At 41.0% G+C, this 144,179-nt stretch overlaps 2 protein-coding genes across 9 annotated transcripts; both read left to right on the forward strand.

The window, feature by feature from the left end:
• Positions 1-2,780: 2,780 nt before the first annotated feature.
• SLC12A1 (solute carrier family 12 member 1) lies at positions 2,781-81,743 on the forward strand. 4 transcript variants are annotated; one of them, XM_037054572.1, is made up of 28 exons: positions 2,781-2,875; positions 3,914-4,551; positions 14,637-14,768; positions 14,923-14,998; positions 19,934-20,029; positions 20,535-20,630; positions 22,515-22,654; positions 24,250-24,360; positions 26,795-26,906; positions 28,536-28,663; positions 31,883-31,967; positions 33,315-33,466; positions 34,630-34,737; positions 35,059-35,182; positions 36,911-37,012; positions 38,985-39,140; positions 41,641-41,740; positions 42,487-42,598; positions 49,719-49,859; positions 52,341-52,447; positions 56,622-56,704; positions 66,501-66,644; positions 69,151-69,282; positions 69,519-69,630; positions 72,101-72,187; positions 78,467-78,602; positions 80,201-80,268; positions 81,286-81,743. In XM_037054572.1, exons 2-28 carry the CDS (start codon positions 4,135-4,137, stop codon positions 81,419-81,421), a joined length of 3,393 nt encoding a protein of 1,130 aa, XP_036910467.1. In that variant the 5' UTR covers positions 2,781-2,875; positions 3,914-4,134; the 3' UTR covers positions 81,422-81,743. The 4 variants fall into 4 exon arrangements, with proteins under 4 accessions (XP_036910467.1, XP_036910470.1, XP_036910469.1 ...); XM_037054575.1 differs by lacking the exons at positions 19,934-20,029; positions 20,535-20,630 and adding an exon at positions 19,302-19,397; XM_037054574.1 differs by lacking the exon at positions 19,934-20,029.
• Positions 81,744-104,610: 22,867 nt separating this feature from the next.
• On the forward strand, positions 104,611-116,498 carry DUT (deoxyuridine triphosphatase). Of its 5 annotated transcripts, none has more exons than XM_037054580.1 (7): positions 104,611-104,650; positions 105,731-105,869; positions 107,788-107,879; positions 109,962-110,006; positions 115,721-115,795; positions 115,941-116,011; positions 116,427-116,498. In XM_037054580.1, exons 1-7 carry the CDS (start codon positions 104,626-104,628, stop codon positions 116,481-116,483), a joined length of 504 nt encoding a protein of 167 aa, XP_036910475.1. In that variant the 5' UTR covers positions 104,611-104,625; the 3' UTR covers positions 116,484-116,498. The 5 variants fall into 5 exon arrangements, with proteins under 5 accessions (XP_036910475.1, XP_036910471.1, XP_036910473.1 ...); XM_037054576.1 differs by lacking the exon at positions 104,611-104,650 and adding an exon at positions 104,874-105,186; XM_037054578.1 differs by lacking the exon at positions 104,611-104,650 and adding an exon at positions 104,878-105,014 and having other exon boundaries at positions 105,730-105,869.
• Positions 116,499-144,179: the final 27,681 nt, after the last annotated feature.

Genomic DNA, 144,179 nt, shown 5'->3' on the forward strand with positions numbered 1-144,179 from the left:
ATTCTATCCCCTTCCCCCAAAAAATAAAAAGAAAGAGGGAAATAAGTAGACTCCTGAAAGACAGCAGGTGTTGGGGGAACAGTTGAAGGAAGGGAGACTAGAGGTGGCAGACATAACTGAAAGTACATCCACAGCTCCTGTCCAGGGCCAGTGAATAGGACTTGTTTGGGGTTTCATCCTCATCTCAGCTGGTTTAAACAACCAGCCCCAACTAGCTGAATCTGAAATGTGACTAATTCCTATGCCTGACTACCTTCTATGTGGCAAGTCAGAATCCTTTGTAGAACAGATAATTGCTTTGTCCCAGTGGCCTTTAGAAGCAGAAGAAATTATAAGTGCATTCTTGTGATTCTCTCTCTCTCTCTCTATATATATATATAGAGAGAGAGATAGATAGATAGATACACGTATATATAGATATATAGTCTGTCCAGAGGAAGTCCAGACATTGTTAATATAATGAGAATGTTTGCACAACATTGATGTAACCTGGCAGCCAAGGAGAGTGGACAGTAATGTGCATGCATGAACAATGATGACTTCACTATACTAGTCACTGGGGGCGGTAGATGCCATTGAATGAGCATGTGGACTGTGTGGCCATCATATTCCAAATGACTGAGCTAGTAGAGGAACAAACCCGCATCAATTTTCTTTTTTTTTTAATTTTTTCACATTTATTCACATTTATTGAAATAGAACAATTTATTGTTCTATTTCAAGTATAGTTGTCTCTATTTTCTCCCCACTACTCCCCCCACACCAGCCATCCTCACTTCTCCCGCTGTTCCTGCCCGCCTTTGATTTTGTCCATGTGTCCTTTATATGTGTTCCTGAAAACTCTTCCCCTTTTCCCTCCCACCTCTCCTCTGGTTACTTTCAGTTTGTTCTCTATTTCAACATTTCTGGTTTTATTTTATTTGCTTGTTTGTTTTGTTAATTAAGTTGCACTTATAGGTGAAATCATATGGTATTTGTCTTTCACCACCTGGCTTATTTCACTTAGCATAATGCTCTCCAGATCCATCCATGCTGTTGCACACTGTAGAAACCCCTTCATTCTTTCTATTGTGCAGTGTTCCATAGGCATCAAATTTTGCATTAAGCTTGAAGATTCCTCCATGGAAACTATTGGGATGATTCAGAAGGCCACAACTATGAGCAGCTGGTGACTGGCAGCTTCATCATGACAACACATCCACTCATGCATCACATCTCGTGCAGAGATGTTTGGTGAAACATCAGATCACCCAGGTGACTCAGCCCCACTATAGCCCAGATTTGGTGACCTGAAAATCCTGGCTTTTCCCAAAACTAAAACCGCCTTTTAAAGGGAAGAGATTTCAGATGATTAATGAGATTCAGGAAAATATGACAGGGCAGCTGATGGCAATTGGGAGAACTATGTGAGGTCCCAAGGTGCCTACTTTGGGGGGACTGAGGTGTCATTGTACAATGTACAGTGTTTCTTATATCCTGTACCTTCTTCAATAAATGTCTCTATTACTTGGCTGGATGCCTTCTGGACAGACCTTGATATGATACAGCTTCTTGATACTGGCCTCAGTAACAAGACAATTAACTGACCAAGAGCATCTGAGAGATTTTGCCCAGGTAACTCCAGGCCCCTTTCTACAATCTTGTTATCTATTCACCAACCTACATTTTCTACTGTTTTAATAGTCATAGTACCTATTCTAGTCTCCAATGGTTCACCCCAGAATCTTGGATGTGACCAAGTAAAAGTCACTAATTGTGAAGTATTGCTAAAATAGTAAAGCAAGAGCTTAGTATAAACACAAACTGACTTACTTAATCCTTACAATAACTCTACAACTAGTACCCACAACTGCATTTTACAGATGAGAAAATTAAATCAGAGAGAGAATGGGGAACTTGCCAAAGATCATGCAGACAGGAAGTGGCAGTCAGGATGGGAGTGGAGCCGTCTGAGTCCGGAGACCTGCCCCTAGCCCCTGTATCACACCACAACCACGCTGCTCAGGAGGCTGGAACTCCCGTGGATAGTTTCTTATAAAACACAAGGAGGACTCATTGAATCATCGCGATTGGAAACCGTGACAGAACCTGCAAGGAGGAACTGTTTGTGCTATCTTAATAATCACTACCATCTTAATAATCACTACGTCACAGATGTGAACCAAATCTCTCCCTCTACAAAACTCAAAAACTGGGCTTGATAAAAATGTTTCCCAAAGAGACACAGAAAGGTCATTTAGCACTGCCACTGGAAAAACTTATCCACAGTTTGATTTCTTCTCAAAACCATTTTCCCACTAGGTAAAAACATTTTCAATAAATCATTGATTGTACTCTCAATCTGCTCACTTCTCATGCAGAGAAGAGTCAGAGTAATATGTACTATAAGCAAGATAAAATGATCTCAAAAATTATTTTGTAGTTTCAAAGTATAGAAATTATCTCTGGAGGACTGTATTTTCCGCACATGCTGAACAATAATAGGAGGTCACTAAGAATCATGGGAAATAAGAAGACAGGATTCAATTTATTTAGTTCCAACCAACTAAAGCACGGCTCACATATTATTGGCAATTGCTGTTGAATAACACAACTCCCCTTATGCATTAAAGGAAATTTATTTTACTTTCTGCCTAACAGGATTAATGGTTTACTACTAGTTACTAGTTGATATAATACTTAAGGTTCCTCAGGGCTAATGACTGGGCAGGACATACAGTATTATTCCAGACCAATCATTGCTCAGTCATCTCTTTCAGGGAAGATTCTAACCAATAAGAAGAAGCCTAAGGTTCTGAGCTGAACGCTAAGTGCCCCATATATGCCTGGGTGATGCTGAAGCAAGTTACACTTTTTTTGAAGAAGGCTCCAGGTGGTAAGTTAAACATTTCTGGGCAGGGTGAAAATTATACTTAGTATTATGTCATAAAGGAAATTCTGAAGAGTAGAGTAAGGGTGAGAATATCAAGGACTATAAAGAGAAGTGGGATATTCCATAAAAACTAAGGAGATAACAGATTCACTTGCAATTTCCCCAGAAAAGTTTACTTAGGGTTGAAGTTGAAAAATTTTTAATTCAAATAGTTTTACTAATTTCTAGAGAGAGGTAATAGAACTTTGAAAAAACAAATTGTAAATTATAAATAAAAAGATTATTTTAATAAAATAAGGCTCTAAGATGGGGTTATACCATTGATTTTTTAAATGATTATATAGTTTGTTTATCTGAAAGTCAAATATAAATTTCTCAGTGAAGATTGAGAATATTTCATTAAAGAGAATCAGTAGAACATGACTACTTAACCTACATATTGCATATGACTTTATTGAGGGCTGTGATTTATATCCTTGCCCTGAATACTCATATGTTATTTTAAAGATTTTATAATAGCATTTGGAAAAACAGACAAAGTTATGAGCAAATCAAACATTTTGAAGGCTAGTGAACTATATGGTAATTTAGAGAGACATCATCTTGACAAGACATTTTATAAACTAACAAGAATTCTTTTTAGAAGATTAAATATTTTAACATTTTACTTATTTGATGTATATAGATATCAATCCTGAAACACTCCGCAGTTTTAACATTTAGAACCGTGTTTCAGGCTAAGAATACTCTCACCAGTTCTTACTGTACTAAATTGGTACTTATATCTTTTCTAAAATCATATTGAATCCAACTACACAGGATCTAAGCAAATACTACAAACACAGGTAACATTTTAATGACTCCATTGGAAATTCTGTTTGCTGAAACAGTTCCCCAGTTACTTATTATGAGATTTAATTGCTCAGGTGGTTAGGGTTCCTGGACATGTAATTTTTAATGAAATGAATTTTTAAATTGTAAGTCTTGTGAAAGAACACTGTTTCCTCTCATCCCCATTCCTATTTAAATATCTTTGAACAGGTTTAATTTTCTCTGTCAACCACAGCTTTGAAGAACAATGTGAAGATTGTAGAGGAGGCAACACATCAAGAATCTATGTCTTGAGTTCTTCTAGAACAAAAGCCAGGAGCTCCCTAATGTAAACACATCAGTGTTTATTTTGAGGGGGAAATATATAGATTAAAAACAACCACAACCACTATTAAGTAAATAGCTGAGTCAAAAAAAAACCTAGTTGGAAGATGTCAGTGAACAATTCTTCCAACGTGTTTCTGGACTCAGTGCCCAGTAATACCAATCGCTTTCAAGTTAATGTCATAAATGAGAGCCACGAGAGCAGCGCTGCAGCGGACGACACCGACCCTCCACATTATGAGGAAACCTCTTTCGGGGAGGAAGCCCAGAAGAGATTCAGAATCAGCTTTAGGCCTGGGAAACAGGAGTGCTATGACAATTTCCTCCAAAATGGAGAAACCGCTAAAACAGATGCTACTCTCCATGCTTACGATTCTCACACAAACACATACTACCTGCAAACCTTTGGCCACAACACGGTGGACGCTGTTCCCAAGATCGAGTACTATCGCAACACCGGCAGCCTTAGTGGGCCCAAGGTCAACCGACCCAGCCTGCTGGAGATTCACGAGCAACTTGCTAAGGTAAGCTTATGGGCACAAGCAGGGGGACTCCCTTCCTCCTTCAGACGATTTCCTGATCTCCACCAACACTAGGAATATAAAAGCGTCCAATGAAGAGGTCCATTTAAATCATCTGTCTTACTTACTCGACTGTCCCTAGTTTCCAATACACAGAAAATACACATCCGTGTCTCACAAATGTTTACTGACTGAGGACAGGGAACTAGAGAATTGACTGAAAGTAAGGCAGTATGTCGTAGCTTGTTTACAATTGTAGGCTGCTCGGTTCATACTTGGTTAAACATGTCAAATAGAATACTAAACTGATTTCACCTTAGGACTAATGCCTCCACAACAGCCATAAAAAAAAAAAAAGAAAGAGAAAGAAGAAAATCCTGATGCTTGTGGTAGTTAATACTGTGGTGCCAGCCTTTATTGCACATGGGTATTTTTTACACTCTTTAAAGAGACAGCAGAGATTTATTATGTTCAGCATTTTATCCCTTCCTCTCCAAAGCTCTGCCTGAGGCTCCAGAGTGCACTTAAGCATTTAAAAGCAACTAAATTAAAGTCCAGAAGCAGCAGATGTGGCTACACTTCTTTTTATTCAAAGAATATAGTTAAGGTTCCCAAATCTTCCAAAAACATGACACAGCACTTTTTCTAATCTGGTAGAAAATCATTTATAAGCTTCAGAGATTTTTCTTCCACAACTTGCTCTAAGATGTACTTTATCTTTCTGTTCTTCTGGAACACAGTTGGGAATTAATATACTTCTTTATGGATATAATTACCTGCTAAGAAGACTAATTAGCTGTCACATATCCAAATATAGTTTACTCTTACCCAAGTTTTGAGATAAGAAAAAATTGATTAGAACAATGTTTCAGATTCATTCATTCATTCAACAATTTTTAAATTAAATGATTATCTACTCTCGGGAATCTAGGAATACTGATCTCGTGAAAGATGCTAATAAAGGTGAAAACCTCCTTTTGGCTTCTGCTCATCCTTCTTTTCACGAGGAAACCCATTTCCAAAACTCGCTCCCCTTAGCTGTTTAAGGTTCCCGATCGGGGTCCTGCCCCTGGAAAGAGGAGGAGGCAGCACGCAGAACTGTGTCCTGCGCCCCCTCCCCACCAGGCCTGACTCTTCTGTGCGCTGTATCGGCAGCAATCGGCTGCTCGGCCGGTTTCTCTATAGACATGAGATTCAGACTTCATCTGGGATGTTTGATACGACAATCAAAAGAAGTTAGTAATGTGGCCATGGTGAACCAAATGACAGCCCCATGAAGATTTTTGAGAAGGGGGCAATTTGAAGCTCCTGAACCCAGGCTGAGGTGTCACTTTCCTTTTCTATTTGAGGGAAGAGGAATGAAGAAAAAATGGGAAAGGAACGAGGGGAAAGAAGGTTGAGAGAAGAGGGTACAAGGACTTTCCAAGATGGAGGGGGCAGTAAGAGAAGTTTAGGGTATTATAAAGAGATTTCAGCTTACTCTGAAGAAGCAAAATGAGCCTAAGTCCTCTTTAAAAAGACCTGAAATTCTGTTCACCATACTCCACACCAGTACATGTTTTTAGAGCTGATTTTTGATAAAATTGTGATTCAAATGTCAACATTCTTATTCACCCCCAACTTACAACAAAAGAAAATAAAATTTTAACTCCGTTAAGAAGGGAATGAAGTAAACTCACATTGTCCTTGGGACTAATATTCTGGAAAGAGAAGAGTAGCTTATGTACAATTTCCGAAGCCATGACATGTAAATCTTTAAATATGGGGAGAAAAACTCGAAGGGAACATTGTTAAAAACCATCTGATTCAGTAGCAAGGCAATAGCTGCGCTTGACAGACATGATGGCTGTTTGGGATTCAGGTTATTTTTAAAAGATAAAATGAGACTGGGCACTTAACTTTGACTTTTAGCATTTTTTTCTCAGATACAAAAGCATAGCAAGTTAAATAAATTAAAAATTAGGTTTATGTCCTATGTCCTGAAAAATCATTCTGAATTAGTATAGTAATAAGTTGCTCTTCTTATGAACTTGCTCCTCATTAGCTAGGGTACTTCATTTTGATTGAATCACACAGAAGTATCCACACAGCCAACTTGTGAGCAGAATTCAAATACAACCACGGAATCTGCCATAGGCACATTCCTACGGCCAGGGCCATTGTAGTGTCACTAAAGTTGTGGGGCAAGTCTTTCTCCCTCTGTCCTGCCCTGCGATAGCCTTTGGCTGCAGACATTAACAGTTGTACCTTCCTCAGTTCAGCCCTTTCTCCCTTGACAGTGAATTTGCCAGTGTTCTTCCCCCTGCTTTTCACTGCCCACAGCCACAAATAAAAGATGAAGACCTGCCCCCAATGGAACTGTACTGACAGCTTCCTGTGGCCCTTGACACTTTTATGACAGTTTCTCAAATCACAACTAGAGCAAACATTACATGATAATATAAAAAGATATGTCACAGATTTTGTGTGCAAAAAATTGTGAATGATAGTGTTAATTTAAAAGTAGAAAAAAAGTAGTTGATATATTACATGTGTGGTGATCTTTTTTGTATCCATGATTATATTGCTTTAAAAAGCCACATAGGAACAGTACATTTATACTAAATGGCAGAATATATATAGTAAGAAAGCAATTGGATTTTGTGCAAACTGTGATTATAATTTCCAAGTCAGAAAAAATTACATGACAAATTTGTCTTAATAGATAAAATAAAAAATAAGTTTGAAAAATATTAAGTTTCTATCTTCAGTGAAACTCTAGCAGTGATAGATATTGACAGAATGTGTAATCCTAATGATTTGAAATAATAGTTGAACAAATCTTTTTCATTATCTATGTCCTAAAGAGTTAAATGCCTATATCGGTGACTATGAATTAAGGATTTCTGAAAACTCTAATTAAAAGCAGGAAAACAGTATTTCATCCCCCACTTGCTCTACAGTTATACAAGCTACATAACTTCAAATAATCTTGCAAGATGCTTATGAATACTGATATTTTTATATGAATACAAAAAGTCTAGCATATTGCCTTCAATGGATAGAAACTCAATAATGTTTGTTGATAATGATGATATTTTTATACAAGCTAATTTCTATTTAAAATATTATTGAAGAAGTAAAATATACACCAATCCAATATTTTAACAAGTACTAAAATATATGTAATGAAATATCTCTTACATAATGCAAATATTTAGTTATTCTCTTCAAAGGACTCATTGCTGAAGGTTTCTTAAAAATCCCTCCTTAAATTTTCTATGCCTATACAAATTACATATGTGTGTGTGTAGGACAATATGTCTATACAAATATGCCTATACAAATTACATATACGTGTGCGTGTATAGGACAATATGTCTCATTGTCCTATACTCAGCTGTTTTCACTTAACAATGTACTTTGGAGATCTTTCCATATCAAAACATGTATAATGATCATTAGCTATGTGGCAAATATTAATCTAGTATTTTTTAGTGTGTAAAACGAATCCCGTTTTTAGTATCTAGCCTAATTTTTCTAACTACCTTTCCATAGGCTTTTCAGCCTTACTAACAACCATTGTTGTTAGCATTTCAGAAAAGATATAATTACAAGGGAATCTAGAAAATATATAGCCTTTCTGTCAAATTCAGTGTTCTGATGTCATTGAAATAAATTGTTTATGAAAAGTATGAAATATTAAAAAATTAAAATAGAAATATTATCTTAGGAAGCCAACTGTTTACAAATTGATTCAAAACAAAAACAGCAGAATGACTTCACATTTGGGTCATTAGGTTGTTAATAAGTAAAAGAAATTTATGAATAAAAGCATTAAGTATGACTCTGATATATATAATAAACTATAAATGTATCAGGCATTATGCTCACACTTAGCAAAATTTCATTCAATCCTTCTAACAATTTTTCAAGTTAGGTACTTCTGTTATTTTTATTATATAGATGGTGAAAGTTTATAAAATTCTGTGGGTGTTAGAAGAGAAAACAATCATTTAGAGAACTCAAACTTCCAAGGTCAAGAAGTAAAGGTCACGTAGTTAATAAGTTGAACCCATGCTTACATGACTCGGAGTCCATGCCCTTTATAACCTATTTCATCTGCAGCCTGCTTTCCCATAGTTTTTTGCTTCAGCTCCTTCCATGGCGGTGGAAAATCACACAAAGAAGGAAACGCACCTCAGTCATGATGGATTTAGCAGGAGATCCCAGTTCCTTCCTTACTTTGGGACTGTGTCAAGAGGTTATAGTGCTTTCCCTAGAAAATTCAGTAGGTCTCGATTTTCATTGTCATCATCAAAAGCATTTATTAGCAATTTATTTATAAGTGGTACTGTATAAAGCGAGTTAAAGAGGTTTGACCTCTACTCTCTAAAATTTTATTTTATAAGTCATATTATATTGCTATGGGTAGAAATAAAGGATATGTCAAAAAACATTAAATCACGTAAGTCAATGTAGAAATGCTTATCTTCTATAAAAGGACAAACAAAATGTACAAGTGTGTTCTCTAGAAAGTATTTTTTTTCTAAAGTGTTTCAAAGTTCAGATTTGAAATGTTAGCCTTCAAATTGGGGATGTTAGAAATATCACCAAGGCAAATAAAATAGACATTAAAATTGAGACAATAAATTCCTTGAAGGCTAGTGATGACCAAAAGCTACCTAAAATATTTGTAGGAGTGGAACTCCCCAACTTAGCCCTCATCTTCATACCTGTTCGAGTCTTTAGTGCCCAAGGCCACATCTGGGAGCGCTTACTATTAAAATACTCTGTGAAAACAAACAAGAAAGATTAATTTCCCATTATATAAATAGTTTAGTGATAGATGGTGAGTAGAGTGGAAGTTCCCTTAAAGCATACTTTGAAAATGTTAAGAATCATTTAATTTCATTTTCTCATTTGGGTTTAATCACATATAGGTACCTTATGGCCCAAGGCACCAAAAACATAAGTCACTTTGCATGTGAGCCCTGTGTTTTCAGATGTAGTAAAAATATTGTGATTATAAATTATAGCATTGGTATCATTTAGAGGCATGGTTTATAATAAGTTTTAAAGCAGGAGAAAAAACCCTCTTATTTTCTTTTTAAATTTTATTTTTATTTATAGCTGACTATATTACATTCGTTTAGAGTATGCAACACAGTGATTAGGTATTTCTACACCTTAAATGTCAGTCACCAGGATATGACCATGCAGCTGTTGTGATATTCTGGACTGTATACACTGGGATATCACACACCCATAACTAACTTTACAACTACCAGTCTGCACTTCTTAACCCCTTCACCCTTTTCACCCCCCTCCCCCTCCCCTCTGGCACCATCAGTCTGGTCTCTGTATCTGTGAGTCTATTTCTGTTTTGTTTTCATGATTTAAAATGCTCCCCTTTATCACAAGGGCTAGAAATGTACAAACATAATAATATTGATAGTTGAGATATAAAATATGAGTAGAATTATAGTTTTTTTTCTGAAATGAACCTCAAGAATTCTCTGGTCCTTTCTGGAATTAGTTTTAGAACATTCCAGGGGCAACATTCTGAGAGGCGCAGGCGGAATGACGTCGGCCACCTGTTGGTAACTGCTGGGCGGAGTGGTGGGTCGTGAGATACATTACTCTTCCTAGTGCTGCATAGGTTTAAGTATTTAAATAATAAAGGAAAGTTTAAAACAATGAGAAAGGTATCATGCTGGCCTAAATATTTATGGAACTACTCAGTAATGGTCTTAAATTTCTGCTTTCCCTAGATGATAGGCTAAAAACTTGAAAACACGTATCTAATTAGAATTTAAAGAATAAATATATATATATTTTTTCATTTACCCCTTAATCTGTATATGACTGAAGCTTTACTAGTTTATCAGCATTAGTGGAGCAAAAATTGTTATCAAATGGTCTTTCTTTTTTTTTTCCATTGTTCATTCTGAGTCACTTTATTTTATCTTCTCTGAATACTCGATGCACGCGTACAAACTCTCAGTAAATAAATAATCATTCCCTAAAGCGATGCAATTTAAAATGCACTTATGAAAGGTTGTGGGTCATCATTTATGATAATGGAATGTGAACAAATTAATTCAAAGTATACAGGAAAAAACTGGTTTCAGGCAGCAATCATAAAACTTTTATTAGTGTCCCAGACTTTGGTCCCAAGAACATGCAGTAGCCAGGAGCCTGCCTGCCACTGGCTACAGCTCGTAGCCACTGAGTCCCCACAGAGCCTCCACCTGCAGCCTTGTCCGTACTCTGACGATAAGGTGACTTTATAATTACTGTTTGGGCTTGCAAAAGATGCTTTTATTAAGAAGTGATACCAAGTTTTGCTTTGCCATATCAGAACAGGAAGATGGCGAACACAGAAAAACGATTTTGCCTTAACTACTTCAAAGAAAGATTTTCAAAAAACCCAGCAAATTTATCCTCATTTGCAGTATCCAGGAAAAGGTTCAATAATTTGCTGGAGGACACATCCTGGATTAATTTCATAGCCAAAACCAGATTCCAAGTCTTCTCGTGTTTGTGGTGCAGCGGTCAGCTCCCAGGGGAGAGCGAGCGATGGAATGCATTCTGTACTTGTGAATTTACTATCAGACCTTTACAGGCAACAGAAGAAATCTGTGCATTCAAGTTTTTTCCCCCTCCAAGTTATAAATATATTTAAAACTTTTAAACTCTAGCAGGTTGAACATATTTACCTAAGGAAGGGCTAGACATCTTACACTGACTCTATTTTTGAAGAGTTAAGAAAATATTGCCTTACTAATTTCCATATGTGATTATTTCCCTCACGTGCCCTACAGAATATTCCTTTTGTGTTATATTATGATGTCTTAGTGATAACCTGAAGAACTGTTAAACATTAGTGGAAGGAAACCAATCAGATGGAAATGTTCATTTAAAGAGTAATGTCAAATATCCCAGTCATCCTGCAGTCTACTTTGTGAGATGTTTCACAGGAATCAGCATCCTCATTCACCCAGATCTAAGGGTCACAGTTGCCCCCAGAGTTCATCAGAGAGCAGAGCAATTTCCTGGACCAAACCTTCAAGTTCAGGTTTAATCATAAGATGTGGGTTTTATTCCCAGGACAGCTTTTATAAAGCAAGTGATTAAGGCTTTGTCTCAATCCCCAATTAATGCAGGGAAAGGAAATTGCCTGCTCCCTGAATGAGTACCCGCTGATGGTCTGGCCATGGGTCTTTTTCTTCCCCCCAATATATTAACATTTAAATAACAATTTTTTAAATTAATTCATTTCCCAATTATGGTGGCATGCAATATTATATTAGTTTCAATGTACAATATAGTGATTAGACACTTATATACCTTATGAAGTGATCACCCATCTGACACCACATATAGTTATTATAATTTTATTACTATATTCCTTTATAACCCCATGACTATTTTTATAATTGGCAATTTGTACTTCTTAATCTGGCCATGGGATCTTGATTAACTAGAGTACTGCAAGTTTTAAAGTTTTTCTCATGATAAGTCAATAAATGAATCTCCTAACCAAATAATCTCTTCAACATTCATAGACATTTTAACATATTTCTCAATTCCCTGCTCTCACTGATTTCCCATCTGTGGAAAATGAAAGTTACATTTGGCACACTCAGCCACCTTACACGTGTAGAACTTTCTTAGAGAAAAGTTGAGTTTGTAATTGACTGGAAAACAACCTTAACTGTTTCATCCATCTGTAATTGGCTACATGATATGGACACGTGTCATCCAATATGCTAGCTGCAAGTCACATGTGGCTGCTGAGCATCGGTAATGTGGCCAGTCCAAATGGAGACGCGCTGTCGGCATAAACCACACGCCAGGTCTCCAAGACACAGCGTGAAAAGAGGAATGTAAACTTTCCTTTGCTCCTTTTATACCAATTATATGTTGAAGTGATAATATTTTATATGGATTCTATTATACAAATTATACTATTAAGATGGTCTGTGATTCAGGCTCCTCCTACCAGGTGAGGTGCTAAACCGTTCACGAATATTTACATTGCAAATATTAAACATACGATATTCTACAGAAATTAAATATACAATTTAAATATAAGGGTCCACATTAGAACCCATGCTATTTTACTAATTTCTTTTTACTTTTAAAAAAGTAACTACTGAAAAACTATGAATTACATATACAACTTGCATTTGTGGCTGGTACAGAACACTAGGTCCTTCCCTGTTAGTTCAGCCTCCACTTCCATGGTCTTTGTTTATTCATATCTTACACTGATGTGAATATGATGTCAACTTTCAGTTATCTGTGCAAATCAGGACTTAAGGATGCTTAATTAAGATAGACCTCGGGTAATTCAGAACTAAAGTTTAACTATCTGCAAAGTTGTGTCCTTTGTCGCCCAACTTTTCTCGCCAATGCTGTTGTAAGATAATAAAATAATATGGCTTTGGATTTTTTTCATTCTTTTTCCTCTTTAATGTGGCCTGCACAAAGAAAACAGTGAGAAATGGAATGCCCAATAGGGAAGGAAGAAAAAGGAAATAGAAAGCATGAATGGATAAGAAACTAAGTTACCAGCTCCTAAGAGATGAAGATCAGGTGACCTTCAAGTTCCCTTTATGAATGCAGTGCTGTTTATCAATGGCCTATTGGATGGGGCCTTGACTGGTATTGATGAGAAGTAACCCACATCACCATCTTCCTTCAATTCAGTTGACATATAATGACTCATTGCATTGTGTTACATTGGCATCCCTCTCACATTAGTATCATGAAAAAAGCCTTACAGGAGAACAAAGTTGGGAGAAATCCTTACGTAGAGAGAGAGGTTAAAAAAATGCTGGAAGGAGACATAAAAGTCAATTGGAGTAAACAGCCTAAATTAGGGTCAGTTTACAGTGAGTAGGCTAATGACACACCAAAACCCAAAGCAGCAAGAATCCTTGAGCAAGGCAAGGGCAAGAACTTCAATCATCCCCAAATAACATTCTTATAATAAGTACTAAGTATTTATTTCACACCAGTTCCATTTCAGAGGGGGAAATATGCCCTTGTCTAAGACCTATTACACACCATTTGGGCTTAAAACATTTAAACAAAATAAGTTGTTCTTTAATAATGGTAATTAAGTGCTGAATTAAAAGACTTCCCCAATTGTCTCAAACCCCTTCCCAGGAAGATTGCTTTGGGAAGTACACTGGGGTGTAATCTAACCATTAATGAGTCAGCTAAGTGTCAGATAGGCTAAATCCAGTGGATGCGTCTGAAATAAATAAAGGTCATGCCTAAAAGAGCAATTAGGGACGTGTTCTTGAGAGAAATTGAGCTTTCTCTCCCCTTGAATTCGTAGACTTCCTACTGATGAGCAAGGTCTTTTCCAAAATTAGGCCCAGGGAAAATAAACAAATAAATAAAGGTGTAACCTTTTCTGTACTACTCTCTTATTATTTCTACTCAGCCTGTCTTTCTAATTGTGAGACTTCTCTCCTTCTGTACAATACTAACAGCACGGCCAACAGCTCTCAGCCAAAGGCATGTTGCAGCTGAAAGAAGTTCTCCCTACAGAAATAGCACCCTCGTAGCCATATGGTGCCTTCCAATGTTTTTCTTAAAAATAAAAAGTCTATATTCTTTCACTGAATCTTCTTAAGATATTCTGACATGAGTAGGGAAGCTTTGTCATCATTATTTAGATGAGTAAAATGATGCCCATAGACGGTAATGGGAGGAAGGCCACGACCTCCATATTACGAGGAAGGTTAATTCTCAGGCTCTCATGCATTTATGATAGACTTTCCTCTCTTGATGGCACACTTTCTTTTCTCTTTTTTCCTGTTGTGTTCTAAACACATCCAAATCTGGCCATTTATTCTACAGTCATATTCTTACCAGTAGAACTGTGCAGGTTCCTTTACCACACCTGCAGTCTTGGTGCCTAAAATCACTCAGCTTCCCAGGGCAAAAATTATCTTATTAAAACATGTACAGTTTTTTTTTTTTTTGTCTAAAAGTGTATGTCCACTGTTTTGATTGGCGCTGAACTTTGGATGGAACCGTGTGTTTATTGACCATTTCCTGTGTTTTTGCTGTCTGTAAAAATGCAGAATGTGGCAGTGGCCCCAGGTTCGGCTGACAGGGTGGCGAACGGTGATGGGATGCCTGGAGATGATCAAGCTGAAAACAAAGAAGAGGACAAATCCGGTGGCGTGAAGTTTGGATGGGTGAAAGGTGTGCTGGTGAGAAAGCTCCTATGTTTACAAAGGAAAGTTATCCATTCAGTGTTCTAGTAGACGGAGTGTTAGCAAGGCCCGAACGCCAGACTTACAAAGACTTCGGTTTTGCCCCTTCTCTCACTTCTCACGTTCCTTTCAATGTGCCTTCGATTCACAGGTAAGATGCATGCTGAATATCTGGGGCGTCATGCTCTTCATTCGCCTCTCCTGGATTGTTGGAGAAGCTGGAATTGGTACGCACTTTTCCCTCTCCTCTATCATTTCTGATGTAAATGATAAGCTCAATAAGCAACTTGTGTTCACCATTTATGCTGAATAGGAGTTGAAGGTCAGAGAATAGCTTTGGGGCTCTTTTACTTTTTCTCTCAGACCATGTTTGTCGGAGAGGAAAGGTGACGTGCTAACCCCTAGAAGACTGGAATTTTCCAGCATGCCAACCAGATAAATGCTGAAGGAAATTTTCAATATTTTCATAGAGTTTGAGGTGACAGGTATATAGATGCACACTCATTTTAAATAACAGTATTCATAGTTGGGGACATACTGACATTTATCAGAGTATCCATCCCCCTTCTGATTATTGGCAAAACTTCACTAAGTAAAAATAACTGGTGGGAAACAGGTGAAAGTGTGACCTGACTAATAAAAATGCTAAATTGTTGAACATTTTCCAAAGAAAATAACTATGTCAATATCAGATATCAGCAGTAAGAAAAAAAGGTTAACAAAATACTGCCAGAGAGAAGCTTAAAGTCATACATAAAATGACTGAGATAATTTATATAACTTAGTAATTTTTTCCAAATGAAAAATTGAGGATGGTGTAATTATTATGAGTAATTATTTAATGTTTTTAAATATTATATTTTATTTAAAGTATTATTTCCTGTAGCAAATCTTTTTGTTGAGGGTATATTAATAACATTTTTTTTGAAAAAATCATTTGGATTTTATCAAAGTTCCTGACTTACTGCAATAAAAACTCATGGCATTCTACTCGTGGAAAATACATTATGAATTTACTCTTGAGGAAGACTTATAAATCATTAGTATCAAAAACACACAGGTTTGGATGTGTTTTCAGATTCTACTCCAGAATGTATCTCAATTCACAGTTAAAAGGTACTTGGTCATTATTTATTGCCTTCGCTCCTCAAAACACATTTCAGAACCATCAGAAGACTAACTGAGAAAAAGGGAGGGCTGGGTTGCAGACTGACAAACTGGAACCGGTTCCCATAGTTCCTCCATGTTTCGTGTTTGGCAACCGCTCCCTTCCTGACAAAGGGCTGCTTGCTGGCTTTATGATGCGTATCAAATGAATGCTTACAGCCACAGGGCCCAAAATAAGTGTATGCAGGTCCATGGAAAATCCGCATCTTAATATTGCCAAGTTTTGCTCCAGGGTTTCATGGAAAATTAGGTTTGTAAGGGCAGTTTAGTAACTTATTGAGATCATCAAGAAACATTACTTTGTTTGGAGGTGTGAGCATAGCCAAGGGCAAGAGTAATTCTTTTTAATGCAACTTATTTAACGTCCATATGTTTGTGCCATAATCTGAACTTTAATCAGATCTTACATTACTCTTCACAGGCAATCCAGTTTCACGTTTACTGCAAAACCATAAAATCGGAAGAATCCTATCTTCTGCTAAACTGTTTATTATGCTTTCAGACATCAGTGTTGTTTTAATAAGGACCTTTTATTTAAGCGGTTCAATCCTACCTTCAAAAAGAGTAGAGTTCTAACTAAATGGGTGTTAAGTTTTGCACTATCCTTTCCTTTGAGTGGCGGGTCTTTTTCTTTGAATTCTCAGAAAACAGACTTCCGTGAGTAATAATAGAAACTTATTACCACTCTTACTCAGTTTTACTGGCCTTTGCTCTAAGCTTAAAACTAAATGAGTTCATCAAGTCACCACCACCTGGGTCCTGTTGGAGCCTCCTTTATTGGGCAAGAAAAGAAACAATACGAGTAGTTTCTTTTTGCTTTGGGAATAATTTGGGGTTTCCCATAACCATCAGGTAGGGAAGAAGGGCATGAAAAGCAGGTATGGCCTGAAGCAAGTTATTTATACTTTGTGAGCTTTATTTTCTCATCTACAAATGAGGGAGCTGGATTGTTTCCTAATTAATTGTCCTAAGACAATGCTAAAGAACCTTGCTGAATAGACAGACACACATTGAGCTGGCCGAGGAGAGTGTGGTAGTTTTTCAGACTGTGCCGTACATAAGAACTACCTGGGAAATTAAGTTGTAAAACTACAGAATCCAGGGACTTACTTTGAAAGATCAAGACTCAGTAGGTCTGACATTTTTAATGAGAACCCCAGGCATTTCCTGAAGCAGGTGGTTAAAGGACTGTACTTTGAGAAAATCATGAATTGAGTGTTCTCTAAGCTGCCTTTTACACTGGGGTTTTATGTTTGTGAGAGAGAAGCAAATTTCTCACTGTTTAAGGGTATAAAATTTGTTTCAGGGCTTAATACAGTTAACTGAAATGTATGCAATCAATGCCAAAGGACAAATTAAGAATTGTTGAAAAATAGAGGCAAGAGTAGGGAGATAATAAAATCAGAGTTGGTTTAATGCCCTGAAATGCAAACTATATGGTCTGTACAAATGATAGGGCGAACTAAACATTTGATATCTGACTTACTCAAAACAAAGTCAAAAGCAAAATGATGTGCAAAAAAATTGTTCAAAGTCACTTTCATGGGTACAAAGAACTGAGGTCACATAGTGTTGTAGAGTTGAGGCTCACCCCAAGATTCCTGCAATAGACATGAAGAATTTAGTGCAACTGTTTCTTTCAACACCAAACTTTCTAGAGCACACAGGGCCAAAGCAACATGGTCCAAATACGCATGTTGTGCCCACACTCTGCCTCTTGCTACTGCACTTTAACCAGTAAAATAGCCTAGAGATTTCTGCTAGAGCCAGAATATAGCTGAGAGCACCAAAAGGTCCAGCCTCCAGTACCTTGTTCCCATTTCTATCCTAACCTCCCTATACTTCCCTTTCTCCCAGAGAATGTCCGGGGAGATCACAGCCTCTCTTGGCTGACTACCTTTCTAATCATCCTTGGAGCACGATAGACTGCCAACAATTATGGAGCACCCATTTTATGTCAGGGGTCATACAGAACAGGCCCAGGCAAAAACATTCTGGCTGGAGCTGGTGTGATTTCAGTGCCTGTGACCCTTGAATTCTCCCTGAATTCTGGGTCAACCTTCATTGAGGAGGATATTATAGCAAAAGAATGCTGTTTTCCCTCTAGATATTAGGCTCATTGGCTAGAGCTCTGTAAATGAGACTGACAAAAGACAGATCAACAAGAGAAAAGCAATCAGAAGTTTACTAACATGGGCAGTGTGTATACACGTGGGAAGAAGACTCAGCAGTGGGTCTCAGCAAAGTGGTGGTTTGAACTTGGGCTTATACAGAATCTAAGAGGACGATACATTTTTAGAGAAGTGACAAGACAAAAGGAAAGGACTGAGTTTTTAGGTTGGCAAATTGTGGGAAGGCAAATATAGGGAGGAAGTAATGGAAGATAAGTAAAGTTTGTTATGTTCCTCTAGTATCAATTCCAGCTTATAAGGGTCTAGAATAGTCTCTGGTGTGTTTACAAATTTGTGTCTCTTTTTTAGGCAAATATTGGGAGGCATCTACTTCTCAATTGCCTTTAACTCAAAATAATCCTTAGCTAAAGGCACCCTTGCCTTCCTTTAAATTCTGGCTCACCACTCTCTCCCTCTCATAATCATTGACTTTTGTACCACAAGCTCTGGAGGGAAGCTTTTTTCTCATTTTATTTGCTCCTTGTACTTCTCATGTTACCTAACACATAGCTGGATATACAGTTGACTTTTCATAAACAATAGTTGTTATGACTGCTGGGATCTGATCAAAAAGCAGTGCCACTGATTGTGACCTACATGCCACGCACTAGGCTAGCCACTTACCCACACACCCTTTCTAATTTTATTGCCACTTTTGACTCAGAACATAAGTAACTTGTCAGAGGTCACATAGCCAGTCAGTGAAAGCAGTTCAATTTGATTCTTTCCACACTATTTCCCTGCCAGATGAACAATCTGTTATATTGCATGTAATTCTCCACTCCTACACAACCAAATGTACACAAAAAGATAGTTGTCTGAAAAGGTGAACATTCACTCATTAGTTAGATGAACAGCTTAGTACTGTGTAGACCAATTACCACGTTTACAGGTATCCTTAGAACTTTGTCATCATAAATGGGGTTCACATTAAATTTTAACCAGCTATAGTTGCTTAGTTGTGTGCAACTTCACACTCTGCGCCTTAGCTCTTGAGTTTTTAGGATCTGTGCTGCTATAGGCAGGAAACTTTAAATCTGAGCCCTTACTCTGTGGTGACTGTTAAGCCAGCTTGTTAACTCAAATGTGGTCCTTCGGTGAAATGTGACCCTAGACTTGTTGGCTTTTTTGTAAACAATCTAATGGATTGTTCCACCGATTAACTGCCTTTATTTTTCCTCTCCCAACTGAGGTCTTGGTGTGATTATCATCGGCTTAGCCGTGACAGTGACTGCTATCACTGGTCTATCCACCTCTGCTATTGCCACAAATGGATATGTCAGAGGAGGTAATTAAACTTGTGACCCGCACAATCATTTGTAAGGTAAAGGCAACAGAGGCTCAAATAGTTCACCAGTGACCTTTCTGGAGTGTTTTTAAAGGTAATCCAAGTTGGTTCCTTACTCCCCCTGCCCCTCAGGCGAGAGAGAGGCAAGAAGAATGGTGAAGGATTTAACCTTTGTCAACCCCTCAACTCCCTCACTCAGGTTCCTTTCAAGCAAGAGAGAAGGTCAAATGTCATGTTTTCTCTCTTCACAGCCAGGGTGGTTTCTCTCCCAGGACACCAGCACAAGTCAACTTTTCCTTTCCAGGGCTGCAGCTCACACTTTTACTTCTGGAAACCATCCTTCATCCTAATGAGCAGCTCTCTGACTTGATCTGTATGCCAGGCAAGCCGGTTTCTCAGTTTCTCCGCAGCACAAAGGAACTCCGTTGGGGCCCAAGGCTCAGACATAAAAAATTAAAGGCAGTGTAGTTTGTGACAACAGGGAATCCACGGAAGACAAGTAAAATATAATATCTTTTATCTTTCATTGCTGACAGGTCTCGGAGTTCTCATAATTCTTCTTTCCACCATGGTAACTTCTATCACTGGGTTGTCAACTTCCGCAATAGCAACTAACGGGTTTGTTCGTGGAGGTAAAATTTCTAAGCTATCTAATGCTCTCATCACTTGCTACGGGTAGGCAAAAACTTTGTATATATACATTTTTTTTGATGGGGACGAGAAAGCAGCCCAATGTTCTGGAAGCCTGGCTAACCCTTTGGATGAGCTGGAGCCCGAAGGAAACGTAAGGTACTATGAGTGCAGTCCCAGTTCAGTCCAGTCAGCCGCGGCCTCCTTTCTAACGAGCCTCTCTCGTGGGTTGCAGGTCCTGGTGTGGACGTTCCCTTTTTCAGGCAAGTCTGCGTTCCTCCTGCTGGCGTTGCTTGGGAAACGATGCCTGGACACAGCTTCAGTTTTAAAGTTTACCACATTTCAGGTGTTTCCTGGAACTTTGTGGAATGGGACTCTTTAGAACGTTCCAGGTTTTTCGTGGGGAGACGGATCCTTCCGTGACAAGAGTCAGGCTGCTGCCTCCTGAAGTACTGAGGACTTTTGGGAAGTCCTGGAGCCAAACACTTTTCTTGGGGGGTTTTGCAGGTCTTGGAGTCATCGTCATTGGCCTGAGTGTGGTGGTGACAACACTCACAGGTATTTCTATGTCTGCCATTTGCACAAATGGAGTAGTAAGAGGAGGTAAGCCGATTCATTTACTTATGACTGCAAGCTTTGGTGACACTGCAATGTTTATAGTTGGTTCAATGTTGGAAATAAAAAGTGTATATTGATAATTAGTCTCCAAAGCTTTAAAATAAGAGAACGCAAAATGTAAGGAGTAAGGCAAAATTCTTCTCAACTAATATTAAGAGATCTCTGGAAAAGATTTCATCAACCCCTTTCCAGTGAGTAAATATGTTTATAAAATAGAGAGTGGCCAGGTGTGTAGAAAGAAGGCATTTCTTTGTGCCTAGGACGAGCCCTGCAGGCCGTCTCCCAGGTCCCCTCAGCGGGGGCCCTTCCCCAGGGCCCTGGCTGACACTGCTGAGACTTCCCACTCAATCAGTCCTCATAGCTCACCCCAACACTCTGTTTCCAGTGGCCAACAGCCATGGAAGATCTTCAAAAAGAAAAGAAAAACAGACAAAACAAAGAGTTTCTTTCAGGTCATCCCAGAACAAGCAATCCTAAGCAGAAAATGAAGTGGGTAAAGTTGATCCATGTTCTAAATTCTTTTCTTCTCCGTTCCCATTCTGCTTTGGTTCTTCAGGGTCTCTACTTGGGTATCGTATCCAGATCTCTCACCCAAGGCCTTCAAAGCACCATCCTACCCACAGCATAGCTCCTCTCACAATTTCTGCCTGGCTCTCATTTTGACCAAGCCTAAGGAACTGGCTGGCCAGTTTATTTAATGTAATCTGCACAAAGGAAATAATGGTTATTTGCCCCACTTAGATAATAGGTTACATTTTTAGAGAGGGCTTTCACCCCTTAACCTGTAAGAGTGACTATAGTGGAGGAAAATCCTCTTTAGTAAAAGATTGTTTTGATTTTTTTTTAGTTTTTCAATTTTTTAATTTAATCTTTATTGTAATTTTTTCTATTACCATTTAGTCCCCTTAGACTCCCCTATCCCCAGCAGTCACCACACCACTGTCCATGTCCACGAGTCCTTTTCCCTTTTGGCCCAATCCCTCCAACCCACAACCTCCCTCTACCACTAGCTGTAGATATGTTTGTTCAATGTCATTTCCCTGCCAGTTCCATCCAGCTCAAAGACTAGCTTGGTATAGGAAGCTATTAATTTACTATGTCCGCACTAACATCTAGTTATCCAGGCCTCTCAATGTCTGGTCCTTTTTTCATCACTGACATGCTCTCAGTGCCCTCTAAGCAGTTAACCAGCCCAGCTCGGTCTTTCACGGGCACAGAAATACAGCCATATATAGGGCTACCTTTTGAAGGTCCAAGGCAGAAGCAATGGTTCCAAGTTCTCCTTCCCTTTCTTCCATACACATCATGCCTTTTTGAGCTAAAAACATTTTTTAAAAGTCTGATTTATATAGTGGATAATATAAAAATGGTACATTATACAGGTACCATTTTTATACAGCAACTATGTACCAGAAAATTATAACAGAAAGGAAGTTAGAGTAACTTTGATAAACTTTACCCACTTCATTGTTTGCCTAGGCCTGCCTGTTCCTGGAAATTTCAGATATAAAATTTTACCTCAGTTATATTCAATAATGTAACAACTCTCCAATGAACTTTAGTAAAAGACAAAGCATTGTTGGTAAAGTTTACTGTATTCTTTTTTGTAACACTTGTGTATAATTAGGTTTCAATAAACTGGGCTTTACTAAATCAGGATAGTTCTATGGTAGGTTATGTACAGAGTGCAAGGAAGGGCTAAGTTATTCATTAAGGTAAAACAAAATTTCCAGAATTATTAGGAAATTACATCTTTTTATTAGAATAATTAATACTTTGTATATTCTCAGTGTTCTCAAAGTTCCTTTGTCATGTAAACTAAGCCCCTTAGCAGTTTCTCCAAGTAAAGCATATTCGTTTTTGTTTCAGGCGGAGCCTACTATCTTATTTCTAGAAGCTTAGGGCCAGAATTCGGTGGGTCCATAGGCTTGATCTTTGCTTTTGCCAATGCGGTGGCTGTTGCTATGTATGTGGTGGGATTCGCTGAGACTGTGGTCGACCTTCTTAAGGTAAGTAAGAGCTTTTCTTCAGCCAAGCAACATAATGTTACTCAATTTGCCTTTTCAGGGCACTAGGTCATAGTATGGTATTATGGCGCAATGAGAATTGGATTTATTCTGCTGAATATGGAAATTGAATACAGTTGAAGGAGCCCTGGGTTTGGCATCAGGGCTGGCTTAAAATCCTGGCTCTCACATTTACCAGCTGATAGACTTTGGACCAGTCCCTCTATTCATCTGAAGTTTGTTTTCCAAGTGGTTAATGTGGTCTAATATTGTTTTATACATTTCACATAAATGTGGTACAGATCATGAAATAATGTACATGAAATACTGCATAAAATACAAGCCATCAGATAGATAATGGGTGTTATTATCAGCAGCAATACAGTATCCCCATTCCATTCACTGAGGATACACTTTAAGACCTCCAGTGGCTACCTAAGACTGTGGGTATTACTAAGCCTCTATATACTATGTTTTTCCTATAGATATTTATGATAAAGTTTATAAATTAAGCACACTAAGAGGCTGACAGTAACTCATAAGAAAATAGAACAATTAGAAGAACATGCTGTAATACAAGTTATGTGAATATGACCTCTCTCAAAATACCTTATTGTACGTACTGTGCTCACTTTTTCACTTACATGAAGCACTCTCTAACTTTGGCCTATCCAAATTGCCAGCACGCTGCCAAGATTCACATCCAGGTGGGACAAAGCAGGACAACACAAGATTTCACCACACTACTCAAAATGGCAGTCAATTTAAAGTATATGAATTGTTTATTTCTGAAATTTTCGATTTAATCTTTTTGGACCATGGTTGACTGTGGGTGACTGAAACCACAGATCAAGAAACTACCAATAAAAGGGAAACTACTGTATTACTATTATGAGTATGGGTTTCCAAATAGAAAGAAAATTAAAACATTAGAATAACTTGCTGCAGAAAAACAGGCATTTCCTAGTGTAGGTGCCCCATCTATAGCTGATGGTGCATACGGGAGACGTGAATTAGCTGGCATATGAACTCACATCTAGTCCTCCTTTGTGGTAGGGATAGCATTCACCAAATTTAGTTGCTAACAGTACCTCTATCGAAAAACTAGGTGAATGAATGAGCGGGGTATATAGTTCATAAGGCATTCTGTCTTCAAGAGAAGCATTATCTGCTTTGTGTAGTTGGTTCTTTAACTGAATAACACTTACTTTCCAATATGCACATTGGGAACTGCCCACTTGTATTCTTCTAGGATATCCTTGACACAGCAAAATAACTAGTCATTCTGAGACAAAACATGGTATATGTATGTGCACTTACTTTTCCTTAGTGTTATAATAGCTTCTAAAGCTGTGACTAGAGTGAATCTCTAAAATTTCCATCTCCTAACCTTGGCTATCAAAAGCCTATCTATCATCACAAGAAAAAATTAATGTTAAGTTCTTTATCAAGTTTATGAGTACTTCATTTTCCAGTTATTCTGTATGGCCCCAGACATTAGTGTATTAGTAGTCATCTTACTGTTAAATGATACAATAAATATGCAAAAGAAAAAAGAAAAAGATCCAGCTCTAACCATTGTTGTGATTTTTCCGCAGGAGAGTGATTCAATGATGGTGGATCCAACCAATGACATCCGGATAATCGGCTCAATCACAGTGGTGGTTCTTTTAGGAATTTCGGTGGCTGGAATGGAATGGGAAGCAAAGGTAAATTTCTCAAAATTTGGTTTCCAACAAGTGCTGGTCAGGCCCTGAATAAATTGCAAGGATAGACGGAACCCCTATTTAGAAAGAAGCCATGGAAAAGTTGCAGAGCACTGGTCGGGGGTGGGCTTGGATGGGAGTAAAAGACAGAAAACTATACTTGAACAATAATTAAATTTTTTTTAAAAGTTGCGGGTTAGCGCTCTGTGGAACACCAAGCCCTCAGAGCACAAGTCCAAGCAGTCTGGACTCACGCGCATGTGCGACACGATCAGACCTGAGCTTTGTGCTGCTCTGCTCTCATCTGCAGCACAACAGAGCCAATGAGGTTGGCGCCGTCTTTATGCACAGATCGCAGTATGATCACCGCAACAGTACATGCTGGGAGCCTGTGTCTCCCAGTCACACCCTCATTAACTCCTTTCAGGTGGCTGTGGGTGCCCAAACCAAAAGAAATGGCAAGTGCATTGAGAGAAGGTAATAGAGGCAGAAACTATCATTCTCTAAAATCCAGTTCTTCAGCAGAAAATTGGAGGACAACACAGGCCTTGGAACTAGCGAATATCTGTATTTACATAGTAATAAAACCATTAGTAAATTTCTAAATGGCAGGAAACATGTCTTTTTGCATGCTTTGTAATTCTGTACAGTGACTGGTACAATTGAAAATGAATCTTGTATGTTGTTTGGAGGTATGCCTGGAGAAGGTTCGAGCAATAAAAAGATGGCCTAAGCCTTCCACCTACACAAGGGAATTGGAGACATTCCTGCACCACCACACTTATCTATGGATTATGCATTCACACATTAAACAAAAATGGATTAAGTGCTTACATGTGCTGGAGATTCTGCTAGCCACTGGGTATTTATTCTGTTATGAAAGAAACAGGCACAATTTCTACCCTAGCTGAGTACATGCTCTATGAGGATATGAGTAATAATCAAGGAGATAACAAGTACATATAAAATGGTAACTTTTAATAGTACTATAACAGCAATAAACAGGGGACTGAGATGGAAAATAATGGGGAATGTACTTTCAATGACTTTGTTCCCTGAGGGAAGCAATGCAGTCTCATGAAGCAGAGGGCAGAATTTAAACTTCCAGCTTTGTTCTCAGCATGCCTGGATTTGAATCTAGTTTATATCCATATGACCCCTAGTAAATTGCTTAACTTATCTGTGCCTCAGTTTCTTTATCTTTAAATGATGGTAACATTACCTACTCCACACAGTTATCAGTGGTATTACATACCTGAAAGAATACTGGTAAAGTTAAATCTACAGCTGTTATATTGAAAGCCCTTGGTGAACATTAGCTGCTATTTGGATTCAGTGATCAAGAAAGGCCTGTCTGAGGAGGTAACTAAGACTGAAAGGAAGAGAAGAAAGAAACAGTTCTGCGAAAAGTAGGAGTGCCTTCTTAGCAGAATGAACAGCACATGGAAATGCCAAGCCAATAAACACTTCTAAATGTATGGGGAACTAAAAAAACAAGGGCAATTGGGCTGGTCAGCCTTGCAGACTGCTTGTGCTGGGCACATAATGGCAGCCCAACATCAAGTGTCCTGAGCGTCAGGGGAACGCTGTGAGTCATTCCGTGTTCTCATACTCCTGCAGTTAGCACTGGGAATGGGAGGAATCCATGGTGCTCTTCCTGAAAGGAAATAAAGTCTATCAGTGTTAAAGTTTGGGCTCCGTTTATATTCCTGAGGACACTGCAGCAAGGTACCTGCCCAGTACTTAGAATGTTCTTGTAATGTCAACTTCAAGTGCCTGAACACATGCTCCCATTGAAAATGTGACCTTATTATATAAAGTGTTAAAAGGGCTTATCTAAAAAAGAGAAAAAATATGAACAGTGAAAGGACAGCAAACTCACAGTTATTAACGACCACACCTAAAACAAAAGCAAACTAAACAGGCAGCTAGATCAGGAACAGAACCATAGGAATGAAGATCACATGGAGGGTTAGCAACAGGGGAGTGAGAGGAGGAGAAGAGGGGAGAAGGTACAGAGAATAAGTAGCATAGACAGTAGGTAGAAAATAGATAGGAGGAGGGCAAGAATACTAGGGAAAATATAGAATCTAAAGAACTTGAGACTCATGGACATAAATTAAAGGGGGGCAATGGTGGGGTGGGGGTGTGCAGGGTGGAGGGGAGTGAAGGGGAAGGAATGGGACAACTGTAATGGCAGAATCAATAAAGTATATTAAAAAGAAAAAAAAGAAAATGTGGTATCTATAGTCAGACCAAATAAGGCTCATTAAGATGCCATTCTGTAAGGGTCCACTTATCACTTAATTTGGGTAATAGAGTCTTAACTTGAATAACCAGATAGCATCTTTGTTCAGTGGACACATCACTTTCATGATTACATAAAAAGTTGTTAAATAAATGTAATTTGGCTTTTTTTTTTACTTTGCCATTCCAGGCTCAAGTGATCCTTCTGGTTATTCTTCTTATTGCTATTGCAAACTTCTTCATTGGAACCGTCATTCCATCCAACAATGAGAAGAGGTCCAGAGGTTTCTTTAACTATCAAGGTACGTATGACAAATGAGTTGCTTTGCAATAAATGGTCCTCCATTGCTCCCCTCCATCGCCATCCCTGTTACCCCAACTCTAGCCCTGTGATCCAAGGAAGAGCCAGAGTGAGTTGTGACCTTGCTGCTTAGGAGCCAGCTGGCTCACTAACCTGTTTGGGTCTCAGATTTTCCCGGCCAGGTGAGAGTGATAATAATAACTTCCTGTGGGGATTTTTAAAAAGCAAATAAGATAGTGGATATAAAATATTTTGAAAACCTAAGGTGCAAGACAACTTGTTGTTGCTGTCAAAATAGTGGGGAAAAGTACACGTGTGAAGAAAAAAGGAAGTGCAGACCATTTGTTCAACCACTGAGAGCACTAAAGTCACAGTCATTTTTCTCTACTAGACTTTCCTGCACCTTGCTAAAATAGCATTTCCAAGTTAAGCAGCACTGTCAGGTTTTTAAGCATAAACGACTATAGGAGGTACTTAGGGCAGCATCCTGTGATACCTTCGCTGAGCGTGGAATTTGACTTGTTTCCCCCCTTCTACTTCCCCTGTCTACTTTTTCCTAACTTGCCACTCCAGCCTACTCCAGAATCCATGTCTGAGATTTTTTAAATATTTTCCTTCATTTGCTTGGTTGTCAGTATTCAGTTCCTTCTCATATCACTCATCTCTTTTTTTCTGATTATTTTTCTCTGTAAAGATCATCTTGTTTGCTTTGCATGTTAGCTTCCTTTTGCTTTTTATTCTTTTTTCTCCTTCCAGCTCCTGCTGTATTTCTTTTCTGGCGCTATACATCTTCTTTCCTTGTTTTTGCATTACTCTAGTTTGTTTTACTCACATTTATCTTCCTTTTCTTGCTCTCTTTCCCTTTCTGTTTTTTTTCTCTTCTAGACAAATTTTTTCATTTAAGTAATTTGGTGACAACCTGTAGGATGGTATTATTTTATGATTGAGCCTCCTCACAATATTATTCTCCCATACATGAGAATTTGGTATAAAAATTTAAAATCCAATCTCAGCAGGTAATGATTAGTTTAGAACATTAACAGCAAAACTGTAAAGTAGCACCCCAGCTGGTGTAGCTTAGTGGATTGAGTGCTGGTCTGGGAATCAAGAGGGTGCTGGTTCAATTCCCAACAGGGCACATGCCTGGGTTGCTGGTCCCTGGTTGGGGAGACATGACAGGCAACTGCACATTGATGTTTCTTTCCTTCTTTCTCTCTTTCTAAAAATAAATAAATAATGTTTTTAAAAAACTGTAAGGCAGTCTCACCCACAGGTTTCTGCAATTTTTAAAAAAGAAACATTATATTTATGAGTGTGCCTGTAACACCATGAAATAATTCTCCATTTCTTTGTTTTTCAGTCTTCTAGACTCAAAGAATTCAGGTGTCTCTGTTGGCACAAAATTGATTGATTTCTAAGAGCTCTGTTCTGGAGATCTAAAACCTTGTGATATGTGTGTGTTGACCTTTGGCAAATATTAACATGAGGTTTATCAGTGCACCAACACCTTTGAGTTTCATTGGGATTATAGAAACTCATTTGCATTTAGGGCTGTAAAAGCCAAAGGTAATTTTATCTCCTACTCTGTGAAGAATGTCTACATGATAATTTCTCATTGTTTGTGTTGCAGCATCAATATTTGCAGAAAACTTTGGGCCGAGCTTCACAAAAGGTGAAGGCTTCTTCTCTGTCTTTGCCATTTTTTTCCCAGCAGCTACTGGGATTCTTGCAGGTGCCAATATCTCGGGAGATTTGGAGGTATGTTGTTTTCTCTACTTTCATAGTCCAGGGAGGTGGTGGCACAGCTGGCAGGCAGCACAAAGAGCTATAGAGATCAACAGTGGCCATGTTTCTCTATAGCTTTCAAATCGTAAACTTTCCATAAGGCTTCCTCATTATTCAAAAATCATATTTTAATGCCAAACTACCCTATTTCTGATAGTCCTTCCACAAGTCTTATTCAGTCATATCAGAAGGAAAGAGTATGACAGTGTGTCACACTTCCAACAAAATAAATACTATTCAATGAAACAAATAGAAGAACCACCACTTTCTCTTTTAAACGTGTAATGTGTAAAAACATGGAACATTTAAGAAAAAAACAAAGATAAATTACTTTATTGCTAGATGCTGATATTAAATTCAGGGACACGTTCACTCATTTAATAGGTATATATTTAACACTCATTCATATTATTCTATGTTAAGTACTATAAGGAGCATTGTATTAGTTAGGATATTGGTTCAAATATTTTATAAGAGGCCACTAATTTTGACCGAAACAAGACAGAAGTTTTTGTAGTGAATAAAAGTTTGAGCTTATAGCCATCCAGTGGAATAAGAAAGATCTGCTCCAAAAGATAACCTCAGATAACCTCCTGTGTTTTACCATCCCCTTGGGAACTGCCCTCATCTGCAAGGTCAAAGATGACTAATCATGTCCAAGATCACATTCCATCCATTGGAAGGGGAATAGGAAGCAGAGGGCAAGCAATTCCTGGACCTCAATGTGTTACTTCTGCTGACATTCCATTGGCCAGAATTTAGTCTGAGGTCTTCCATAGTTGTAAAGAAGACTGGGAAATGTTGTCTCTAGTTCAGTTGCCATGTGTCCAGGTAAAATTTGATAGGATTCTAATAGTGAAAGGAAGAAGGTGAGAAAGAATATTAGGAGGCAATAAACAGTGTCTAACACACACACATACAACATAGAAGACACAAGTTTTACCTCAATAGATCTATAATTACTTTGGAAGACAAGAAATATTTATAAGAGCCACCAAGAGATTTGTGTACAAAGACCTTATATGCATGACTCAAGGATATGAATTAAGGGAGAAGGGATTGCTGGAGGGAGTAGGGGTGCTGGGTGGAGGTGGCCAAAGGGGGAAAACATTGGGACTACTGTAATAGCATAATCAATAAAATATATTTAAAAGGAGAGATATGTATACATTAAAACCACTTGCACTGTCCAAATAGACTGTGAGATAAAAAATAATGAACAATTAAGTTAAGGATGATATCCTCTTGGCAGTAACATTCAAGTGTGAACTGACAGCAAAGGCTAATAAATACTGACTGTTGGTGAGAGAATGTATTGCAGGCAGAGAGGACGAGGAACAGTCAGGCATGGGGAAAACTAGGGACAGGATACATCTCTCAGGTCCAACTGGAGAAGCCCCCACGAGGCTGGATAACCTTATAGGGAGAGGAGAAACAGGTGTCAGTGTCGGAGAGCCCTGAGCCAGAGGAGCTGGTGCTGGAATGTAACTCACAAAAGTGGAGCCTTTGCCTCTGGTGTTGTTCATTGCTGTATCCTTGGAGCTAGCAAAGCTTCAATAAATACTTATTGAGTGAATGAATAAAAGCTTTTACATTTGTTATATTAAGAACCACAGCACCACAGTAAATTCCTGAGCAGAGATATGGCATAAGAAAAGATTAGGCTGAGGCTCAGAAAAATTAAGTAACTTGTTCAAAATGATTTAAGTAGTAAATATCACTGCTTAGTGAAATTTAGCGATGGATGTTGAGCCTCCAGTTTCTCAGATTCAGAAAAGTATCAGGCACCACTGACTTAAGTTTCTACAGAGTGCCCATTTGAATTAAAGAATACTGTGCTTTTCTTAGACTCCTTAAATACAATTTTGTGTGAGATGCTTACGAGTCAGTTCAGCTCAACCAACACTTACACCAGGCACCGGGGAGGCAAAGATGCACTCAGTCCCTCCCTCCAAGAGCTCGGGGGCTAGTGGAGAGACAGACTTACTGTAATGGAGTCATAAGAAGCAAAAATAGATCACGTGTCTGTGTGTGCCATGAGATGAAAAAAGTTGAAAATCATTGTATTAGACAAGGCATGTGTGGAGATATTCCTAACGAGTAGGAAAGAATTAATGATCACAGAGAGACTCCACAGGGACTGTCACTCCTATGAGGGAACAGATTTGCTTGACTCTGCAGCTGTCAGGTTGAGTATGCATTCGCCATGAGTTTACCTTTGTGATGGATTTGATCCACAGATTTAAGCTAAAAAAAATAAACAAAAAACTTCATATTTTAACTGCATTGATTGCTTATTCATATTGATGAGTCTTATGTCCTCTGGTGGAGGGACTAATGTCTACTGAGACTGTGCTTGCTTCAATTCAATATTTATGGACTCCTACTACATGCCAGGCACTGTCCTGTATAGTCAATAATCATATTAAAATATCTATTTAATAATCCCTGTTAAGTTGAATTCAATTATTTAGATGTTATGCTGCTTGGAATTGATTGCAATAAGATTTAGTCCCCCAAATAGGATATAAGAAGGTACATTCTATATGATGTGGATTCAGCTCAGTGAATTTATATACATTTACAAGCAAGAGACAAGCCCATTTGGGGGTATAAGTTTAAATTTGCCTCTTTCTCTATGTGTGCTTATGAAAATTAAATATCCCCCACTGTAGTCGTTCCTGAACAAGACTCCAATGGGAAATTTGAGAGATTGGAGAATTTAGAAGATGATCCTTTTTGTTCAGTCAAAAGTGATTTTTTAAGGCAAGCTTAAGCTTTAGTACAAAACACACACACAGAGATATCATCAATGTGCCAGGTATGCTTGGACACTTCTCCTAATAATTTAAGGTTTAAAAAATCAGCATGAAATTCACAGGAGATAAGGGGGAGAGAGAGGCATTAGTGAGTGAACTAACTAGTATACTTTCCTATAAAAACTCCCTCCTGGACAGTTGGAGATCTCTTTTCTTCAGCACAAAATTCTATGGATTTCTTTATTCACTCTAAACACTTCATCTTTATCCCCAAAGAATTTGAGCTTACCATTTTGCTATTAGCTTGATCTTTTCTTTAGAACTTGCCTCAGGAAGAGTAGCCTAAATGTTTGAAGACACAGAAATAACTCCTAGTGACCTCTGTTTCTGACTCCACCCTGTCTCCTTGTACTTCCACGCTATTATTTGAAAGGATCCCCAAGATGCTATCCCCAGAGGAACCATGCTGGCCATTTTCATCACCACTGTTGCCTACATAGGTGTTGCTATTTGTGTAGGTAAGTAGTTATGTCTCCAGTGTTGAAATGCCAGATTTACAAGGGGTTGGGTGGGTTTTCATGTCCAATGGACTTTCAGTGGAACATAGCAGAACATTTTTTAAAGGCCAACAGTCTTAATTCCATTCGTAGATGCTCTAGGGTTTGAATGCAAATAAACTGTAACACAGGTGTCTCTGGTTCAGGTATAGAGTAATCAGGCCACCTCTCAGGGCTTTAGGAAAAAAAATTCTGCACTGAAGTGGTTTTTTCAACTTGAAGATTCTATGATTCTTAAGTTTTTCCTAGATTTAAAGAATATGAATTCATGGCTAAAATTCAGGGTTCTCACTAGTACCTAACTATCACTGGAACCTCTCTTATAGTTATTAGCAAAGAGGGAGAAGGCAAAATAAGCAGTTTTGTTGGTTGACATTGGTTTGTCAAGTATTTATCCTTTGGGTAGTTCAGAAAAGTTTATATATATTTCACACTTATGTTCATGTATTTCAATAATCCTATTAAATGCATAATGTCAGAGATTATGGTTAGAAAAATTCATAAGTAATGTAGGTGATTAAAATATATATTAAGGATCTTTAAAAAGTTGATAATTCCATTTCTGGGAATCTGTCCTAGAGAAATACTTTGAAACACAGGGAAAATAGTATGCACAAAGATGTTCATAGAATAAATATCATAGAAAATAATAGAAACACCTAAATGTATGAAAAAATTGATCAAACTAAGACAAATACTTAATAGAATATTATTTGACCTTTAGTATTACTTAACAAATTGTAATATTTTATCCCAAAATAGTTTATTTGTTATTTCAACTATTAAAATTGTATATCAAGTAGAATTACAACTGTTTAAAAATTATGCAAGGAATATCATTAGTTGAAAGCAAGGGCTTGGTTCTCTTAATTACTTGAATTCAAAAGTGCTATCTCTTGGTTGTCTCATAGATGAGACAATAAATTCTACTGGAAAAACACTGGATCAGTAGCACTAAGCCTGAAATCTGAATTGAGTACTATGAAATCTGAATCGTATGTGCATTTTAGGAGATTGGAAAGTAAGGTATTTCTAATACCCAAGTGTCTTGCAGAAGCAAGTGAGAGCTAGGATAAACCTCTCCCCCAAGACAGTAGGAGTAGCAGCCTGTTAGACACAAGGGCTGCTCCCAGGCTTCAGTGGATAGGAGCCTCCAGGTACCACATCCCAGGAAGCATTGACAGTAAGCACAGGGGAGTCAAGAGACCTGCTCATACTCCAAGTAAACCAAGTATGTTTCCAGGAGAAACCCCTAAGGGAATAGAACTCCTCATATAAAGAAATGACAAGCCACCATTGTTTCCACAGGGGCCTGTGTGGTCCGAGATGCCACTGGGAACATCAATGACACCGTCATTTCTGGAATGAACTGCAATGGCTCAGCAGCCTGTGGGCTGGGCTATGACTTCTCAAGGTGTCGCCATGAGCCATGTCAGTATGGGCTGATGAACAATTTCCAGGTTTGAGCTGCAATAATTATAATGATCCTTATTGCTACTGTTTCCATTTTTATAGCATCATGTATAACGAAACTTCTGATGCCGATGCTGCAGCTGATTAGATTATTGATTGATTTGAACTCAACATGGAACACATGGTGTGGGAGGCAAGGGAATCGCACAGACATTAAGTTGTAGCAAATGCTGCGGTTGCATTTACTGTGGTGGGGAGAGAACAGGCACTTGTATGACTCGCTCCACCAGGGAAGGATCACCACCCAACATTGTGTCTTCCAGTCATTGTTCAAGGTTTGATGGAGGGGAGGGGAGACTTAGAGATTAGCTAGCATTGGAATACATTTTACTCATGGGCGATGGCTTAGGAACGGGGGCGGGGTGGGTGGGGCCTGGAGTGCCTGGAGCACCAGGCCAAGAGGAAAATGAGAGTGACAGAGTGGGAGGCAAGTCAGGGGGAAAGAATAGAGAAGTTGAAACATACTGATTTGTCTGGACTATTGGTGAGCAGAGGGAAAGGCAAGTTTGTTGTGACGGCTTCATTCATCTATTTTAACAACCAACAAAGAGAAATTAACTCAGCTGAAGCCATTATTTTAAAATATGACTTAAATGGATAGAATCTCATCATGTCTCAGATCTAAAATTATGTTAAATGAGTACAGCAAAAACAAAGGTTTGAAAAGCCTCTATGTGTGAGAAGAACAAGAAAGTCCAATGCCTTTAAAAAAGCTGGTAAACAGCTGAGTCCTCCCCCAAACCTTATTAAAACACCACTTTCTGTAAGATAGAATTTCCCTTTATGAAAAAAACATATACTCACAAAGGACAGAGGGGGACACGTCAAAATCTTTAACCTCTTACTTTATCCTTGAAACCTCTTACTTTATTCTTTCCAGTATCTTCTGAATATATTGTGTTGAGCATTGATTATTTTTATAGTCAACCAAAAGGCCATTTCCATTTAAAAAAAAACAGCTCTTAAGAACTTGAGAATGAAATGGCTGGAGGAAAAGGGGAGGGCATTCTAGTTAGAAGCAATTAGCTTATAAAGGAGATTCCAAATCACAAAAAGTGGAAAGAGAAGCATTTGTATCAAAACTTGAGTCTTTTTATTTGTTTGTTTTTACTGTTGGCTGAGTTTCTTTACTTGAACGTCTCTTCTCAAGGTCATGAGCATGGTGTCAGGGTTTGGCCCCCTCATCACGGCTGGCATCTTTTCTGCAACGCTGTCCTCCGCCCTGGCCTCCCTCGTCAGCGCTCCCAAAGTGTTCCAGGTGATCCGGGCACAAGAGCAAGTGCTTCTCTCTCCTGCTGTCGCCACTGAACGCGGATCAAGCTGAAATATTCATTCTCACCAGCAATCATTTTCCATACTTTTCTGAAACAGTTTAACGTTTGCATCTGGCTCACATGCTGTGTCTGCCACATAGTCAAGATCGATTCAAATAATATAAAGAATGATGAACTGCAGTGTTAACTTGTGCCTCGTATTGTGAATCACTCCATCATTCGCTATATCTTCTTGTTTGAATCACCCAGGGAAAAGGATCCTACATAGATATAAATGACAAAGCTCTCCTCTTGTTCCCCATTAGGCTCTGTGCAAGGACAACATCTACAAAGCCCTGCAGTTCTTTGCAAAAGGATATGGGAAAAACAACGAGCCACTGAGAGGATACATTCTCACCTTTGTCATCGCCATGGCATTCATTCTTATTGGTTCGTAGAGTCCTTGTTATTCTTCTGATACTCATAAGTTTTCCTTTTAGCCTGAGAAGTTACCTGTTTTATGTTTAATATTCCATTTGGGAATATTGGAGTCTATCTAAGAAGGAAATGAGAAATCCTTGTACAAACCAGGCCTTTGAAGACTTGAAGTAGACTTCGGACTTTAAGCTCCTCTTTAAATCTGAGTTGGAAATCCATCCTCCAACCTGCCCGATCTCGTCTGATCCGAGTCTCCCCCAGCAGCCACCAGTCTTTACATCTCCTAGCCTGGCAGGGAGCAGGAGAGTTGAAGTATCTGTTCTCCAAATGTGGTCCATCGACCACCTGTGTCAGAATCAGAACCACCTGTGGGTTTGTCTGAGCACAGATTTTTTAGGCACAACCCAAGAGTTACAATCAGAATCTCTGGTGACAAGGAATCTGCATTTTTACAAGTTCCTCAAGAGGTTCATAAATCACTAAAATTTGAGAACCTCTTCCTAGAAGTTAACCTCCTCTCCTTCTCCCTAAACAATCTAGAGACAACTACTTAATCTTGGAGAGGCACATGCATCAGTGTAGCCTGCACATTCCTCACTGCTCCCCGAGGCATCGATTTTGCTGGGGCGCATGTAAGAGGAAAAGGAGCACGAGGTAAGGATGGTGGCAACTGTGTGGGAATAAGCCTGCCTCAGCACCGAGGTGCCAAACAATGAGGGCTCCTTCTCTTCACATAAACTCAGGAAGTGACTGTAATTCGTGGAATCATAAGATTTCCACAAGGTTGAAGGTATTTGTTACAGCTAATAAATTTTGTAGGTTTTTAACAAATCATACAAAAAGTGATTCTGTATAGATGTTTCAATTATGTACTTTTAAAACTTCAAATCACAGCCATACCCTACATTGAAATAATCAAATAGGCCAAGTTCTTTATATGGTATAAATTAAACAATACTCATACAAATCACTGTTTTGGAACAACGCAGGGAGGGCAGCTTCGTGGCCCCAGCTTTGCGGCACCTGTTTTGTCTGCCTCCTCGCTGGCAGCCATGTGCTAGAAGCACACACAGCTGCCACCTGTATTTGCATCACCGAAGCTGATAAACACCTGACGCTCAGACACGCAGAACTATCTCTAAATTATTACTTCTATCATAAAGTAAACAATTCAGCTGGAATTAAATCATGCTGGATATTTAGCTACTGCAGTAAAACATCTTTGACAAATCTTGGAAGGTAAAACTCTCTAGAGAGGTAGAAAAGTACAAATGACTGACAAGAGTTCCAGAAGTCAGAGAAAGCAAGTTGGGTATATGCAGAGAGACTTCCTAGTAGACATTTCTGGTGCACTGGTGTTTACTCTGTCACGCCGCAGAGGAATGCGTAGCAGACAAAGAGCACAGGGTTTGGTAACTTTGCAATACCTACAGGGGAGTTTATCATCCCATTCCTCAAACCTTCTGTCCATTCACACAGAAATTTTTTTCAGGTAGAGGTCATGATGCCTATTTCCTGAAGGGTAGATTTACCTGGTCCTTTATAGAAAAGAAACTCTGTCTAAGAATAGATTTTAAAATGAATGCAGCCCCAAAGAAAAATCACTAACTTCTTAAACTTTGACAGATGCTAGCTATGTTTTCAATCTCCAAATGAAGTCAAGCTTCCAGGCTGCAACAGCTGTTTCAGCCCCTGGTCTCATCATTCATATGTACATGCTCGATTCTGCTTTGTTCACAGCGGAACTGAACACCATCGCTCCCATCATCTCCAACTTTTTCCTGGCCTCATATGCACTTATTAATTTCTCCTGCTTCCATGCCTCTTATGCCAAATCTCCAGGTAAATTGACTTTTCAAAACTAAAATAAGCCTAAGCCAACAGTTAGTGTCAATAAAATGAAATAAGTCAGGGGAAGTGCTTAATTTGTGTTTATCTGGTTTTTTTAATATCCTAGTGGGCAGTGTAATCCACTTTGTTTTGGTGAGTTGGGGGATGACTTCTGAAATGGAAAAAGAATCATTTGAGCAATGGCCTGTTTGACCAACCGTAAAGTCAATTTTCTCCTGCAGCAATAAATTATTCATTGCAAGAGAAACCACATTTATTTCAGCAGTAGAAAAACACCACTATTTATTTCCAGGGTGAAAGTGACCACAGAAGTGGAATAAATGTATATATTTGAAACTTCCTTACTATCAGTTTGTTTCCTGCCCATGGTGCAGAAGAGAAGGATGAGTAGTTCCCATAATTACCTGCTGAGTGTAGTCAATGCAGATTCACAGTGGAGCCGCTGACATCCCTACCCTTTCAGACTGTGGGTAAAGTGGTGTAAAATTTCACACCAAAGAGTCTTCCTCTGTCTAGTCATCCCTCACCTCTTCTTTGCTTCCACTGGCCAAAAGAATCTCTTCTGCCTTTCCACCAGAAGAGAGACTAGTCTTTATCGACTTTCAGAAAGTCCTTCACCATGAGGACTTTCCTCAGGGATATAAACACATTTCCGCTTTTTAGGGCCTGCCACGATTGAACCTCCTTTGGAAAAGCTGCTGCCATAAACCAAATAGACAGAAGAGGGGAACCTTCATTCCCCCCAAGGCCACTAGGCCCCAGAAAACACTGAGGACATTCTGTTTCTGTTTTGTTGTCTTCTTTCAAGCAGAAAACAGAAAGCTCTAGTCAGAGAATAAAACAAGCCACAGAGATGTGCACCTCCAGGCCACGTTATGTTCCCTTTTGAAAAATAAAGGGAAGTAATAGAGATGGGGAGGGAAAAGATTGAAAGGGAAAAAGGAAGAGAGAACAAGAAGAAATAGAAAAGTACACAGAGGGGACACACAGATCTGCAGGCCCAGAAACAGACGCTTCCCCATCTCCCCCCCGCGCCTCACCTCTCTCTGTCTTGCACACACGTGCCCATGTGTTTGCATGTGCGCAGCCAGCCTCAGAAAAATAAGGGCATTTCCAGTGACATTCTCCAAGTGATATATCCATCTTGTGGCCATTTAGGAATTTGCTCTAGCAGACTTTGAAAGCTCTGTTGTGTTTTGGCAACTCCAAATTTTAGATGGACTTTATCCATAGACCAAATGTACCCTTCAAATCAGAGTTTCCCCATCCTGGCCATACTGTCCCCCAGCTTCTTTATTTCAGGGAACTAATAAAACACGGGAAAACCCCCTTGCATACATGAATTGTGAGAAGTATTTTCATTGCAAATGTGAAACATGTTAATGCATCAGGTTTAAGAAGACTTGCAGACAAATTTCTCCCTCTTGTCCCACGGATGATTATTTCTGAAAGGGCAAGCACTATCCCCTTAGGCTAAAGGAAGAGCTCGCAGGAAGTTAATGGATTGGCTTTTGATGACTGCTCTGCCTTCTCCATGGGAATGAAGCCATCATCTTGGTCTTCTCTTTCTTGGTCCACCAAGCAATTCCCCCACCCCTTCCCCGAAAGACCCCACTTTTCCATTCCTCCTGCCTCCTTTAAACTCCTAATGGCATGGATATCAGATGCTCAAGATTTCGTAGTTTGAAGACAATCAGGGAGCATGCAGAAGAGTGGAGGGGCCATGAGAAACACATTTTTCTGTATTTCTCAGCATCCTCATTGGGTATAATTACCCCTTCATAGGCCAGGGACCCAAGATCACAGAAAACTAATAACAGAAACTTGACCTAAATGCTCTGATGTTTATGCTAGGAAAAAACATGTTACCTGCACTCTAACAGTGCTCAGTGGCATGATGGTGGGAGCATGGAAGTTTTTCTGCTACACATACATTTCGTTGTTGCTGCTGTTTTACTTTCAGGATGGAGACCCGCGTACAGAATTTACAACATGTGGGTATCTCTTTTTGGGGCTGTTTTGTGCTGCGCAGTCATGTTTGTCATCAACTGGTGGGCAGCTGTCATCACCTACGTCATTGAGTTCTTCCTCTACATCTATGTGACCTATAAGAAGCCAGGTAAGATGAGATGGACTGGGTAGGAATGGGTTTACAAAGCAGCCTATAACTCCCCATTTATTCAACAAAGTATTATTGAGCAGCTCCTATGTTCTTAGGTGTGTATGTGTATGGTAGATATTAGTAACATAATGCAATACAATAGCTAACTCTGTTGAGCACCTATTATGAGCACTCATCGAATTATCACAAAAATGCTGCATATTAAGTATTATTAGATCTATTTTACTAATGAAGAAACTGGCGTTCAAAGAGTTGACTAATTGCCAAGGTAACAGTTGGGATCTGATGGAGCTGACATTTTAACTACAGTGTGTATGATGTTCCTAGAAGTCTATTTCCTTTGGCAGATTAGGGAAGTTCTCCTTCATTATATTTTCAAATATGTTTTTGATTTCTTGCTCTTCCTCTTCTCCTTCTGATACCCCTATTGTTCAGATGCTGGAACATTTAAAGTTGTCCCAGAGGTTCCTAAGCCTCTCCTCATCTTTTTGAATTCTTGTTTCTTCAGTCTGTTCCGGTTGAATGTTTCTTTCTTCCTTCTGCTCCAAATTGTAGATTTGAGTCCCAGTTTCCTTCCCTCCACTGTTGGTTCCCTGTACATTTTCCTTTATTTCACTTTGCATAGCCTTCACTTTTTATTCTCTTTTGCAGCCATATTCAACTATTTCTGTGAGCATCCTGATTACCAGTGTTTTGAGCTATGCATCTGATAGGTTGACTATCTCTTCATTACTTAATTGTATTTTTTCTGGAGCTTTGATCTGTTCTTTCATTTGGGCCCTATTTTTTTTGTCTCAGCACACCTGTTATGTAGTAAGGAGTGGAGCCTTAGGTATTCACCAGGTTGGGCAACCCTCTCGCTGCATTGTGGGGCTATATGTAGGGAAGGGATCTAAGAGGGAACAATGGCATTTACTTGGCTCTCAGTAGGCTTTCAGTCACTTCCTCTGCTATACACAAGCAGATTGGGCTAATTCCCAGATGGGTGGGTTTGTGTACATTCTGGTACCCTGTGGGTCTCTCCAGCAATCTCTCCTTAACGCTGGGAATTTCTCCCACTGCTACAACCCCCACAGGTTTTTTTCAATCGGAGGTTTTGAGGCTTTATTTCCCACACTGGAACCCTGGGTTGCACAGTCTGTCTCACTCCCCATTGTTCCCCCTGGTTTATCTGCACACAAATGTGGGACCGCCCACTCTGCCAGCTGCCACCTCACCCAGTCCTCCAGCCACCACCTTACAGCAAGTCCTCTCCATCCTGCTGCCTATCTCTGTCCCTCCTACTGGTCTAGACAAATATTTCATTAACTCTTTGGTTGCTGGACTTCCATATACTTCGATTCTGGCAGTTCTGGTTGTTTTTGGATTTTAAATTTGTTGTCCTTCTTTTGATTGTGCAAATAGGCAAAGTGTATCTACTTACACCTCCATCAGGCTGTCTTTTTATTTTTCTTATAGTTTTTTTTCAAAAGTAAACAGTTTTAATTTCTATAAAATCTAATTTATTGATTTGTTTTATGGTTTGGTTTTTTTCTTCTAATCAAGATATCCTTTCCCAATTTAAGGTCATGAACTTCTTCTACAAGTTTAATGCTTTAGATTTTAAACATATGTTTATTATCCATTTAGAACTATTATTTATATATAATGAGAGTAATGCTTCAGGTTTATTTTTTACATATAAATATCCAATTGGCTAGTAGGCTTTTTCTAAGAAAAAATTAACTCAAAGTATGCTAAATGCCTAAAGTCTAATCACTACTTAGTCCATTTTAATCTTCTTTATCTCAAGATAATGATCCCCCCACCATTTTCCTTGCTCTTCTGAACAAGGCTGGGGAGATGGCCCTGTCTGCCATCTGGGGCAAATCTGTACATTCCCATCAGGGATTTTCTCTTATAAAATTTAGAAAATCAATCTAATGTTTCATTTGTTCAAAAATGTTTAATTTGTTCAAAAATATGATAGTGCTTACCTCCTTTATTGAGAAGATTAGGTCCTAAAAGATCAAACTAAAATACTAAATCATGATTGATGCTATTCATGGACACCCACAGGTAAGAATTACTGAGCTGTTCAGTTTTATGATTCCAAATACAAAGATTGCTACACACTACCTGTGTATACAAATACCTCTTTTTCTTTATTTAAGAATTTTTTTAAAAACCCTTGAATCTACTCAGGGGCTGATCATTTTCCCAGGTGTATCACCTGCTGTTTGGTTATGACCCAGCCTCTCCACAAAGCAGGACTTCTGGGGCTGCAGCTTTCAAGGCTGATCTCTCTACCTGGAAAGAGAGGTCTCACTTCTAAGAATTCACAAAGTGTTCCCAGAGGAACAATGCTCTTTCTAGGCAATACATTATATATTCTCTTATTGGGCATTCATCACTGCCGACATAGCCAGGGAAAATCATAGAAGGTTTGTAAAAACTATTTACAATATACAGAGGGAAGGTCAATAGTTTTTATGCCATATTCCTCTTTTGTCCACAGATGTGAACTGGGGCTCCTCCACCCAGGCTCTTTCCTACATGAGTGCTTTAGACAATGCTCTGGAATTAACCACAGTGGAAGACCATGTAAAAAATTTCAGGTAAAATTGGCTTCTTGGGAACTTTTCCAAATCAGAAGTTGCTTTTCTCCATGGGGGACAAATGGTCTGTGGGTCTAGTCTAGGGTTAGGCAGTCATGCAAACTGCCACAGTTTCATGCCAGCACCTCCTGTAAATAAGTGCTTCAAGTCTTCCCCTCTGAGTTATGCCCACTTCCAAGTACAAACCCTCCTAGTGTCAAGGATCACCTTCCATGCCTGGGGACAAAGAGGTGATCTGAGCGACATGATTTTAGAGAGATGTCACCAAATGCCCACCAAGCTTAATCCTTGGTGCTGTCTCCATTCAACTGAAAGCTTTGTGGCTTACTGAATTCTCTCAGAAGTAATACATTAAGATCTTTATTAGTTATACCTTATTTTGATTGGACCCTAAAAACACAAGTTTTGTAAGGAGGATGAAGGAAAATACTGGGTGGAAAAGGATAGGCTATACTGGGAATCAGAAGAGGACAGTGTCCAAAGGAAAAAAGACAGGGAGAACCAAGACCACCTTGCCTTACTTTACATTTTTGCTGTCACTAACTTAACTGAGACAGCAAAGATGGCAAGATGAACAGGCAGGATGATTCAAGCCTTCTGGTGAGAAACCCAGGCAATATTTCGGGGAGAGTTGGTTCCATTTTGCTGAGCCTCCTGTGCCTGCCATTTCCAGTAGGGCAGTTCTGAGCTCAGAGTCTTCTTGCAATGGTCAGTTCTCACATCTTCTTTCTTTTTTCCACTTCCAGGCCCCAGTGCATTGTCTTAACAGGGGGACCCATGACAAGGCCTGCTCTCTTGGACATGACTTACGCCTTTACCAAGAACAGTGGTCTTTGCATATGCTGCGAAGTCTTTGTGGTAAGAGCCACTCCATCCCAACAAAGCCCTTTTCCCTCCCTGCTCAGCTGGCATTATTTTAGGTGAGCCAAACAGGTACAGGCAGTGATAGGAGAATGTAAATCAGAGACAAACTAAACGCGATAAATATTTCCAAATGATGGCCCTTGAGTCAGGAATGGCAAGGCAGTTTGGACAAGAGCCCTTTTCCTTGATTCATATAGCAAGAACTAGCAGGAGCCTGTGGTTCTGAATTTAAATGAGCAGAAAATATGGGTTTCTGATTTCATCAGAGACCAACTAAAAGTGATAAGTATTTCCAAATGATGGCTTTTTGGCTCAGAAATAAATAAATAAAATGAAGGCATCTGAGGTCATAACTGCTCACAGAAATATAAAAGGCTGAAATGAGCCAGAGGGTGCGCATATAGAGATTACCTGATGCGGGCAGAACCAGACATAATGGCCTTAAATGAGAGCACATAGAATTTAGATTGAATATTTGGATAACCTTGATGACACTATAGATACCTAGGGAATTAAACCAAGTTTTTCATGTCTTAGATAAATATTCAGAGCTGAATGAATTTCTTTTTATTCAGGAAGTATGTGGTAAACTAATGATAACTTAACAGTGCTTTTCCCAAGAGGTATCAAAGTCGATGCTAAAAATTTAACCATAATTACTGCTTGATAACCAAATTCTAAATAGAGGAGAAAGCATTAAAATTATAGCAAAATAACAAATCCAAATTGTCCACATCAGTCTACCTCTACTTGTAGCTTCTGTTCCCATAACATACTCTCTTTCACACACACACTCAAAATTCTTAGCTACTTCAATGCATTGTTATAATAGTTACCTATTCTTCAAAGCATTTTCCTACTGTTTTTATTTGATCTACATAACAGCCTAGTGAGGCAGAAAGGAAAAGAAGCGTTGTTCTCACTTCACTGGTTGGAAAAGTGAGATTTGGGGAAGTTAAGTTATCGCACAGGGTCAAATGACAGGAAAGCACCAGAGCCAGGAGGTCAGTGCAGGCCACCCTATTGTGCTTTGTGTTACATCATGAGGGCAAAGCTGTAGCAGACCTGTACCCTGATTATTAGAATCAGGCAGCACTCCCTAAGCACCCTTCTGGAGAATAATAGGACCAATCAGGAAGCTGTGTAACCCTCGGGTTGGTCAGCTGTGCCTCAGGACTTAATCTGCCCCATCATCATGACCAGCACTTAAGCATTTTTTTATACTTGGCAATACTCTAAATGCTATATGAAGCCAGTTGGTCATATTCTCTTTCCCCTTATATGGGAGTAACTCAAACAATATAACTCAGTGCAATTATCCAGTAGCCGGTGCAAGGGATTCTACTGACAACATAAGATTGACGGGTTAAGTAATGACCAACTGTGACTCCAGAGGATTTTAAACAACCATATCAGGCACCCTTTTCTCATATTATCAATTTTGGTGCCCTGGATGAGTGGATTTCATTTTGGCCAATATAATACAGGAGTGGGTTTTGATGAAATAAGCAGTTTGAGGTATTTTTCTTCTCCAGCAATTTAGAGAAAACTTAGTTTAGCCAACAATAAGATACCTTTAGGGCAGGAGAAATGAACTGGGAATATAAACAGTCATATATTGGCAAGGGAGAAAAGGTCTTTTTATAGAAACAAAAGATATTGCTTTTAATTAACCCTTTGCTGCTTTAACTACAATACAAGAGTATGATTCTGGAATATCACTTCATGTGAAGTAGGTACCTAAATCCATGCATCCAATCGCCCTGGTAGTTTGGCACATACATTGGACCCCATTATAAATTACTGTGCTGGTCTCTCTGAGTAAGGCCCAAGAGTCTGTCTTACTCCCAGGTACTGAGGTTCTCTTGGGGACAGGAAGCAGTTATTGCTTCAGTTACTGGCTTCCCAGTTAGTTACTTCCTGTGAGCCCCTGAGGCTGCAGGTACCGTCGGTGTTTTTCAACTCCACATTCAGTTGTCAATCATCTTTGCAAAGAAACAGATGGAAGTGGGATGTGGGGAAAGTCTACATACCATTAGAAAAATTGTTCCAAAACAATGTGCTTGGTGGTTAGGCCAACCTTGTGGAAAAGGTAAATAGTAACGATGCTGTCAAGGAATGGCAATTTCATGTTTAACACTAGGGAGCTGGTGCTCATGGACTTTTGAAACACACAGTCAAGATCTGAATCACTGTTTTGTCATATAACAGCTGTGGGTCCCTTTGGTACATAGTTTAGTCTCCCTGTGCCTTGATTTTCTCAGGGTTGTTGTGAGAATTATATAAGATAAGCTCTCTGGTGTTCAACTGTGTTTCTGTCAAATAATAAATGCTCAGTTAATTTTAGTTGATATTGTTATCCAACTAAATAACAAGCATTATTGTTATTTTCATGATATTTATTTTAGTCTAAACCATAGCTGCCACTTTCATTTCAAATATATATCCCCTTTGCTCTGGCCAGATGTCTCAGTTGGTTGGTGTCATTGTGGTTTCAGTCCCCAGTCAGGGCACGTACCTAGTTGGATCCCAGGTCAGGGCGCAACCCGTCGATGTTTCTCTCTCACATCAATGTTTCTCTCTCTTTCTCTCCCCCTTCCTCTCCCTCTAAAATCAACAAATATATCCTTGGGTGAGGATTGAAAGAAAATATGTATATCCCCTTCCACAGAAACCTAAAACACTCACTCTTGAACAAAGCAGGTCCAGATGTTGGATCTTGGACTGTTTAGGTATCCAACAGCTTGATCATGAGAGAGTGAGATATCCGCTCCCACTGGACAGATCACAGGACACCAGGCTCTATTCTCTGTCCTTCTGGGGGCCTTCAGTATTTGAAGTGCTAGCTTAAAATGCAGTTACACTACAAGGAAGGAGCAAGATTCAGAGCTCACTGACATTTCGATGCTGGTGGGTAGATGCAAACATGTGGTGATAGCTGCCATTTCCTACAACCAAGGTATTTTTAAGGGACTAGATGTCATAGCCTCAAAGCTGCAGGAACTGATATGAAGAGAGTTATTATCACACTGTAGCCCACACTACAACTTTCCAGCTATCCAACTCACTCTTACACACTCCCATCAGAGCTTCTTCCTTCTCTCATGCCTTATTCCTATGTAGCCTGGGTATAAAGCTTCTCTTTTTCTCCTCTGAATTACCATGTAATAAATCAGTGGCATGCTTGTATCCTGAGAAGCATTAACTACTGTTAGCTTTTTTCTAATAAACTACTTCTTCTAATAAACTACTTCTTCTAATAAACTACTGTTAGCGTTTTTGTCAGAGATCCTTCCACTCACTTTTTGAATGACATAAGCCATTGCAGACCAAGCTAAAGTCCCCTTGATAACCATGTAGCCCATGACTCTTGTTCTCCAAAGGGAGTGTTGTACAGATTTTGTTGGCATTCTTCTAGCCATTTCACGTATGTGTGCTGAAATGTAAATTTATCTGGATGAACTTTTTTTCTCTTTAATATTCTTTAAACCTTGAACGTCCTGACCCTCCCCCTCATTGTAAGGGAGGGCGGTTCAAGCGTCGATAACCCAGGGAAAACTAAAATTCTCATTTTCCTTCTATCTTCAACCTTTTCTTAATTCAACTCCCATATCCACTAAGAAGAATATTCATTCTTCTTCAGATGCATCTCTGGTCCTTAAGTCAATGGGTTTCTATCATGACGTCAGTGAAGTAGTGACATGACCAAACACAGGAAGAATGAAGGACCTGTGAACGGGCAGTAGGATGCATGGGGAGATCCAATTCGGGCGAATCAGAAAAGGAGAAACTCTCTTTCCCACAGTTCTAAACAGAAGGGCAATAAAGGCATAACCAGAGCAATAGGATCCTTAATGTGGTGAAAAATGAAAGTGTTGAAAGGACACCGCACTTGGCCCAAATTCCTCTACTTAATCCTATTCATACTGAAATTTCTTTGCAAATTCTCTTCCATCATATTCACTTTTTGAAGTGGTGTCACATCAACTTCTCTGGACTAAATAATTATAATTTCTTTCCCCTTTCCTCAATAAATGCCAAAGTTATAACGTATTTAAGATTTTTAAAGCTCCTTTGTTCAAATCCCGAGTTAATTTATGTACTCCTATTTTGGATCCTAACTAAGCTAATCTCTGTAATATATTAACAGAGTGGTAAAATTCATTTTTATGACTATGACCCATTTGAATGTTGAATAATTATTTTCCAGTACGTCTTCCCTCTTTGTTAGTTGGCTTTTGCTTACTGCATTTGTATTGCAGTCTCGCCTCACATTAATAAGCGTGCTAAAAGGATAATATGTTTTAGCCAAGAGAGATTCTACGTGAAATATTTTTATGACTTCTCAATGTGGCAAATTTAGGCATTAAAGTAAATCTCTCTGTCACAATTAACGTTTAATATAGATTACTGAATTACAAATAGACATATGTTACACTGTATTTATTTAAATGAATGTGAGTTTCCCCAGGGTTCACAGTCATTGTGGCACAACTCAATATATCGGTGGCCCCATACCTTTCCTGGCTGTTGCTGTTTCTTCTGTTTCATGGCCGTTGTTATTAATGAGCTTACATGAATGAAATACTCCTTCTTACTTTTGAAGGTGACAGAGTCTAGAATGCCCAAGAAGGACCAATGGTTCAAAATACATGGACAATCTAAAACCCTGAGCAAAATTTGACCCATAATGACAAGTCCTTCCTTAGGCTAAGTCTTCTGGCTTAGTAACTACCCTCTCTATAGCTTAACCTTCTCCATCTCCATTGGAGGGTCTTGTTTTTTTAACTTTAATGTAAGTCATTCAAATGGCCTTAAAATGATGTCACATGTTCTAAAAAATATCCTGGTAAAAATAAGTACATAAAAGATCTGATCCAATTTAAATAGAATAATGAAGTAGAAGGTACCCCAGAGGTCATCGAGTGCTGTGTAATAGAAAGTTAATATGTGCCACAAGTACAATTTTCTAGTAGCCAATTTTAAAAAGTAAAAAGAAACGGTAAGTTCATTATAATAACATATTTTATTTAACATAATATATTCAGAATATTATTTTATTTGACTCCCATTTAATCCCCTTATACCCCCCTCCCTGCAGTCGCCACACTGTGGTCCATGTCCATGAGTGCCGTTTCCTCTTCCCTCAGTCCTTCCACACCCTACCCCCCATAGCTGTCATCCTGCTCTCTACCTGTGCAAAATGCAATCAATATAAAATTGTAAATGAAGTATTTTACCACATTTTTTTTCATTCTAAGGCTTCAAAATTCAGGATGTATACGTATTTTACATTTCTAACATTTGTCAGTGTGGACCAGCCACATTTCAAATGCTCGATAATATCATGTGGATAAGGACTATGATAATGGGCAGTGATGACTCAGACAATTTCCTTATTCTTTTAAACGTATAGCTCACATCAAGAGAGGACAAATGGCATATTCAGGGTGTTAGGTAGTCAGTGCCAGAGCCGGACCTCAACCCAACACTCTGGTTCCCAGTTCAGCCCTCTTCCATCTCTGTTTAGAATTAAGTCAGGGGCTTCAGTGAAGTTGGGAGCACTCAATTAATATAATAAAAATCAGCCTTAGACTAGGGACTTATCATGACTATTTAAAACAACCTTGCAAGATAAACATTTTTATACTGTTTTCAGAATAATATCTAAAAGGTCAGAGATCATCAATTACCTCCAAAGTGGCCACGCTTAGATTTGAAATCAGTCTGTCTGACCACAAAGGCCACTCTCTTTTTCATACATCCAAAGCCCTTTTCCTCAAACTGAAGACCCTCTAAGACTGCAACTCCAACCATGGTCTGAGGACCAGCAGCATACATGTTACCTGGGAGTTATTAGAAATGCAGAATGTTGAGCCCCATTCCGGGCCTACCTGCTGCAATTTATCACGATTTCAGGTGGGCCCTGACTGCTGTGGCTCAGTGGATTGAATGCTGGCCTGTGAACCAAAGGGTCGCCAGTTCAATTCCCAGTCAGGGCGCATGCTGACCAGGTCCCAGTGTGGGGCGCACGAGAGGCAACCACACATTGATGTTTCTCCCCCTGTCTTTCTCCCTTCCTTTCCCTCTCTCTGAAAGTAAATAAATGAAATCTTTTTTTAAAAAAAATTCCAGGCAGATTGTAAAAAATGTAAGACAAGTCAACAAAATTCTAAATCTCTCCATGAATTGAAATAATTTCCCAGGAAAATAATAGATTTCTACCCTGTATGTCCATAGTATTTATTTGTCAGAAATACCCTTTGGATTGATTTGAAACATGCAAGGAAAAGCCAGCTTGGACCTTTAAGGTAGAATAAATAACGATTTTTAATTTAAAAATGAGATTCCAGAACTCACATCTTGAAATGACAAAATGCTTCACCTTCTAGGACAGCACCTGCCTCCTTCTCTCTTACTCCCTTCTGTTCCTCCTGTGCTGTAGGTATGAGAGCTTTGGTTCACCACATTCATTGAGTGAGTGGGAAATGTTGACTTATCTGAGTGGCAGTATGTTAGCATTACACAGGAAAGAGTGATAAGTGATCCTTATCACACACCAAAAGCAACTGGTGGGCCTAATAAAATTGTCAGGACGTAGTAGTCCATGGCAGGGTTTGCCAGTCACCATGCCCTGGTTCCCAAGAGGGCTGCCCATTTCTTCCCATTGGGCTCTAATTCTAATTGGTGTTCTTAAAAGTGGCTCTTGTTATTGAGTCACAGGTTGATTGTATATTTTTTCTGAGCTTCTTCGATCACACTTTCACTCTTTTCCTAATATTCTGAATATATTATGTTAAATAAAGTATATTATTAAAATTAACTTCACCTGTTTGTTTTTATTTAATTGGCTTTTTCTGTCATTCCACGTGAAGTAGTCAATTAAGCAGGTATTAATACATCTAGACATTCTGGATAGACAGTGACTAATGGGAGTAACGCAGATCCTCTTGAAAAGCTGAGCCTGCGTGAACCCTGTTTATTGAGGTGTTTTCCCTCTTCCCCACTTCTTAACTCAGTGGGGCCTTGCCAGCTATTTTTGCCTGTTAGAAAACAACAGCGATGCAATGTATAATAGCAAGGCTTCCAACCCATATTTCATTGTGTCATCCAGGGACCACGCAAGCTGTGTGTTAAAGAGATGAACAGTGGCATGGTGAAGAAGCAGGCCTGGCTTATAAAGAACAAAATCAAGGCTTTCTACGCTGCAGTGGCAGCAGACTGTTTCAGGGACGGCGTCCGGAGTCTCCTCCAGGTAAGGGCAACACAGACGGAGTGCGTCCAGAGGCAAAAGACAATTAGCACTCCGTGTTAGAGAAGTTCCCAGAGCAAGCGGCTCTGCTCAGGCACTCCACCACCAGAGCTCAGTGCAGATGGTTAAGGAATTCGTTTTGAGTTCCTGGGGACTCAAAGACAGACAAAGCTAAAACAAAAGCAAAGAGGCCCCATTGCCGTGAACTATGAGTGGTCCCCTGGAAATGGGAAATGAGGCTGCCCTTGGCCAACAGCTACATTCTGTCCCTGTGGTTACTGAAATGCAAATTTGTTCTGATGGTTGAGGCCATTCAGGCTCCTATTAAAAACTTCAAACTATGTTTGCAGCTACGAATGCTCAAGTCAGGCATTCTCCACCTTCTTTTTTTTTTTTTTGCAAATGGTGTAAGGGTAGCTGCTAAGCTAAATAAAAGTGTGGTGATCTGGACACAAAAATCTATCCTCCCTATCCTCTCAAATTATGTCCAGAATGTTGAATAAAATGTAATGATTTCTGTGGTTCAACACTAAAGCCCACAGTTCTACCATCTTTTCTCACTCATTCTTTCTTTTTTCTTCCCCTTCTATTGTAAGTATATAAAATCTTTCCCTTGTTCTGACCTTCATAATTCAGTGTTAGAGTTTCCTTAAAATAATCCAGGAGACTGGCTTTCTAATCATTGTGGCATTAACATGATTGAATAGCCCTGATTCTACACACACCAAATGAATTATTTAGCTTTCAGAGTTGCCCTACACAGGGACTCAAAATTCTGAACTGCATCCAAGTAACTCTGATGTTTATGAAGGCAGAAAAGAAAAACTATTGATTGAAGTATAATATTTGGGGGATTAAGAGTCTTTGATGCATCCCTGTCTGCAATATCCCTGACGACACTTGTGAAGTGGCTGAATATGCAAAGAAACAGTTTCTGAAAGTCCTATTACCCACAATGAGCCTCTTTTCGGCTGTTATTAATTTGCTAAAACACAGAAATAGAGGTCATTGCAAGAAGCTGAGTTTTTCTTCATTATTGAGGTATTTTTCAGTAGCTCTTTGGTTAAATGTGTTGGGAAGGTTACAGATTTAATGTAAAATTATCACAGAAGATTGGAAAAATAATAAAAATATCCACTGGGAACAGGAGGACATGTATAGGATAAGAACAGGGAGAGAAAAAGACCTAAGTATGAAAAACAGTTCATATATTAATCCAAAAGAAACTGTTTTCAAAATGACAGTGCATGAATTTGTCCTGGTGAGTTTCTTCAAAGAAAAGCGGAGCACAGAGATGTCGTGGCAGAGGGACAGACAGAGAGGTAATAGGGGAGTACTGCCGGTGATACCATTTGGGGTAAAGCCTTCTTCGCATCTAAGACATTATGGTATGAATTACATCTCCAAACTGTAGTTATGGAAAAGACGCCTTCCCCACTGCCATACATCTGCCAAGGGCCAAACAAGCTGTTCCGTTACCTGTACATTTCTAAGAGCGTGTACCAAATGTGTTAGAAGCAGAGCTTACTTTAGGAACCCTCCGTCAATGCCCACCTTCTACTTGCTACTGGCCTCTCTAAAATTTCCTGTTCTGAGCATTTGTTTCAGTACCCCCGTGGCCCAGGATGCCCTGCCTTTACTCCCACTGCTCTCCTTCCTTATCTGTACATGTCAACATCTAACCAACCCGCAAGATCCAGAGCAAACGCCGCCTCTCCTCATGAATCCTCAACTGGAATTCAAGGTTTCTTTCTTTATGCTCCCAAATGAGTTCCAACTGCTTTTGCATTTGAATTTGCCGTTCTGTATATATTGTTTCCTCCACCTATTCTAAGCTTCTTACAGCCAAAAAAACATGCCTCACCACTGTCCCATGGCACCTAACATAGTACTTTGCTAGATTAAATTTAATTAACTGGAAGTCATATCCTGTCATTTCATGGGGGAATGAAACTTCTGATGGAAGATAGCTGTTAATGATACTGTCATACAGAAGAGTTAGGTTCTGGAAACATGGCCCGGCTAGTCTTCAATAAATAATATAAGTAGAAGTTTCAGTGACTTTGTGTATATATGAATTTTCCAAACATGGATTTTATTGCTACGGACATTATGGACATAACAGGTGGAAATGAGCTTTGAACCACTAAGTTATAACATGCATGCCAACAGTGAAGCCAACTCTCTCTTGATTTTAAATTATTGAACCATTTTAATGAGTGTGTCAGAAGAAATACAAATGACTGCTAATTTAGAAAAGCTACATTTCTGTCATCTAAAATCCATTTATGGCTGAGATGATTTAGAACTAGTCCTTCTATTTTATGCTTGAGTGTGGGCATAAAGGACATGCACTGAAGTCTAATACAATCTTCGGAATCACCAGAACATTACTTCAGTGCCCTTTTGGCCATTAGTTTTCATTTGCTGTGGTGGTTTCCTGGTATGGTGAGGATTGCCCATGTGTTTGTCTCCCCCATTTAGGCCTCAGGCTTAGGAAGAATGAAACCAAACACTCTGGTGATTGGATATAAAAGAAACTGGAGGAGGGCTCCCTTATCAGAGATCGAGAACTACGTGGGAATCATACAGTAAGTGATGGCTTTCAAGACATGTTTTTGTTTATAAAGCACTAGCCAGGGCAGAACATAACAGACACTGGTTTACTAGATGAAATTGCCTGACAGAAGGATATTCCCCGGTGCTCTGAATTCCCTACCCAAGTGGAAACACACTGCCAATAATAGAACTTGAAGGAATCATAGCATCAGAAGAAACAGAGTGGGGGAAAGTTGGCATCAAAGAAAAAAGGTAAATAGGGAGAGTTACAACCTTAAATCCTACTTATGAGATTAAAAGCAAAGGCCAGGTAGGTAAGAAAAGAATTTCTCAAGCCCTGGCTGGTGTAGCTCAGTGGATTGAGCGCGGGCCTGCGACTCAGACGATCTCGGTTCGATTCTCAGTCAGGGCACATGCCTGGGTTGCAGGCCAGTTCCCTGCAGGCCAACTCCCAGCAGGGGATGCACGAAAGGCAACCATACATTGATGTTTCTCTCCCTCTCTCCTTCCCTTCCCCTCTAAAGATAAATAAATAAAATCTTTAAAAAAAAGAATTTCTCTTAAAACAGCTGGAATGTTGATTAGCTGGTATGCCCAATTCAGCTGTTGTCTTCCTCTGAGCCTTGGGTAACATAGTCCTAACACAAAGGCTCAAGTCTCCCTTCATTGATACGAGGGTCCCATGTACCAGTTGTCTCTGCTACATAGCAGTGCTAGTTTGCACACAGAAAGTGAGTTTTAAGTGTTATGGTACATGACATCTGATATTAAATATTGAAAGAGTTTTGGGATAAAGGCAATAACCATGGTTGTTAAAGGATGAGCAGGCACCAGGCTCATCTCCTTAACATGAGTCATCCCATTTAATTCTCACAAGAAGACTTTGACGTAAGTACTGCTATTGTTCCCATTTTATACGTAGAGGTGCAGACATTGAAAATCAAGTAACATGCAGAAAATGCCCGAGCTGTGTAAGTCAGAACTGTAATTTCACCCCAGGACCATCTGAATTCAAAGTTTACACTCCTGACCGCGTGTTATGCTGCCTCCAGAAGAACACATTTCTACACATTCGTACACATTCGCACACATTAGTACACACCCTAAGTATTACCTGGTTTAGCTCTCCTTTGCATGAAAGAAGACAAAAGCTACACTAATGGAGAGGCACAGGTTGCCTTCAGTGACCATTCTAGGAAATTGGTCCTTCCTTCCAGGCTCGAAAATACTTAACAAGGGAGTATTTTCCTTGGAAAAAGGGAGAGGGGGGCAGTACTAGCTCCGGTCAGCATCTATCTTTTGTGTCAGCAGCTCTGAAAATGGTAGATTTCCTTGGTCCAGGGCTGATTTCACTCTGACTTTATATCAAAGGGTAAAGAGCATGCTCCGAGCAGTCTGAAAAGTCCAGAATACACAGGAAAGAAATTCTCACTCATCAAACAAGCATACGCTCTGTGCCCTGCATCCCCTGGCTCCTGCTAGAACCAGCACCACACTTATCACCACTTGGGGGAGATCTAGGCAACGTGACAGAAGCATTCTAATATCAGTTCTACTAAAAAGAAGCGTAAGAAATAATTTTTGATCTTCTGAAATTATATCCATTACTTGATCAAACAGAAATTCACTTACTCTTCCTAACCTGGGGAACCTATGCATTAAATACACCGTCCTGAATTGTGTTCTGCAGACATAGGAAGTCCAGACACCACGTGCCACTCTCCAGCTCTGGCTGGTGCTCCCAGTTAAGTAGGTTGAGCCTAAACCAGGTGATCAGGGTTAGGATTTTGCCAGGATCAGCAAACAGCATTTTCATATGTTTAGAATCACAGTCTGCTGCTGACCTGACATTCTTTAAAATAGATTTGGATCTGCTCTCTGTTATCCAGATTTCTCCATTCAATTTCATCTTAACTTTTGGGAGAAAAAAAAGGTAAAGGGGAAAAAATTTTATCTCCACTTTGGGAACAAAAAAGAGTCTATGAAAAGAAATATGTAAATCTATAGTCACAGAGTCGATTAGTTGATACGAAGTTAACTGGAACCATCTTCCATCCTCCACACTAGCCCAAACAGTCTAGAATTTCAAATGGACCAAAATAATGAAACCTAGTAATAATAAGCCAAAGAGACTTCTGACTTTTATACCAAATGAATAACTGGTCTTTTTGGTAATAAAGTTCAGTGTTAAGGTAGCTCAAATGTGTGCTGGTATAAAATCTGGCTGGCTGGGCAGCATTAAACGGCCTTCCTACCACAGCAATGGTGTCAGCATAGGAGGCCATAAACGATACTGCATCGTTTTTCTCTGTTAGCATTTTGGCTTTGTTTTGTGGTATGATTTAAAGCAAGCACAGTATTATTGTTAGCATAAGGATATTATTATAACAGTTTAGTATTTTACCATTTTTCTTTGAATAAAAGGTTTTAAATGCCTGTAATATTCTAAAGTATATTTAATTTTAATGAGAATCTGTGCTAGTTTTTGTTGGCTGCACTAACAAGTTATCTCAAACTTTGTGGTTTAACACAAATGTATTAGCTTACAGTTGTGTGTGTTAAAAGGCTGGCACTAACTCATGGAGCTAACCATGAGGTGTGGGCTGGGCAGTGTCACCTTCTGGAGACTCGAGGAGAGAACTGATGGCCTTGCCTTTTGTAGGGTCCAGAGGTTGCCCATTGCTCTCGGCTCTTCGTCCATCTTCAAAGCCCTTGATGGGTCGAATCCTTCTTATATCACATTACTCTAACCCCCTATTCAGCCTCCCAATTCCACTTTTCAAGGACACTGGTGATTACAAGGCCCACCCAGTAACCCAGGAGAATCTCTCCACTTCAAGGTTCTTAACTTAATCACATCTGCCAAATCCCTTCTGCCACATGAAGTAACATATTCACGGGCTCCAGGGATCAAAATGTGAATGTCTTTGGGGGTCTGAAATTATGCCACCTAACATAGAATCCAAATATGTTTTTATGGAGCATATTGTCTGCTTTTTATAATCTAGGATGGTTAGAAACAAGATTTCCCAGAAATTTGTGGCAACTTTCGCTAGAATGGATCTACTTTGTTAAGAGAGCATCACCTAACGGTTAGAATCTTGGATGCATGCGCACATTATACTGAATTGTTTATATTATCATTTGAAAATTCAGGTCCACATTAGCTATTGGAACCTTGTTTATACATAGTGAGTTCATCACAAACTGCACTGTTTCTGGGGGCGGGTGAGCCAGTGGAAAGGGTCTGGGCTGCAGGTCCACAGACAGTGACCAAAGGAACTCCCAGGGAGAAAACCGTAAATGAACTCAGAGTACTAATTGGTTTGCTCTATATTTACAGGCAGAGAGAAAAGATATTCTACAGGAATAGAGACAAAAGAAAGCCTTTCTGTCCCTTCTAGATTATCTCATTCCACTGGGTTGGGTGTAGAGAAGGCACAACAGCAACTTCAACAGCATAGGGTTGCCATGAAAAAGCATTGCTTCAAGTGTCTGTCCAAAGTCAATGGCATCATTTCCTTAGAGGAACTGAAGACATTTTTAACTGGGAACTTGATGTCAGAAATGTTGTAGGATTCCTCCTCCATGGGTGAAGAGATTTGGTTGCTAATTTTAAAGAGTATTTGCAGTCTGGAAAGTTTCTGTTTTAAATATTTTAGTAATTGTTTTATTTACATTAGAAAAGAATCTAACTTTTTAAAAGTATGTTACAAGCTCTTAAACAGAATTCTAGTTGATAGTATATTTGAATAAATTGGTTCCAGAGTAAAAGAGTTAGTTACCTTTACCCAGAATACATTTTTTAAAAGGTATAAAAGGAACCCTGGCTAGTGTAGCTCAGTGGATTGAGTGCAGGTTTGCGAACCAAAGGCTCACTGGTTTGATTCCCAGTCAGGGCAGATGCCTGGGTTGTGGGCCAGGTCCCCAGTTGGGGGGCAGGTGAGAGGCAACCACACACTGATGTTTCTCTCTCTCTCTTTCTCCTTCCCTTCCCCTTTCTCTAAAAAATAAATAAATAAAATCTTTTTTAAGGTATAAAAGGAGAACAAACTAAGACAGAAAGTTATAAGCTCTTGGTAGTATTCTAAAGTAAATTTTCTTTCTTTAATTACATTAAAATCCTAGAAGCAAGTTCAATATTTGTCTAAAGCTTGAGGATTAAAGAGTCATTTAAATCACTAACCACTTTGCTTCCACTTTCAGTGATGCATTTGATTTTGAGATTGGTGTGGTCATAATCAGAATCGGCCAAGGGTTTGACATCTCTCAGGTTCTTCAAGTGCAAGGTATGTACTTTCCTTATTCAATCAACAAACATTTATCAAGCCCTTGCTCCATGGCTGGCGCGGAGCACTAGGTGCTGGGGATAGAGCAGCGCACAATGTAGACAAAACCCTCTAACAACAAACAGAGCTTATGTTCTTGCGCTGGCTTGAGGTTGGTACACTTCCCAGTGCTCTCCCATCACTAACACAAGTGGTCTTTGTCCGGCTAACCAGAAACATAGAATAACCCGTAGCTGTCACCAATTACTCTTCTCATCACCCAACCACAAAGCCAACATCACTGACAATAAACACCTTTGGTAAAGTAAACTAGAAGATGTTTCAGAAAATGAAGATTAATTCTTTCCTTGGAAAACCATGTATTTTGTTTTTAAGAGTCTATGATCTAGTTTATAACTAACATGGAAATGAGCCTGAACACATCATGCTAGGAATCACTAATCCAAGTCAGAGGCAAGCACACTAATTCAATTAGTGACTCTGCCTTTTCCCTCTATAGGATAGCAGGTCCACGTACACAGGACTTTTTTTAATTGACCTGCACAGTTCAAGTGACCGCAGTTCAACTGAACCTCACAGTTCAGTTGACCCGCACAGTTCAAGGGCCAATTGTACTCCTTTAATCTTAAACATACCCCCTAGTGTACAAAATAAAGAACACATCTAAAAAGTCACTGCAATACTAGAACAGGATAATAATCCACAGCTTATCTTTTACTTACCTCCACAATGGAATCCTCTGATGTCAGGGCACTAAAACAAAGGATTGGGGAGTGCCTCTTGGGTAGCAGCCATGACATAGGTATCAGTGCCGGGTACGAAAACTGGTAAGAGCCCGCCTCTGTCCCCAGTAGACTCACAGCCTAGTAACGGAAATGAGTATATGATTAGTGTGATGATGGGTATATTAACAGGGTATTGTGGGAAAGGGAGAAGAGGCATCTAACTCCAAGAAGGCTTCCTGAAAGAAATTACCTTGCTTTTGAGATCTAGTAGATGAGCAGGAGTTAACTAGTTAAGTGAAAAGTTGAGGCAGGCAATAGGAAATATGAGGCTGCTGATATAAGGTCCTGATTTTAAAAGAGCTCATTTGCCATATTAAAAAATGTGGCTCATACTTTATAAGCAATGAGGAACTATTGAGGTGTAAGTGAAAGAGTAATGTGGTCAAATTTGGGTTTTAAATCTTACACTTTTTCAATTACATTGGCATGGACTCAATGAGGACCATGGATGGAAACAGAGAGACAAATCAAAGAAGATTTTCATTTAATCACAGCTAGAGAAGGTGACAGCCTAAACTAGAGTTATGGATGCAGAGAGGACAGGAGTACTTTGGAGGTACAAAGAGAAGTATTTCAGAGCTGGTTGGATGGATGGATAGGACAGGAGAGAGGGAGAAGTGAAAAAAGACTCCTTGTGGTTCTACCAAAGGAATGGGAAACACAAGAGGAGTAGGTTTAGTGAAGGAATGCCTGGTTCAGTTTCAAATTATCTCCTGTGGGAAATTCTATCGGGAATGTCCAATAGGCAGTGAGACAGTCCTGGTCTTAAAGAAGAGTCATGAGCTGAAGATGTAGATTTAGGAGATATTATGGGCCATACTGTACTGCCCAAGAATTCATATGTTGAAGTCCTAACTTCATATCTGACTATATTTGGAGATAGGATCTTTAAAGAAGTGAGGTAAAATAAGATTATTAGAGTGGGCCATAATCCAATAGGACTGATGTCCTTATAAAAAGAGATTAGGACACTGACAAACACAGAGGAAAGGAAGATGACAGTCACCTACAAGTCAAAAAGAGAGACATCAGAATGAAACCAAACCTGCCACCACCTTGATCTTGGACCTATGGTCTCTAGAACCGCAGGAAATAAATGTATGTTGTTTAAGCAACCAAGTTGGTGGCACGTGTTAGGGCAGCCCTACCAAACTAATACAGGAGACATCCCAGTGAAGGTGAAAGTTGACATTGGAAATGTGACAAACTATGACATTGGAAAATAGAGCCAAAACAGTGTGTGTAGTCAAGAGCCCTAAAGCACAGAAAAGAGGCCCCACAGAAGGAAAGCAGCGAGCGATCAGAGAAGCAATGAACCAGACATCCGCGGTGCCACGGCATCAGAGTGCTCAAAATGAGAAGCATCATTAACACGTCAATATGCTGGAAAGACTGGTGAATAAAATGTAACAGACACAACACAGATAATCTTAGTGAGAGTAATTCCTGTCAACCTGTGGTCACAGGAGCCAGATTACAGTGGGTGGAGGACAGAGTAGGAGATGATGAAGCAGAGACTATGGGTGTGGACAGCCATCCTGAGAAGTTAAGATGTTGAGGAGATTTACCAGAGGGAGACCTATAGCCCTTAGAATGCCAGACAGAGCCATGTTTTTAGACTGAGAAAATGGTCCCAACAGAGGGGGAGAGGTTGTAAGATGAAAGTTAAAAAGGGGGGGGGGGATGAGGGGGTGGAGAATGACCTTGGAGTAAGATCCTGGAGGAACAGGAGGGGTTAGGAGAAAGGTATGAATGGAGGGGTTGACCTGACACAGAAGAAAAATGGTTCATGAAATATGTAGATTTGTAAAAGTGGAGTGATGAATTGAGGAGGATTGTGCACATTAGTCTCACTTTTTTTGAAGCCGGAGCAATTTCTCTCATTGTCCAGTTATTCTCTAGCAGCACTTGGCCTCCAGGGTGTAGGAGGATCAGGATTTTGCTGGGTAGGTCAAACAGAGAGGAAAAGCCTACCGGGAATTTGAGGGTGCTGGTGCCCGATGGGTCCAGATTCTATTTGGCCATTTCATGATTGTGTCCGTCATAACAGGAGGAAACATGAGTGGATTAGGTGAGTTCTCTGATGCAACCATTCTAGTGTGTTGTAAGGGAAGAGGAGAAGGAAGAACAAACTAGAGACAAGAGTTTGTATAGGATAGAGAACAACAGTCTGATATGCACACTCTATGATTATGTACAAAGAGCTATAAAAAATTGAAAATAGAGTCCATCCTATGCAGTATTGTAGCATGAAGGTTATCTTTGGTATCTTCAGTCTCCCACTGTCATGTCCCCGTTTTGTTTTTATGCACCTTTTACATTTAGAGACCAAGTATATTAACGCCCTCTCGGTAATCATGATTAATTTATATATTCCTTCCTAATTGAACTTAATACACTAGTAGCAACAGTAGCGAACACTTTGAGTACTTACCATGTGCCATGTATTATGTCTCATGTTCACCTATATGACAACGTCTATCGTTCCACTACCCTCTGAGGGAAGTACAATCATTAACGCCATTTTCTAACTAATGAAACTGAGGCTTCCACAAGATTCACAAGGCCAGTAGTTGGCAGAGCTGAGATTCAAACACATGTCTGTTTGAGGCACTATTCTCCTTTTTGAAAAGGAGAGCTAGAGAAGACAGTGACCTACATAATGAGAGACGGTGGTAAAACCTGAGATATGGGAATGGGACAAGGCTAGCGCCACCCTTTTCTTCAAAACCCCAGCACAGGGCTGCCTGTCTGTGATAAGACAGACATGACATTGAGGACAATTATAAGAACCTAATATTAAGAGACCTACTCTGTTGCTAAGTTTCTACATTTTACTTTAATTTGCTCTGCCTTTTGTGCTGTAATGTTTTTCCATCTAAAGAACAAGAATACAACATACAATTGTATTTAGATTCCATCTTTGCTTTGTATGTTATCTTGATCTCTTCATGCTGAAAGACATGATAGAGCTGAAAAATATTGCTCCCACCCCTCACAACTCCATCCACCAGAATGCATCATCAATTTAGCTCATAAAGCAATACAGAAGCTCATTCTGCATGTGGTGTTTCTGAAGAGGCCCTGGCAGTGAACCGCTCCCCTTTTAATTTCCCAAGGGCTGTATTTGATTTATATCAACTTTGATGTTTGAAATATTACTGCTTCGTAGTCAAGAAAGGGAAAGTATAGTTGGATGCTAGTAAAATAATTATAAGTACCAATTATCTAGGCTAAAAAAACCAACAATATTACACAAACACATGAAGAACATGCAGAAAAAACAACAGCATAATGATAGAAATTAACTTTACACTGAATTTCCATGCATTGTTTTGAAGTTCATTTAATTTATGGCACAACCCTCATATTAGATTTTGAATTGGAAGAAATAAGCTTGTGTTTCATTATATTATGCTGTAATATAAGGCTTAATAAGAGCCTGATAAATCTTAAGTATCGCATTACACTATGCTAATGATTATCATCATAGCTTTTCCAACACAGGCACCAAGGTGTCATCACAGATTATAATTTAAAGGAAATATTAGCAATTCTGAGTGCCCATATACTGTAGTTAATAAAGCAGTGAATAGAAATCAACTTTATAGGTAATTTGGTAGCTAATGACAATTATTTCCATTCTGTGCCACAGGCTTATGTGAAGAGAGTAACTTTTTGTATAAATAAGATCGATACTCATAACATTCTAACTTGTACTCTGCAGCAACTCATTCAATACTGGTGGCTGATAGTGTCTCTTAATAATTAATTTATCACCCTACAACAGAAAAACCTCAGTATTTCATGCTGTTCACTTCCCAGGGGTGTTTAGCAAGTTTGCCAACTTTAGTAGACAGTCCAAATTATTCTGGTAAGAAATCAAGTGATGACATGTGATTTGCAATAATTGTGATCAAGTATTCTATGTAAGAACCGCACGATTTATGAGCATCTCAGAGCACGGGGATTCTGCTGTGTCTGAGGAAGCAGCTTAGCAAAATAGAGACAGATGGCAGTGCAGTAAATAAGTATTTCACTGGGCGGTGGCCACTGCAGGATTGCTTCCTGCCTTTGGCCCAGCTGGACTTTGCCTGGGCTATGGCAAGTTGATTCATGTGAGCATTTACAGCTTTGAGTTGATTGACCAAAGGAAGAAGCACGATTTAATAATTAATGAAGAAGAAGGACGCTGCACAGTGGGAGGGGATGCAGTTCCTCAGGGGGTTTCCTGTGCTCCCTGGTGTTCTCCCTGGAGTGAGATCATTGCCTGCTCTCTCTCCCTAAGATTCAGAGTGAATTGCGATGTGCAGCCTCCTGCCTATTTCTAAAAGATACCTTTTTAAAAAAAGACTGAGGAGAGAACATTTGAGGCAATCTCAGCACTAAATTGGATTTCGAAACATGGGCACTCCAGCTGGTTACCATACAATCAACTTATAAAGCACATGAAAATAGAATAACTACTATTCAATTGTTTGGCATTTTTATGAAGACACAGCTCAGGGTTCACTGTTTTTACTGTAAGAACTGTTTGGGGCTATGTATGAACAATTGGTTATAAACCCACTCAACAGAGAGAAGCTAAACTCTAAGATTTTTAATCCAACACCAGGGAATCTCTTAATCTTTCACTGAGAGAATGGCAGGATTTTACTCTCTCTCTCTCTCTCTAGTATTGTGGCTCTGCAAATTATGATGGAGTATGGAATTACCTGACGTGGAAGATTAAAATTCCCACCTGATGCATAGGTGGTGGCCCTTTCCAGGGAAAGGACCCCTTTCCTTGCCCATTATTCTTCTGATTAATCCCACCCGTCCTACCGTCGGTCCCCTTCCGGCTCGGTTCATACCGCCAGCCCGTCAGCACCTCTCTCTATCCCTCCATGCACAGCATGAACTCCACTTTTTTCAAACACTGTCTCTTGTGCCTGCCCCCCCCAACACATTACACACCTCATCCCTGACATCCACTTATTCTTCTCCCTTTATAGAGAAACTACTCTCGAGTGTTTTGAGCTATACTAACAGCACTGACCTGTTCTTTTATCTCAACAAACTGTTCTTGAGTACTCGTTATGGTGGTACCTGCAGAGAGGGGTGGGGGAAACGAAGAAACTGAGAGAGGGAGAACGCGAAGTCTAAACATAGGACTCTGACAGGCCTGGGCTCAAACCCCAGCTGGACACTTTTTGGCTGTGCAACCTTGGTCAAATTATTTAGCCTCAGTGTTTCACCGCACATGTTCGCACTGGAATAATCACAGTGCCTGCGTATAGATTTAGTATTTCGCACTAAGAGACGCGAAGGCTGCCCCGTGCGCAGTGGTACCTCGGGACTCGTCCAGAGAGGAAGCATTTTCTCTCAGGGGCGGCGCTGAAACTCATACAAGTTCCAGCAAGTGCGACGAGTCCCGAGCAAGTGCCGAGTGCTGAAACATTTGTTTCTCATCAAAAACGCAACGAGTACAGGGTTTGACGAGATCTGAAGCTGATGAGGTATGACTGTGCTTGGCACAAAACAATCTCGCAGTAAATGGTGGTGATAAAATAGAACTTATGCTCACCTTCAGCAATTTCCGTCCTAGTGGGGGAGGAATAGACACGTATCTTCCAACCGCTCTGTGCCCCTCGGTGATGAAGGTTGAAGCAGGGTATGGTGGAAGTGTGGAGCGTTATGTGAATTTCTCTGATTGGGAAATTTGGGTGGGAGGGGTTCTTTAAAAAATGCAGACTGGGTGTTCCTCCCACTGGCAGATGCTGGCCGTCAGAGCGTGTCACTGAAAAACAATGGTAAGAGCAGTGAGCACTAGTGTTGGAAGCAGAGGGTTTGGGTCGCCGGCTGCGCAGCCCTGGGCAAATCACTAGAACTGGCTGAACCCAAGTTTCCTTTATGTTAAAATGGGGAGACAATTACCAGCTCTGCCTGCATCCCAGGGTTGGCCTGGGGATCAAATTAGATACCACGTGGAAAGGCTTTGCAAACCCTGAATGTCACAACAGTAGTATGATAGTGATGGTAGCAGTGATGAGGTAAGTTGTTTTTATTGTCAGCCCCGTGGAAATCAGTTTATGTCTCTCCAGTCATTCTACCTGGCTCACCTGCCTGTGCCTCATGGTCAGCTTGCCCCCTCCTATTGAAAGAAAAGTTTGACAGAGTCTGCTCTTGATTTCCTATGCAAACAAAGGCAAGCAGTATACCAGATAGATCACTCATCCCTGTCAGAGCAAGGCATCCCATCAGAGCATCAAAACATCCTTTCTGTCTGGTGCTGAAATGAGAGAGGAGGGAGTACACGGAAGGAGGCCTTAGATCACCTACAAAGTGAATAATTAAGAATGAACTCTAAGGAGAACTTGCGAAATCACCCTGCCAAAGATCACACCACTGTATGGATCTGAAAACTCCAGATGGCCCAGCAAGCAGATTTTAGCCTTCAGAATAGCCTCTGTCTCTGTCATCTCTGAGGGAACTGTCGAAACTGGCTCATTCAAAGTCTGGCTTTGTCTCTCAGGCCTGGGAGTTTGCAGCTCACGCTGTCCAGCATGGGCTGTGCACCCACCTTCAAACAGACTGTTGGAGCTGCTCCCAGGGTACTCAGCCAGCTGACTCTGTTACAAGGGAGGATTTATCTTCTGTTCTCCTTTGTCCAAACTAGAGGACAAAGAACATGGCAACTAGCTGGCCAATCACAGGGCGTGCTGGAGCCAGCCAAAAAAGGAAAGTCAGGGAAACTCCTCTCCACTTGCCCTTACGGTTGCCCCCAAAGAAGCTTCCAAATATGCACTTTCCAGATGTCTGCAAAGAGCAGTTGCTCTACAGCTTCCCCCTGAAGCACCCCAAAATGTGGATAATAATAGCTGGGGGGCTGTCACCCAGGGCCAGGATGATGCCGATGTTGCTACTCTGGGTAGCTTGATGTATGTACCTGAATCTTTAGGGTCCCTCCCTTTACCATGGTATGTTTGAGGGGCTGCAGTTTGGGGGAATTAACTTGATATATCCCACATGCTTGAGAGGGTCTTGATTCCTCTGACGATGAAGAGCTAGGGGTTAATAAGACAACTCTGACATAACGGCAATAAGCCAAAAGCAAAAGGTCTTCCACGTTGGAAGCATGTAGGATTTGGAATCAAGTAGACCTCTTTGTACTTGAATCCTTTTACTTGCTGGGTGATATCAGACATCAGACAGGTTACTCAACCTTTCCGAGCCTCAGTTTCTTCATCCACAAAATGAGTATTATCACAGTAACTATCTCAGAGTTGTTTGCTAAGGAGTAACATGCACACAGTTCCTGGCACCTGGAGAGTGTATAATAAACAGTAACTGTTAAAAGAGCTCCCAGGCTCTCCAAAATATTCAGTTTACTTTGCACGACTAAGCCCATTTCCAGGAGCTGCATAAATACACTGCCTACAGAATGCACTGGTTGCTTTGCTCTTTAAGGAGCTCCAAAGCACTACACAAGAACTGTAGTTTATTCTTTTTGCAATGCTAGGAAAAGGGAAAAGGCTTGCAGTTTTCCATTTCACAGATAGGAAATCAGAGGCACAGAAAAAGGCAATGACTTTTTTAATGTCACAGAAAGCCAGCAGCGGAGCTATAATCGGTCACGACCCCCAGTGCAATGCAGCTGGTATTCACCTTTCAAAAGTCAGGGGTAAGAAACTCCTTTCTGAGCTTTAATACCATCAGTCTAATTTCTCAGATTTTCTATAGCTGCTGATCTTGAGAACCTTTGAAGCTTTGGGGAAATCACATGGCTGATTTGACCTTACATCTCATGCCACTGGCAAAAGATTAATTGCTAAGACCTGGAAAGGGGCCAGACAATTCTGTGTAGCTGAATAACAGCACTGTCTAGGGATGTGACTGTCCTGACAGATTTAGTTAGTGCATAATTGATAAATCTAGAGTTTGTATAGCTTCACTTCCCAGATAGATGAGGCGACAGGCTCCGAGGGTTGACATTTGCAGAAGCCTTACCAGTGTTTTGTAACATTGAATCTAGGTTTTCTACTCTCTGTCTCAGAACATGGCTCATTTTCTAAGGCTCAGTTCTTAGCAGGGAAGAACAGGGGAATCTGACCAGAGGGCCGCCATGCTCACAGGAAGCAGGAATGCCCACCACTCTTCGGCACTGTCCCACGACTGCTCTCAAAGTCTATATTTACCCTGCTCCAGTGCAGGTGAGGTCAGAGAACGCTGTAACACATTACACAGCAGCTAGGAGTTTTTCATCACAATCAAAAGCCCCAAAAGATAAAAGGCAGCCAGACACAACACAAAGTTTGGATAGTGGGTCTGAACCATGGACAGGAAATTCTGCACAGCCTGCTATTCCAGACTCGAGTGTCATGAGACCCGTTTTAGCGATCTGAACCCAGACAAGCACACAGACATCTTAGATTTGGTTGCTTTCACTTTGGTCACTCACTCCAGAAAGTATTTTGTTTATCCGGAAGAACTGGGGGTGGACATTTATCGCCGCCATTTGTATTCAGAGCCCATAAAGTGTACCGTAAGATTTGGTTACCTTTCCTGAATTCCTGTTCTCTAGTCCTACGTTTCACTTCAGGAGGGGTTGTCGTGCCCGATCTACCCCTAGCACACTTCTGTAATGCGGTCACTTCCGCCTGCAAAATACCTGACTCAGTGGCTCAGGTCAGAAAATCAGTGGCTTCCAGTATATAAGATCTTACAGACAGTGGATCTGGCTGTTTGGTTTTTGCATGAGGTGAATAAACATGACATTAACTAGCCCTTACAAATAAAAATGTAGTAACTTTCATATATCATAATTAACACATAGAGCTATTTTAGGTCATTATTACTTTCTTGATATAATCTACCAGTATTACATTAATTTTTAATAATCATTCAGAAAAATCATATTGTGATCATGATTTTATCACAGATATACCATTTTAACATTAAAATAGTTTATGAGTGTTCCTAAAATCTTTGTTTCTCCGAATTTAGTAAGTGACTTTGTCTTCTTTCTTCAGATGAGTTAGAGAAATTAGAACAGGAGAGGCTGGCTTTGGAAGCGACTATCAAAGACAACGACAGTGAGGAAGGAAGTGGAGGCATCCAAGGCTTGTTCAAAAAAGCCGGCAAGTTGAACATTACTAAGACACCTTCTAAAAAAGGTAAGTGGCTGAGTAGTACACTTATATCTAAATATGACAGAGGACTGGAAATGAAAAATCCTGCTATAAGTTTCACAAACAGTTGATTCAAACATTTGGGGAGTTTTGTTTTTGTTTTTTGTTTTTTTGAAAACTGCTCTTTCCAGAAACACTGCAGTTTTGAGTTTAATGAGGTCCACAGCGACCTCTGCTGGTAGAAAGTTAGAATGTTACCATTTATTTCTGTCATGCAACTCAAAATCCTAGTTACTGGAGTCATTCACTGGTGTGCAGCTCTCGAAAGATGGTTTCTGAAGGAGGGTCTTGAAGTCAAATAGCAAGATCCAAACTGAGACTTAGCAGCCTTCTAGGCTAGGCTGAGAGAATCCAACCTTTTGAAGAAGCTGTCTCCTACCCCGGCAAAGGTTTGGTTTGGTTTCCTTGTTTTCCTCCTGTAACCCAAGGGTGAAATTTACATATACATATAAAATATGTATATTTTATATACCCCTTCAAATGCCAGAGCTTCCCTTAGGTACTTGCAATATTGCATGGGCAATTAAGAAAGCCGACTCTGTGTTGTCACCCTTAAAATGCCATTGTCTAGGAAAACAATGTTTAAATGGTAGTGGTATTATCAGGACTTTAAGGCTGTAGACATTAGAGTTTGACCATCTGGATGCTAACTGTTACCTTTTTTTCTTTCCAACTGTTTGGTTAATTCATGAGAAGACGTAACTATCCATCAAATCTGCTCTATTCAATAGCACAGTCTGGAAAAGCAATGGAAATTTAGAAGTCATAGCCCAATACTATTCTTACCATTCTTTAGCTGATGGCGAGGAGGGCAGCATTCATATCCTCACTAACAAAGGGGACTTATTTATACCGGAAGCCTATTCCTGCATCACAATACTTTTGGCAAAAATGCACTTCTCTGAAAGTCAACATGTCTCATTGTTTGGAAAAGCAAAGTAAGGTTGTGTGTTATACCCAACACCTTAAATTTCAGACACAGCTCGATGCAGGCCCCTGCACTGCTCTGGGTTTCTGCTGCTTAGCAGCTCTTTTGAGATCTAGATCAAGACCAACTCTGCCTCCAGGTACTCATGCTCAGAGTCCTCTGCAGGCTTTGATGTGCGTGTAAGTGGGGGTAGGGTTTGGTCCATTTTGTAAATGCATTTACTTTCTCCCTCAGCAGTCCTGAGAAGATAAAAACAATATAAGATAATTGCTTCAGAACAGGGAAGCCCCAAACAGGAAAACAGCAAAAGACAGAACAAAGCATCTTTAGAACCCCTTAGATCAGAGAGGAAGTTCTGCGCAGCTGTCAGCTCTCCTCCAAGCACGACAGTGACGCCGCCTCTTTGAAAGAAGCAATAAGGTCACAACCTTGAAAGACATGAAAATAAGAAATAATATACACAGTGTAGCAAAGAAACCCCTACTGGCAAACAGAAGAAACAAGGGTCTAGTTCAAACCTGGCCTAGTTCCCTGGAACACTTTCACTGTGTCCATGTTGGATTGGAAATGGCATTAAAATTTTTTCCAAGTATTTTATGTGCACCCTGAATTATAGCTCAAGCAAAAACAATTGTCTTCCCATATTTCTTGGGTTTTTCATCTCATTCACAGAAATTGAAATAGCTCGGATGGCTTTATTTTAGCTTGACAAGACTCCTTAAACAGTTAGGTTTGAAGAGTCGCACTCAGTCATGCACATCATCCCCGGCCTCCTGCATGATTTGCATTCATGGAATTTACACCATGAACTGTCTAATGAAAGAATACTACTGATTCAATTACTTCTTTCCAGAAAACTGATCACCATGTGTTCTACTTTCAAGTAAATCTGAAAATATGATTAAATTGAGTTATATCTGAAATTTGTAAAACTTGGGATTTTCTTCTAGCTAATTTAGATTGTTACATGTCTAAGTAATGATTTCACTCTGAGACCAGTAACTAATAGCAGTTAAAGAATAACATTTCTGTGTTCCCCAAAGGCTTTACACTATTTAGGAGCTGTGAATGTGGGAATGGAAAAAGATATATCTGAAAATAGTCCATAAAACCAATATCTAAAATTTCCAGCCTGGCCAGATGGCTCACTCACTTAGAACATTGTCCTATACATCAAAAGGTTGTAGGTTCGATTCCAGGTCAGGGCACATGCCAACGTTGGGTTCCATGCCTGGTCAGGGTGCTTATTGGAGACAACCAGTCGATGTTTCTCTCTGACATGTATATCTCTCTCTCTCCCCCTCTTCGCTCTCTCTAAAACACATTCTGAGGTAAAGATTTTAAAAAAATTTTTTAAACCACTGAAGAAGATATAAATCATCACATGTTCAATCAACCTTTAGCTCCCCTTTTCAGCAAATACAGTTCACTATTTACCTGTAAGTAAAAAAAAACTCTTATTTCATGATCCTTCCTCTATTTTCCTAAATGGATCTATTGGAAAGTTATTTTGTTTCTTTCCTCCATAGACGAATGGATATACTACTTTCTCTTTCATTGCAGACAGCAGCATTAACACAATCCAGTCGATGCATGTGGGGGAGTTCAACCAGAAACTGGTAGAAGCCAGCACCCAATTTAAAAAGAAACAAGGAAAAGGCACAATTGATGTTTGGTGGCTGTTTGATGATGGAGGTAAAATTTTCTGGAATATACTCTAGGGAGCAGAATTTCTGTGTGGACAAATTTAACAAACAGCATGGGAAGGTACATGAAAAAGATAGCAGTTAAAGAGTAACATTTCTGTGCTCTCCAAAGACCTTACATTATTTAGGAGCTGGGAATATGGGAATGGAAAAAGATGTAAAGACATTCATTTCCTCTCGGTAAGATATACTCACTTTTTCTTGTCATAATTTACTTTCTTTCAGGGTTAACACTCCTTATCCCCTATATCTTGACTCTCAGGAAAAAATGGAAAGACTGTAAATTAAGAATCTATGTCGGAGGGAAGGTTAACCGAATTGAAGAAGAAAAAATTGCGTAAGCAACTTATCACTTACATTAGCACATTTTGGATGTTTGTTGTTCTAATGCTCTAATTATAAGAACTTGGAGTGACTTTGAAGGACAATGGATTTAAAGAAAATCCACCATGATACACCTCATAGTTACTTGGTGTTCTGGTCAATAAATTATCTGTGTAAGTTTTGTAAGCGCTGTCCTTTTATCCTCTTCCACAAAATGCTTCCAAAAAGGAGTCTGGCGCAGAAGCCTCATCTTGTCTTGAATGAAAGTAGCATTATCTTGTATAAAGTTTATTGTGTTCTGACTAGGAAGTGAATCCCAGAAAGGAAGAGCCTGCCGGCATGTGTGTCCTACGGCTCCTTCTGGGAGGCCCACACGCGGTCGTTCCCAGCAGGCACTGCAGCAGGGCTCACTTAACGGGAGACCCAAGAGGCTGCCCCTGGTCCTAGTCCTGGCCCCGCCGCCACCCAGCTGCCGGACTCTGCAGTCACTGCACCCGTTTTATAGTGTGAAAGGGTTTAAATGCATGACCGTTGAGAACCTTTCTAATTAAAAAATAAAAACAAAGAAGGTCTCACAGTGTAAGTCTGTATCTTTATTGATTAGCTCACAAAGAGCCGACGTGTGGTTGTAAGAACTACAAGCGCACGGAGCAGGAATTCGGTGCAACCCGAGTTCGCAGGAACTCTGAAGGACCTTCGGCAGCTTCCAGGCCTTCGTGGCACGTCTGAGTCCTGAGCCCTTTCTCGTGTCTACTTCCAGAAATCACAAAGTGGCAATGAGCTCTTATTCAATGATGTTTTTAAATATTTCCTTCCCCTTCTTACGAGGTATATTTGATTTCTCTCAAAGAGGGCCATGTTAAAATGAAAACAAACATGGCATCTATAACGATTACATTTTCTTGAAGCCTCCAGGGTCTTATTGGGACAAGTGACAAAGGCTGGAAATGGTTAGTGGACTAGATGATAGCATGTATCAATGTTAAATTTCCTGACTTCAAAACTTGTACTCTATATGAGAGATCATCTTCGGTAGGTAGGTGGGCAGACGACAAGAAAGCAAGCAAAGAAAAGAAAGGAGGAGAGAGATGTAGACAGATGTAGACAGATAAAGAGAGAAAAAGAGAATGATCAGTCAAATGGGTTAGAACATAAAATTGATTTCTTTGCACTATCCCTGCAATTTTTTTGTAACTTTGAAATTGTATCAAAATGTCCACTTGCGGGGGTGGGGGCGGGACACGGACCTCCAATATATAGTAACATGTTGTCAACCAACGGTCATTGGCATCAACTGAGCACCAATCTGGGGGGTCCTGAAGAAGGAAACTTTCACCAGTCCAGACAGCTCAATTGTGACAGCGCCCAACTGTGAGAACAGCACAGCTGTGGAGCCTGCGGCAGTGGCGGCCCAGTTACGAAGCAGCGCGGCTGTGGGGCAGCATCGCTGTGAGGAGGCCCAGGGCCAGGTGGCTCTGCTCCGCTCCAGCCTGCTCCACCTGTGCTGGCCCGTTCTGTGCCAGTCACTCACCCTGCTCTGCCCTCCCTTGCTCCAGCAAGACTTCTTCAGCTCCAGCTGGAAAAAGGCAGCCTCTCTCTTTGGTGGAAAGGGACAGTGCACTCTCCAAACCAGAGAGGAGAGTGCTTTTATGGAGAGAAGTCCCAACCCCTGGTCCCTGACTGCTCTGTCTTCATGCAAATAAGGACTCCAAATAGTCACAGTTTGATTGGTCCAAAAAGCACTGTCACCATTGGTCAAATTGGAGTCACTCTGGTCAAAGAAGATGCTGATGTAGCTATAACTGTGCAGCTCCGACTGGACTGAGAAAGCCTCAGTCCTACTGGCTGAAATCGAATTCCAAGACTTTCTTTTCAAGAGCAGGCTCAGATGGCCGGAACACAGTGCAAACAGGCAGTTCAATGCAGGAGGCAGGCAGTGCAGAGCAGGCCTCTCCCTCAGCGGCAGTTTGCATGCAAGGCCCCTATTCAGAAATAGCTGCTTGGCTTTGATTTTAAATTTGAGTCCACTTAGTCACCAGGAGCCCTTTTCAGAAGGTATCTTCTTTCTCAGAGTCCACAATATAATTATTAATTTGTCAGTATTTGGACAGTAAACTCTAAAACTCTAGTGACAGCAAAATAGTAGTCAATAAGTATTAAAACTTGTTCCTTTTTCAAATGATAAAGACATTTCAATAGCTCTACTATTTTCCCTGAAGTATAAGGCAGAGCTGGGTTTGCTATTTCCAATGTCTGTACCTGCAGGATTTTCTTTTTTTTTTGCCTTCAGCGGAATAGCTTGATCCACACTTAATATATCTATCAAGTACAATAATGAAAATCAAACACTAATGAAAGACGGTCTGAAAGCTAAGTAGAAATAAGACATGATTACTTTGGATATCTTAAACACAAAACTCTGTGAAACATTGCTAAATATGAAATGACAAAGGTTTTATTTTTTTCTTTCCTTGTATTTTCAGAATGGCCTCCCTTCTGAGCAAGTTTAGAATAAAATTTGCAGACATCCATATCGTTGGTGACATCAATATTAAACCAAACAAAGAAAGGTATGAAATATTTAACGAAGTCCATTTTTTAAATCTGTGATGGTCTCTCATCTCTTTTGTGTCTATTATTAATAGAGTAAAAATGCTATGTATTTACTGCAGTGACTTCCTGATAGGATATAATAAAAAGGGACTACAAATGATCCCGACACAGTACTATCAAGTACATTCTAAAGAAAGGAAAAGTCTTATGGTGGAGACAAGCTTGAGAGGGAGAATCGTTGAAATACAGTTTGGTTAGCATTTTAAAATTGCCCTTCATGTTCTTGGTGTCTATGGTGGCAAGAATAGCAGGAAGTATAAGCTGAGAGGACTGTGACCTGAACAGTCAGGACAAGTTGCTGTCATTTAAAGTTACTGGTGGGATATCCTGGATGGAGAGCTCTGGTGGAGAAGACATGGAAACAGCTTGTGTCCTCTTGGCGCAGAGTCAGTACCAGCCCTCCATGGCCATTCTAGCTTTTAGGCACTTAGGCTTCAATACTTAGAGTCTATGAGGGCCCCCAAAGGAGGTCTTGAATACTGCCTGAAGCCTGACAAGGAAATGTATGGGCCCCCAAAATTAAAAATAACAGAATTGAAATAATTCTTGAAGTGTCTTCAAAATATGACTTTATTTTAACCCTCTTTAATTATTAAACTGTCAAGTCCAAGATAAATAAACACAATTTGAAGGTTAGACCTTCACAGGAGTTCCCAGAGGTACAAGATTACCTGGAAATAACAGCTGATTGTAAGTGAACTACTTAGAGCAGTACGTTAATGATTACAAATGTTTTCAATTGTTACAGTCTGAAATCATGTTTACTATTGCGTCTGAATGTAATTTTACGTGTTTCATTTGGTGTGGAATGGGGCTCCTAAGGTTACAGTGGAGGGAGGCACGAAGGCGTGCCTTAGGCCTCCTTCCCCGGTCCTGGGCCTCTCCTCTTTTCTGTTAGCTGTCCCTGCGCCCTCCTCCTGCTGTCCTTGGGTCGCCACTCCATGTTCCTCAGGGCTTCTTGCTCTCCCCCTATTTTGATTCATATATCCTATATGAGCTTAATAATCCACTGAAAATCATCTGAATTCAGGGTGCATTCTTAATTTACTGAATGACCTTGAACTTCATGCTGTTGGAAGGTATTCATGATGCCTCCAAAGCTACGGGTCACTTAAAATGGCTTTACGAACACCTTAACCATGATAGGCTGTCACTGTCAGGGTTGACCTAGGTTATTACTATGTCATATATCCTCATATCACATATAACACAAATTCCTTCATGCAATAATCTCTGGTAGCCTTCCACATTTCATTTGAAGAATTTTAATGTCTAAGTCATTGTCTCTTGGCATTTGCAAATGAGCTATTCTTACGGCTCTGACTGGTGGAAATGCATTCTCTTTCATAACACAGCAGGCCCGATGACTCCCTAGCATGTGCCACGTAGCAGCAGGCCAGAGCCTGCCAACGCTTGTCAAGCACAGGGCCGTGCACTGTCATCTAGAGGGTGGTCACGGCATGCCCTGCTGACTTTGGACTTTTCCATAAGCCTTGGTTCAGTCGTGGGCACAAATGAGTCACCTACGTGGAGCTGAATTCTTCTTGTTGTTGTTTGTTTTTTATCTTATCAGCAGCTGAGGACTATCTATGATTGTTGATCAATTTGTTCCTACCTCTTTGCCCCCTTACCTGTCAATATGGTTTTTTCTACCCAAGTCCTTGTTTCCTTCCCTTTCTTTTTATCCTTATCCAAGAACATGCTTATTGATTTCACAGACAGTGGAAGCGGGGAGAGAGAGGGAGAAAAACATTGATTTATTGCCTCTCATATGCACCCTGACTGGGAAACATTGATTTATTGCCTGTCATATGCACCCTGAACCCACAGCCTAGGCATGTGCCCTGACCAGGAATCATACCTACATTTTGGTTTATAGGCTGATTCTCCAACAAACGGAGCCACAGTGGCCGGGGCTCCTTCCCTTTCTTCCATGCTAGTCTATGCCATGGTCAGCCCATCATACCCATCATTGATGTCCAATCACCAAGAATGTCAGCGTACTGCTGCCATTGGCCACGCCTCTTTCATTGCCCGGCACAGTCGAGCCAGTCTTCATCCTACCACCTCTGACCTTTGTGTCAGGGTTTCCTTTTTTCAGGGATCAAACTCTATGAACAGAAATAAGAAGCAGAGACCCAGAAATTTTTGCTTGTTTCCCAGTAGCTAAATTTAATTTTAGATACTATTTTAATTGGGTGTTTCTTACATACCTTCCTCATCCTGCAATGAAGAGATCTATTTCCCTTTCTCAGGAAAACACATGAATTAGTTTTCACAGTCTCTGAGATTTTTCCCCTGCTATTTCAAGGTCTTGAGGAAGATGCAGGGGAGGAACTAAAATTAAATTTCTCACTGGAGTTAGGGAGCTTTTGCAGTAATTCCCCGGGCACAAAGCTGAGAGGCCGCCAGGAGGAGGTGTGCTGGGCCCCCACTCTCTTCAGCCTCTGCTGCAACTGATGCCATGCGCCTTTATAAAACAGTCATCCATTTATCTGACGCGGGCACTGAACATTGGCAGGTACATTTTAGAACACAGAATGGTGATTCAGTAAATCTCACACATGGCCACTGGTAGCACATCTGGCACCTTTGTGATCATTTTTAAAAGGCAGCACCTCAAGGTATATCAGTGAAAGAGAGAACTCTTCCTCTGGGCTGATGCAGCTTTGGGCTGATGGTGAATGTCTGGGATAGTTGTGAGTGATTTCAGTGTTGGAGGCTAAGGTTAAATGTCCTTAAATTGTGTTTAATAAATCATTCAACTACCATAAAATATCAATAAGTCATGATGGGGATATTTTATCATAGAAACATTATCTATAATATAGAGCAAGGGTGAGAGGGAGTACAAAAGCAAAGTTAATGAGAAACTAATTGAGCCAGGAAAAACTGAAAAGCTCTTGTGGTTGAATTTCATTTTTTATTGGGTAACTGAATTAAAAGTCATAGGCCAAAAGGACAACAGTCTTTATATAGAAATCAGGAGAAACTAGAAGCAATTAACTAGATAATTTAGTTTAAAGATGCTAGAATGGCCATAAAAATAACCAGTACATTAATTGGAAAGAAGAAATCTTATGTAAATTAGGGGGGAAATTTTCATGCAGTTAAAAACATTTTAAACTTTGTTATTATGAAGAACAGGATAGAGAAGGCAAGGCAGCTGGAGTTAATATTTTAATTGAATTAAATCTCATTTATTTTTAATAGCATACAATGCTTGGCCTATTGTTGAGTCATTTAAAAAATACTTATAAAAAATCACATTTAATGAGAATTAAAATAAAAATCTTCAGCTAACTTTGGACCACCTAACTAGGAGATGGGAAATGACCAGCATGGGGTGAGGATGAAGAAGTCAAAGATGAACATAGTCAAGGAGTAGTAAGAGTTCAGAGAAAACAATGGGCAAACACAGCTCATGACAACCTTCTGTGTCACTTTAGTATATTTCAATTGCAGGTAAAAGAAATCTCAGAGTGACTTAAGAAATAGAAATTATGTCAAACATAACTGAAAAGTCCAAGTGTACATGGGGGTACCAAGAAACAGAAAAAAAAAATGGAATTATCTCCTGGTAGGTGGGCCTCTTGCAATGCTGGCTTCCCCCTGCTAGTTGAGTGTTCTAGGAGCCCATCTGTACCAGTGTACTAGATGGTGTTGTTGTGAGAGGCTGTGTTCAGCTTCAGTGAATTGTTTTTGAAGACTCTTTCAGTGCATTTGCCCATTACATGATGGGTGATTTACTAGCACACCTGCCCACAGTACACTCAGTGTTCAGCAGTTTTTGGCCAAAAGCCCACATGACCCCATGCCCCACTCTCCCTATTCACCTGATCTCGCCTCGAGTGACTTTTTGTTTCCCTGCATTTTTTTTAAAAAGCCTCAAAGGGAAATGTTTTGCCAATGTGCAAGGGTTGAAACACAAAACAGCAGAAGTACTAAAAGGCATCAAAATTGATGAGTTCAGAAAGTGTTTTGAGCAGTGGGAAAAACACCTTGTAGGGGTATTGCATGAAATGGAAAGTACTTTGAAAGTGACTGAAATTTACACATGTAAGAATAAATACAGTTTTTATAAATAAATTGCATTTTGGGGGGAGTCCCCACCTTGTATTTTGGTTTTCAGACAAAGCTCGATCTAGAGAGTTAATTTTGCAATCAAAGACTAATTCTCTTTCATTCTCTTTACTCTACCTCTCATTATGAAGGTAAAGAGAATGAAAGAGAATTAGTTCAAGTTGATTTTGCTGATAAAGACAAGATGACTGTCCATAGCAACCAGGACTACATATTTGCCAATTTATGTTCAGAAACAAAGTTTGTCTCTTCCCCAGTCATTGAATTCAGGTCATGGACACCATTTAGGCTGTACCAGTCTAAGCCACTGCACCACTCACCATGGTCAAGTGGAATGCTAGGTCCCTATTCATCAAGCTTACCTGGGTTATGTGCCCACCTTGGCCAGCCACTCTGGCAGAAAGGATAGAATTGTGTGGATTGGCCGATGCTGCGGATGGAGTCACTCCCACTCAAACCGCAATGGGGAAGGTAGTACAAATGCTGGGGGACAGCCAGCTACCTCCATTTCGCCTTCTATTTCTTAGGAAACTATTTTTGAACTGCTCTTTCTAATAAGCCCATTAAGATGCAAAGAAAACTCTTATTGTGATCAAAATAAGCATATGGAGAGCTTGAACAGAGAGCCCCTCAGTGGCTAACCTCGACCTGGGCCTGTGCAGTAGAACAAATTCCTTGCCTTTACAGGGCACTGCACACTTTCCATAGCACTGTCACCAAAAGTCTCATATGGACCCTCACACCAACCCTCATGCCAGCTCTGAGCAGCCATTGTCCCCCCTGGTATAGCAGGGCCACCCATGCTGTGGGGGAGGACGGGAGAGCTGGAGGGAGAACCCAGGCTCTTCTCTCCTGGGCCAGACCCTTCCCGCTGATTTCAGCCCAAGGCTTCTGAGAGCGCGGCACTGTGGGAACAAACTGCACATACAAGTACTGTGTGCTTGAAAGAATAATAAGGCGTATCAGTCTTATTCCTTCCCTGTCATTGTCCATGGTTCTAAATGAGTCCTCGTGTCAGAAATCTACTGCATTAGGTATCTTTCCAATCCCTTAACAAAGGCACACGGGTAGGGGCCTTCTATTCATTAGTAGTCCATGCACTTTGATCTGCGGATCCTAAATCATGCCGGCTGATGAGATCACTGAACTCACAGCTTCGTATTTTACTTTCTTAGCCTAGCAGCACATTGGATGTAATTATCACTCATTCCAAAGTTACTAAATTACACACAAGCTACATTATATAAAACCAAAGAAAATTATTTATATTCGCGATCATTAGAGCAGCATACCAAAGACGACTACTCTCATCAATCACGACCTCTGTTTAGGGCTGTCATTAAAGAGATACATCTTACGAGATTGCTGTGAAGGACAGCGTGAGATTTTTCAGCAATTTTCTAAAAGTCCCACAGCGTTGGCACACTGCTGCTCCCAGTTCTCGACTAAATGATTTCTTCTTAATTACCCTAAAGCGCCTCAGAATTTTAGACATTATCAATTTTTGTCCTTTTTTTCTAACATGCACCTTAACAACAGTCATTTGAAAAGCTCAGGCAACAACAGCGGAAGGACAGAGGTGCCTTATTAGCAGCAAACATTCAAGTTGCTCTGTAGCCACTGAACTTGTGGGAGCCTTGCTGTTCTCCCACCCGCCCACACCTCCTGCCTGCCATGAGTGGGCACTGTCCTGTGGACTGGAGGTGAGGAGGCAGCCCTCCCCAGCTCCCAAGGAACCTAGTTTATCTCCCGCACTGATTCATGCATGTCTGCCATGGACTCGGTAAACTAGGCTGATGGAAACTCATTTCTGGGCTAAAGTGTTTGCATTGCAGCTGTGTCTTTGACTATACTGTGTAGAAAACGTATTTACCAAATACCTACTATCTCTGTGTTGGTGTGTTTATATTGCGGTTCCAATACCTACAAGGTAGACAAGTCCTCAAGCATGTTAAGGCCTAACCTTGGATGTGGAGGCAGTACTGTAGTCATGGTTTCACTCACAGTACGTCCCTTGCAAAGATAACTCGTAAAAGATTTTCACAACATTCAGCTCTGATTCAGCAGCCAGAAGAGCCAGTCAGACCAGGAGTACCTGCTACATAATGAGTTAGTTTCCCACTGTGAGACCTCCTTTATGATTCCAATTTCAGCTGGAAAAGCTTTGAAGAGATGATAGAACAATACCGGCTCCATGAAAGCTGCAAAGATTTAACGACTGCTGAGAAATTGAAGAGAGAAACTCCATGGAAAATTACAGATGCTGAACTGGAAGCAGTCAAGGAAAAGGTAAAGTCTTGTCTTCCTTAATTTTTACTTTGCTGTCTAACTAGCTGAAAAAAAGAAACAAGTGGTTGATTTACAGATTGAGAAGTACTGTATCTATTATAGAATTTCATTATTTAAGATCCAGGGTTCCTGCATTTTTCAAGTGCTTTTCAATTATATTACCAGCTAGGAGGATTTAGAAAACTTTTTATTTACTTAGTATGAAATCTATTCCTTTTAACAGTTAAAAAAACACAGGTTATTGACACATATTGTGAAAAACCCTTTCAAGTTTCATTTTCTAGAACAGGAGACAAACCCACCAGTCTAAAATAATTTAAGTCAAGTCAGTGTGTATGCAAAGTAGATAAAGATAGATTGCCTCACCACTCGATGCAATAACAAGTAAAGGTAGCTGTGAAAACTAGCATAAGGATCTGAGAGAGTAGGTAATCGGAATAGTAAGGATGAAAGCTGGAGCAGGCACAGGTTGTAGGAAGGGTGTAAAATGGTGGGCTTTTCTGGGAAACACAAGACAGGAGTTATCGGCCATCGGGACGGCCCTCAATGAAGCTGTGATGAGGAGGGGGAATAGGGCAGGGGCAGAAGAGTAAAGTAGAAGAACTGACATTTGAATCGGATTGGACATTCAAGGAAAAGGGCCACAAGAACCTCTAAACTACAAAATTTAAATAAATTCCATTAGGAACTGAAGTTGGAACAAATTAGAGCAGGAGGTAGTAAAAGAATTTCAAAGTTAGCGGAAAAATTACTAAAAATTATAAACTCTGTGTAACTGCCCAGTTCTAACGAAGCCTTTTCACATAGTTGACCATATCACATATCTGGAATCACATTTCTGAAACCAGTAAAATATAATAATATATATTATTGTTCTTATCACTGCAAAATAGTCAAGTGTAATTATTTTCCCAGGTTAGTCTTTTGGTGCCTGTTTAGGTGAAACCAGTACCCTCTGCTGATAAAACATGCAAAGAATTTAAAGAAAGGTAGATGAGGATATAATCTATATTCTTTTTTTAAAGATTTTATTTATTTATCTGTAGAGGGGAAGGGAGGGAGAGAAGGAGAGGAAAGAATTATCAATGCAGGGTTGCCTCCCATGAGTCCCCTGCTGGGAACTGGCCTGCAACCCAGGCATGTGCCCTGACTGGAAATCGAACCGTGACCCCCTGGTTTGCAGGCCAGCACTCAATCCACTGAGCTACACCATCCAGGGCTATAATCTATATTCTTGAGATATCAAGTTAGCATGAAGATCAGGTCAGTTTTCCTCAGAACTGACTCAGTTGCTTCTGTCCGCAGAACTGGTCATCGTCATCTCCTTTTTACTCTTGTCCTATCATTTGCTTGTTTTCTTCCATCTGGGATTTAATGGGACACTACAGCACAGTGACAACTTGGTCCTACACTTCATATTCCTAAAATTTCTCATGGGTTTTTTGAAACACTATATGTTTCCAAACCTGAATGAAATCAGTGTAATATTTTTTAGAAGTGAGGTTTTTCTACTTGTCTATAATTTGAGGTAAGAAGAGAAATTCTTATTCACAATTCTGGGAAAACTGCCCTCAACAAAATCTGAATGTTGCCCACAGAGTTACCGCCAAGTTCGACTGAATGAACTCTTACAGGAGCACTCGAGAGCTGCTAACCTCATAGTCCTGTAAGTATCGCTGCAGACGTTTATGAATGTGCCAGCATGATACCTAAGAATGTTGCCTAAGAGAAATCTTAAGTAAATGGGTTAATCAATTTAAAACTCCAGGCCTATTCAGGTGGAAACTCAGAACAATTGGAACATGTGGGATTTTAGACAATGAAAAAAAAAATACTTGTCACCCTGAGACCTAGAAAACCAGGGCCCACAGGCCTTAGTGGCCCACTTGCACTTTGCTGCAGGGCGGTGCCCACACGCAGCCCCCGCGGCCCCTCCAGACCGCGCTCCAGGAGCCTGGCCCTGGAATTCCCTGCCTGACGAGCTTCCAGTGGGCCACTGAGGCCCACAGGCCCCTCCACTAGGTGGGTGCTCCTGAGGTGAGGAGTCCACTGCTTGTTCACGAGGCTCCTCGCCCTCTGCGGAGAGGCCAAGGGGAGACCCTCCACCCACACATGTTAGGGGTGCACCTACTGAAAATAGTAATGTTTGTTTACCTAAAGATCAATGGCTAAATATGAAAATCTCCAACTATTTCACACTTATGGCCCATGAACTGACTCCCACACAAAGACAATATGTCTTCCAGGAAGGCCCAGCCTGGAAGACAATCCATCAAAGATGTAAAATGGCCTCTTGGATCGAGTGGTTCAACTAGTTGGTTTCTGAGGTTTCTCCAAATATAAGAGCTTTAAACTACCGGGAAAAATTATTGCTGCCAAAAAAGGGGGAGAAGTATTGATTGGTACAATTTACCATTTAAAAAGGAGTAAAAATCTATAGTTGTGTTTTATCTCTACAATGCCTAGACCTAATTCCCTGGTTTATAGGTAGGTATCTGTATCATCTGAGAAATACATCCATATAATACCTTTATTCAAAATAATTTAAGTGCTTTCATTTGGGGGAGAAGGGGTACAAAGGTTTTAGGCCACTGCTTACTAAGCAGCTCAGACAACTGGAGGCGTTACTGACTCCACGCGGTAACTCTCACCTTGGTTTTCTGTTTTTCTCCCCTGCTGTCAGGAGCCTCCCGGTGGCCAGGAAAGGATCCGTATCAGACTGGTTGTACATGGCCTGGCTGGAAATCCTCACGAAGAACCTCCCTCCTGTCTTACTAGTTAGAGGAAACCACAAAAATGTCCTGACATTTTACTCTTAAATCATGAAAAATCACAGCACATTTTAACTTAACATATGGATGATTAAGAACCGGTCCAGTACTTGATATTGTAAATCTGACTCGCACTTAGGCAACCTCTGGAGGCTATACTACAGGATTCTACATACACTTTGTCATTACTTTTTTTATTAGTTAATGGGAGCTTTTTTATTTTTCTGTCAGCTTAAGGGCAGCGTCAAAGCCACTGGCACATGTAAGAAAAACATCTTTGTCATTGCTGTTGACGCACCAGAAAAATTAAGCAAACCCATGCTGGTTCATGCTCGCGAAAAGCAGCCACTTGACTGTAAGCTTCTCCAGGCAACACTAACCTTTTGTTTGCTCGCAGGCCCCCACGGAGGCCCCGGCCCCACGGCAGGTTCTCACTAAGTGCTTATTGACAGGCCGGCGGAGGAACATGGCTGCTTACCAAAGGCCAAGGCCAGCCGGGCAGGAGGCGTGATTCCGCTTGCCCTTCTGAGAGGCTTATGCCTACAGAGAAGATTTGAAAATCAATAACTGAAAACTTTAAGAAGCCCTGGAGTCTACAAAATGTTTAAAGTGGTTCCCAAAAGAAGGTGATTTAATGTAGCACAGATTACGTACTTAGAGTGATCAGAGCGATCGCTGGCGATAACGCACGGGTCAGTCTGCTGCGGGCTGAGATGCACATTGGCTGCGTTAGGAGGCAACACGGACCCTCATTAAATGCATTACTAATGTAGAAACTTAACTTTCTTCCCTATTAAATATTTTGAAATTTCCACCACAGTATTTCTTTGCATACTTTTCTAATTAAGTGGTTAGCACAGATGAAATCTTCAGATGTCTAGTAATTGAAAACCAACAACCACAAATTTTTAAACATTATAAACAAATATATCCTAAATCATTTACTTAGTTACTTTATATAGTGATTATATGGATTTAAAAGAACAATTCAAATGTGGAGAAATTTGCAAAATTGGAAATATGTAAGTATTGATTGTTTTCCCCATTTTTGTTAGTATTCCTATAATACTTAATCACATTGAAAAAAAACACAAAATTTTGTTTTCTAATGATTGACTTGCTTTTTTTTTCCTGACATGTTTTAACTGTTTAAACTAACTGCTAAAATATAAAGGAAATAATAAACCTGAAATAAAAGCACTGAAATTCATTCGCTTTGGCCTACGTCATGTTTTTATTTTTCAGTCCCTAAGGTCACAGTGCACTGGTAGAGCAGATATGAGCCTTAAAATTTCTATCATTTGCCTCATCTGAAGGTTATGGAAAACTGGGATGTAAGATTAGGACTTCCAAGCCCGGACTCGTCTCAGAAGGATGACCGGGGAAGCAAATGAGCCAGCAAAGTTGCAGCAGCAGGCTGTCCCCACTCCATGTGTGGGGGCATTTGATTTAACTCAGCCCTGGATCAGACCCTCTCTCGTGAGCCTCTACACCTGAAATCCAAATGACTAGAGGTGGGGACCAGGGGCAGGTGTGCCCAGCTTCACCTGGGCCTTACACTCTCTGGAACACTTGGTAGGGTCTCTGGGAAAGGTGAGAAGTAATGACTTCTGTAACAGCAAAGTCTGGCTCTTGTTTCTTTGAGAGACTGTTTCAGTTGGGTTCCCTGGAAAACAGACTCAGGGAGAGTTGAGTGTGGAGCACGTTTGTTGAGGAGCACCCTTGGGATCAGCACCCGTAGAAGAAAGGAGCAGGAAGCAGGCAGGGTGGAGGAAAAGGTGAGCTGTGGTGCAGGCCCAGGGACAGCATCAGCTGAGCCCACAGGATGCTCTGCGGACAGAGGTGCCTTCAGCGAAGTCCCACGCAGGGCTGAGAGGGCCGGGCCTTCATTCTCCCTCACCGATCAGTCATTGGATGTGGCCTGCCAGGCTGGAGTGTGAGCTTGGGTGAAGCCTGAGAGCTGAGGCCTGTCTGCTGACAGCACTCCCAGCTGCTGGGGCACCGAGTCTTGCATTAAACAGGGTCTGGGTGGGTCATCACCATGCCAACCAAAGGGGCCATATAAAGTAGTAGTTAACAACAAGACCCCCTCCCCCCCCCCCGCCCCCTCACACACCCCTCCTGACTGCTCTCACCACCTATTCGTGGTTTGACCTCAAACTAGTAGTTGCCTTTTCTCTGGGCTACTGGCAAAAGAGTGACTAAAGAAATGTCCCTTAGTTTCTAAGTTAACAAAGGAGAAGAGCACGGACTGAGAGAAAAGGGCTGGGTGGCAACAGGGGCTGATGGTTTTAAAGTCAAGAGCAGCTGTATTGGGAACAGGTTAGAGCGGCAGGAATCTGAAAGAACGGGGGCTGTGCTCAGGTACCAGCAGGTTTTTGCAGCCCTGCCCTGATCCTTTGCTCACCCAGCTCTGTTAAGCCAACCACCCATTGTCCCCATGTCTACACTCAGCTTTCTCAGCAGGAAGGGGAAAGTCACACAGGCAAGTGCCCTGACGTCCCACTATCTGTGTCCTCTCATCTTGTGCACATTTCCCATCAGCCGCCTCCACAAGGACTTCTCAAAATCTTCACCTTTTTGTACTCCTTCACCCGCACTCCTTCACCAAGGCAAGATGACCCTGCCACCATCCCTAGCACACAGCCGTGTCCGCAGGAGTGCAGACCGCGAACTTTCCTACGTGAACAGGGCCATGCTGCAAGCGCTGTCTTACAAGTTCTTCTCTTAATAGTTAAGTTTGAGAATCTTTCAAAGGAAGTTTAAAAAAAAAGATTGTGGATTCTTGAAGACTCCCACAGACCTGCTAGACCAGACTCTCTGGGACAGGGACCAGTGAGATTCTGAAACTGCTGCTCTAGCCAGCCTCTCCTGCTCAGGTGACCATCTGTCCAGACGAAATTTCTATTTCCAACCCAGCCCTCCCTACGTCTCAGATACACTTATTCAGTCGCTAACTTTCATAGTGTTTCTCTCTGTAAGTCCTGCAGACATCCCAAATGCAGGATGACCAGACTTCTGTGTGGAAACAAACAAACAAACCAAAAAATTCAAACCACACAACTCGAGCAAAAGCATCTAATTCTGTTTCTCTGTTGTTTATTACCCCCACCCCCCGCAAATGAACAAAGAAACATAAAAGTGGGAAAAATTGGCATCACAGTAGGATGCCAAAGAAGGATGCCATCCACAGGGTAACATTTTTAAAAACACAATTTACTTGAGAGAGACGGAAGGAAGCTATCAAAGGCACCTTGAAACAAATGCTCCTGAGGAAAAAAAACGGCACAGAAAATCACTGCAGGAGACCTGGGAGAATTCCACTAACCCCTCCCCCAGCCTGCAGCGGGAGGCCAGAAGCCCGAGGTAGGAGGGTGCAACACTGAGTGGGAACCCTTTTGCCAGATGCCCAGAGTATTCAGAGATGGCTACCTGGAGAGGCCAAACCGTGTGCTTGGGGGCCCTTGAAGAAGATGGGTGTTGCAGTTGGGTATTTCATGGGTGCCCTTGAAAGATCCCAGAGAGACAGCTGCCTGTCACAGAGGCTGAGCCAAAGAGAGAGTCCACCCTCAGTACACAACTTATCCTAACACGAAGAAGGAAATTTGCAGGGATGAAAAATCCTGTCCCTGGGTCTCACTGCTCTCAGGTTGCTGGGTTACTGAACTGGTGCTGCAAGCTGATATAAACCAGGTCTCCAGCTAAGATTAAACAGGAGGATTGTAACAATACCAGGTGGTGTGGAGGAGGTCCCTGTGCCAATCACAGAAGACCAGCCACATCTGCTTGTTGCCAGTGTGGTGTACAAGACTTAGCACCCACAGAGGCCTTACTGGCTGAATGTCACCACGAGTCACTTAAAGCCCGTTCACCCAGGTATTGCCAACGTTTTCCTCCGCAGAGGTTTAGAGGCACTCGGACACAAGGATGGGATCTGTCTGGACGCCACAAGGGGAGGAGAGGAGAAACTCCTCTTTGGGTGAGACTCACTCTGGTGCTGAGATGTCCCAGTCGCTGACACATTGTGGCGTTCCCACCAGCTGCAGGCAGAGCCAAAAGTACAAGCCACACTCCAGGCCCCGGCACCTGGCCCAGGCACTCTCAGAGCCACAGTGTCCCCTACTGTGCTGGCCCCACCAACAGGGGAGGCCTCTTCTCCACAGTGAGGTGTGTAGCTCAGCCTCACCTCTTTTCAAAATCCTGATGTTGAAAACAATTTCAGTCTTCCCATCCTTGTGCAGAAAAAGTGTTTTCAAAGAGGACATAAAAGATTCCATCTCACCTGTGACGCCATTCTAAACACACCGTTATTGTAGGTCCCACTAAGGAAGAAAAATCTCTGCCATTTAAACCATGACACAATACTCTAGCACCTAGCATTGTTGTGGTGTTAATGAAGACACCTTCTGAAGGCTGCTAGGTAGAGCGTCTCCATGCTTCCCCACTACAGGGCTGGGAGTGCCAGTGATGCAGCACTTCTTCAAGGAAAAAAAGCCACACACACTATATTATTACTGTCATTAATAACTTGCATAATTATAGATTTAAGTATGATTTTTTAAAAAATAGCTTAAATATAAGTCATGACACCATAAAAGTCCTAGGGGAAAACATGGGCAGGACAATCTCAGCTACCCCACGCAGCAATATTTTCACAGATACATCCCCTAGAGCAAGGGGCACAAAGGGAAGAATAAACAAATGCGACGGTGTCAAACTAAAAATCTTCTGCACTGCTAAAGAAAACATCAACAAGATGGAAAGGGAACCAACCACATGGGAAAATATTTGCCAATGATACCTCGAACAAGGGTTTGATCTCCTAAATATATAAAGAACTCACACAACTCCACACAAGGAAGACATACAATCCAATTGAAAAATGGGCAAAGGACTTGAACAGACTCTTCTCCAAGGAGGACATATAGAGGGCCCAACAGACAGATGAAAAAATTCTCAGCATTGTTAATCATCAGAGAGATGCAAATTAAAACCACAATGAGATACCACTTCACACCAGTCAGAATGTCCATCATAAACCAACAAAAAACAAGTGCTGGTGGGGTTGTAGAGAAAAGGGAACCCTAGTGCAGTGTTGGTGGGAATGCAGACTGGTGCAACCACTGTGGAAAACAGTATGAAATTTCCTCAGAAACCTAAAGATGGAACTACTTTTCAATCCAGCAATCCCACTGCTGGGACTATACCCTAAGAACCCTGAAACATCAATTCAAAAGAACCTATGCACCCCTATGTTCATAGATAGAAGTAAATAACTTACAAGGTAAAGAGCTGGAAACAGCCTAAGTGCCCATCAGTAAATGAGTGAATCAAACAACTGTGGTACATTTACACAATGGAATACCACACAGCAGAAAGAAAAAAGGAGCTCCTACCCTTCACAACAGCATGGATGGAACTGGAGAGCATTATGCTAAGTGAAATAAGCCAGGCAGTGAAAGACAAATATCATATGACCTCACCTATAAGTGGAACCTAATTAACAAAACAAACAAGCAAGCAAAATATAACCAGAGACGTTGAAATAAAGAACAAACCAGTAATAACCAGAGGGGAGAGGGAGGGGGATAATGGGAGAAAGAAAGGGAAAGGGCAAGCAAAGGAACATGAATAGAGGACTCATGGGCATGGACAATGGGGGGGATTGACTGTGGGAGTAGGGGGGATGGGGTAGGAGTGAGTAATAGGGGAAAAGTCTGGACAACTGTAACTCAACAACAATAAAAAATAAAAATAAAAATAAAAAATACCTGGCTGGTGTAGCTCAGAGGATTGAGTGCAGGCCTGCAAACCAAAGGCTCGCTGGTTCGATTCCCAGTCAGGGCACATGCCTGAGTTGCGGTCCAGGTCCCCAGCTCGGGGCACATGAGAGGCAACCATGCATTGATGTTTCTCTCCCACTCTTTCTCCTTCCCATTCCCTCTCTCTAAAAATAAACAAATAAAGAAATTTTTTAAAATTTTAAAATAAATACATATATAAATAAATAGCTTAAATGTTTCTTCTAATGTAATTTTAAAATTGTGTGTAGATTTCAATACATAAAGAACATAAAAACAAGAAAAAATTCGTAAAGAGTACAATCAGAAAAAATTCTCATCAAAAAGAAATTATGCAACACAATATGATCATACAATAGAATAGCATACAAATCGTAATACAAGAAACAAGGAAAAAGTAAATGCATTTATCTTTTTTAAAGACTCTCAAATTTAATAAAAATAAATAAAATCAAACTATCTCTACCTTCATATCCTAAAGTATATAGCAACAGGCTAGAAACAAAAGAATAAACAAAAATATATAGAAATATTCAAACAAAAAAATTGAGTTGGCAATATTACTCAAAGTTTAAAACTAAAAGAATTAGAAAGGACATGAGAGTATTATTTTATATTTATAAAAATATATAGGCCCAATATAGCTATAAAAATAATGGAGCTTTAGGTAAACAAACAGCATGGCATTGACATAAATAATACAAGAATTGCTTGATATATAAGAAGAGAGTCACAGAAAATCAATTTTCTAAAGAAACTGCTCACCTATATCACCACCCGTGGCAGATCAAATATAGGAGAATTCAAACAAAGTGGATTTAACAGGTACAATGGTGCTCACCCACAGACAATACACCATGTTTTAAAAATCTATAGAATGCCTATAAATATAATTCATACATTAGATAACTGAGTAAATTATAAAATGTAGAAGTGGTAAATATCACATTTATATCACAATGTAATAAAACTAACATTATTTACAAATATATAAACAATATCAAAAACCTTAATCACTGGGAAAAGGAAATTCTTCTAAATAAGGCAGGGTAAAAAATATAATTTTAGACTCTTTGGCAAAAAAAGACATTGAAAATTCCACATAACAAAATGTCTTTTATGCTAATCAAGCAGTACTCAGAGGTCAGTTTATACCTATAAATGCATTTATTAAGAAATAAAAAATGCAAGTTTACATTCTACTTAAGAAGTTGGAAACTGTGCCAAATAATGAAAGGAAAGTATGAAGAAGAAATTAAGGAAGAAAGAAGTAAAATTAAAAGCTGAGGTGCTAGAGTCAAAGAGAAAAGAATTGAATATCTCAGTTTCCCTACTTATTAGTGGAGGGATTATTACCAAGCCTCCTAAGAGGTGAGGGGATTAAGAAGTACAAATAGGTAGTTACTTGGGGATGTAAAGTATAGTATAGGAAACAGTAGCCAAAGAACTTATATGCACCACCCATGGACATGAACAATGGTGAGGGCATTGCCTGAGGTTGTAGGGTTGTCTGAGGAGTGGGGGTGCTGGGTGGAGGAGGCAAAGGGAAGAAAATTGGGGCAACTGTAATAGCATAAACAATAAATATAATTTTTAAAAATCCATTTTCATATATAATATGAGAGTTATTAAGAATCTGCCCTTGAGGGCTATTGCAAGGAAATAAGATCATGTGCATTAATAGCTGAGCACAGTACCTGGCTGAGCACTTTGTGGTAAGTACTTAATGAAGTGTAAGACATTATTATTTTTGAAAAGACAAAAACAGGACCACTGACAAACAGTGCTGTTTGTTGCTATTGTTAAAAAGAAAGAAAAAAATGCCGAAGGATAAAATATAAATACACTAATTTACAAGTGAGGAAGGGACCTATGGGTACAAATTTGGACAAGAACGCTTTTTAAAACTCTAAACTGGTAAGTCATTAGATTCCAATTAAATGTATCCCTTTCTAGTAAAATATAAATTAGTAAAGGTAACACAAGAAATAGAATACCCAATAAACTCTAATATCTCAGAATAAAACATAAAGATTGTCAAAGAATTAGCTCCAAAAGGGCATCAACTGATAGGGTTTTTTTCTAGATGGCTTATTTTAAACTTTCAAAGAAAAGATAGTTACCGTTGTTTTTAAACTGTTGCTGAACAGAACAAAATAACACTGTCTTTCCCTTCCTATTATTCTATGAAACTAGCACAAACCCAATTCCAGAACATGACAGACTATAAAAACTGGAGAGTGCAAATCACTTTGTTATATGAATAAATATGTAAAAGTCCAAAATAAAGTACTTTATTTTTAATAATATAGTCATTTTTTTCAATATATTCAAATAATAATCCACCATAATCAGGAATACAGATATTATAGGAATGCAGAAAGATCTTATTATTAGAGAATCAGTTAATCTAATTAATAACATTGAGTAGTAATTAACAATAAATATTCATAATTACTTGAATATTTATTTGTAGTTGTATAAAATACCTGTCAAAAAAATGCACAAGAGCCCTGGCTGGTGTAGCTCAGTGGATTGAGCACAGGCCTGCAAACCAGAAGATCGAGGTTCGATTCCCTGTCAGGGCACATGCCTGGGTTGGAGGCCAGTTCCCAGCAGGAGCCAGTTCCCATCAGGGGATGCACCAAAAGCAACCATACATTGATATTTCTCTCCTTCTCTCCTTCCCTTCCCTTCTAAAGATAAATAAAAAAATAAAAATTTGAAAAAAATGCACAAGAAACTGCTAAGGATTACATATAGAGAAGAATGAAATTAACAAAGAACAAGTCGGTGAGACAGAGATTTACTTCCTACCGTATACCAATAATAATTCCTCAAAATATTTTCAAAATTAAATAAACATACTGCTTATGTGCTAGACTGTTTAATTATTAACTCATGTCTGAGGTGACATTTATTGTAAAGGTCATATGTAATAAACTTTAAAAAGTGAATAAAACTCTCAAAAATATAAGATATGTTATCATTATATTTTATTGCACTTATTTATAAAATAAGCAATTGAAATATCACCTTGAAAGAAAAGATGTTGAACCCACCATATGCCTACCGATAAGTTTACTTTTATTGCATTTTGGTTATTTTTAAAAACTCTTTTTTAAATTTATTATTCCCGTTTGAAAAAAGTGATAAAGAAGAGAAATGGTGGGTTGGATTTACCACTAGAGCCCTGCATATTTCATTTTCTGAAACTCAGGAATGACAAGTCTAACCTAAATAGGTCCTGAGTTTTTATTTCCTGGGCTGAGTAAAACTCAGAAATGATACTGTCCATCGTGGGATGGGCTAACTATATAAGTAATAAAGTGTGTGTGAACCCTTGCATTCACTGCAAGTACAGTACGTTCTTTTGCACTTTTGAACACAAAACTCAAATAGGATGCTGTATTAATTTTCCATTAGTGCATAATAAACTATCACAAAGGTATCCGCTTAAAACAATGCCCACTTATTATCTCACAGTTTCCATGAGCTGAGAGTACAAACATAGCTAACAGCGTCCCCTGCTCAGGGTTTCACCCACACTGCAGTCAAGGTGAGACTGGGACTGTGGTCTCCTCTGAGGCTCAGGGCCCTCCACCAAGCTCACGTGGTTTGGTCAAACTCGTTTCCTTGCTGCTGTAGAACTCCTGGTAGCTTGCTTCTTCAAGGCCAGCAGACGAGAAAACCTCTTACCTCTAGCCCCACTCTCGAAGGACTTGCCTGATTCGGTTAGCCACACCTAGGTAAGTCTCCCTTTCGATTAGCTTAAAGTCAAGTGATTAGGGACTTTACATATTCAAAATCTTCTCACTATCGCCAAGCAAGTAAGGTAACCAACTTAATTATTGTGGTGGTATTCCCTCACACTCAGTAGGTCCTTCCCCGACTCAGGGGAGCAGGTTACATAGGGTGTGAACGTGCGCTGGGGGGAGGCGGGGGGGGCAGGGCAGGTAGAAAGCATGGGGACCATCTTAGAACTCTGCCTCCCACAGCTGCCATCTTACATTTCTGAAGGTCGTAACTCGGCTATTAAGAGTCAAACTGGGAATCAGATAATAAGTTAAATCAGATAATAAGTTAAAAATAAGGTAAATTCTCTATCTATGCAGAATATATCATGCCCATTTTTCAGGAAGCATACAACTATAAAAATAAGTTAAAACTGAAACAGACAGCCCTGGCTGGTGTGGCTCAGTCTTTGAGCACAGGACTGTAACAAAGAGTTGCTGGTTCGATTCCTAGTCAAGGCACATGTGTGGGTTGTGGGCCAGTTCCCAGTGGGGGGCCATATAAGAGGCAAGAACACATTGATGTTTCTTTCCCTCTCTTTCTGCCTCCTTTCCCCACTCTAAAAATAAATAAATAAAACCTTTAAAAAAAACCAAACAGACATCAAAGATCCTCTGCTACTAAAATGGGATTCTCAGACAGAATATTTGTACACAATTCTGTTTACATGGTTCGCAGTCAATGTTTTCCAGCATGTTAAATGAGTAGTAACCAGCAATAAATGTCAGCAGGGATAATGTACCAAAACACCAAAAACCTTTAAAAAACATTTTTAAAAAGCAAATACCAGCCCCAGACATGTTAGTCTGCGGTCATGTTACCAAATGAATCCACTGGGGGTGGGGGTGGGGGGTGTCCCAGACCCTGTTACTGAAACAAGCCCCTGCCCCCGGGTCTCTCTGCCCTAGGTTCGTTGTCCCAGCAAACCAGGTGTTAGGAATTGCGGCTGTCAGTGCAGAGTTTGGTGAAAAGGAAAGGAAGTATTTATCTAAAGTTAAACAGGTTTAGAGTAATGGCAGAAAGTCGCCATTAAAATCCCAAAGTCCCTTTAAAACACCCACAAACACACGCACACACACACAGAGTCCTGCCTTCCCCCCTTTGTCCAACCAAACCAGTCAGGGTACCATGTCTCAGGAGAAAAGTACAGAAGTCCATAGTTCAGCTACACTCCCGGTTCCTCCCAGTAATCTGTGTTGGGCCAGGCAGGTCTGCTGCAGCTCCCAGCACCATCAGCTGTGTCACCGCCACAATCTCCCATTCTTAATCCAAAACCACATGGCACCCGCCATGTCCAACCAGCGAGAGTCCTTTCACTCTCTTCCTTCCCCACGGCCTGTCCTCACCCACAGTCCTGCACGTCTCTCATCCGTTGTCTCCCAGCCCCGCACCGCAGCGCGCCTTTAGTTTACACCCCCGCCTGGAACCCGCTCCATACCCAACCCCATTTCCGACTCCTCCCACAATGGGCCTCACCTGCCAACACTCCCGCACTTTCTGCCTCCCTTGGCTGCCATCATTAGTGGGAGCAGGCGTGGCCCTACGAAGTGGAGCAAACCATCTCCAAGTTCTCACACAGGCGCTGCAACCAGGGGCGCTGCCTCCCAGCTACATCAGGGTCAATGTTATGCATACCTTCTGGTTCCATTCAGGCTGGAAGGGGGCCTGCTGTTATTGGTATCCAAAATAACTCTCAATGACCCTGCTCCCTGTCTCCCTTCCCCCAGCCAGGTCTGTGGGGGATATCCTATATTTCCAGACACCCCAAGTTCTAGACCCCATTACAAATGCCCCCTGTGGGGAGCCCTGGGGCCTCCCAGCCTATACCCGGTTACAACCATACTCGTAGGAGGCACAGACTCTTCAGACCTCACTAGAGCCTGAAGACATCACCACCTTATGAAAGGCACAAAAAATGATTTTTCTTCCTTGTGCTCTAGTTAAGAAAGCAAGAATATGTGCAGTTCATCCTCAGAAAAATTCTCCTTCACTTGACTGGCATCGAAGGACAGCTAAGCTTCAGGTATCTGGAAAATTAATTTACATGGATTGACTCCTCGCTGAGGCAGCACATATGACGCTCTTGGTCAAGACTTAAAGAGTGTATTTAAGGTTGGGTAGTTCAAGATGAGGAATGTTCAAGAGCTCAGAGGTTGAGGTCAAGACCCAGGTAATGAATGTCATTGCCTCAGAGAAGGTGACTAGCAACGACATCTGGAGCAAGGAGACTGCTTTCCTTCTCAGCCTGGAACATCTCTCAGCAGAAGGTTGTTTGGGGACAAAGTTAAGCAGTCCACTTTTTAAAGAAACCCATGAGTCACTACTGCGCTGTGTGTGGACTCAGCCGAGGAGCCCTGGGGGCGGAGGCCGGCCTCCGCCTGATGCAGCTGCTCTCTCCAACGTTGGAGGCTCTGCTGAGCTTCCCAGCCCAGTCCATCTGCTTTTCAATGCCCAGGAAGGCAAGAGACAGGCATATTTCACATACAGCTTCTCAGTTATCGTTTCCAAAATTTTCTAATTTTCCTTTTGCACTTCCCCCAACAAGTAAGTGATAGAAATATTCTCAGGGAAGGTGAGAAGTTCAGAGAAGTAAGCAATAGCATGTCTGGAAAGATGAGAAACTATTCTAGCCGCTAATGCAAACATCATCACACTGGAAAGACAGGATCCACAGTCTGTGGTTTCCTAACGCTCACAGGTACATTTACAAAATGAATACTATTTTTAAAAAAGTATTGCTCGTGCACTTCGAACTTTGTGTCCAAAACTGAGCTCTTAATCTTCTTTCCCAAAGCAACTCTTTCAGCTCTCTTCCAAATCTCAGCAAATGGCAACCCCATCCCCGCCATAAATCTTGGAATTGCCTTTGACTTCTTCACCTCACCTCACATCTGACCCATCAGCAAATCCCATCGGCTTCAGAACACACCCAGAATCTAACCACTTTTCACCATCTCCACTGCTGCTCCCAGTCTGTGCTCCCGCCACCACCGCTCACCCCCATCACTGCCTCAGTCCTTGATCCTTTTCCGGCTCATGTCAGCACAGCAGCCCAAGCACGCCTTTAAATGAATTACATTCTATTTAAATGAAATAAAGCACATCCCTTCTCATCAAAATCTTCCAATGGCTTCCCATCTCTCTCAGGGAAAAGCCCCTGCTCCTACAAAAACTTGCAAGGCCCTACGACTGCACCCTTCCTCCCCCACGTCTGTGACCTCAACTGCTACAACCGTGGGAGCCCCCTGTCGCTCTGTGCTCACCACACCAGACTTCCCACAGGTGAGTTTGCACCTCAGGCCCCGAGTGCTTGCTCTGCCCTCTAATCGGAATGCCCTTCTCCCTCCAAATTTGGCTAAATACCTCCTGCTCCCCCACCCCCACGCCTGGCAGATGGCATATTCTCAGGGAGCCCTTCCCTGGCCACTCTCTATAAATCACAAGCCTACATTCCACATCTCACTCTCCTGTTTTGCTTTTCTCCTGAACACTCAGCACTATTTTAATCGTTTCTTCTATTTACTGTCAGACTTACTTTTATCTGGTCTGTTCCCTGCTGTGTCCCCAAAGTCTAGAGCAGTGCCTACCTAGCACATGGAATGCATTCAACAAATATTTGTTGAAAGGATGAACAAATCAGGACCATGGGGGGAATAGGAAGCATGAAGCCCAGCCTCCTTTGGGGGCCAGTCTCTGAGTCTGTGTGGAACTTGCCCCACCAGCTCAACTCACACCAGTCATGCCCCACGTTCTACACACACCTGTGTGTGTCTCTGACCATGTGGGCCCTTCTGCCTGGGATCTCTCTTTCCTGCTTATCTAACTGTTATTTTTCTTCTCATTTATTTCACTACCAATGAGGTGATGACTAGACAGTTCCTCAAGAGCTGATTGGCCATCTGGTATTGCTTCTTTTGTCAATTCAGTAAAAATATGCCAGACTCCAAAGATAAAAAGATACATTTTCCTAAGCTCTTAAGATAAAAGACAACCATGTTCCCTGACCTCAAAAAGTTTATGGTCTAGACAGATGAGTGAACAAGTACACAAAACAATTATGGATTATTAAAAATACTGTGAAGGAAACAAAGAGGAAACAGTGACAGAGAATAGTCACTGGAAAGGGCAGTATTTAGATAAGGTATTCAGGGAAGGTGTGTATGAAAAAATATTTGACGAGAGGGTGCTGACAATGGTGAACCTTAGTCGAGCTCTATGTTCTTGGGAAACAGTGATAGTTAAGAAATCTCCCAACCTTTCTTTTTTCCCCAATTCCCCATCCTTCTGTGTTCTAGAAAACATCTAACTGCGATGACCCACCATCCCCACAGGGCCTAGATAAGATTTGCTGTCCACTCTTTCTCATGATTACCATAAGATTTGTAGAAGACTTCCATGTTTACCTGTGACTATCCCAAACCCAGACAGTCCCTTTTTGCCTGAATCTATTGCCTCGTGAATGATCGGCAAAGAATTGAATTGTTTGTTCCTTGAAACTAGCTAGACACAGAAACAAACATTTCCTGTCTCACTGAAACTTTTGATTGAAAACCATCTCAACTGTAAATAACCCAACCTGTAACTTGCCTACTCCTCCCTATAAAACTCTGAAGCAAAACCACCCTGCTGAGGCACACTGTAGTAGGCTGAAGAATGGCTCCTGAAAGATGTCCAGGTCCTAATTCCTGGCATCTGTGAATGCTACTGCATATGGAAAAGGAGCTTTTAACAATGAGATTAAAAAGCCTGAGATGTGCTAATTATCCTGGATTGTCTGGGTGAACCCAAAATATAGTCACAAGCCTTCTTGTAAGCAGGAAGGGGAAGGAGACTGGACTACAGAGAGAAGAGTGGGCAGCCATGGAATGAAAGCAGAGAGAAACAGTCAGAGAGAAGACACTATACCACTGCTTCTGAAGACAGAGGAAGCCACAAGGAGCTAAGGAATCCAGCTCTAGCTGTGGGGAAAGCAAAGAAAACAGATTCTCCCCTAGACCCCCAAGAGGCTGCACAGCCCTCAAAGACTCATTTTGGACTTCTGGACTCCAGAACCGTATGAGAATAACTTTCCACTGTTTCAAACCACTAATTTTTGTGGTTATTTGTTACAGCAACCATAGAAAGTTAACACTCTAATCTTGAGACCTGGTATGTTTTCCCTATTACAATAGCCTAAATAAAACCTATCTCCTTACTTACTCAGTTTTTGTCTTTGATGGTGCTCACCCAACGAAGGGTGGGTAGCGGAAGAGCCCAGACAGAGTGAATACAGGGACAAAGTTCCTTGGGCAAAAGAGAACTTGGCCTGTCCTAGAACCTGAGAGATAAGTGGGACTCGAGATGATGAGGTGGAATGATAATGATCTCGGGGAATTTGGATTTTATCATATTTGTGATGGGGAATCTTGGGATTTTGAGCAGTAAAGTGTAGACACAAGGAGATCCATTATTAGTCCTGGGAAGAGATGATGCTGGCTCCAGAATGTGGGAAGAATTTAGATACAGGACTAAATGAATCACTGTGTTTCTGTGAGGGTTGTAATATAAAACAGTACAGGCCAATTAGGATAACTGAAGGAAGGTTGACTAAAGAGGGTATTTACACAGGTGTGCGCAAAATGTGGGAAGTCAAAACCACAAAGGAAAGTGCACTGAAGCCTACCCTTCAGTGCCAGGCCTAAAGGGAAAGCCGGGGGCATGCAGTTTCCAGGCCCTGGGAGGAAGGGCAACATTGGTAAGAGCAGTGGTCTTCGCAGAGGGGCAGGGCCACGCAGCAGAGCCCCTGTCCTCCCCCTAGCTCCCCCTCGGACCTCCTGCTGAGGCTCCCTGTACTCAAACCCCAAAGCAAACCAGAGGACAACAGAGCTCACTGGCAAGGTCGAAGCAGGTCAGGCTCCCTGGGCAGAGAGCACAGCAGACAGAGACAGAGTGGGTCTGGAAGGAAAAGAGAGAGATGTCACAGAGGCATTCCAATTAGTCCAATGTATTAAAAGAAAATGTAGAGACTTGGATTTTCTAGGATATTTCCTGAATACTCAATTTGACTTAGCCCGTGCCCACAGGCACAAAAACAATGGCCTTTCACCTTTCTGACTCTTCTTGGAACATTTGTAACTGCTCTTTTGTCCTGAAGGCAATAAAAAAGACAGTGATTAAAACATCATAAGGACTAATAATGCTATCTTTAAAGATCAGTGAAAAACCTCTCTTGTTAAAAGTGTAAAATTTGAAGACATATTGCTATGTGAAAAATGGACAGTACCTATTCTAGACTGCAGAAGATTGCGGATGTGCAGCCTGGTACACAGAGGTCGTCTGACAGGCGTAGAATATTGGGCCACAGTCAACTGAAACCCCGGCAAGCCTGATTCGCACACCTCTCTGCATGGCTACCCATATTTTAGCAGTGTTCTGGTTTCTTTTTTGTTTTTTTTTTGTGTGTGTGTGTTATTACTCTGGGAGATAAGTCAATTAGCATTGCAGATTCCCTCACAGGAATTTTGAATCTTATGAATACAAAAATCACGAACTCGGCCCAATTTTATTTCAATCAGTTTTTCTGTTTCCTAATTCAGGATTCACTTCCCAGGACATATGCAGAGATTTAGTAGCAAGAGCTACAGTGCACACGTTAAAATATGGAGAATTTCAGCAGCAATTTGAGTTTTGGGAATTACTGGCTTTGTTTACACAGACATAGATGAAAAAGCATAACTTCTGGTTCCTGTCCTTTTTTTTTTAATTTGAAAAAGTTGCGTACTACCAACAAAAAAACCATATAATAGTTGTTCAATGGCATGAGAAAATCTGGTGCAACCAACAAGATTCAGAAATACAGAGATCAAATCTGTCTGAGGCAGTGTCTTCATGAGACATCCTTCTCCTGGCACCATCCTGACAGTGCTGAAAGACTCTCATGCTCACATTCTGCCCCAAACCATTGCCACCACATTCGCCTCACCCAAAAGCTACCAGTGGGTTCCCCTCATATAACCAATTCTGTGTGGCCCCATCTTCTTCTGTTCTCACAGTCATTTTCCATACCCTGCCCCCTGGTCCCACTTGCTCCGTCCAGGAAGTGGGCCTGAGTGAGCTGGGGCCCATAGAAGGGAGGAACAGAAAAAGGTGATAGTCCCAGCAGCCGGGAGACAGTGGGAGAGGCACCAGTGCTCTCAGGGAAGGCAGGAAAATGAACCCGCCCCTGAAAACATTCACGAGCAGACCAAGCCTGTTTTTTAAGGCTTATTGATCCTAGATCTAGAAGGTCCCCAAGATAGCCACTGGTTCATGACTTCCAGGATTTTCCTCTAAAGGGCAGCAGACAGACAGACCTTCTCGTGTCTTAGAATGGTTGAAAGGGGTGATATTACCCAAACGACTAAAGCTTGATTTCAGTAGCTTCCTCCACCTCTTCTACCCCATTTTCATAGCAAACTAGCAAACTTTATGGGCCATCAACCCAGCTAAAAGGGAAGTCCTACTGATTGCTTCAAGTATCTGCTCTAGGGGTTTATGGTAGACAGGAATGCCCTCCCCACCACCGCAAAGACATCCATGGAACCTGAGAATATACTATCTCACATAGCAAAAGGGACTTTGCAGATGTGATCAAGATTACTGACCTTTACTTAGTAGAGAGATCCTCCTTAGAGGATACTTGTGGGTAGACTCAACGTAATTACGTAAGTCCTTAAACAGGGAGAAGCTTCCCAGCTATGATCAGAGAACCAGAAAGATGGCAGCCTAAAAAGGAAGGACTCAGCCTGCTGTGGCTGACTTTGCAGGTCACCAGGCAGGGAATGGGGTCAGCCTCCAGAAGCTGCAAAAGGCAAGGGAATGGGTTCTTTGTTAGAGACCCTAGAAAGGACCAAAGCCTTGGCAATACCTTGATTTAGCCCAGGGAGACCTGCGTCCTACTTCTGACCTAAAGAATTGTACCTAAAGAACTGTAAGATAAATTTATATTGTTTAGGCTACTAAAGTGAAATGATGTGGTCAATTGTTGCAGCAGCAACAGAAAATGTATACAGTCTTCAGCACCTCAAGCTTGGATGAGCGCCACAGAATATTCCCAATTACTCCAGCTTCTCTAGTCTCCAGTCCTCCTTGGAAATTCCTACTCCACATACACTCGTCAAAAGCACTCTATTCATTTGACTTCTCTGTTTGAGAGCCCACAAATGGCATTTTTTCCAACTAAGCTCCTCTGAATATCAGAAGATCTGAGGTGCCTCTTCTGGACCTGCCAAGGGTCAGGCTGGAAGGTTCGTGAATACTGCTGAAGATGCCCTGAAAAGATTTGTGGGAGACATAAGCCAACAGAATTTTCCAGGAGTTTCATCACCAGACATGGTTAACAATAGGAATACACTGGAGGGCTCACAAAGTCTCGCAGTGCCTGCTGGTTACACAGACAAAACCAGACCTGTGCCAGAGAACAAGCAGTTCCGCTGCTCTGTCCAGACTAGGTCACACAATTAACCTCTGAACCAGGGACCAGGCAGTAAGGATGGTCACACTATAATACCTTCTTTATTTTAGGGAATCTTATGGCTAATTCTCCAGTCCCATCAGATGCTTTCCAAAGATGAAAGAGGAAGATACGGTTTGCGAGAGATCACATGAGCCAGGAGAGGCCACAGAACTCCCGCACTTAGAACTTGAGAAGCTTTCCGTTTCAGTCCACATAACCCCCTTCTGCAGACCCTTTCCTTTTTGTCTGATCTCACAATAAAAACTGTCCATATATCAAGTTTCTCATTGCTCAAAATTCCACTTTCTATTACACAGTGAGTCTCAGAATGTTAGTCCTACTTCACCGTTGGTAAGGCACCTTTTGTGCCTTGCTTTGTCTCCATTTTGCTTAACCCAAAAACAAGCTTTTAAAAGTCTGAATATTGGCTGCTCTGTGATTATTCTCAGTAAAATTATACTCCAAATTTACTGCTAAGAACATAGGCCCTCACCTGCTTCTATATTTTAGTAATTGAGTCTCTATCAAACAGTCCTAAATATAGTAGTTTTGGTAAAGCTTATAATGTTGGTTAAGTGTAAAGGAACTCTTTCTAGCATGTCTTAATCCTAGTACATTCTCTACAAATGAATCCTAGAGCAGGGGTCTCCAGCCTCTGGGCTGTGGACCAGTACCAGCCGGGGCCACACAGCAGGAGATGAGCTTGAATTTAATGCACTTGAATCATCCAGAAACTATTACTGCCCCCACCCCTGAAAAAATTGTCTTTTGTCTTCTATGAAACTGGTTCCTGGTGTCAAAAATGTTGAACATCGCTGCCCTAGCTCAGTAGTTTTAACTAGGAATAAGCAACAAGAGTCACCCAGGAGAGTCTGAGCAGCCAGTTTGTGGTGGGGTTTGAACATGGGCATCGGCCAAGGTTTCTTTCCAGGTGATTCTCTTGTGTACTCCAGCTCTTGGTCATCTGCTTTTCCCTTTACTTCCTGAAAACTCAACGATGCTTTAAAGTGAAATAACAACAGTCCTTCTCTGGGTTGGAATCACAGACTCTTTACCTCCTGGTAAAGGAGGTAAACTCCGACAAACGCTGGCGTAACTCAGCATCAACTTTTCGTGACGATTATGCTAAGACTGGACTCTGTGCCACTGAGGGCTGTAGCTCCGTGTCTGTGTGTCAACTCTTCTGACCCCTTCACACTTCTGTGGCACGAGTAGCAGCGATTTGTTAGTCCGAAGTCACTTTGTACCGATGGAAGCCTGCGTGGCAGGCCAGTGCGGGCTTCTTGTTTATTCAGCTGCCACTCGCCTTAGTGTCAATCTCATGATCTACTTACATGGGTGAGATCCATGCGCGGCTCTTATGGAGGCGGGCACCTGATCTCCATGTTCTTCCCAAGAGCCCGGCCAGAACTTTTTTGTGGGGTTCACAAATTATATGCTGGTTTAGTGTTTTTAAATTGGGATCAGAACATCTAAAAAGAACAAGGGGAAAAAGAAACACTGACCATCTAAAAAGAACCCAAGTTAAGGTAGTTTAAGTCCATCATGGAGCTTACATGCTAGTGGAGAAAACATACAAGTGAAATGTGATTTTGTGTAGCAGTACATGCTATGAAGAAAAATCAAATAGGTGATGCTTAGGAGGAGACTTTTCTAGGTAAGGGAAGAGCTAAGAAAAAAACACGGCTGCAGACTTTTTTATCTTGAGCAGGAAGAGAAGTTGAGGAGAGAAGCCAGGAGACTGAGAAGAGGCAGCCAGTGAAGGGAAAGGAAAACAGAGTGCGGCCGAGTGAGGAACTGTTTCAACAAGAAGGGCATGACCAACTGGGAAACTAGGAACACCTGGTTGATTTACTACACGCATGCTTCCCAGACTTGGGGAACACAGCCAACAGCAGGCTCAGTATTAGAAGGAGTTATCACAGTCCGAACAGGACATGTAAACCTACAGAGCAGAGTGGCTAAGCGCATGGACTCTGAAGCTAGTCTACCAGCTCAATCCTGGCTGTAAGGAAAGAAAAAAACCCTCTCCGTGCTTGGGTTTCCCATTTGTAAAATGGAGATAATAATAGCACTTCTTTCTTCTATTTGTGATTAAATGAGTTAATATTCATAAAACACTTAGAATAAACCTGGCATAAAGTTATCACCATAGTCTTTGTTAAAGAGACAGAAATCCCTATACAGGTCTCCCTCATCAGAGAGGGACATGTTCCAAGTCCCCCAAAGGATGCTTATAGGAAACCACAGAGAGTGCCAAGCCCTATGTATACTATGGTTTTTCCTAGACATGTATACCTACAATTAATTTATAAATCAGGCACAATAAGAGATAAAAACATATAATAAAATAGGTTATAACAATATACTGTAATAATGTGTGAATGTGGTCTCTTTTTCAAAATATCTCGGTGTGCGATACTCTCTCTTCTTGTGGTGAATGATGTACCAGTGGGACCCACTCCTTCTGCTTATGTTGCCAGAACACAGTTGTTTTTCTTGGGGCTCACAGGATGTGGGTTTCAAATCATCTTTGTTTTTGAGAGGGTGTGGGTTCTTCCCTCCATAATAAACTGTGCCGGGCTTTATCATACGACTCTTGTTAATGTAAAAGATAAAACTCATACACATGAGATGATTATATAACTAGACAATAGTTTATGACTAGTGAATGATACAGTGTTATGAGATAAGATAATGCAAAGTTTACTACTAGTTGTAAGGCTGTCTCAGGAGTGAAGTGAGAGTTTTATCTGGGTCATTCATTACAAGATTTGCAAAGACTGGAATGATTTCTCTCTCCTGTGAACTTCCTTAGAAAAATACTAGAGAAAAGCAAAATAGGGAAGTAAACTAAGAGGAAGATACTGGATTCATAAAACCAGAGCCCTAATACAAGAGCGGCAAGTCTCAGGGAAGTCTTGGGATGACAGCTATTCAGCAGGTCTAGAGGGTCACCTACAAACACTGGAGCAAGAGTAGAGAGTAAGGGAAGGGAAAATGGAACTGGTAAGAGGATTTGCTGTTTCAGTGTTTTATTTGCTGTGATAAGTGTTTAAAGTATTAGATCCACTGGGGCATTTGGAAAAAACAAGCAATACATGAATTAAAAACACCACCACCAACAAAGATAAATAGAAAGACAAGGGAATTACCAACTTGAGGGGGACAGGTGAAAGAAATAATCACACTACATTGTCTCAGCAGTGAATATTTTCATAGTCCTGATAAAGTAAATACTAACTGCTTACCCCAAAATTCCTTCCAAACTATTGGAAGAATGGGGTGGAGAGGGGGGTAATAGACTGAATCTCAACTGCCCTAATTCAGAATATAATTTCTATGCCATTAAAAAATACAGCATATGATTTAGATATAGGGAGGTAAATTCCAGTAGAAAGAGCCCCAAAACAGTTGGAAGTACTGTCCCTGAGGAGACAGGGGGTGGGGGGTGTTTGAAGAGGGGGGAGGGCAGGGATGGTTGTTTTCATTATAGGCCTTATAAAAGCGTTATTTGGAAAATAAAGTCCTTTGATTAAAAATTAAAGGAGTAAACAGAAAAATCAAAATACTTTGAGAATTGATTATATACAGGGGCCCAATGGAAGAGGCAATGAGATCTCGACCATTTATTCATATAACAAATATTTATCAAGCACTAATCGGGGCCAGGCACTAAGCTAGACCTCAGGCTCCCAGCTGGTGTGGCTCAATGGATTGAGTGCTGTCTTGTGAACCAAAGGGTTTCTCGTTCAATTCTCAGTCAGGGCATATGTCTGAATTGCAGGCAAGTTTCCCAGTTGGGGATCTGCGAGAGGCAACAACGCATTGTTTCTCTTCCCCGTCCTCTCTCTCTAAAAATAGAGAAATAAAATCTTTAAAAAATAACTTTAAAAAAACCTAAGTCTCAGGAATACAATGGTGATCCCAGCACTCATAGATATTATGTCTACTAGAGCAAATAGTAAACAAGAAAATAAATGCATAAAAGAAGTACAGATTGTAGTAAGTGGTATAATAATTAGGATGAAAAACTAAATACTATGATAGAAAATGGTGGTGTGGAGAAGACAGGGCAACTACTTAAGTCTGTCAGGGAAGGCATTTCTAAGATGATTTGAGACTTAAAACCCATGAAGCTCAAACCAAGGGTGGATGCGTATGGATTCCCAAACAGGAAAAGTCTGCTGGGTCTAGAAACTGTTCAAAAACCACCACTGACAGACCACCACCAGAGGTAAGCAGGATGATGGCTCTAGATGAGACTGGAGAAGTAGCAGGACCCAGATCATGTAGCCATAGGTAACATTTAAAGCCATGGGAGGAGAAATTCCAACATTCAAGAGGAAGATCTTGTAAAAAAGACCGAAAAGGTGGGACCCGTAAGCAAAGNAACCCATGAAGCTCAAACCAAGGGTGGATGCGTATGGATTCCCAAACAGGAAAAGTCTGCTGGGTCTAGAAACTGTTCAAAAACCACCACTGACAGACCACCACCAGAGGTAAGCAGGATGATGGCTCTAGATGAGACTGGAGAAGTAGCAGGACCCAGATCATGTAGCCATAGGTAACATTAAAAGCCATGGGAGGAGAAAGTCCAACATTCAAGAGGAAGATCTTGTAAAAAAGACCGAAAAGGTGGGAGCCGTAAGCAAAGGCAAGCAAGGAAATTTGAAAACTCCCCCAACAACGCCCTAACATTTTCACCATTTTTCTAGAACTGCCGGCCCCCCACCAGTTTGTAATTACCTGTACAAAGTACAGGTAATTACAAACTGGTAATTTTGTAAAGGTAATTTACAAATTACCTTTACTAAGTACACTACAACTTGGTACTCATATTTCTGCATCAGTTCTGGAGATGAATGGAGGTATTTCTAGCCTAGAAAAATCAATTTACTATTATACAGAAGTGATTTACTCATCCCCACTCTAAGGTATACCAGCGTGGCTCAGGATCTTTTGAGTCATAGCTGTGGCGTGGAGCTCTATGATGCTATGGAATTTCAACTGGGATGTCCTAGAGGTTTCCTTACGACCCCAACCCATGCGGGTGGAAAGGCAACTGAGAACGCAGCCTACGGCACAGCCTAGGGCGCAACACTGAGCGCTGCCCGCTGTCGCGGGAATTGTGATGCGGTGTCGTTGCCTTTGCTGCCCCTGGGATTACTACCTAGGGAAACATGGCCGCGGGCGGCGTTGCCCCAGGTAAGTCCACAGCCAGGCGTGCAATGGGCCCCGCGGATAGTGTCGGGTCCCGAAAAAGAAAAGAGAAGGGGGAAGGTACAGGCAGTCGGCGGCGGTAGCCAGATTCCCGATTTACAGAGGCCCAGGGCCTGCGCCAGCCCGAGCGGGGCCTCCGCCAGCCCGAGCGCGGCCCCCGCACCGCCCCCTGCGCTCCTCGTCAGACGCCGGCAGTTACTGCTTCCGAGGTCACTTTCCGGTGCGCACTCGACAGGCGCCTGCGGGGCCGGAATAGCCAACCGGCGCCTGAAGCTCAAGGCAAATGACTCCCCTACGCCCTCGCCACGTGCCCGTCTACCATTTTCTAACGTCTTTGCTCCGCTCAGTGAATAAAGACGTGCCCAGCGCACGGACCAAACGGACCAGAGCCGAGGCGGCGGCCCTCCACGGGCCAGGCTGGCCCCCCGACCCCGCCCGCGCCCCACCGGGGACCGCGCAGCCGGGGGCGATCCCGGCGCTGTCCAGCGCTCGCGGCCTGAACAGAGGATGTCGCAGTGCTAGTAATGTCTGGGCCCAGGTTACGTAAGGCGTGGGCAGCCTGGGACTGCCGCCAGCCGTTCCCGCACCCGCCTGGAGGTCTGGGAAGACGCGGGCGGACGAGCTACACCCGGGAAGCCGTCAGCGTGCTGGGCTGGGTTAAGGGAAGGGCACGTAGCCCCTAAGGCGCGAGAACGAGTCCACTCCGGGCACCCCCGGGGTGGGGTGGTGTTTTTATTGTGTGGCGGGGAGGCCACCGAAGTAGCCCCCTGAGTTGCACCCGTGCGCTAAGTTTAGAAAACTTAAAGGGGCTCAGTAGTTTCCGATCCCAAATCTGTTTTCGAAGGATGGTTTCCAGCCCCAAATTTAAATCCCGCTTCCCCTCTCAGTCAAAATGTGAGCCCTTCCAGGTGGGGACTGCTGGGGCGGGGCTTGGCTGGCGGGAAAACTAAAAATTTGGCGCTTAGCTGACGGTTAGGCTTAGCTGTCGGTTGGGCTGATTCGCGCCTTCCTCTTCCTCTGCTTGCTGTCACGCGTGCCCACCTTCTGCCATGCCGTGCTCTGAAGAGATACGCACCCTCTCTCCCAGCAAGCGGCCCCGACCTGCAGAGGAGGACGGCGCGCGTCTTCGCTTCGTCCGCCTCTCGGAGCACGCCAGCGCCCCGACCAGGGGGTCCGCGCGGGCGGCCGGCTATGACCTGTACAGGTGGGTGCTGGCCGCTGGCCGCCCGCTCCCCCGAGGGACGCCAGTCCCGGCGAAGAGCCTTCTGTCCCTGTCGTCCGTGCTCCCTCGCAGAGAAGGCTAATTCCCGAATTTTAGAGCTTTCACGTTAGTTTGCATTCAGGCTCGCTTCGCTGCTGCCGTGCCACAGCTGGAAACGTTCATCCAAAAGATTACAGAAACAAATGGGTTTTGGTGGGGTTTTGCATATGTATGTACGGTTTCCGACATTTCTGTGTTGAAAAATTTAGCTTTCCTCTTTAGCTTAAATTCAATAGGGATTTGGGCAAAGAGTTCGGAAAAGTAAGTAATGTACATAAATATCCTTTGAGGCGTCGCTTTGCAGCAATTATTGCACTCTCCAAGTGAAAGGTAGAAAGGAATGAGGCCCGCATCAGCCTTCAAGGCCTGAGCATAATGCTGTGCCCAATAGGAAGAAAAGCCAGGGTGGGAGCGTAGGTGCTCAGTGTGAAAATACCTAGGCAGGAGTAATGAAAGCTGCTTTCGTCTTAAGGGGTTAATACAATTTCTCCACGTCCATACATGTCCATCTTTAACTTGGTCCCAAGGACAGGAAATTTCAGAATGGCCTTGAATATGAAAAGCAGGAATGGTAATAGGTAAAAGGTGGTAATACTACCACCTTTTTATTTGTACACCTTTTAACTATACTAAAAACCTTTCCATATGCTATTTTTATAAGTCCTCACAAAAATCTGAATACATGAGTGTTACTTTTTACACATGAAGGATTTGTAAAGATCTGAAGTAACAGCCCAATGGCTTGAATGTAATAGAACTTTTGACCCTGAATTCAGTGCTCCCCCCCCCCCCCCCACTGGACTACGGTGCTTACTTAGAACCATTAAGGTAAGGGAAAAGTGATATTGGAGGTAGGGGATGTTTATTACGTGACTAAATCCTGAGCCTTGGGATACACTAAAGCATTCTCATGTGCAGAATACTCATCTAAGTCATGAGTAAGTACTGGAAAAGAGGGGAAAGACGTGAGTGATGGTAGTAAGGAAAAGAAAAAGAAAAGTGAGATATAGACTTGTAGCTGAAAGGGATATAGTTCAGCTCCTTAATTTTCAAAAGTAAAAACTGACAACATGTAGTCTGACTGCCTCATGTCTGGGCACTGTTCCTGAGTCTTAGACTGGTTTTAAGGCACTAGGAGCATCTTCATCACTGAAATAGAGACCTGGGAAAAACTGACCTCTTTAATAAATTAGTGTTTAACTATTCAGAGCGAATTGCATTGAGGGAAGTAAAAATATACTACCAGTTTAACGAAGGTCTGCAAAGTAACCTCCAGTTGTGCTTGTTAAATTTCTGTCAAGGGGAAGGTACAGTAATAACAGTAGCAGCATTTGCTGGGTGGACCTTAGGGAATCACAGTTCCTTCACAGTGTCCGTCTCCAGGGCTGTGCACGGTGGTCAGCTCTCACCTTCAGCCAGTGAAGGCCACGGCCACAGCTTGGTATCCTTGCCTTGCTACCAGGACCAGTGGGAGAGATTCAGCCCAGCTCTATCCTGTTATGTGGTTCTCCCATTTTCCCCTTTCCTTCTGCATGGTTTCCATTATCCCCTAGGGGACTATTGTGAGAATATATGAGTTATAAAAAGCAGTTAGACCTGTGCCTGGGGCATACTAAGGACTTCATGAATGTTAGCTGTTACTTACCCTTCTTTCTTAGTTCTTTCTTCATACTGTTAGTGAAGCATACATCTTTTTAAAGGTCTGCCTTTTCTGCCCCTTCTGCTAAATAATTACCTGCATTTCCCAAGCAAATTTTGTTGAGGGGAGAATACATGTATATATTGTCACCTCTTTCACCAGAAAAATTCATGGAGAATTACACTATCTTAATACCAGTTATTTTTTCCAATATCTTCCTAGTGCCTATGATTACACAGTGCCACCTATGGAGAAAGCCCTTGTGAAAACCGACATTCAGATCGCTCTGCCTGCTGGGTGCTATGGAAGAGTGGGTAAGCCATTGAAGATTCGTCTTGCTCTTCCTTTGTGATAGTGTTCCTTCATCTTCGTTTTATCTGGGATATAAATGAAGAGTCGGGTATTGCTCAGCCTGTGTCCTAAAATAAGAACGTTTCTACGGTGATCACAGCTGCAGCCATTTGAAAACTTTCACTTATATACAGGCATACTCCAGAGTTGCAGGTTCTGATGCAAACACTGCAGCGAAGCAACTATCGCAATAAAGCAAGTCATGTGATATTTGGGGGGTTTCCAGTTCATATAAAAGTTGATGTTTACACTATATTGTAGTGTAGTATTACGTCTAAAAAATGTACATACCTTATTTTAAAAATGCTTTATTTCTTTAAAAATATGTTAGTTATCATCTAAGCCTTCAGTGACTTGTGATCTTTTTGCTGGTAGAGGGTCTCACTTTTGATTTCTAAAACATGCAATATCTATTAGGCAAAATAAAACAAGGTCTGCCTGCATCTGTTTTTGCCTCTCTTGCTATTTTTTGATTCCATACTGGAGCTTTTAGAAGGCACACACTGGCCCAAGAGGTTCTCACAACCAACTCACTGGAAATATAGGTGATTATTAACTGGTGCTTTTTCCAGTGTTACCCACCAACTCCTCCTTCAAAAATCAGATTGCATATGAAGGCAAGATTTCTTTGTGAAGATGGTGATGAGAATGGCTCGTACTAGTTATGTAAGAAAAGAAAAGAGAGACAGTCTTAGGATAATGGCACATGGCATTTTACATCATGGGAGTGAGACTTCTACCCCGTTGGTCCCAGAGTATAGCAGGCCATTTGTCCTTCTCCCCTTTGGATTTACTTCTTTGGGGCGTGTCATTAGGATAAGGGATATTCTTCAGGGAGGGAAACACCGCATAGAGGGAGGAGCTAGGGCAAAATGGAGTGCAAGTTCATGGGTGTAACTTTTCTGGAGTGGTTTGGTTGTCACTGGGAAGAGAGTTTAAAACCTTCCAAGAGCACAAGAGGGTTCTGAGTAACTTCAGAGTAAACCTGGAGGAGCAAATGGAACTGTGGCCCCTCCCCCTAGGGTTGGGGGCAGAGGCTTTTAACCGAGGGTGTGAACGCCCCTAATACTTCAGTTTTTAAGAGAAAAATGAGATTAGCACCCTGTCTGTTTCAGGGTATTTGTGGCAGACAGGGGTGGAGATCAGGAAATGGAATGAAATGAAAGTAGAGGCAGGAAGGAGCAGCACTTGTTGACAAAGATTCCTGATTTAAATTGTTCTGGAATAAAATACCAGAAGTTAGGATAGTTTATGGTAGGCCTTATGCTCAAGTCAGCAAGTATAAGGTATAAACTTAGCTTTTTATTTTAAAAATATAAAAGTCATAGTAAGTTGACTTTTTAGTGTTTAGTTTTTGGCATTTTGCTTGACTGATATTAAGCCTGTTACTCTGGTTCATTTATTACATGCAGACAGGTCTTTCAGCATCTGTATCATGGGTCAGAGTCCCAAGTTCTAGACTAAGCTCTGCTATAGTTCTTCCCATCTACAATACAGTGCAGCATGCTCAGAACCCCACCTTTAAAGTCTCAGCCCTGACCTGTGGGGCTCAGTTGGTTTGGCATTATCCTGCAAAACGCAAGGTCTGCCTTTCAATTCCTGGTTGGGGCATATGCCTGGGTTGTGGGTTCAGTCCCCAGTAGGGGTCTCACACTGATGTTTCTCCCTTCCCTCTCTCTTTCTCTAAAAATAAAAAAAGTCCCTCTGCTCTGTTCATGCCCCTGGCAGCCACAGTCCTCCCACTGTGGCCAGTGTTCTGCACAGGTGCCTACGTCCCCGCTTGCTCACCTTCAGCCCATTCCCGGGGTCCGTGGCTGCACCACCAAAGTTGTGTGGGACTGGCCTAAGTTGGCTTCGAATTAAACTTTGACCGATTTTTCTAAACTAATCGACTTGGGTAATATGGTATAATAAATACATTCTTTAATTCAGAACCATCTGCTAAAGTTAAGATGAAGATAATCAGTGGTAGGATGTGAGTCAGTTATATCCAGTAATTGCTCTTCCACCTTAAAATAGCCAGTTTCTTCTTTTTTGTTTTCTAGCTCCACGTTCTGGCTTGGCTGCAAAACACTTCATAGATGTAGGAGGTATCGTATTTACATTTTTATTCTGTAAATATTTTTAAGTGTTTACTTTGCTTAAGGAAGTAATCAAGTGACAAACTTTATTTTTATATTCAAAACAAGGAAATGGTTTATGTTATTTCTTGCCTTTCAGAAATTTCTATCTCTGAATAATAGACAATTATGATATTTCAAATGCTATTTGATTATATGTAATCTTTGAATGACCATTATATGAACTGTATGTTGTTTTACCAATAGGCTTACTAGACACTGACACATAGGATTTTTGCTTTGATTTAGCAATAATCTGCATTTAGTCCAAAAATGACTCCATTCATAGTAGACGCTTTGTTACAAAAAGAGAAGGAAAAGCTTTTATGCCATCTAAGCAGTTATATTTTGCTTAAATAATTACTAAGTATGTATATAATAATTATGTAAGCAAAAGTTTCTAGAAAATGCAGTTTCATCTTGTAAGAATTTTCTTAACTTCCTTAAAGGAGAAGAATCTGTTTGGCAAAAAAAAAAAAAAGAGAATCTTTTCCTAGTCAGGAGAGCAGACACAGCTTTCCTATCTAAATTTCTTGCTGAGCCAGTCCTCCGTGGCTCCTGTTTCTTTTATAACCAAACCTTACTCATGTCTCCCGAAGTCAGCAACTTCCTTCCCAGGTCCCTCATGAAGGAGCCCTCGTCTCCTGCTGGTAAGGTGTCTCACTGCCCCTTACTGTGCAGAAGTTCTTGCCTTCCTGATATTGCCTCCCTTGCTTCCAGTCTCATTACTGGGGCACAGAGCCCACGGACAGGGCTCTCCTGTCCTGACTCTTCTTTTTTTCTAATGGTTTTCCTCCCAATTTTCTTTTTTACTTGTACCATTTAAAGTAATTTTCTTACAATACTTTGTTGATACATAATTTACATTTCAGACAACTCACCCAATTTAAGGTGTATAGTTCAGTGGTTTTAAGTGGACTCACAGAACTACAATCATCACCACCATCAATTCTAGAACATTCATCATTTCTCAAAGAAACCTCATATTTGTTAGTACTCACTCCCTCTTGCCCCCCAAACCAATAGCCCTGTGCAACCACTAATTTATTTTCTGTTAACATAGAACCATATTTAATACTTGGTTGAATTTTCCATTATAAGTGCAAACAGGAATAATCAGAAAAAGAAAAAACCTATGCCCACCTTATGAAACATGAATTTCTGCCATAATGTGGCTCCAAGCACATCTGTCCTCAACAAACATGTTGAGGCAAGGGAAGTGGGGGCTGGGTGGAGCTGGGCAAAAAGGAGGGAAATGGAGATCCTCTGTAATAGTGTCAACAATTTTCAAAAGCTTGAAATTTTTAGATAAATCTCTAATTGATAGATTCATGGAGGGTTTGGTGGAACATCAGTGTCTTACAGGTGATCAGGAAAGATGATACCACACATTTTCGTGGTGCCACTGTCAGAAACAGCTGGCAGTGTCCTAAGCCTCTCTCCTCCCCACTCAGTGGTGAGGGCTTCTTGCACAAGATTTCTTGGCCCTCGGATAACTGGTGTGCTAGGTTGTCCGCCTCCCTCCATTTGTACAAAGCTACTTTTTGACAGATGAGAACACTGGCTCAAAGATGAGCCCAGGTTACACATTAAAAACTGGAATCTCCATTCATACAATTCCAATCTGCTCATTTTTTGCACCACAGTCAAATGCTGTGCATCACGCTGCTGCATCCACCACCACCAAGCTCTGTCTTGAGTTAGCTTGTTGTCACCTGCACCACCTGAGCTAAAAATGAGATGAGGCCTGTCCCTGGGTTATCTCCTGTCTGCCCCGTGGGCTCTCCATGGTATCACTGGATGGTGCTGTGGGGACCCAGAAGTAGTCCCTAAGAGAAGCTGAGCTTGACAACAGGAACGGACAGCCCACTGGGGTTGAGGATTGTCGGAGCTATTATGCTCGATTTCAAAAAATAGCTTTTACAAAGTCAAGTATGGTAACTTAGCATATAAATTAAAGATATAAACAAAATTGTATATAGCCCTGACCAGTGTGGCTCAGTTGGAACATTGTCTTAATGGACCAAAAGATCGTGGGTACGATTCCCAGTCAGGGCACATACCTGGGTTGCAGGTTTGATCCCTGGTTGGGGCACATTCGAGAGGCAACTGATTGATGTTTTTCTCTCGTGTAGATGTTTCCTTTCCTCCCCAAAATCAGTAAGAATGTCCTCGGGTGGGGATTAAAAAATACGTGAATAAAAATTTATATATATTTTAAAAGAAATTTCAAAGGGTTGGTAAAGGAACATGGGCTTTGGAATAACAACAATGAAAATTAGTGTGACCACCTGTGAACGGTTAGAGGGTTAAATGATAATGTATAGAAAGCATCTCACACTTTGATACATATTAGATATGCAAGTTATATTCCTGTGCCCCAGGGACTTAACAGACATTTTTTTAATGTGGAAGCTTTGTTACTAATTTTTGCTGTTTAAAACAGGCCTCTGCTTTAAAAAAAAACATTCATGTAAAAGAAATGGAAAGTTAGTTTGCCTGATGGTTGGTGTGGTATTATTTGTAAAATCACACTGGTGTGTTCTTGGATGCAGAATATCTTAAAAATGTCTCTTAGGCACAAGTTTAGCATAGCTGGCCACAGTATTTAGTCCAGAGGAGAGATGTGAGAAATCTCAAGCTGTAAATAAGGGTCAAAGGGAAAAGTTGAGTATGCAGGATTCTGTTCAGAATTCACATCTGGTAGATGTGGATACTTTTTTCACTAAAGGTTCCAACAAATGATATGCCAAAGTCTTGACACAGTAAAAGTTCGCCTGAATTCAGTTCATCACCCTGCCAGTTCCAATGCATGATTTTTCCAATAATGACTTCAAAATATTTTCTGCTTTCTCTCGAAGAGAAATATCCTTGATGTAACTTACGCCCCTTATGTGTGTTTTTCTTGAAGGTCGAATTGCCTTTGAGTGGTAAATGAACTAGGAACTATTGGATATTTTTATACTGTTGGCATTCGTGCTAAAAAATAATTTTAACTGAGGACCTTTTTTTCCCCCTACATTTTGATTGACTTCAAACAACTTAATTTCTTTTAGTTGATTGAAGGCTTCTCCCATGTCCATGGCAAGCACAGAATCTTGGCTGATCACCTGGCATTGCAGAATCCAGCACCCCCAGCCATTCGAGTCAGATACAACAGATTTACTGATAGATAACAAAGAAAGGCCTTTACGGAAAGGGAGTGTTTTTGTGTGATAGAAGATAGCGTGGACTACAAAAAATAAATACTTATAAGACATACGAAAAAGTTACATATACAAACAGATAAGAAAAATATAAAATATAGGAGAGGAATACAAATGTGCAACAATTGTACAGAGGAGGAAAGTCCAACCTCAGTAGTGATCAGGGAAATGCAAAGTAATGCCATGAGGTACCATTTCTTAGCACATTGGCTGGAATTACAAAGACTGTTACCGTCTGATGCTGCAAGGACTTGGAAGTGGGTCTTAAGTATTGTTGGTGGAAGTTTGAAGTGTTACACCTTTTTTGCAAATTGCTCAAATTTGAAATGTACACACCCTTTGACCCAGGATAGTGCTTTTTGGAAATTGGCAAGAATAAAAAGTGCTAATACGCAGGGATACACGTACAGGGCTCTTTTGTTTATCATAGCAAAATTGTGAGAGCAACCTGACTGTGTGGTGATGTGCAAGAGATACATGCAAGTAATAGTACTGTTTTTCCATATCTGGGATCTAAAAAGAAGGACTAAGATTTATACATAATAATTTCAAAGGAAGTCTATGGTATTTTAAGTGGAAAAAATAATATGTGAAATACATTACTGTAATACTGTAACATTGCTACCTGAGGGAGGGCAGGGGAATGTCATTAGCTTTTATTTTATAGATACTTGTAAAATTTGCCCAATCTAAAAAATGTTCGAATAAAATAATTCAGCAGTCAGCCCACATTGTCTTTAACACATTCTCAGTAAATGACTACTAGTCTGTACTTCACACTTCGCATTGTGGAGAGTCTGCGGCCTTCTGTGGACATCCGTTCTGGTCTGGAGTAAATAACATGCTCTGCAGAGGGACTTCTTTGTTCAGCGTCATCTACGCTGCTCCTGCGGCCGAGACTTTCCACATACAGACAATGCAGGAAAGAGCTGGTCCTTCTTTATACCAGTTCTTCTAGTAGACATTGAGGACTGACGTAGTGGCTGGCTGGCTGTGGGGAAGAAACCAGGCTTCTGTGTTCTTGGGGTGGTTCTTGGCTGCACGAGAAGAAAGACCTTTTTAAGAAGTACTTAGAATTCAGTTCCACTTATTCTTAGGAAGTCATTCATAAGGTTCATTTAAACTTCCGCAATTCACTGGGAACATCTAGAATATTGACTTTCTGAGTATTTTTTCCTATGGTGGAACTTTTTTTAAAATTTACTTTTTTTTTCTCTACATGAGAAAATTGAAAGGAAATACTCTTATTCAAAAACTTTTGTTTTTCATTTGACCTTCAAAGAATGAGTCCTGCCAACCAACAATGGTATACCCATGGAGCTAAACTCCCAATTATGTTCATTTACTTTTTTCCTTTGATAAGAAAATTTATTTATTTAAGGAGTTAGATGTTAGTGAGATGTTCCATGGAGCTACATTTAATTAGATTCACCTGACTTCCATTCAACATTCTACAAACCGAGGGGAAAGAATTACCATCTATAGAAGAAATTGGCAGGGAGGGTGGTTTGGGGGTTGGAGAGTGACTGTGGTAGGTAGGGGTTTCTTTGGGGGCGACAAAAATGTCCTGAGATTGATTGTGGTGATGGTCATACAGCTCTGAATACACTAAAAATCATTGAGTTGTGAATTATGTCTCAATACTAAAAAAAGGAAATGAGAGGGCCTGGTGCACTTATATTATTTGTGGAAACACTTTAAATTCTTGGCCCCAGACCAGGCAGACAAGTCTGGTAAATGTGCCCTCCGGGCCAAAGCAGCGCCTGGCTTCCCCTTCTCTCTTGCCCCTTTGTGTTTACTGTCTCAGAGGGCACAGGCTGCACAGAAGTCTGTGAAAGTGTGCTCCTTATTAGGCTTATGTGCTATTACCTTCTGAGAGAGTGTTCTCTAAGAAAAGACAGTGCTCAAATTAAAAGGAGTGAAAATTATCAATTGAAAGGTTCAGCTGCGTTTTTGTTAGAAAAATTGAATGTTCGGATATTTGCTTGGCGGCTGCTTCACAGTTTCAGCATCAACTTAACTTCACTGCAGAGCTTCGAGCTTTTGACACTTACTTATGACTCGATCATATTTCAGTGTGGGTATAAGTGGGAAGCCGCTACCAGGAAAAGCCTTTAAAACCCGAATCATCATTTTCTCCTCGTCTGTGTTGGATAGGTGTGCAGCAGAGAGACAGTGGGTTTGGGGAGAGAGTCCAGGGTGACCTGCCAGAGATGCTGAGTGCCCGCTCACAGTTGAGAGTAGGAAAGAGTCACCCTTTGTGAGGGTGACAGGCTGGAAAATAAGGGCCAACTTCTCAAGTCTTACTTGCCTATCAGTAATATTTCTTAGCATTGAGGCTTTGCATAGTACCAGAGCAAGATTCACACATTCAGTTGTATAAAAATGTCAGAGCCGCAGAAGAATGATTTTGAGGTAATTACACACACCATGTTTTGGTAGCATGAAACAAGCTAATACGACTTTTCTTTTCTCTAGCTGGTGTCATAGATGAAGATTACAGAGGAAATATTGGTGTTGTACTGTTCAATTTTGGCAAAGAAAAGTTTGAAGGTATGTTAAGTGCAGTCGTGGACGCAGCGAGTCCTCAGTTGTATGTGTTAAAATAACATACTCTGATTCTTGTATAAGGCAAGATATAGAAAATGTATTAATAAAAGATTAGTAATAAACTGTTTTTGTTTATTCCTCTTTGAAGTTAAAAAAGGTGACCGCATTGCACAGCTCATTTGTGAACGGATTTATTATCCAGAAATAGAGGAAGTTCAAGTAAGTATCATAAAAATTGAGTAGGGAATGAGTAATGTAACATCTTCAGTGAAGGGAAATTAAAATTTGGATGATTCATTATGCTACTTGTAACTAAACAGTAGCATATGTGACTAGTCCCATTTTAAGGGAAATTAAATGCTAGTTTTACAACTTCTTGAAATAATTTTCACAGCTATCATAGCATTACTTTGGATAGTAAATCATTTAAACATCAGTAGAATTCTCTTTCCTTAGCTTTTTTGAAAATTATTCAATATTTAAATTTATGAAGCTTTTTGAAAATTTAATTTTTTTCTTTTTTCTTGGTAATTTTTTTTAAAAGATGGAATAGCACAAAGGAAAGTCTTACTAGTGAGGAGCTGGGGAGAACGGGAAGAGCCAGAGACTAACCACCGCTATCCTCTCTCTCCAGGGATTGGACGATACCGACCGGGGCGCGGGAGGCTTTGGTTCCACTGGGAAGAACTGAAATGGATGCCGACAACAGGAAATGAAAAAACACTTTTTTCTTAAAAATAAGGGTTTTTCGTTGTTGGTGGTGCTTACTAGCTTTAGCTACTAAAAATACTTAGTTCTCTTATGAGCTAGAAAAGAGTAGTTTTTGTGTTTTTCTGCATTTGATTGTCCTATAAATCTGCATGGTAACCCAACACAGTTTATTTTTCAGTCAAATGTAAATCAGTTACTGATTGGCTCGCTGCAGAGCTCTTCTTTGATTTACTAAACCCTGCCCCTTGAACAAGGTGTTTGCTTTATAAATGATATGCGGAGCCTTTTATTCAATAGAGTTTCATTTTTTCACAGATACAGATTATTACATAAACTGAAATAAAAAACAGTAAAAAGTTATTCCTTGTTCTTTTCCTTCTTTTCATTGATCTAAAATTTTTTAATATATGTATATAAAATCTAAACACTTAAGATTTCTTTGTGAAGGTGGGAAGAAGAGAATCATCAGTTTATTTTTAGGGTTTTTTAAAAAATCTTTTGGTGGATGCTGTATTGACTGGGTAGAGTGTTTGTGAAGGAAATGTAACTGGGGAATTTCCAGTTGATTTCCTGTGAGTTTCAGTCCATCAAGTAAATTGTAGGAGATGTAGATATATGGGTTCCCATCACTGAAGTAGCAGTAATAGGCTGTATCCAAGAAAATACGCAATTTAACTGAGTTAAGATACAATAGATGAAATGATCCATGCTCAGTCCACTGGGTTTGTCCCACCCATGTACTTTTGTTTATATGTGTTTAAGGAGCATTTCACTGCCAATGGGGCTGTGTTGGAGGATTACCCATACTTTGCCTTGTATAATACACACCCATGTTTTTGGCCCAAACTTAAAAAAAAATGTGTTAATTCTGTAATTCAATTATTTATTTGTTTATATTTAGATATTTTTTTTAATTATAAAGGAATTTTAGCATTTATTTTTAAGCATGTTATGGTATAAGAAATTTTATGTACCAGTAATGGAATTAGTACTAGCCATGTATAATGTGCACCCTTTTCCCCCCCTCAAAAATTTGGGCAAAGAAGTGCACATTATACGTGGCAAAATATGGTAGTTGGATGAACATTTACTGCCACCTTCTAGATGTGCTTTCCCCCGGGCCCCTTTACAGCAGGGCTCTGGGCGTCAGGTAGGCTCTGTCAGGCACACTGGCCTGGGACTCCGGCTGCCTCTTTCTGGGAGGGTGGGGCATGCGGTGGAGTGCTCCTGGAGCTGGACGCTGCCTCAGTTGCTGGGGCCCGGAAGCCCAGGCCAGAGTTTGTTTTTTCTGCCCTCCCAGGGATTCTCTGAGGCATTCAATGCCCTGCACCATGGTAGTTTCCGTCTGTGGGTCACAGTCATGATCCATTAGTCATGAAATGAACACAGTGGGTCGTAACTAGCATTTAAAAAAATTGAAAACAAGACAACACATGTCAGGTGGGTAAATATTATGAACATTGAAGTACATATTTATGTGTGTGTACTGGGTCATGGTATAAATTATTTCTGTAACTTAATATTTATATAAATCCTTTTCTGCTGAACTAGCCAGAGTAGATTCTGTTCTCTGAACCCTGCCCACACATCGTGATGGTTGAGTAAGAGCAAATAGTATGACGACCAAGAGATGGCCTTACACTGCTAATGTTAGTTACCACTTACTGAAAGTCCACTATATTAAGCAATTGCACAAAGTGCCTGTTTCTCATAGCATACCTCTGAGAGAGTAGATAAAACACTTTTTATAGATGACAAAAATCAGCCCAGAGATGTTTTAACTTGCTTAACGCTTCAGCTAGTATGACCACTATTAAAATGTTCTTTGCAGCACTTCTTTCAACTGGTAGAAAGACTATAGACTGGAAGAGGTGGTTAATGAAAGTCCTTATCCGGTTCAGACTGGAATATTGTTCCATCTGTGCACCATACTTGGAAGCTGCTGAGATCTGCAGCTGCTTTGAAAGTTGGAGACTTAGAACCACATCCAAGGGGGATCCGTGGAAGACCTGGCTGTTCAGAGAAGTGTGTGTGTGCTGTGAATGGGAGGCATGGCGGGGAGGTCAGGAGGCAGGAAAAGGTCCTGGGATTTGGGAGGTCTTAGATCATAAAAGACTCAAAGGGAGTTAGGCTTGTCAGACCTGAGGGATTGGAATCAGCAGACTTAAACTGCAGGTGTTATCTGTGAGATAATAGAAAATATGTATTGGTCCCTGCCCCTGGTTCCTGACAGCTCATAAAACTTATAATTTCCTAAGTGATAAGGGGCATCTCTTGTCTTAACATTGGTCTTTGACCTCTGATCCTGATAGAGCTGAAACTCTTGTCATTTCCTGGGTGCCAGAAGTCCCTGGTTCTAGTAGGGGATTGGGTGGGCTCCTTGATGGCTCTGGATGATCGATAGTCACCAGAAAGACAAACAGAAGCCAAGAATTTTCAGGCTCGCTTCCCATTCTCTTGGGAAGGGAGAGGGCCTGAAAATAGAGCTCATTATGGACCATGTGTACATGATGAAGCTTCCACAAAATCCTGAAACCGGTTCAGGGAGCTTCCAAGTAGTGCCCAGACGGCGTGGAAGCTCCACTCCCCTTCCTGTATACCTTGCCCTGCGCTTCTCTTCCTTCTGGATCTTCATGTGTACTTGACCATATCCTTTAGGAAATGAGACAAGTGGTTCCCTGAGTTGTGTGAGCTGCTCTACGAAACTAATCAAACCTGAGGTGGGTGGGTCTTTGGAACCTCTAATTCATAGTTGGTCAGAAAAGTACAGATGATAACCTGGGTTAGAGACTGGGTTTTGAAGTGTGTCTGTTGGGGGGTGGGTGGAGGGGCATTCTTGTGGGACTGAGTCCTTGTGGGATAGCTTCCAGTATCTTCAGGAAGACGTCATCAGAATCTAATTAAGTTGTGCGACACTCAGCTGGTGTTAGAGAATTGACTGGGGTAGGGGAACACCTCCACACATCTGGTAACCAGAGTGAAATATGAGTAGTGAAGGACACTCACAGGGAAGAACAATTTCAACAGCTTAGTAACTTCCCAGGCAGAAACCAGGCAGTTTTCCTAATCCTTGACAGTTCTGCCTCACTGATGATGCCCACTGTCCCCTCCTGTCCCTGGTACTGCATACATCAGAAGGGAAATAATCAGGTAACTTCACATATCAATCTAATGTTCCATCACTAGCTAAACCTACCGTGGTGCCTGTCCACAGAAGAAGCCAGATCCTGGTACTTAAACAGTTGGCCTAGATGGATGGGCGGGGTGGGGTAGGCACCTTCTCTTAATAGTCCTTCCTGCCACATAACCATCTTCATACCACTGGATAGGAAATAGCAAAGGATTATTTCCTCAAATTCATTTTCTATCTCATCAATGGAAACACGGTGGGAGGTTAGAGGGCTAAGAGACACAGGAGCCTGGAGTTTTATGAAGTAAATGTACCAGAGTTTGAGACTAATGGGCCTCACAAATACCGACAATCACATGAGTGTTGAGTCTAAGTTGTCATACAGGGTGTTCTATTCTCAGCAAGGCTCCTGCCCCAGTCAGCTTGCTTTGACTATCCCAAGTCACCCTAGGTCCTCTTCCTCCTTTGCCCTCTCCCTGCTTCTTTAAATCAAGCAGTTGTCCCTGTTAGGCAGGTGCTGATAGTTTGTACTTACCTCTGGCCCCCAACTTCTCTTTCCTGCTAACCCCTACTGCATTCTAAGGTGATGGTGATAGACTGATAAGACTTGCAGCTACAGAGAAGGATAGAAGCCACGTGAGCTAAAATTTACTAATAGTGGTAGTGATATTTATAGATTCAGAGAGCATCCCTGTATATAGAGGAAGCTTGACAAAACCTGTACTAAGAGGCATGTAATTAATCATTCTAATAAACATAATGTGATTGACCTTTGATTAGGCATTTAAAGCCATTTTATTTTATGCTCATTAGTGTAAAATATATTATTTTATGTACCTGACCTGATCCTTTCAACTGAGAAATACCCTCTGGTATTGTGTCATCATCCAAAGAAGAGAGGTGAGGAGGGAAGGAATACCTTCTCAAAAGTGAAAATAAAATGCCTTCTGCTGAAAAGACATATTTCCATTTGGAGATGGGTTAGGGACACGGCGTTTTGACGTTGCTGCTCTCTTTACCAAAAAGAAAATGAGAAAGACATATAGATGAAACTGGGATTTCCACTGAGAGAATCTTCTAAAGAAGTACATGAAGAAAAAAAGTATATTACAAATGGTCTCTTCTTATCAGCAAGTAAACATGGTTAAGTTGGAAGAATTTTAAAAGATTCAGGCAGTCTCCTAAAGCCAATGTCTAACTGAAGTAAGATTATAGAGGAAAATTAAGATTAATTTAACAACTTATTAAATTATGTTTTGGTTTATATCTCAATTTTTTAATGAGTAAAGAAAATTGTCTAAATTTTCAATTTAAAATAAAAATCTACTTTTTAAAATATTTTTTATTGTTATTTGGGTAGAGTTGTCTCCATTTTTACCCTATAACTCACTACCACCCCACCCACCCCGACCTCCCACCCTCAGTCCAATCCCCCTTCAGCTTAGTCCATGTGTCCTTTATACGTGTTCTTTAATGACCCATCCCCTTCTTTCCCCCATTATCCCTCTCTTTCATCCCCTCTTGCTACTGTCAGTTTGTTCTTTATTTCAGTGTCTCTGGTTATATTTTGCTTGCTTGTTTGTTTTGTGGATTAGGTTCCACTTACAGGTGAGATCATACGGTATTTGTCTTTTGCTGCCTGGCTTATTTCACTTAGCATAATGCTCTCCAGTTCCATCCATGCTGTCATGAAGGGTAGGAGCTCCTGCTGCATAGTATCCCATTGTGTAAATGTACCATATGTTTTTTTAAAGTATATTTTATTGACTATGCTATTACCATTATCCCAGTTTTTTTCTCCTCTTTATTCTCCTCCACCCTGAACCCCCCACTCTCCAGCATTCTCTCAACCCCCTAAGTTCATGTCCATGGGTTATATGGATAAGTTCTTTGCTGCTACATTTTCTACATGTCTATTTTATGCCTACCAATTATGTTTATTCTCTGTACATTTCCCCTTAATTTTTTCCCTTCCCCTCCCCACTAATAACCCTCCACATGATCTCCATTTCTGTGATTCTGTACCTGTTCTAGTTATTTGCTTAGTTTTAGTTTTTGTTTTTTAGGTTCAGTTGTTGATAGTTGTGAGTTTGTTGTCATTTTACTGTTTATTTTTTTATCTTCTATTTCTTAGATAACTCCCTTTAACATTTCATATAATAAGGGTTTGGTGATGATGAACTCCTTTAACTTGACCTTATCTGGGAAGCACTTTATCTGCCCTTTCATTCTAAATGACAGTTTTGCTGGATAGAGTAATCTTGGATGGACTTTCATGACTTTGAATACTTGTTTTCAGCCCCTCCTTGCCTATAAGGTTTCTTTTGAAAAATCAGCTGATAGTCTTATGGGCACTGCTGTGTAGGTAATTCTCTCCTTTTTTCTTGCTGCTTTAAAAATTCTCTTATCTTTAATCTTGGGTAATTTAATTATGCTGTGCATTGATGTGTTTCTTCTTGGATCCAATTTCTTGGGACTCTGAGCTTCCTGGACTTCCTAGAAGTCTATTTTCTTCACCAGATTGGGAAGTTTTCCTTCATTGTTTGTTCGAATAAGTTTTCAATTTCTTGCTCTTTCTCTTCTCCTTCTGGCACCCCTATGATTCAGATGTTGGAATGTTTAAAGTTGTCCCAAAGGTTCCTCAGCCTCTGCTCATTTTTTCAAATTCTTGTTTCTTTATTCTCTTCCAGTTGGATGTTTATTTCTTGCTTGTGTTTCAAGCAATAAACTGTTGGTTCCCTGTATATTTTCCTTTATTTCACTTTCTATAGCCTTCATTTCTTCCCTCATTTTGTGACTGAACTCAGTCATTTCTGTGAGCATCTGATAGGTTGTGCATCTCTTCTTCACTTCTGTTTTTGGAGTTTTGATCTGTTCTTTCATTTGGCCACTATTTCTTTGTCTTGGTGCACCTGTTATGTTGTAAGGGGTGGAGCCTTAGGTATCCACCAGGGCAGGGCAACCCACATCCCTGTGTTGTAACACTATATATGAGGGAGGGGTCAGAGAGGGAACAGTGTTGCTTGCTTGGCTCTTGTCCCACTTCCTGTCACTTTCCTCCCTTCCCACAAGTGGATTGTGCCCTTTCAGGTGCTGATTCCCATGTGGGTGAGTTTATGAATGTCCTAGGACCCCTTGGGTCACCCTAGTGGACTCTCCTGTGAGACTGGGAGTTTCTCCCACCTTTGCAACCCTCATAGAATTTTACAGCCAGAGGTTTTGAGTCTTTAGTTTCCCTGCTGAAACCCGGGGTTTCACAGTCTGTCTTGTTCCCCATTTGTTCCTCCTGACTTACCTGCACGTGAATGTGGGGCTATCTGGTCTGCTACCCCCCAACCTGGCCCACAGAGTCTGCCACCTTGACACACATCCCCTCTGCTCAGCTTCCTCTCCCCACCCCTCCTACCAGTGTGGATGAATGTTACTTTATCTCCTTGGTTGTTGAAGTTCTGTGCAGTTTTATTTTCTGCACGGCAATAGAACTGAAGAGACTGAAGAATTTAAGCAGCCTTACAAATTCTCAAATTTCTTATCATAAAATAAGGAGAGTGCATCAGATAATCCCCAGGGTCCTTTCCTCCTCTCCTATAAGGTTTTATGAATCTGGAGACCAGGCTTTCTGGCTGTGGCAAACTACTGCCACCTGGTGGCAGTTATTTAAAGCGAGGGGGCTGTCTTTAAGGTATAAAATCACCATTGTTGGTTTATTCATTCATGCTTCTGTTTGCCTAGCTACATGTACTGGGCAAGTGCCAGCATCATAATTCATTCAATGTAGTGTTTTTCTAGATAAGTCGGTAAAACAACTAAGACGTGAGCTGTCACATGCTGGTTGTGCTGCCTTGAGGACATCATTTAACAACTTTTGAGTCTCTGATTTCCCATCTGAAAAATAAAGATAATGATATCCACCTAATATTATTAGAAAATCTAAAGACAATAGATATATAACATCTCCCATAGTCCATGGAAAAATATTCGGTCAATAATATTTGTTATTATATATTTGTTATGTATTATTTGGTCAATATAGTTGTTAGCAACTATCCTCAGAAAGGTTATCTAGAAGGCTCCCAGTAAGCATATAGGTGGTTTCCATCTATATTCTAGACAACTACAGAAGTCTAGGCAGCATGTGATATGCCTTGCACATTCGAAGAAGGCATATTCATAAAATGGCAAAACCGAAGTTCAAATAGACTAGAGTATAAAGGATGTATAGGGAACTGCCAGTAACTGGAATGATAAGTTGCTCGTCTATCCGGAGGGTCCTTGACACCAGGGAAGCGGTGGCTAGCCCTGGAATGATTTGGAGCGAAGAGTAAGACCACCAGACCTGACCTTTGAGAGGACTGCTGTTACTCTGAATGTCTGTGATGTGGGGCGAAAAAAGCCATTGCCAAAACAGCTAGGTAGTGAGCACAGAGGATGGCAAAGGAAAGGTGGCTGGAAATGACACTGAGACTCAAACACAAGGTTGTAAATGAGTCTTCCTAAGGCAACTTAAGACACTGTAAGATTACAAATGACCTACCTGAGACAAAGGGAGGCTAAGATGTCTGGTGTCACAGGAACAACCAGACTCCAGGGTCCCTGACTCTGGGTCCAATACCCCACTTCCCACCCAGAAAAGATATTAACCTGCTTTTCACTCAGGTGTGAACACTGAATCAAACGTGAGGTCAGCCTCTCACACACTACACAAGTATATAGGAAAGAAACAAATGTTTTATCTTTTCTACTGTGTCAGGGATTTGGGGGACTTTTGACCCATCTACAGGTCCATTCACTTTGCATATTAGAAAGGGCATTATTCTTAGAAAAAAAGAAAATCCCAAGTGTGCCCGTTTTGAAACCCCATGGGATTTATAATGGCTTAACTTTTATTTGACATGAAGTATTTCTTTTTCTGTCATCTTAGGGAAGCAGGCAATTTCGGAGGTGATGTTTTGACAAATAGTAGCATAGATCAGGACAAATGACAGGGAGCTCTCATAAAATACTTTGACTAGAGCAAAGGCAAATAATGACATAACCTCTGCAGCTATGCATTTGGAGTGGAAATGTTACATTGTTGAGGATGATAGGAAAAATAATTTTAGAAGAAAGTGTAATGCTGTGTGGCATTCCTGTGAGATGGGAGTGTAGGATAATTCTGTAAAAGGTGGAATAATACGATTCCTGAAAAGAAGGCTACCACTAACTGAGACTGTGTTTGATTATCTTAGAAGAGAGGAAACACTTCTTCATGGAAAAATCAATATACAGCCAAGGAAGAGAAGCTGTGTGATGATAAGGCAATAAAAGCTTCAAAGAGTGACTTTAAAATGGTTTCTAATTCATTTCATCCTGAATTTATCCCCTGCCCCTGGCACGCTGTCCCACAGCTCTTTGACCAGGATGCCCCACAGCTCTTTGACCAGGATGCGTTACCCAGTGTCCTTGGAGTCATTACCTCGGAATGGAAACTGCGTCAGACTTCGAGGGGAGGAGGAGGGAGACCGGCGCTGGCAGCGAGAGAGGAAGTGCTTTTTCAGTGGGGAGCCGGAGTGAGTGCTGACATTGTCTCGCGTGTTTGGGGACAATGGCACATGCCGATGGTAATGCATCCACTTTGCCCAGTCCTTTGATCATAGGTGTTTGCAAGTGGCTGCAGAAGCCACAGCTACCTCTCCCTCCCTGCCCCCAAATCTGAGTGCCGTTCTTCCCTCCCAGAACTGTTAGAGGGCAATTTCCACCTTTACATTGCCAGCATAATCCAGAGTGAACTCCCATAATCCACCCCACATGTATTTTGAAGTGACAGATTTTTTTTCCTTACATAACTTCACTTCCTCTGTTCATAAGCACACCTTTGGTGGGAGGTTGGCAGTGGGGGATGGTGGTGGTGGTGGTGAACATGAACCACAGCTGACCTCAGAGCTGTGCTAAGCAAAGCCCTAGCTGGCGTAGCTCAGTGGATTGAGTGCAGGCCTGCGAACCAGAGGATTTCGGTTCGATTCCCAGACAGGGCACATGCCTGGGTTGCAGGCCAGTTCCCAGCAGGGGACACACAAGAGGCAACCATACATTGATGTTTCTCTCCCTCTCACCTTCACTTCCCCTCTAAAGATAAATAAATAAAAAAATTTTTAAAAGCAAAGCCTATATTTTCCAGGCCTGAGTAGACAGAATTAAGTTAAAGGAGTAGTTGCCAGTCAAGGCTGACTAAGACAGGAGAAGGCATGGTTAACTGCATTGGGTGGCATGCCCTTGCCCCCTCTCTCCTGGCTCACTGAAATTCCCAGGGTGGGGGTGCGTAGTGGGTGTTCAGACTGACTGAGCTGCCTGAGCTGGCTCTGTTAGCTGCCTAGGCTAGGCTACTGCAGGAAAGCTGAGCAGCTGAGTAGCTGACAGAAAGTTGCATGGTTTATTTTAAAAGATAGTTTTCTTTATGTATGACACAATGTCTATACCGCATATCTTTTGTTTAGAATGCAAAATAATCACCCATGTGCCACATTTGACTTATTTATAGGCATAGAACATCACCTTTTAAACTGCTTTGTCCTGTTATAATTCTCTGTGTCGACCTTTGTTAGCGTCAACTGTCAGAACTTTAATTGGAGTACAAACAGTGAGAGGAACAGAACGGACCTTCTAAAACGCTGTCTACGCTAGTTGTGTTGCTTTCACCTGAACAGGGTCTTTTTGTCAACGGGGGCAGAAATCCTTTCAGCGCAAAAACTGGTTTCTTTATTTTTAGGGAGTTAGCAAACCCTCCTGGCGGGCTGCACAGGTGCTAGCGCGGGTCCCAGAGCCCAGGGCTGGCTGGGGCAGCCCGAGATGGAGGGGGCAGTGAAGCCCAGAGGTCGTGGGAGGAGGGCCCCAAATGTGGTAGGAGGCTAACTGGGGGCGGGATGGAAGCCAGTGAGAAATTTCCTGCCTCGGGGATCACCGGGCAACTCCTTTTTTGAGTGTTTGCCATGCCAATTGCAGTCATGTACACAGATGGAAGGGGTAGCGTGGTGAACCCCATGCATTTCATCACCCACGTTCCACACTGAATCAACTCACAGCTGGTTTTGTTTCTTCTAGATCCCCACCTACGCCCTCACCCCCAACCCCCAGTGAGTTACTTTTTCCATTTCAAAATTAAATTTCTTGAGGGAACATTGGTTAAGGACATTCTGTGAAATTGAGGTGTGCAGCGTTGTAACTCCATATCTGTACACTCTACTGCGTGCTCACCATTCAAAGTCCAGTTCTCCTCTGTTACCACACATTTGACTCTTTTTACCCAATTCACCCTCTCACCCACCTTCCCCTTTGGTGTCTGCACCTGAATCAGGTTTTGTTTGTCTGTTTGTTACCTTTTGTTTCATATTCCACATACTGGAGAAATCGTATGGTTTTGTCCTTTTCCTTCTGATTTATTTCCCTTAGCATAACATCCTTAAGGCCCACCCATGTTGTTGCAAATGGCAACATTTCACCTTTCTGTGGCTGAGCATTATTCCCACAATGAAGGGTTTCTACGCAAATCCAAGACATGGCGTCACTGCGCAGATTACATTCTAATCCGTTTCCTGAGCCTGCTGTGAGGTCGCTTCCCTCCTGTTACCCACACCTCAGTGAAGCTGACTCTACACCTGTGTTAGTCTGTGGTCTTTGCAGGGGGCAGTTTTTCTTTTTTAAAAGTGCACCCAAGTGTGCTTTTCCTCCACCGCTTTCAGACAGGGAGAGAAGCATCAGTTGGTTGCCTTCTCGTATGCTCCTCGATTAGAGATCAAACTTGCAACCTGGGCATGTGCCCTGATGGGGAATTGAACCTGAGACATTTCAGCCTGTGGGACGAGCCTCACTGGCCAGGGCTGGAGAAGACCTTCTACAACCAACCAAGTCTGCATGCTGGCCAAAATGAGTCGAGAACAAGACAGTTCTATGAAGCCTGATGTACTTTGAGCTGAGATTAAGAATGTGCAGAGCTCCCATGAATTCCTGTTATGATTCGGGGAATGGAGGGGAAGGAAGGGCTAGTTTTTGACAGGCAGTCAGAGGAGGGCTGCGTGCAGGGCTCTGCGTGCGTGCGTGCGTGCGTGTGTGTGTGTTACTGAAATGAAGAGACCAGACAACTTGGGGACAGCCAGACAGATAACATCTGGGTTACAGTTGCATATCCCCAGTTTCTTTTCCTTGCAAAAAAAGAAAACACTAAATTTAAACACCATTTTTCAGTCAATAATTTCCCTTTCTGCCCCGTTTCACAAATGCAGTCTTTCCACATCTCTCGACATCAGTGCAAGGCACAAGTTCCCCACAAAGCCTCCCAGGCACACGGAGTCACTGGAGCGGGGCTACCGATCACACCCCCAATTAAGTGTTCGGCCGCTGCCTGGGGGGCCCTGGGAAAGTTGCTTTTCTGTAACAGCCTGTGGTGAACCAGTGAATGTGACCAAAAGTTAGGGCAAGTGGACCTAGATACTTGCATAACTCTCCCCAGGCTTTCTCAAGGGAAAAACAAAATTCAAAACAAACCCCCAAACCACCATGGAAAGTAGGAACAACCGTTGGCCTAAGTACAGATTTGGCAAATGAATGATTCTCTTTAAGATTATAGATCAAGAAAGAAACGCGGTACTTGACATGTCATCTTGTAAGAGCCGCCTGTGCAGCTGATGCTAACCCAACCATGTCCCATGGTGCATACGCCATGCCTGCCCCTGTGTCTTGGCACACTTGTAGCGTGGGTTACAGGTGAGTGATTTCCAGAAAGTTTTATCTTGAGAATCGTTATTCATAGGCAGCGGAAAGAGAGTTTTTTTCTTTGAGAAAAGAAAATGACAACTTTCCTATCTGATTACCTGTCTCTCTGTCTTAGGAAAAGGCAGGAACACCAAGAAACAAAAATGATAAGCAATACTACGACAATATATTGCTGAGACTGTTGCTGTTTAGAGACCTTAGAAAATAATATCCAGACATCCACTAGATGTCACTTGATGTTTGCTGTTTTGTAAAGTTGGTACACATATTTCTTAAAAAATACAAAAACAGAAAAAGGTTTATCTGTAATTATGAATGCGTGGCCCCAGAGGGTCCAAACTGGCAGAAAACAAGTTGCAGTGATATGTGAGTGAAAGCAGGCAAGAGGCATTACAGGAGAACAGTCATTATAACTTTAAGTACAGTTGGGCTGGTTGCGGGCTTTGCACAATACCTCCTGGCATGTGCAAGGACGAAGAGAAGCCAGCAGCTTTGCCCTCCTGCTGTGTTTAAACAAAAATTGGAAAATTGTAATGAACAGCTAGATTTTTTCCTATCTTCCATTTTCTTTTTTCTTTCTTCCCAGCCTTAGGAAAATGCGACTTTTCAAAGGGTTGCCCCTTATTGGAATTAGTTTGTAACATTCTAAGGCCAATTTTCTAAATTCATATTTCTACCCCCCAAATTAAAACTGTTTTAATCCACCTCATCTCAGTGACGAAAGTAAAGGGGGAAGACGGCTGGAAGTTCTGGGAGGACTCCCTGGAGTTATCCACTTCCTGTATTTGCTAAAAATCTAATCATCAGTTCCAGTAGAGACCATGTATCCTGGGGGTTTGTTTTGTGTAACAGCTATTTGTTTATTTTTTTAACTGTCATTGTATTTTGGCTTCAGGATGGTTAAATAAGTCTCAGAATTAAGTAAACTTCTCTGACCCTGCCTATTTCCTGTCTTGTCAAACCTTTCCTTGTAAGAATAACAGTGTTCTTTTCTTTGGTAGTGTGCGGCATGCTGTTTTTGGCAGGCTCAACATTTTTGACTTGCAAAAATCTGTGACCTGGAGTGTGAGAAGTGAATGCTTTTTTTCAGTGCCCCACGGGGTCCCCATCACACCACGCACGGGCCCTGTCGCATCCATGTTAGAGCCGCACAAGTATTATCAGCACATTTATCCCCAGACAGCACAAAGGAGAAGCAGGAAGAGATTTCTATTCTTCACGTGGTTGCAAAAATTATTAAACCAACGAACACTTGAACATGTAGCTGCTACTAAACTCACGTAATTCCTCAGCTTGACCTGACTGTACAAAGACATTTGATGTACTGTATTCCGTCTAACATATTCATATTTGTAAAAAGATGTTTTCAGACCAACACACATTAGGTGGCAATACCAACTGCCACTTTACGTCACAGAAGAGAAGAAACATCCTTGTCACTTAATCTTTACATACCCACATCTACCTTTGGTTTAATGGATCCTGTAATCTAATAACCACCAAGGTCGAAAGTCTCAGCTGATCATCCCTTACCCTTTTAAAGGGTGGCTATTTCACAGCAGTCTCTCTGTCTTTCACTCTATCTTTTATTTTTTGGTAGTGTAGACGATGTGAGAGTAGACACCATGCTGAACATCACTGGCTTTGAAAGATGGACAACTGCTAAATATTTGTCTTGAAATGTTAAGAACTAATCGGAACATGAAGAAAGCACATCAGGTTGACTTGAAAATGTCACAGAAAACATTTTTATAATCACATAGCAGTAATTCTGAAATTTTTTAAAAATTCTCAGCTAACAAAATTTTTCTAAACATCTGAGGCAGATAGAAATGGATAAAAATATTACCAGGTCTCTGGGGTTTTTTTATCTTCAGTCTAGAAATATTGTCCTAATAAAGAGCCTATGAGAGGCAGTAACAGAAGAAATTGAGGACTGAAAAAACCCATTTGTCATCCTGATCTGAAATACTTTTTCTCTAAAGGTCTGAAACACAGAGCTGTAAACTCAGTTTAAGATGGTCTTAAACATGTCATCAAACTTCTTTCTCTTGTTCAATGTCATAAGGAATATCTTCTTTTGCAGAGCTGAATCAAGAGATTTGCATAGTATTATCAAGATTTATTCCATTTATACCACACACAATGCTTTTCTACCCTGTAGTCCAAAACACTATCTTACTGCCTTCCTTTTATAGAAGTAAAAATGAAGTATGGTAATAGAAGTTGATTTGTCACCTTTTCTACTTTTCAATATAAAACTATAAAGACACAGTAAAATGAAAAATATTTTGAAAATTAACAGCCATCATGTTTTACAGAAATGCCCTTCAGACAAAAAAGACAAAAACCCAGACTAACACTCAGAAGTCATGGGCAGCCTCAGCTCTGCCGTCGAGTCGCCTGCCTTGCGTTTGGCCTGCCCGGATGCAAACCGCGCCCACAGCATTCACTGGCTCCGGGTGTGGAGAGGCTAACCAGCCGCTCCGTGCTTCAGTCCCTCTCCTGGTAAAATGGGGGGCATTATGCTGCTTCTGTTACTTTTCTTAGAAGAGTACAGTAGTCCTGTTTTCCAAGATGCCTAGCTCAGGGCCTTGTCCCTGGTAAGTACCCAGTAGGATCTACCACCATTATCTTTATTATGAAGGCAGACGGTGATGTCCTTACCAGCCTTGGCCCTGTTCATAGCATCTGTCCTATTTGCCTGATAAGAACTTTGCAGAGTTGAGTGTATGAGGTTCAATTTGTGTCACTAAAACACCTGGAAATACATCATGTATTTGGTTTACGATTATTTTTACCACCTTAATACAAACACAAATATCAATGAACTTGCTTGTTATAAATTCTTCATGGTCACAATAAACAGAAAAATATTTCAAATAAGTTTTGTACATGGATACCATAGAATATTATTCAGCCATAAAACAAGAGTGAACCCTTACTAGTTGTGACAGTGTGGGTGGACCTAGGGGGTGTTATGCTGAGCGAAACAAGTCAGTCATAAGAAGACAAGTACTGTATGACTTCACTTATATTTAGTATCTAAAGAGCAAAATAAATGAACAAACAGAACACAAACAAACTCATGGAAACAGTGTGTGCACTGGTGGTTCCCAGAGGGGTGGGGGTGGGAGGTAAGGTGAGAGAGGTGAAGGGATGAAGAAATACAAATTGGTGGTCACAAAATAGCCAAGTGTAAAGCACAGCGTAGGAAATACAGTCAGTAAGGTTGCAAAGACCACACACAGTGCCAGGTGGGCACTGGGAACATCAGGGGGTACACTTTGTAGAGTAGGATGGTCTCACCACTATGCTGCACACCCGGAACTAATGTAAACAACATTGGACGTGAACTGTAACTGAAAAACAGGTAAAGTTGCTTTAAAATATCTATTCATCAAGAGGATATTTTGCAGAACAATTGTTAAATATTTGCCCTTGTAAGAGAGACCACAGTGAGGCACTGAGCAAAATATAATATATCCATTCGCCATTCGTTCGTTCTCTCCGTTTAAAAAAATTAGCCTAAAACATCCCCAGCACTTTGGGAAGCGTTGACTAACGATCAACACCATCCATGCTCATGAAACAGTCTTCCTACCACATTTAAGATTGTTTAGCACTCTTAATGGCGATGAGTTAGAAGTCCATGTGATTAAATAAATAACCTGATTAAGAGAAGAGCGAATTAAGTGCTGTGGTTCCACTGTGGCAGCAGTTCAACCCAAACAAGAGTCCTCACCGAATATTCAGCTGCAGTATGCACCACAGACCTACCGACCAAAGGAACACACAGGACAACATTCAGACATCTCTCTTGAACCCAGATGCACGCCAGAATGACGGGGTTTTTACATTTGTTACAATTATGGGAGCCGCCTGTGTTTTTCTCCCACTGTGTGACATTCTCCGCCACCACTGACTGGAGTCTGCAAGGCCAGCATTACAGACATGGTGCATTTCCTCCCGGGACTGGGGCTGCCATGCCCGTGGGCCTCCAGTAGGTGACCCTCAAAACCACATGTCCGAGTCCATGCCCGCCTGGCGGCCTCAGGAGTAATAAAAATTGTCAAAGGCTGTGTAATTTTCCACTCAATTACACAATTTTATATTTTAAGTGCCTTGTACTAACAGCTGAGTGTGACATTTATCAGACTTCCTAATGCATCAAAGTAGAGAAGGATTTATTTTATTTCTTTAATACCTCATTTTTATTGTATTTTTCCCATTACTTCCTTATACCCTGTTCCACCTCCACCCCCTCTTCTTCCCCATCACCACACTGCTGCCTGTGTCCACGAGTTCTCTTTCCTTTTTGTTCAATTTCTCCATTCCCCCAAACCCACTCTGAGAGCCCTCATCCTGCTCTCCGTCTAGGAGTCTGTCTCTATTTTGTTTGTTAGTTCAGTTTGTTCATTAGATTCCATGTGAGTGAGATCATATGGTATTTGTCTTTCTCTGACTTGTTTATTTCAGTTAGCATAATGTTCTCCATCCATGCTGTTGCAAAGCATAAAATTCTCTTCTTTTTTAAGGTTGAGTAATATTCCATTGTGTATGAGAGGGGTTCCCCACGGAACAGAATTATCTTCTGGAGGTCAGGCCCCTTTGTAGTACAGGCTTCCCATACTAGGTGAGAGTTCTAAGAACCCGTCTGCATTAGTGTACCAGCTGGTGTTGTTGTGAGAGGCTGTGTTCAGCTACAGGAATTTTTTGTTGAAGACTCTTTCAACATGTTTGCCCATTTCATGATGGGTGATTCACACATGCACCTGCCCACACTGCGCTGAGCGTTCAGCAGTTTTTGACCAAAAACATCATGACCCCTGTGCCCCACATTCCCTATTCACCCAAAGTCACCCTGAGCAACTTCTTTTTGTTTCCCTGAATGAAAAAAGGCCTCAAAGGGAAACATTTGCTGATGTGTAAAAGGTGAAACAAAAAAACAGCAGAAGGTCTGAAATGCATCAAAATTGACAAGTTCAAAAACTGTTTTGAGTGGTGTAAAAAAATCTTAATAGGTGTATTGCCTCAAATGAAGAGTACTTTGAAGATCACTGAAGATTAAACATAAGAATAAATACACATTTTTATTCTGTTTTTTTGAGGGTCTCTCCCTTGTAACGATACCATAGCTGTTTTATATACTCATCNCCATGCCCGTGGGCCTCCAGTAGGTGACCCTCAAAACCACATGTCCGAGTCCATGCCCGCCTGGCGGCCTCAGGAGTAATAAAAATTGTCAAAGGCTGTGTAATTTTCCACTCAATTACACAATTTTATATTTTAAGTGCCTTGTACTAACAGCTGAGTGTGACATTTATCAGACTTCCTAATGCATCAAAGTAGAGAAGGATTTATTTTATTTCTTTAATACCTCATTTTTATTGTATTTTTCCCATTACCTCCTTATACCCTCTTCCACTTCCACCCCCTCTTCTTCCCCATCACCACACTGCTGCCTGTGTCCACGAGTTCTCTTTCCTTTTTGCTCAATTTCTCCATTCCCCCAAACCCACTCTGAGAGCCCTCATCCTGCTCTCCATCTAGGAGTCTGTCTCTATTTTGTTTGTTAGTTCAGTTTGTTCATTAGATTCCACATGAGTGAGATCATATGGTATTTGTCTTTCTCTGACTTGTTTATTTCAGTTAGCATAATGTTCTCCTTCCATGCTGTTGCAAAGTATAAAATTCTCTTCTTTTTTAGGGTTGAGTAATATTCCATTGTGTATGAGAGGGGTTCCCCACAGAACAGAATTATCTTCTGGAGGTCAGGCTCCTTTGTAGTACAAGCTTCCCCTACTAGGTGAGAGTTCTAGGAACCCATCTGCATTACTGTACCAGCTGGTGTTGTTGTGAGAGGCTGTGTTCAGCTGCAGCAATTTTTTGTTGAAGACTCTTTCAACATGTTTGCCCATTTCAGGATGGGTGATCCACACATGCACCTGCCCACAGTGCACTGAGCGTTCAGCAGTTTTTGACCAAAAATGTCATGATCCCTGTGCCCCACCCTCCCTATTCACCCAATGTCACCCTGAGCAACTTCTTTTTGTTTCCCTGAATGAAAAAAGGCCTCAAAGGGAAACATTTTGCTGATGTGTAAAAGGTGAAACAAAAAAACAGCAGAAGCACTGAAATGCTTCAAAATTGACAAGTTCAAAAACCGTTTTGAGCAGTGTAAAAAAATCCTAATAGGTGTATTGCCTCAAACGGAGAGTACTTTGAAGATGACTGAAGATTAAACATAAGAATAAATACACAATTTTTTATTCTGTTTTTTTTTTAGGGTCTCTCCCTTGTAACTATACCATAGCTGTTTTATACACTTATCTGATGGACACTTGGGCTGCTTCCAAATCTTGATTATTGTAAATAATGTTGCAATGAATGTAAAGGTGCATATATTATTTTAAATTAGTGTTTCTGGTTTCTTCAGGTAAATCCCCAGAAATGGAATTGCTGGGTCGTAAAGCAGATCCATTTTTAACTTTTGGAGGTAACTCCCCATGGCTTTCCACAGTGTCTGCACCTGTCTGCATTCCCACCGACAGTGCAGAACACTTCCCTTTCTCCTCATTCTTGCCAGTACTTGTTGTTTGTTAATGTACTGATAATAGCCATTCTGACCCTTCTGACAGGTGTGAGGTGATAAAATATTTTGGAATTAATTTAGCCAAGAATATAAATGACCTGTACTCAGAAAAGTATAAGATTCAGAAGAAAGAAAATACAAATAAGCGGAAGTATATACTGTGTTCATGGATAGGAGAATTTAACATCTTTAAAATGTCCATGCTACCCAAAACAATCTGTGGATTCAGTGCAATCCCTATCATGATTCCAATAACATATTTCACAGAACTAGAACAAATATTCCAAAAATTTATATGGAACCACAAAAGAATCCAAACAGCAAGAGCAATCTTCAGAAAGAAGGACAAAAGTTGGAGGCATCACACTACCAAGTATCAAACTACTATAAGCCCATAGTTATCAAAACAGCACGGCTCTGACATAAAAGTAGAGATAAAGATCCATGGAGCAGAACAGAGGGCCCAGAAATAAACCCATGCCTTTAGAGTCAATTAATAGTTGACAGAGGAGACAAAAACATACAATGGGCTAAAGATGGTCTATTCAATCAATGGTGTTGGGAAAATTGGATGGCTCCATTCAAAAAGATGAAACTAGACCACTTCCTTATACCACACCCAAGAATAAGTTCAAAATGGATTAAAGACTTAAATATTAGACTCAAAATCATAAAAATCATAGAAGAAAATACAGGCAGTAAAATCTAGGACATTGTTCATAGCAATATAGTTTTGATATATCTCCCCAGGCAAGGAAAACAAAAGAAAAAATAAACAAATGGAACTACATCAAACTAAAAAGTTTCTGCACAACCAAGGAAACCATCAACAAAATGCAAAGGCAGCCAACTGAATGTAAGACCATATTCACCGATACATCTGATAAAGGGTTAATATCCAAAAGTTATAAAGAACTTATAAAATTCAACACACACACACAAATAATCTAATTAAAAATTGGGCAAAGGACCTGAACAGATACTTCTCCAAAGAGGACATACAGGTGGCCAATAGACATATGAAGAGATGCTCAATATCACTAATCATCAGAGAAATACAAATTAAAACCTCAGAGTAGAGAAAGATTTTAAATTATGAACTTAGGACAGCTTTTAAAATCTTCAACAGTTATTCATATTTCCCTCATACTTACTTCTCATACATATGTACTTAAAACAATAGTATCGATTTTGATCCTTATAACCACTGTTGAGATGGGCATCATTATCCCTTTTTTGTAAAGATTTTTATTTACTTTTAGAGAGGAAGAGAAACATCAGTGTGTGGTTGCCTCTCATGTACCCCCAACCAGGCCCCTGGTCTACATCCCAGGCAAGTGTCCTGACTGGGAATCAAACCTATAACCCTTTGGTTCCCAGGCCAGTACTCAATCCACTGAGCCATACCAGCCAGGGCTATTACCCCCTGATATAAATGACTTAATCTAGGAATCTCAGGAGGATCCCACATCTTTTGACCTTTTGAACAAATTGTTTCAACTGTATCATCGCTATGCCCAAGTTACGACTTGATATGCTATGGTTTGCACCCAGGCCTGAGTTGATCTAGGTATTTTCTTAGTGTTTGCCTATTATTTTGGAGATCATTAGATCTAATTTTTAAAAAAAACCTAAAGGCTTTGTTTCACCATAGGATTACATTATCCTAGTAGGAAGACATCCTATTTTCTACATGAAGCTTATTATGGAAAAGGCCTATCTGTCCTCCCAATGTCCTCCTCTTTTTTACTTTCTTTCTTCAAGTGTTGACAAGAATTTAAAAAATAAGAAAGAAATTTGAGGTAGGAATAGCATGATGATCTTAAGACGGTGCATTTGCAACTGCCACCACATCTGAGTTTCTTCTCTTTCTCAGTGCTTTTGGGAACGCCCAGAGTTGTTTCTCCATCCTTCTCCCCTCCTGCTCTCCCTACAGCTCTTACTCCCCATTGAAGCATCAGCGTGGTTCTAAAAAGGTTGAGTTCCCTCGGTGCCCGTGTGCATTTTATGGCCCATTGGCTCAACAGTAGGCGTGTGATCTAAGCCTGTCCAATGCGAACAATTTCAGACTTTTGCTGGGCATTATCAGTCACAGGTGCCCACTCTTTCCCAATGGACTTGAACGAGGAACTATTAGCCCCAGAAAAGAGTATCAGCCACCTTAAAACCAAGAGAGGCGCAGCCCCAGCAGGGGGCCAGCCGGGCCATGGGAAGCAGAGAGCATCGGAAGGGAACCAGGCCCTTGGTGACCTCTCTGATGCAGCCTTGTCTGCGGTCCTTTGTTCCTGAGAGTTTTAGGTTAATAAATGAATTCCCTTTTTCATTCTCTAAGCCACACTGAGTTGAGCCATTTTTGGTAACTGACTACTCTTAGCATTTTACTGAATACAGTACCTATTTTTTTTTCAAATTGATGGCTCTAATAAGCCTGCAGAAGTCGCAGGACTAGCCTCTTCCAGGTACAGGGTGCCTTGTTTTAATAGGACTATGCTCCCTTTAACAGAATCTAACTTTTTAAATTGTATTTTATTGATTACACTATTACAGTTGTCCCCATTTTCCTCCCTTTTCCCCTTCCACCCATCACTCCCCCAACTCCTTCCGGCAATCCCCACAATGTTGACCATGCCCATGGGTATCTGTTCTTTGGCTACTCTGTTTCCTACATGGCACTTTATATCCCCATGGCTGTTCTGTAACTACCTATTTCACTCATCCCCCTGACACCCCTCCCATACGGCAACTATCAAAATGTTCTCTGTATCTATGATTTTGTCTTTGTTCTACTTGTTTAGTTTGTTTTTAGATTCTGTTGTTGATATGTATTTGTTGCCATTTTATTGTTCATATTTTGAGTCTTCTTCTTTTTAAAGAAGACTGTTTAATGTCTCATATTGGTGGTGATGTACTACTTCAGCTTTTTCTTGTCTGGGAAGCTCTTTATTTATCCTTTGATTCTAAATGATAGCTTTGCTGGGTAGAGTAATCTTGGTTTTAGGTCTTTGGTTTTCATCCCTTTGAATATGTCTTGCCAGTCTCTTCTAGCTTACAAAGTTTCTTCTGAGAAATCAGCTCACAGTGTTATGGAAGTCCCTTGTAGGTAACTAATTGCTTTCCTCTTGCTGTTTTAAGATTCTCTCTTTAACTTTTGGCATTTTAATTATGTGCCTTGGGGTGGACCTCTTTGAGTTCATCTTGTTAGGGACTAACCCTGCTTCCTGGACTTGTATGTCTATTTCCTTCTCTGAGTTAAGGACATTTTCTGTCATTATTTTTTCAAATAGGTTTCCAATTTTTTGCTCCCTTCTCCTTCTGGCACCTCCAAGTGTTGGTGCATTTGAAGTTTTCCCAAAGATTCCCTACACTATCCTAGTTTTTTGGATTCCTTTTTTCTTCTTTTTGTCAATTAGGGTTTTTTTAATGTTTCAAATCACTCACTTGATTCTCAGCTTCATCCACCCTCCTGTTGATTCCCTGTAAGTTGTTCTTTATTTTAATTATGTATCCTTCCTTTATGACTGGTCTTTTTTTATGGTTTCCATGTGTTTGTTTTTTTTTTTATCATGTTGAAGTTGTCACTAAGTTCACTGAGCACCCTTATAACCAGTGTCATGACCTCTGCATCTAGAAGTTTGCTTGTCTCCATTTCATTCAGTTCTTTTTCTGGAGTTTTGTTCTGTTCTTTCATTTGGGTCATGTTTGTTTGTCTCCTCATTTTGGTAGCCTCCTTGTGTTTGTTTCTATGGATTAGGTAGAGCTTCTATATCTTCCAGGATTGGTAGAGTGGCCTCATGTAGTAGATGCACTGTAGGGTCCAGTGGCACAGCCTCCTCTGTCACCCAGGCTGGGTACTCAAGGTGCACCCATTGTGTGGGCTGAGTACACCTCCTGTTGTAGTTGAACCTTGATCACTGTTGGCACAGCCACAGTTATCCACTGACTGCGTTCTGTCCAGGGTCACACAGCATAAGCTACAAGATGATCTGCAGAAGGCTGCTATTTTTTTTTCTGGGCTTGGAGGTGTCCAAGTGAGGACAAGCTGTGAACCAAGACCGGCTGCTGCTAGTACCCAGCCTGGGGCCACTTAGCAAGAGGTACAGGGCTTACTGAACCAGATGCTGCTTCTTTGGTAGAATTTAGAAAAATCTGAAGCATGGGTCAAGAAAAGCCATTCACATGGAAAAGCCACTGGAAAAAGCTGGATGGGACAGGGCTTCAGGGAATCACCAGGGTGGAATATACAGTGTGAGCCAGGTTGATGGAGTTTCAGGTATGGCTCCCACCTGCCTGCTCTGTGGATTTAGGGGGGGCCGGGCTCAGAAAAGGAACAAGGGTTTCTACCAGAAGTTCTGTCTGGGAGAAAGCTGCCCCCCAGTTCTCTCTCTGATGCCGGGCTATTCAGTTCTTCCCCATATGTCTCTGATGCCTTTCAATTTGTTGCCCCTGCACTGAAGCTCAGAGGGAGTGAGTCTGAGTAACTCTGTGCATGGGCCCTTTAAGAGAAACTGCCAGGGAGTCCAGCAGTTTGTCTTCCACAGCCTCAGTCCTCGCTGGTTTTTACAGAGGAAACTTATGGCAACTTCTTCTCCTGGAACTAGATCTCTGGGCTGGTGGGCCTGATGTGGGGCAGGGACCCTTTACTCCATAGATAGCTGGACCAATCTTCATCTGCCGCATGTGGATGGGGGACCAGCTCATTTCACACCTCTGCCCCTCCTACAGGTCATGACGTAGTTTCTCCTTTAATTCCAAAGTTGTAGGACTTCCATTCAGCTCTGTTTCTGATGGTTCTGAATGATAGTTGTTTTGTAGTTTAATTGTAGTTTTAACTTGGTTGTATGAGGAGGTAAGCCGTATTTACCTATGCCTCTATCTTGACTGGACCTCGGAACCTAATTTTTTAAAAGCACAATCAGAATTTAAATTCACAACAAAAAGTGATTACATCTAACAAATTCTAAGCCCTGGTACAAAATCCTTATATTATTATATGTGATAGAGCTGACAGCTGATAGAACTTGCTCTCTCATGACCCTATTTTTTTTTTTAAGTAAACACCTGGTGTTGACAGAGTTTGATGTCCCAGCATTTTGGCTCTCTAAAGAGGTTACAGTGTGATTTTATAACCTCTCACAAACCCCTTCTCTACCAACGAAAGTTACTAGGTATTATAAATGCCTTTAAAAAATTAACTGGAGCCCTGACTGGTGTGGCTCAGTTGGTTGGGTGTCATCTTGCAAAGCAAAAGTTCACTGGTTCAGTTCCCAGTCAGGGTGTTACAAAGCAGACCCAGGGTCGGAGGGGGGGTGGGGGATAGTGAACAATATACTATTACCAAATGGACTCACCCTTGTGCTCCAGGAGTCCCCCACTCCATACTAGGTTCACCTTCCTGCCACCAGGGAAAGACGTTTCTCAATACCAGAGAGTTGTGAAAATGAAAAAGATTATTTATTTAAAGAGTTATACAAACTTACAAGTAATGACTTAAAGTCTTCACTGAGATCCCACAGTCCTTTAGAATACCCACAAATGCACAGTCCTTCCTCCCCCTCTGCCCAGTCTGGGGTACCGTATCTCAGAAAAAGAAATTGAAGTCCGTGGCTCTTCTCTGCCCAGGCTGTATGGTCCCCAAAAGGCACTGCTTCTCTGCTGTGCCTGGGTTTAAATCCCAGCACCAATCTTCCTCTGCAGCACCATTTCCAACTCCGCCCACAGTTGGCCACAGCTGCCAGCACTCCCGTATTTTTCCAGCTTTACTGGGCTGCCATAGTAAGTCCGGGCAGGTGTGGCCCTGTGGTGTGGAGCCAATCATTTCCAAGCTCTCATGCAGGCACTGTAACCAGGGGGGAGTTGCCTCCCAGTTACATCATGGGTTGAAGTCACTCCCCTCCCCCTGCCCCCCAGTTCAAAGCATGGCCATAGCTGTTTAACATATCTATGAAATCAGTTAAAGGTTATAAATATGTTAAATTACCATTCTAGAGGTTATCTGCAAAGCTGTTGCTATCCAAAGCAGCTCTCAATGGCCCTGCTCCCTGTATCCTATTCCCCAGCTCAGATTTGTGGGGGTGAGGACATCCCATATATATATATTTTCTAATATTTCCTGGACACTGAGTTCTGGACCCCACTATAAATCCCCATTTGGGGGCCCCCTGTTGGCTGCACCCTGTTATAAAGGCACATGCCTGCGTTGCAGGTTCAGTCAGTCCCAGTTGGAGCACATATGAGAGGCAGCCATTCAATGTTCTCTCTCACATCAATGTTTCTCGCTTTCTCCTTCCGCCTCCCTTTCCCTGTTTCCAAAAAATAAATAAATAGAGTTAAAATAACTAATTGAAATCAAAATGCGCTTTGAAATGAGTTATCCCATTTTATTTTAAATGTCTTACATTTTTCTGAGATGTGTTTTAACTGTTTCAACATGGTGCTGAAATACTTTGTGTATGCAGCTTTAGAAGTCAATGTTATAACAAGATGTACAATAAAAGAATAGCAGTCCTCCTCCTTCTCCATCTTGAGTCACAACACTTTCGACTGTTTGTTATTTTCGTTGCTTTCATGTTCCTAAATAAGATGCATGTGCAGCTATTTTCTTATTTAAAAAAAATTTAGGCACGAGTCAGGTTTTCTTCTGCAGCTGATGAGAATTAAGCTTTCTTACCATACATACCTCTTGGCCACATACCCACCCACCCCACCTCCCTTCTAACCATTGTCCCAATGCAAATGTATAACAAGAGTTTGGCTAAATTTATACAATGGTCATATAGTACACTATATGTGTAATATAAGGTGTTTATGTAATGTCTTTTCATTAGTAATAGCCTCGTTTTTGTTGTTGTTTAGTTTTTCATGTGTTTATCATTAATTCCTCCACAAATTCTTTGATGGAATACTAGCATCCTCTTTGAATAGGGTTGAACACAAAAATAATCTATCGGTTTTTTTTCCTTTTCCTTTTGTTCTAGATGCTTCTCTGTGTTTCTTCCTCCCACCAGGATCGACTGCACCCCAGTCTGCTACGCAGCTGCTGTCTCAGGAACCACTATTTTAGGAATCCTCTTCATGTCTGTCCTCTGGGGCGGTGGGGAGGGGGGGGGAGGTTCCTGTTGCCTGCATCCTATGGTTTCCTGCTTCTAGCTTTATTTCCTTATTTTGGTGGATCACAGTCTCCAGACATTTCTTACAAAATATTCTTTTAGTTGATGCCTTGACCAGTGTGTCTCAGTTGGCTGGACCTCTTTCTGCAACTCAAAAGGCCACCAGTTTGAGTCCCAGTGAGCTCACATGCCCGGGCTGTGGTTCCATTCCCCACCAGAGCACGTAGGAGAGGCAACCCATCGGTGTTTTTCTCTTAAACAGATGTTTCTCTCTCTCTCTCTCTTTCTCCCGCCCTTCCTCTCTCTAAAAATAAATACATAAAATCTTTAAAAATTCTTTTAGTTGAGATACAACAAGCAGTAAAGTGTACTCAACTTAAGTATCCAGCTCAGTCATTTTTGTATAGATAAACATTCGTGTAACACCATCCAGATCAAGAGAGTGAATATCTCCCCACACTGTGGGGCTTTCTCCTGCCTCTTCCCCGTCAGTACCCTCCACCATCACACCACCCCTACAGGGCCATGGTGAGTTTGACTTCTGTCACCATCAATACTCTGCCTGTTCTTTACCTTCATATAAAAAATCAGAAAGTGTGTACTCATATCTGGTTTTCTCATTCATCTATATTGTTGCTTGTACCAGTACTTTATTCTTTTGTTTGTTTTTTACTATGGCAGGTGGTATGAATTAAAAGTATTTGGCTATTATAATTATAGCTGCTACAAATAATCTTGTACCTGCAGTCATTTCTTTTGGGTATATTACCTAGAAGTACAATTGCTGGGTCACATGGTAGCCATTCGCTTTTTGGGAAATCATGTAGTTAAAATATTTTGGTAGGTTATATATTGGTTAGGCCAGAATATGCTACAAATATGCCTCACAACTTATGGTTTAATTTATCGAGTCTCTTCTGGTTCCAACAAGTCTGCTGGAGGTCGGTAACTCCCCGGGAAGCTGTCTTTCCTGTGGTCACTCAGTGACCCCAGTGGCCTCAGTCCTGTGGCCCTACCATGTCAACATGAGGCCTTTTCAGAGAGCGTGGAGCCCATGCCTCTCCTTTCGATGCCTTGGCCGGGAAGTGGCACACGTCACTTCTCCCAGCCACTTGATCAGAACATATTCCTCCTAGTGACCTCACCAAACTAGGAGGAACCTGGAAGATATAGTATTGGGGAGTGTGTGTCTACCACACCTCACATACCTGGCAATTCCTCTGTTCTAATGCCACGTGGAAGTGAAAGTTTGCCCAGGTGTCAAATTCTAGGTAGAAGGCAATTATTTTCCTTGAAATCTTGAAGTCATTTCTCCACTACCTTTTAGCTGCAAGTGTTACTTTTAAGAAACCTGCTGCTGTTGTGATTTTTTATGTCTCTTTGAAAGTTTTTAGGATGTTCCTCTATCCCTCATATTTGGATATTTGATAATGGTATGCACTGGTGTGGATATTTGACTTTTTTATTTTCCATCATTACATTTTTGTATTACTCTCTGGAAGATTTACTTAATTTTACCTTTCAATCATTTATTGATTTTACAAATTATTTCTACTTACATATTTTTAATTTGCATGAGATTTTTTATTTATTCTCTTTTTCTTGCAGCCGGTTGTTCTATGGGTGTAATAACTGTTAATAAACTTTTAAAAAAGTTTTCTTCTCTTGTATTGCCTCTCTTTTCTCTATGGTTTATTTTTTTTCCTCATTTATTTGTGGTTGCTTTTGGTTTTTAAATCTCTCATATTAGAGGATTTTCTTATATGAGTATATTTGGAGATCTTTGGCTGTCTGTTTACATTTAGGTGACAAGGGATAAAAAGTTGATTGTGAGCCCTTGGTACATGGGAAAGACTTACTGCCTAGTGAGCTTCTCTGTAGAGTGATGAATTGGGATCCAGGTGTTTCAACAGATGACCTCCATATACTGGTAGGGTCAGTATTGTCAGTATTGGTAGGTGTTTTCTACTGGGGATGGTCACTTTCTCCAAAGAAGAACTTGTCAGTCTCTTCCATTGGGAGTATAAGCTTAGAGTACCTTCATGGAACTAAGGGAATGTGCCCCCCTCAGAATGTGAATTTGCTCTTGATCCTATTTCT

This window comes from Sturnira hondurensis, unplaced genomic scaffold (genome assembly GCF_014824575.4).
Source record: "Sturnira hondurensis isolate 20B ecotype Veracruz unplaced genomic scaffold, ASM1482457v3 Scaffold0008196, whole genome shotgun sequence".
In the NCBI taxonomy this organism is placed as follows: Eukaryota; Metazoa; Chordata; class Mammalia; order Chiroptera; family Phyllostomidae; genus Sturnira; species Sturnira hondurensis.

What these genes read in the sequence shown, in the direction of transcription:
- SLC12A1 (XM_037054572.1), top strand. Translation starts at nt 4,135, where the DNA reads ATGTCAGTGAACAATTCTTCCAACGTGTTTCTGGACTCAGTGCCCAGT. An exon ending in AAATGGAGTAGTAAGAGGAG is followed by an intron (nt 20,631 to 22,514) that starts GTAAGCCGATTC and finishes TTTTTGTTTCAG; the next exon opens with GCGGAGCCTACTATCTTATT. An exon ending in AGGTTTCTTTAACTATCAAG is followed by an intron (nt 26,907 to 28,535) that starts GTACGTATGACA and finishes TTTGTGTTGCAG; the next exon opens with CATCAATATTTGCAGAAAAC.
- DUT (XM_037054576.1), top strand. Translation starts at nt 104,949, where the DNA reads ATGACTCCCCTACGCCCTCGCCACGTGCCCGTCTACCATTTTCTAACG. An exon ending in CAGAGGATGTCGCAGTGCTA is followed by an intron (nt 105,187 to 105,730) that starts GTAATGTCTGGG and finishes CGTGCTCTGAAG; the next exon opens with AGATACGCACCCTCTCTCCC. An exon ending in TGGGTGCTATGGAAGAGTGG is followed by an intron (nt 107,880 to 109,961) that starts GTAAGCCATTGA and finishes TTTGTTTTCTAG; the next exon opens with CTCCACGTTCTGGCTTGGCT.